Raw genomic sequence first — 120,255 nt, 5'->3', positions numbered from 1 at the left:
TTCATACACATGCCGGCGTGGGGCTGAATGCACCCCAAACTGAACGGCTGTTAAACTGTGGAACGGAGAGTACACAAGCAATGCTAAGCAATGGAAATGGGCAGGACTGTGTTTATGGTTGTGTACATGCTCAGGTGTTTGCTTCCTTAGATCTAAGGAAGTAAATTAACGTAGCCACTTCCTAGTGACCAATGACTAGTCAGTAAAACACTCCAAGCTTAAAAATTAAGGCATGTAAAATTGTGTCTTTCTCCATTTAAGATCTGTTATTTAAACATCACTTTACCTCTTTGTCTTCCTACCCAGTATATGCCTTTTCTGCTCCAGTTCAGCTCCTCTTAACAAGACCCACGTGGCTAATACCTGCAGGTTCTACATGCTTGGATTTTTCTGTAGGGTCAGTTGCTTTCTTTCTACCTGGAAAGGAGAAAGCCTGCTCCTTTTTGCAGCCTTGTTCATTCTTCTTTCAGTTCATAGTTCTCTGGTTATTTTTGCAACATCTATTTTTGTGGTTTCCCTTCCTCTACTGTTTCCTTTCTTTTTCAGTGGGACTTAGGCCTCTTTTCTTTATCTACTTCACTCTCAGTATCTTACTTTAGTAATATATAAGCTAATTTAACATGACTTTAGCCACATGCCTGTTCCTTGATGAAATACCTGTCTAAAGTACCAAGGGGGATTTGTGATGGGATTGGAAGATACACCCTTGCACAGAATAATGTTGGGGGCCATCTAGACCCAAGCTTTGGAAAAATATTTTCTAGACTTTTCCCTCTGCAGTCTTTAGAAACTATAGGCGGCCACTCGCATACTAAAAAGGTTGATTTGTCTCGCTGCTGACAGTGAGCTACACTAAGTGCACACACCCCCACAGACACATTCTTTCCCTTACAGCCTTGCTCCAGGCCAGCGAATCACCCAGGCCTTCTGCTCTTCCTCATTTATTGCTGGGCAAATGATCCAGGGTCTTCCCTCTTCAGAATATGCCACATATACTCTGATCTTGTTCTTCTTTCTTTTAGGTTCCCTGATAGCCACGTCCCAACCCAGCTTCCCTTCAAATAACTTCTCATATTACTTACCTCTTCATTCCTTTATCTAATATTTCCTTTTTTCTTTCTTTTTTAGATCTCAAACAGTTCTGTCCAAGTTTGTAGCTCTAGTCTGATTTCTTACCGTGTCCCCACATCCCCTTATTCCCTTTGTTCTACTTGCTATTCCAGCTTTAGTATCCCCCTCATCCATATTTCATTCCTATCTATTAATACCCATATAGCATTTTTCATCTGTAAATTTCTAAGAATTAAGTGCCTGTGGAGAGACCTTCCATATCTGTTCTCCGGGTGACCTCTTTATTCACATTTCTCTGAGACTCGCTTCTATGGTGACCACAAATACTAATCCAAAGGCCTTTTGCATCTAATTGCCAGTCGATTAACTCAACTCAAATACCTGCAAGAAGTTCTATTGAAATCAAAGACATTTGGAGGAAAGCACTTTTTCCAGTCAAATTATCTCTTCTGAGTTAACACACTTGAAAAACCTAGAAATGCCACACTCATTTTTTTAGTCTGAGTTTAATGCTATGCTATAGTCACCTCACCAAGCTGAAGTGGTGTTAAATATAGATGATATGCAGTCTTTCCAAAAACAGTAAGATAATTTGACAAGAGAGAACTGGAAAGTTCATATAGAAAGTTCTTTTGGAAATAGAAAGATAACTGAATGGTGTAACTTGAATCAGGGCTGAAGAACAAGGGAAATGGTATTCCAGAGAAGCAGTCGTTTCTTTTTATTTGTGCATTTTTAGAGCACCTGAGAACATGCTGGGGTTTTCATCAGTCCAAAGATGCCTTTGGTCCCAACAATCTGATTTTGGACATTACAAAACAACAAATAACAGAACACTGTTGCAAAACACTGGTGCCCCGGTTCTCCTCACATTTGCTGCTTCAGCCCTATTCCTTGTTCCAGCGTGTCCCCCCCGCCCCCTTCCACATCTTGGCAAGCAAAAGCTGCCTCACTTCTGTGGCTCTTTGCAGCTTATTCCCACCCCATCATCTTTTAATAGCCTATGGAGAAACCAACGGCTTCCCCCCACACATTTCATTCAGTAATAACTCTCTACTTGTTACATTTTCAAACCAGCACCTTCATGCTTTCCCTCGCTGCTGCTTCTCACTCCCACTCACCTAATTTTCCTCCTTCAAATCCCTCCCTAAAAATCTCCTCTGCTGTGATGTCTACTGAAGGAATGATAATGAATCGTCAGCTGTGTGCCAGGATGAGTGTCTGTCATGGGGACTGGTCTGATGTGTTGGGCAGGCACTGCTTGTGTGGGACTGGCAGGGCTTTGAAGCAGCCCCTCTTTTCGCTGAGCTCATTATGGGCCCTTCAAACTCGTTATATAAGCAAACAAAAATAAATGGAGGCAATCGAAATAAAAATGGAAATGCTGGCCGAAGCCAGGAAGATTAGACAATATTTCAGTTATGATTCATCAGCTTAGGTAAATTTACATAAAAATTAATGTGACTGACAACTCCCTTCATTAAAAATATTGAGAAAGAAATTATTTTCCTATATATGGATTTGTGCCATTTTGCTGCTTATTTATAATCTATAAGGACTTGAGGAGTATGTTTTACTTTTTTTATCTGTACTTGTAGTTGAAGCATTAGATATTCCATTGTTTGTTTATCTTTCGTTTGCAGCCTGCAAGGCTGAGGTGATTACAGAATGTAAGAAAGAATAATAACACAAGAGCAAAGACTTGAAAGGAGAAAAGATTTCTGATCACTTTTTTTTTTAACATGGGGATAATTCAAATATGTTGAAGATCGAATGATTTGTGCTATACATTCAATACTTCTGATTCAGCTAGAGGTAGCTTCTGTCAATACATGTCTGTCGAAACCCCAAAGATCTTCCAAGAAAATCTATAAAAATCCAATTTTACAATCCTGATATTTTCAGTGTTTAAAAAATTGGCAAAAAAACCACCCTTTCTTATACATTACAAAAAAGCCAGTAAGGGGCATTATTGATTTTTCACAAATCGTTTGTAAGTGACTGTTAAGGCTGGATGAGAATGAGAAGATGGAGCATTAGCACAAGTTTTGCATGCGTTTCACACACCATATGCATGGTGAATGGTGTGGGTCTTCAGTGTGGGGATTTAAGAATCCAGGTGTAATTGTGTAGAAGTCATATAATTCCCTTTTTTTCGCATCCCTTTCCCCATGTAGAATAATGCAGTGCAAGCATTTAAGTATATTTCAACTGTGACTACTGTCAGAGAAAAGGCCATAACAATGGTTCTAATACAAACAGGCTATTGATGGTGGCTGTGCAAGCAGAGCAGGCACAATCCAAATTAAAAAGAAAAAAAAAAAAAGAGAGAAAATCAAAAGTCTGGTCAGAGTTTTTAGCCAGGATGTTATGGTCTGGTGGATTCAGAGAGAAAATTAAATCTGATAAAGAAAGAAAAAGCCAAAATGAAAAACCAAAGCCCAGACTGAGGCAGCAAAATTGAAGTGAATTTTAAACCATGCACATAGTGGAGGAATCCTATAATCTTATTATTGTAACCTTGATCCATTTGTTCTCCCAGCATTTATTGCTCTCATTAGTTATGTAATATCTAAAAGCACACTGTATATTTTTTGTGTCAGGACAGTATCTTTAATGTATTCTGAACATGCCTAGTATAATTAGAGAGGTTTATACAAAAATAATATTACCTCTTGGGTTTTTTCCGCATTATTTCTAAGCATAGGAAAAATTAAAATGCAGCAAGTCTGGAAAGGTCAACCTGAATCTCCCCTCATTCTGTGCATGATTTCAGAAATAATCAAAAAGTTATGCCATGATAACTGATATGAAACCAGTGACACCATCATCACGAAACTTGGATCAATGTGTGCCCATGCAGGCGAAGCATCATCTCATTTCACACCTGAAAATATATTTTTAATTCTACATTTTATAGATATTTAGAACTGTTTGTTCCTAACAGTTTGTTCTCACAGATGTGCATCAATATTGTGTAATTACAATAGGAAAGGAACACAGGAACACAGCCTGCAAACGACAACAGTACTGTAGGGAAGGTGAACAACTTGTGACCCCAAGATTTGGAATGCTACCTTGCTTTTTCACTCTTCCACAGGCACTTTTGGGCTTTTAAAAAGTGGGGATCAGCAATGTGTAGAGCTCTCTTAGATGCACATCCTTGCTCTTTCAGTGTCCCCCTAAGCCAGGCAGGGCTGACGAGGGCTTGGTTGCTAGCGTGCACTTCTGCCCTGCGTTTGACTAGGAAAGGAAAGAAAGGTCACTGCCAGCCACCTGGGTGCAGAATGGAAAAAGAAATGTTACCCAAGGCCACGAGTAAACCCTTGTGTTACAAAACTGAGACTTTGAAATTCTTTTCAGGAAATAACCTTCATTTTTAAGTTCCCATCAGAAAGGTATACACACGTACGTGATAAAAGCGCACTTTATCTGGGAAAGGTGAAGGGCTAAGTCAGTTCTCCTGGGAGTTGAGCATGTGGATCAAGATGGTTTAGAATTTCAAACTGAAGTGTAATGCTAAGCTAGAATTCTGTGCAACTCAAAGGAGGGGCCCAGAGAACTCTTCTACACTGGAACCCTGGAATTTCCCGAAATCCTCAGTAAGGAAAGCTCTTTCCAGAGGTTTCTAGTTGTGTAGCTGCTGAACACGCTCTGTTACTTGGCCAGCATTCCCACATGATGCTGATCCAGTCCTGGTGGCAAAGATTACTACACCTATGCTTAGAAATTAAAATATATGCTTGTGTGATGTTTTAATATATTTACGGAAAACATTTAATATCTAAGAATTAGTTTCTCATTAATATTTCAATATTATTATGGACATTTTCCAGACTCAGTCCTGCATCTATATATACAGACACATTTTATGCATTGCATTTTAATCATCTATAAACTTTACAGTTCTCTATCTTTTAATCCTTTTCAGTATCTACTCTGATAAAATTCTTTTAATATAGCCAATGATCATCTGGAAAAATAAGAGAGGCACAATCAGAACTTAATTTCAGATTAACTGAACCATTGTTTGCTGTCTTGAAGCTGATTATTTGGCCCTCAACTGAAATTTAATTCTTTAGAGTAAAGGAGAATTTTAGGAACCATGTTGAATTCCATACTTATAAAATCAATTCATGATTTCTCAAGGTACCAGTGGCACAGAAAAAGGAGCAGCAAATCTCTGAGAGACAATCACTACATGTAGCAGCTGGGAGAGAGGAGGTAAACTGAAATGGCAGGAATTTACTTGAGACTGCAATAAGCTTATGTTCACTAACACATGGCAACTAATACATGATAAAATCCCAGTGCAGAAAGGCCATTTTTAGTTTTCACATTTGTTAGCAGATCATGGTAAACAGTTGGCTCACCCTAATATGCACTTGTCTTCCCCAGCATTTTTTTCTCACACTAAGTGGCAAGGAACTCTCTTTTGCTCCTATCATATACAAGTCCTACGAGTACTCAGATGGGAGCAGAGATGGTCTATGCCAATATCAGCCACATAGATGAACAATGATGGTTTTACCCTTTTTAGGAATCCAAGGAATGAACTCAGAGGCTGCAGGTGGATTGCCTTTGGTAGCTAAGGTGGTGGGAGGGTTTAAGTCCAATGTGCTTGATGGCTTGAGACTGTCAGCCCTTGAGGTCCTGGTTCACAATTTACACTGCATTTGCAGTGCTGAGAAGTGAATAGCCAGTAAGACATAATCACACCCAGTTATGTCCCCAGCCTTGAACCTAGAGTGTGTAGAAAAAAGTACATGAACTTTTTTAAGTTTGTATCCATAACATCTTCTACATTCTAAAGCTTCAGTGACCCTTCCATTCTGCAGACTTTCCGCCCCTCACTGCAAGAGTTAGTGACCCTACAGATGAAAAAAAAGCCTTCAAATTCAGATCTTAAGGAAATGAATGGGTATGTATGTAACTGATCAGAATCTGCAGAAATAATTTAATGTAATTACTAACTAATCCATCTTGAAATCAAGGACAATTTAAAAATTAAGGCATTAATATGAAATTAAAGTCGCTTGAAGTTTGCATGAAGGAAGTACACAGTAAAAAATGTGGTTACATACCATGTTTATCTTCTAAATGAAGATATTTTGTGAAGCACAGATGGGCTACTTTATTTCGTAATCCTCTGACCCATAAGGATTGGCACTGAGACAGTGTTCCCACTAATACATCTCTCACTCCATACTTTTTCACGTGGCATTGAAATACTACATTTGGGAACTCATTGACTCACTTAGGAGGGCGGCTGCTGTACCAGAGAAAGGAAGCTGATTTCCTTTTCATATTTTGAGCACACACAAATGTGGTGGCAACTTAGGAATCAGCTCTTAGAAAAAGGAACTGGAATAGAAAAGCTCTTAAAATCTTACCTGCCAGAAAGTAATGTTCCATTATACAGGAGAAGGGAAGCTCAATACTGAGGGTCTGATTAAGGAGAGGGCACAGCACCATCCAGGACAGCTAATCTTCACCAGTCCTAAAACTGTGCCAGAATTGTAATGAAGGGCAGAGCTGCTCTCAAGCCAGGCACACTATCTGCACCTTGACAACGTCTAGAGAGGAGGGCTTCCAAGTAAATTCCAGCTTTGCTTAAAATTCTGTGCTGGAAACTGCAGTATTGGACTCTACAGCAGTGAACCCATCAGCCACCTGAAGTTACACCATCCTGATGGGGTCATATGTGACTTAGTAATCACTTGAGAATCCCACTATAGAGCAGGAAACTGATTTGGATTCCCAAGTCCCAGGCTTGCCCATCAAGACATTCCTCCTATACAGAAAGCAAGAACTTTTAAGGGGAGCAGCTGCAGCCAGCCAGTGAACCTGAAAGTGACAGAAATGTGGGTAAAGTGTCCCAGCGTGGCATGGCACTCTGACAGAGATCCACACAAGAGGCAGGACTAAAGGAAACATAAGAATAGATGCTATTTAATTAGGACCTTCACAGAAAAGCATCTGGTATAATTGGTTAAGGGGAAGTCTTCACTCAGGCAACATTTATTGGGATATAAACAATGTCCAATTGTAAACGCTAATTAAACAGCAGGGCTAAGGTAACTGAGTTTTGCCTGCCTGCCTAAGATGTAAGGTTTATAATCCATGCTGTTATGGGACAACTGTGAGAACAAATAATTGCATATCCAAAAAGTCAATTATGTCCTTCATTTTGTAATGACATGCTCCAGAGGTCAGAGAATACTTTGTCTTTAAGCAACTTAGCCAGTTTTCAATAGAGATTGAAGCTTGATTGCCGTTCAGTGTTTGCGAGGGAACTGGCAGCAGCAAAACAAGCCTGATGGATGTTCCACCCTGTCTGGCCGTGTGTTATTGGCCCACTACTACCAGGCTCTAGGCACCCTCATGCCCTTTAGTTTCAGCAGACAAATTCTCTTGATTTTGAGCCATCTGGCCCATAACAGTTCATCTAGGAAGTCATATCACTGACCATGTATTATTTCAAAATGTCCTTTTAAAGAAAGTTTACTCAAGTTTTCATGATAGTTATAGATATAGTTTGAACTACTGCAAATTCCATGGCAGGTACACATCCATGGAGCTCCAAATGCAGTGACAAACCCACATTGCAGGACTTCTTCAGACTTTTTGCAATGGATCCAGCCTGGCTTTACCTAACCCCCCCGCACTTTGCCTCCAGGTTATTCACAAGCAAGCCTTCTGCAGCATCTCCAGCATCCTTTCTCCTGGGTAGCACAATACCTGCCATTACAATCCCTTCAAAGACAGTCTCTATAACAAAGAAAATTTTGCTTTATTAAGTTTCTTCTTGCTTTTCTTCTTTGTACTGGTGCAATGACCTCATGCTGCAAATGGGAAGGAAAATGAGAGCTTTAGAGGCCAGTCATACAGAATCATAGAACATCTCAAGTCAGAAGGTACCCATAAGGATCATCGAGGCTAACTCCCTGCTCCTGGCACAACTACCCAATCCATATGACCCAGAATGTCACCTTCTGTGAAGAGAGAGGGATGTTTGCCCCTGAATGCCATTCTAGGCACTAACATAATCTGTGGGGATTAGGAAGCACCATTTGTCAGATACGATGAGCAACTAAAATAAAGAATCTCCCATGAAGAGCCCTTTTCCAAACCAGTGACACCCACAGGAGCTTTATGTCTTTCATGTGAACACCATGAAGACTCTTTTCTTTAATAGTTATCATGACACAGTATAGGCTACAGAGCATTTGCTGCATTTTCAAACTGTGGCCAACAAACGAGGTGAATTCTGTGAGAAGGCTGCAGGCTGAGCAGTGACAGACAAATACACTGAAATCTTAAGTTAGTTTATAGCCTTTTAAAGTGCACATAATTTGCTCACAAACTAAGCACCTGCAGCAAGTGGAAAACCTAACTTTAAAAACTTGTAATGGTTTTTTTAATTTCATAGCCTCTAGCAATATATTAAAATGAGCAGTAGGTATAAAACTATACTCAAAACCTTAAATGTTTTCACAAGAATTTTACTTTTAATAATTTAATTTATTGCATTTTAGGTTTGAAAGTAGCAAGGACAATTTCAAACGAAAACTTCAAAAACAAGATATAACCAAAGACTTTTTCAGGATGAAAGAACACATGTAAGGAGGATCAAGACCCTACAGTGAGATCAGCTATTAGCTAATTAAATATGTGACTAAAATTCATCATTTTAAATAGCAGCCGTATTGATGGTGAGCAGTCTGGTAAGCAAACAAATGATTGTGGATTTTTTTTTCATCTCTTCAGAGAGAAACATTTATCTTAATAAGATTCACTGTGCCATAATACACGTGGAATAAGTCAATGTCTACTAATTAAAGGACATTGTCAACCTGATTTTCTAAACAACTAATTAAAATATGTAGCATCTAACAACAGCCCTTCTTGCAAAATATGCTGTTTAAAGTACACATCCCTGTAAAAGTTACTTGTTTTTCTATTCCCTTGTGTTTGCCTTTTTAAATGGTTTTTCAAGAAAGGAGGATCTGCTGAGCTGAGGTTCTATTTCTGTATCAAGTTCCATTGATACAAAGCCCTGTACTTAGGCAGAAGCCCAATGATTTCTACGTCTAAAAGGCTATACAAGACAACAATGACACTAATCCTAAGGGTTTGCTGTTGTTGCTTTTTCAGAGATGACATGATTTTCTCTCTCTGTTTTTTGTGAGGATTTTAGACAGTGTAGATGTTACTTGAAACTGTAAAATTTTCAAGAAGAAATGTGATTTTCATACTGATGAGGAATCTTTAACCTCCCATTTTACGTATTACATTAGTTTCTCAGAATAAGCAGGCTTCTCTCTTTCTTATTCTGATTCTGTAAGTAGCTTTTTCAAGAGAAAGAAGTTGTTGTAGATCTGTCAGCAAGGCTCTGGGAGTAGGAGGATGTTTGGATTTCCGGCATATTGCAACGCAGTTCTTGGCCACCAGCAAAGCTATGTGTGTGAATCTCATTTTATATCCGTTGTTTGCAATACCACATATTTTAAGAGACATTTGAAATAGTCTCTGTACTCCTAATCACAAATCATTCCCTAAAAGAAGCTGAGAAGGCAAAATACAAACCTTTAGAGGACTCATGTCATTAGAGACAGTGGATGAAATGATGCTGTCATGGAGTTAAAATAAAATCAGTCATATCTTGAACAATTTAGCCTGTATTCAAAGTTCTTAGGTCAAATCAGCTTATTGTTTGTTTTTTCTCTCCCAATTCAGATTGTCATTTTCTATGACATACCTTTTACATTAAAACATTAGCCAGCTAATTTTATTAGCCATTTTTAAAATCTATATTAAAATGTGTATTTTTGCAGTGCAGAAATCTAAGACAGCAGACTATGAACTGTGTGACTACTAATTAATTTCAAACCTGGAAGTATGCGGAGCTCATCTTTAATTCCTATCTGCATTATTTTTTTTCTCTAAAGATCACCCGAGTCACCACTCCCACCATTTCCCCTTCTTTTCTATCCTCAACCAGTACAAAGAAAACATCATTTTCCCAGCCAAGGCATATGCAACATCCTTCAGAATGCGTCAGAGCAGATCCCTCATCAGCCAGAGGAATCACTGTGTTAGTATGAAGTCCTTCCTGCCCAGCAGCATACAACAATCTTGGAATTACTACACATTTTATCTTCTCCAGCAAAAAGGTGACTTTAGCTCGTTTTACCTAATACATTATAAACATTTTCCTTTCATGTACCTGTGCCCTTTTGTGGGCAAGCGCCGAGCTCCTCCTCCCAAATTATAATGATAGCTCAGTGACTGACCAGAGGCTTTGGCAATCTTACACAGGACAATGACTTGAAACCAATCCCCTTTCTTGCAAATAATACCAGAATAAAATATAACTCAGGACTGTGTCAACAATGACTTAGGAGGGCAAAATACATTTTACTTTTCTGTAGCTCTCTACATTCTGCAGTGTTAACAAGAGTTAAAACCTGGTTTAGTCATTAGAATAATCAGGTATGAATCAAAGAAACCTCAGGAGATGCTCTTGTAGAAAAAGCAGATTTATTTTCACACAAACAAGCATTTTCCTCATCCTAACTTCATCTTAATGGGTATATATCTTTAATAAACAAACCCATTATTTTGAATTGTATCAAGAAATTTTCATCTGTAATACTGCTCAAACAAAAAATACTAAAATGCGAAAAGCATTTTGTTTTTTTTTAATACACATCTAGCATGTTCATTGCCATAATGCAATATTGTAAATGCCAAAAAAGTGAATCACTGATATATAATTTTAAAATGCCAATGATTTACCAGCTGTCACTGATCTTGGAAAATTTCCCTAGCAGCATGTGGAGATCAATAATTGTTTACAGACTTTTTAGTCCCAGTTTGTAGGCTGGGTATCACTGTGGACTATGTCAAATCTTTTAATAGTGAAGTTAAAGACTGACTTCACACTTAAATCTATCCATCATGCTAAAGAAATACAAGAATGATGATCCAGGGAACTACTGCTTGTCCTCTGGGACAGTAGTGGTTCAAGTCAGCAGGAGCCATTCCTGGAGAAAGAAAAGTGATTAGAAGCAGTATCCAGCTTGGATTTTCCAAGCTTTGCCCCACCTGGCCAAGCCTAATGACTGTCTGTGATGAAACAGAAGATGTGCTAAGGCAGAGCTGTAGATGTTGCCTGCCTTGCTTTCAGTAAGGCTTTCATCATGGTCTCCCCTAGCACACTCATATCCAAGCTGGAAGGTTACAGTGCAGATGGTGCAGACTGCAAGAGGGGTGAAAATCTCCCCTACCAGGCCCCAAGAGGTAACAAGTCCTGCCCCACCTGGCAGCTGCTTACCAGTGGCATTCCTTGGGAGTTTACCCCTAGACCTATGCCATAGAATATTTCTGGAGGAGAGCAGAGAGCACAGATTATTTATTCCTTTTCATGTTTTTAGGATATTTAAGCATTGAAACAGGTTGCCCAGAGAGACTGGGGAATCTTGATCTTTGCAGGTTTTCAAATTTTCACTGCATCCTGTGCTCAACAAACAGATGTAATTTCAGTGTTGACCCTGATCTGAGCAGGAGATTGCACTAGAAAGTCTCCTAAAGTCCCTTCCAACTAAATGATTCTATGATTCCGAGAAAGAGGCTTTTAAAAGTTCAACTTTACCATCCATCTTATCCTTAGGCTCTCCCTATACACATGTATACACATGGGCTGATGTCAAAAGTAAGTAAATTAACATGTCCTCCTCATCCTTGTAGCTCAGAAGCAGGTTTAGGATCAATACCCTGTGCATGCTGATCCCAAATTCCATGGCAACGTTAATGTATCCCTTTAGTAGAAAATACCCTTCACTCACTATTTTTCTGTCCTTGCACATATACTCATGTAAAAGTGGGTAAAGAACCTTCCTCTTCTGAATCTAGTTGATTTTCTATTCAATGATTTTCAAAACAGGTACTGAAAAATAATTTTGTCTTTGATTATGTCTCTCTATAGCTTATTCATCAATGTTTCTAGTTACGGCAGATCAATTCTTTTCTGTGCTCATCCATTTCTCTTTTGTTTCATCTAATTTTTCATCAGCTGAATCTTTTCCTTGTTTAACTGAAATGAGAGCTATGGTTTCACACACATCACTGTGCCCACAGCTCTGAGCATTAATTGGATAAGAAACTGTGATGGAAACTGGTAACAGGGCATGCTGTATCCCAACCCTATAAAGAAATGTGAATTCTGCACTGTTCTTGTGAAAACCAAAATTTAATTACATTACTCTATGTAGTGAAGTCAGACACACTGGAACTAGTGTCCCTTAGAACCTTTCAGAGGTTTCATCTCTTCACAGCTACATTGGTACTGCAAACTCCCTGCTTAGCAAATCAGACATTGCAGGCAATCCTCAAAATGAACAGTAACACTGCAGTGTAGTCATTTGTCACAGGATTGCACATTCTAAATGTGACACTATTTAGCAAACAGTAGAAATGTATACTGAAAATGAACCATATATTCTCTCCCTAATTCCTTTAGTAAAAGTGGTTAAACACATTAAATGGTGCAGTTTCATATCCAAGGTCTTATTTCCAGCACTATAAAACACTGCCTGAAAGTATTTAAACCTTCTTTGTATGTATCATTGTAAAGAAAAAATCCAAACTGTTAGGAAAACTTCTGAACATACAAATTTTAAGTGGCCACTGCAATTCTCCAAATTTGTGCAATTATAACAACATAAAAGGGAATTTCTAAGATATGATATATATACAAAATGATTAAGCATGAAAATAGCCAGAAGCCTTTTTCGGGCAACTTTAGCATACATCGGGCTGTGCCCCAAACTGCAGCCAAAGACCAAATTCTTGTAATCCCATGAGAAATCCAACACTTTTCCTGAGGTGCAGTACCTTGTATATCAATAGTGGAAGCAGTTTAAACATTTCCAAACAGAAAAAATATCATAAAAGTCCAGAAAGATAATAAACAACATATTCTTCTTCTTTCTCCTTGCTCTTTTTTTCACTCCTGGCTATGCAAATTAGAAAAAGTAGAAAGTTGGGATAGCAGTGGAAGAGTCACCAAAATATTTTTCAAAACTAAGAAAAAGTATTCAAATTAGTATTAAAAAAATCAGTAGTTTTACTGACAGTTAAAGGCAGAGTGAATACAAAGTCATGTGGCTCTGAGGCCTGATCTTTTAAGCTGCTCCTAATTAAATGCAGCTTTGCTCTTACTGGATGTTAAGAGCTTCCCAGGTTACTGCCCGTATTAAAGGAAAATTAGATACTTATCTGTATGAATGTTGCAAAGTTGACTGAAAAAAGATAACGTGTGAAGACTGTGTCAAAAAATAATATTGCTGATTCATTCTAATGTACTTAGACATTCCTGAACTCTGATGGTTCATCAGTGCCTCATAGTATGGGCCATAATCCTTAGCAGATAAATGCTTAATCCGAGATAAATCGTAATAAATCCAAATGAGATTAGACCTTTACCAAAATATCCAATGAGTGGTGTAAAAACATGTTTGAGTGACTGTGATACATCAGTGGGAGTCACCGACTGAATTCTGTACAGAATAGCAGAGAAGGTGCAATAATGACTTAAAAGCAAAGCAGAACTGTTCTGATCAGCTCCACTCGGGGGCTGGTGTTGAGTGTTCTTCACCAGCCTCCCTTCTTAACAATATTCCTCTGATCTGCGAGGCTTCATGGTTTACATCAGTGTTCTGTCAAAGTCACCTACTTTCTGAAACAAATGTTTTATTTATCTCCTCCTTCCCACTCCTACTATTGTGAATCCGAATAAAACCTGCAGGAGCCTTAAGGCTAAAACGTTCAGCGGGATCCACTGGCATTTTCATCCCCTCTGTATTTGGTAGCTTATGATATCAGGATAACTCATTAAGTATTTACAGTAAAGGACATCTTTGCATAGCATTTAAAAAATCAAAAAGTCACATTTACTAAAATTGATGGTGCTATGATTGAGTGTGTTATGGTTAGAGATGGACAAAAATATAAGAGAAACTGTTTGCTGCTAAAATCTGAGATTGCTATGAAAGTCTAGGCTCTTTACCTGAAGAAATTCTGCCTGCCTTTACTTGTGACACAAATATAACCTCTTAACCTGCCAACTGTAAACAAAAAGTTGTTGTCTTGAAGAAAAAGCATTTCAGCTATATTTTTAAAATTTCTCATCTATAATAAAACCTCCAAGAAATTCTATTCTAAAGAATTGTGTTGCCTTACATTCAGCAATTTAGAGGAAAAATCATTACAAGAAATCACTATTTAATAAATTGTAACCTGAATTAAATTACAGTTGTGAATGAAGCTGCCCATGGAAGTCTGAGTTCCATTAGCATTACTGAGCATACTCAGAGTCGTGATCCTGGGACATTGACTTCATGGAGTTTTGACTGTGGGAAGAATTAAAGTTTGTATCTGATGTCCTCAAAGCCTTTGATGTGTTTATAGCTTTTATAGGTCAGTTGCAAAGATACGCTTTGTAATGGCTTTCTATGCTTACCCTGGAAAAGCACTTACACTCTCTTTCCATTGCTTAAAAATACAGAACTATTTACTTCTGACATTTGCTATTTGTTCTAAACACCATAGTGTGCATTACCCGTGTATCGATTCAGAAGCATCTTCTGAAGGGGCAATTTCACCGCCCCGCTCTGACAGCACAGAGAAGCCACCAGATGTTGTCACCGTCTGACTTCAGCTGGTTTCATCATGAGGAAAGGCGAGCACAGCTCTGCCTTGGGTGTTGATTTTAGCAGTGACCTGGGTAAGCACTTCTCCTTGGCAACTCCCTCCCCCTCCGCTCAGCCCAGGTTTCCAAACTCCAGCAGAACCGATTGTTGGTGGCTCAGGTGAGACAAAGAAATGGGGCGGACGGTGGGAGGAGTAAGGTGAGCAGGATGCTCAGGTAGAGACAGATGCACACAGAGCAACACAGGTGATCTCTAGGGCAGGTGTGGAATGAGCACTCTCGTCCTCTGAGCTGAGACTTTACATCACTTTCATTGCCTGCAACATACGACTCGTTTTTCTGAAGGAGAAATGTAAGTTCTTATTTTAGAAGGTGTTTTTTTGGTGGTTTTTGCCACGTAACTAAGAAATGAACTAACACGAAAATGAACTAAATGTTTTACTTTGTGTAGTCTCTACATCATGCATTAGAAGTATTCAGTTATAGGAAATATTCCCATTACTTCTTATTTGAGTAGATCTACCTAGAATTCTCTTTTCATAGTAACTATACTGGTCTTTGCACTTCTCAAGGGTACAGAAGACCTTCCCATGACTATTTTGGGTTATATTTTGAAAGAGTAGTTAGAAACATCCTCTGAATCAAAACTTGCATCATCAAGCAAATGCCACATAATTATCATTAGTTGTACAACACTGTAGACCTTTCTCTACATGTGTGGAGAAACATTTGCACTGTGACCAGATCCAATAGGAACTATAAAATGGTAAATGCAAGCTTTTGGAGTATTATTTTCTTTTTTTTTCCAGAGACCCTAAAAAAATCTAGGCAAATAACTGAAATCCTAAATAGTACAGCCTGTTTATGCCACAAATAAAAATGCTGTGTAAGAGATGTCATTTTCTTTGGGTATACAGAGCTCAAAATGAAACATTTTAGAAAAGCTGTTGTCTAATGTGGTGATACCTTATCATTTAATGGACTGATGCCCTTTTCCTGACTGTTGTTTGCAGCTAGATTTTTCAGTTTTTAAGAATATCAATACCTCTTCAAAAGTTGTAGACGCTGTAAGTCAGGAAGGATTTTCCATCATTCTGTCAAAATAAACAGGAGGAAAATATCCAGCACACCTACAAGTACAGCAATACTACTTAGGGTTGGAGAGAAGTATTCTGAGACCAGGACACTGGTTAGGGGGAGATGATTTAATACAAAACAGAGTGCTATGAGAAAGTCAAACTTGTTTAAAGAAAAACAAATCATCTTACTTTAGCTTTGTCTGGATTTCTGACAATGACATTTCATATCTGCTCTGCTCAGAATAATTCATGTATTTTAGGGGTTGCCTGAACAGAGTGTATCACAGATCCTTTTCCTATGTGATAGCATGTCTCTAAAACAACAGGATTTGGACCAAACTAATAGACAGATGAAGCCAAACAAACAAATTGCTGCTATGCTAATTTCTGAAACAGATGGCTCTGATCCAGCATTTGCTGGGAAATTCAATTCCTTGTCAATCTAGCACAGAATCATGTCTGTCTTTCTGTAATCCTGCATGTATAGCATAGAAGGAGGAATCTGGCTCAGGATACTCCACCCACAGCTAAATTTATACACAAAGAACTGAAAATCAAAGTACATAAACAAGTACAAATTCTGCTGTCCTTACTGGAAGCGGAGATTGGACCCTGTTTTGAAGTTTCAGGTACAAATCTTCAAAAGGCCCAAGATGTTCAGTCTTTCCTCACTTTGTGGTAGAAATACCCTTGAAATTAATGCAAGTTGTATATATGGCTTGCAGCACTAAAGTAAGCCAGGCAAGCTAGAAGCTTCTAATTTTTTTTTTTTTACTCCAGGTATTTTATTTAAATATGAGATTGTTACTTTTAACCAAGCTAACTGAAACAAAAATAAATCAGTAAAAATGTAAATAATTTCACACTCAGGTTCCTGACCAGGCCACAGCTGAGGCTGTAGGTCTAAGTTGGCTTCCTCAGTCTGTTGGTGCATCTTCAGCTAAATTTAGCCTAATGTTAAGAATGACCTACACAGCAAGGAAATAAACTGTTTGAAAAAATATAGGACAAAGCTTATGTCTAAGGAAAAGCTTCCCACAACGTTCTATTTGTGGCACACGATCATACATTTGTGTCACATCATCTTATCCTTTCCTTGAACACTGATTGAAAACGAGGCTTTTTAACCTACTCAGAATTCTACCTCATACATCTCCATGGGCGAGGGTCACGGATCCAGTCGGAGCCAGGGGGAAGCACCTCAGAGATCAGCACAAACCTCAGCCCGCTAACACTTCAGCAAATTCTATTCCCACATCGGGAGCCGCCCGGGAGGGAGCGGAGCTGTGCGGACCGTCCCGGGTGCATTGCTCCGGCTCTTCCCTCTCCGCACCCCACACGTGTGCTCTGTCTCTCCGCGCCCCGCACAGCTGCGGCCGGTTCCGAGCGCCATAAGAGCTCTGCCCGCGCCGCCTCCCGCGGCTCCCCGAGCGCTGCCAGCTAACATGGCGGCCGCTCCCCGTCCCGCCGCCGCGTAGCGCCCTGCCCGGCTGCCCGGGAGACCCCGTGGGTGCCGCCGCCACGTGCCGCCCTCGCGTCGCTGTGGATGGAAGATGCGCGGCCGGAGCGCGGTGAGGGAGCCCGGGCGGGGCGGGGAGGGGAGCGGTGCAGGGGCCTTGGCCGCGTTCTCACTGCTCCTGGCGGTGAGCGCTCCCGGGGCTAGGAGGTTATACCCCGTTCCCCTCTCTTCCGGCGGTGAATCCGCCCTCGGGGCGTCGAGTGCCGCCGGGAGCGGGGCCGCGCTCGGAGCGTGTGGGTGCTGCTGCCGGGGAGGCGGGCCGGGGCGTGTGGCGGTGTGAGCCGGGCTGGACCGGGGGGACCGCGGATGGCTTGTGGCTGGCTCTGTGTCTGCGCCTGGCTTCTGCCTGGGTCTCTACCTGCCCCTGGCTTCTGCCCGGCTCTGTGTCTGCGCCTGGCTTCTCCCTGGCTCTGTCCCTGGGCGCTTCCAGTGGCTTCTCCCAGTTTTCCCTACCTATGTAACTGTGACGCGTAAGCGAGTTCTAGGCTTAGTCCCGTTTACTGTGATGAGCGCAATTAAGGTGTTTTTAATTAAAGTCATTACCCATGACTGTGTAGTTTTAATTGCCTAATAGTTACTGTGGAAGTTCGTGGTGGTTTTGTGGCGATGGAGTTGTTTTTTCCTGCAGGGAGCTGGTGGTAAATGAAGTATTCCCAGGTGCTAAAAGGTTAGTGTGGGTAGAGTTTACACTTCTGTTCGTTTGTTATTCTGTATTAAAAACTCTCTTCCTAAAGTAAATTCTATCAATGAGCATGTGTGTTAAAGAACATATATTTCCCTAAATATTTTCTCTGAGTTCTTTTTGAGTGGCACGCCTTGAGTAAGACTCACTGGTTGTGGAGGTTGGCTGGCAGTAAGGCTGCCTACAGTGATAAATCATCTTTTAAATTTCACCAAAGCGAGAGCAGGACAGCTCATATTGCATCACTCGCTCAGTTTATTGGCTCTTAAGTAGGTCTCCCACTGGCTTCATTGGAAGGTCATTGTATCCAGTGGCACCCTCAGTGCTATTTAAGACTTTTATTATCTCCTTGTATTAATAGAAGATCACTGAATACTATTTAACAGGTATATTGGAGGTTTAGTTTTGTGCCAGCGCTTGGCCTTTTCTTGTAAGAAGGGCCAGGGAGAGCAGTTGAGAATTTTTTTAATAAAAACAAAGCAGTGGTTCCCCCCTTTTTTAATTCAGAAAGTCCAGAACAATTTTGGAAACCTTAAACAAGAAGGTTCTAGTGGTTGAGAAGCAGAACCTGCAACACATTCAAAGCAAAAATGAAACTGATAGTCTAATTTTACTATCCACACTGAGTGACATCTAAAATAGTAAGGAAGCCTAAATGATAGAAAGTAAATTAGATTTTTAAATTAGGTAATGTTTGAAGATGTTAGAGTATTACTACATTTATTTCCTTGTTAATATTCTGAGATGTTGTAGGAAAAAGTAAGGAAAGATAAATCATACCAAAATAATTTAAATGACACTTTAAAAAAAAATCAATTACAGTGTGAGGCTTATTGCTATGCAGAGGAAGAAGGCTTTGCACAGAAATAAGCCTTTTACTTTATTCCACCTATTGAACAGAAAAATGTAGACTAGGGAGAAAGTGCTCATCTAGCTTTGGCAGTAGAGAAGCCTGGAAATAGTGTGAGGAAATGGAGATTCCATTCCATTTCTGCATTGCTGGTGAGTTACTTGGCACAGGCATGCATATTTTCATCTAAATTTTCGAGGGGTTTTGAAACACAGTTAACTTTTTTTTTTTACTCATATGCAGGAAGGACTTGTTAATTTTGTCTCGATGTGGAGGAAACACCTCAAATTTAGAAGTCTAAAATTAATGACTTTCAAGAAAGAAGTGTACTGCTTTACATGTTTACTGGTTTTGTGGAAGGGGGAAAAGGTGACATAATAGTCTGAAAGCTACAGGCAGGACAGCAATAGTCTGGAACCTTAAATGTGGAATAAGAAAGGTGCTGCTGTGGGCAGCCATTTCTTCCAGGATAGTTTAAGGGTTACCTTATTAGTGTGTAGTGATACATCAGAACAGAATTTTAGGAGGCCATAGACTTCTTAAATATAAGAGTGTATTTTAAGAAATAGAGTTTTGCTTCTGCATAGATACTGAAACAACCTTCTGGAAGATGGTTCCTAATCTTGCTAATCACGAAGAGTTAACGTGGCTCTCAGTGGTGTGTTGGGTGTTGTGCCAGCACTGTAGGGGAGAGGCAGAAGTTGTTCATTCCAAGTCATTTTGCTGTTTGCATTTTGGACTGTGGGTGGGAATTCCTTTTTTTACCAATTTTTATTTTGCCTAGGTATACTTGGAGTTTTTACAGCTGGAAGTCAGCAACTTTTTATTAATTTTCTGGAAATAGATGTGTAGCAAATAAGTTCTTAAATAACTCCAGGTTGTGTCAGCATTTTTCTTTACTTGTTTCTATCAGCATTAACTATTACTGTTCAAATCAGCCCAGTAACAGTTTTGAAGAATGGCAAAAGTAATGAGAATGGATGTATTTTCATGAAAGGGTAGTATATAAGAGGAAAGAAGTAAAACCTTAATATTGCCAGTTAGATTCCTATTATCTGTAACTGCTTTCTGGCCCTAAGGGAAGTTGATACCTCTAACAGTAAAATCTGTGTGAAACAGCATCATATTCTTATAGTGGTCTAGCTGCCTGGATAAAAGAAAAACACGTGGAGTGTAGCTTTATTGATGTGGCAGTTTTATCAGGACACATTTGTAGTAACTGTGGATTTGTTCAGGATTAATGGGGGGAGTGTATAATAATTATCATTCTGGCCCTGCAAGAATGATTCTGTCCTAGGCAGAAAAGAGTGTGTCTCAAAACTAATGACAAAATATGCCTGCCATACAAAGTTAAATCTCTGTGGTATTTTCTTCACTTTTGCTCAGTTTTTTTAAGAAATTGATGGAAGAATCCTGCATTCAAACAACAGAAGGGTTCAAAAAAGGCGTAGGATTAAAGAGCAAGATGAAAAATCATCTTGAAAAATTCAGAAACAGTGGCAAAATAATTGTGGTCACTTCTAATTAGCCTGTTTACTTCACGGTACCAATTCAGATTTTTCTAAGAAAGTACATATCCTGGTGTTTAATTAGCTCTCCTTGGTTTTTCTTACATATCTTAATTAAAAGTTTGGTGGTAGTTGTTAATTATGATGTACTTGTTTAGCCTTTTGTTTAGTCTTTGTTCTGTTTATGAATGCTGCCTTCGAACAGCACTGCTCTTACTCAAACATCTTGCACGATAGTTTTCCTTGGGGGTTATGGAAATTATAATCAGCCTTATGCTTGCTCTGTTTCCAGGTGCCAGTAAGAGACTCTCTGGAAGCAAGAGCTCAACAAACAGACATTTCATGTTCTGCCATCACCTAGTCCAGTTTGTCAGAGGTGGAATTTTAAAGTATTAAATTGCTGGCCCAATCTGCTAGGGGGATTTTCATGTTTCTGCCTTAGTTGGACTTCAAAGTTCTGGTTCCAGTGACCTTCCATTTTTTTGTTTTGTTTTGTGTGAAAAGAGGGCTGTAGTGGAGAATCTAAAAGTGTGTTGTCCTTCTTGCAGTCTTTCACATTTTGTTGGTTTTTTACCTCTCCAAACTCTGCAAGTACAGCATAGAAGCACAGGAAACTCTTAACCTCTTGCAAAAAGAAATAACACGTCAAATATTACAGTATATTACTGGATTCAGAAAGCAATTGACTTGTGAACCAGGCTTGCTGAACCATTTTATTCACAATGTCTTTTCATTACTTATTCAGATAATTGATGCAATGTTTGAAGTCCCTGAAGTGCACAGAAGCATCTGCAATTTCATTGACATAGTAAACTATTTTAGAAAAAAAAGTACTTCAGTGTCCTCACAATAGACAAAATATGCAGCCTTTGTTTCCATAATGATTTAAAGTTAATGCATGGGGGATTGGGTTTGGGATTTCCATAAATTAAGGGGTGTCCTCACCTTTCAACAGTTGGGTTTTTAGTGCTGAAAAACAAATGTCGTTTCTCTGCGGTTTTTGTATGACTTCCCTAAAAATAAGCATTCTGGTGCTTCCCCCTGCTTATAAAAACTACTACTAATAAATGGTGGTATTTGTAAAACTGCTGATACTTCAGCAGTCTAAGAACACATCGAACAGATGCCTCCTGTTGCCCTCCACTTCAGTGTGTTTACTGGTGCTTCGTGCAGCCTAGGTCATGTTCTTGTTTTCGTGTTTCTGAGTGCTCCTGTAGCCTCTTCCCTCTGAATGCAGTCAGCTGCTCCCTGATTTGGTTTACATGCTCTTAGTGTCTCCCTCGGGTTCTCTCCATTCACCCGGCTTTCACAACAGCCTCTGCAAGCTTTGTTAATCAGCTCATCCATTTGCATTAGAAGGTGGTTTTTTTTCTCCAGCACAAGAAAAATTGGTTTCACCCCTCACTGCTTGCTGTCATTCCTTAGTCTGGAGTTTCCTAGTTTATTATCAAATTTACCATTTGCTCTACTCAGTGCAACACTTTTCAGTGGTTTTCTTTTTTGCATGTGTGTCCATCTATGTTATCTGGCCTCTTGCCTGCCTTCATAAAAAAAAAGCTTACTTTTTCTTCTTGATTGATTTCTTCCACTTGGTTCCTTTCATTTTCTTCACTGACTAGTAGTTTTATCACTTCTGGGATTTCATGCACTATTTCCAACACAGTTGAGTTTATTTGAACCATTGTCCTCCATATTTTCATGCAATGTATAGCTAAAGACTCTTTGTGTAGCTGAAGTCATTGCATCTTGCTGTTGTTGGCTTGCCTCTTTTTTTTTTTTTTAGGCCTTTTTCAGTTAGGTACAGTCATTTGCTGTAAAATACCTATATGGCAATATTTTCTTATGTCTGATATATAAACAGTGGATATCATGAGCTTCCCAACAATCATGTCTACTATATATCCTCTTGAATTTTTTTCTTAAATGCGTAATGCTAAATGTCATTTAAGTGTTTTAATATCTCAGTTCATGAGTTTTTGACATCCTTGCTAGTTTCTTTAGTTGCAGTAGCCCATGTAAAGTCACCTTTTGCCAAGCTGTTACTCATTGTTTATGCAAAACCCCAAACTTTTATGAAGGCATAAAAAATGGATCTTGTTTAAAAAATTTTTTATTGTAGGAGCTTTATAGGTCAAAAGAGAAGCTTTCATATTAAGCTGATGTGATACAAAGCTGGTCTGGTACAGACTCCTGTATCCAGGTCTGTCACTTGCCAACAGTTCTAATCATTGTACCTCACTCAAGTAGCTCTGGTTTTGGGTAACTTGTTTTGTTTTGTTCCTAGTTTTTCAAGAGAAGTCCTTTTCTATCCTGCTTGTCTGTTGGTCATGTATTCCATGCTTAATAGCTTTCTAACTCACTGGCAAGTCTTGAATAAATAGCAGAAAGGTGAAATTTTCAAAGATGATCAACTACTGCAGGTGTTGCAAAATCAAACATCCAAAAAGGGTCTTAATTTGATCTCATCCCTTAGAAAGGGCAAAACAGCAAAACTAGATGCTGAAATCTTAGAAAAGCATTGTTTCCACTGGACAATGTTCCTGCTAGCAGCCTTAATGTGTGAGAGATTATTTCTGCCATTTCATGATGAGAGGAGATACAGCATTTTGTACACACTTAGTGGCATCCTAGGTGACATCTCACAATCCAGATAATTTACTTTTGGTTGAATTGAGATGCCTGTTGGTATTCACAATGCCAACCTTTCTGTTAATGTACTCATTGCTGCATTCTGCTGCTCTAAAGAAAACATGAGCATTAATTGTGTCTTGGAAGAGTCTTTCAAATCCCTCTCTGAGTTTCCTCTCACTCAGTGCTCCACACTGTGGTTTGCCCTGGGCTTACTGGAGCTCTTCTTGGGCTCTCACAACAGCAGAGAGCACACCATAGCACCAGGGCTGCTCTCTGCAGCTCTACTTGCATGTGGCCACAGGCAGAGGAAATTAATAAATGCAACAGATGAAAGCAGTGAAGGAACCAAAGATTAAAAGAGATTGGTAGAGATGGAAAAAAATGGCATTTCCTGGAGTAAGCAGCACATTAAGCAGATTGGGTCTGAGTGGTTTGTTTTGCTTTTTTTCCATCCTGAGGAGGAAGCATGATATTTGTTGGCCAGAAAAGCAGATTCTGGAAAAATGATGTGCCTAGAAAGAGAGGACTAAACCTCAACATGCTTAAAGATGACTGCATATTTCCCTTGGGGCTGGGATATATCCTCACTGTCCTGTAGGCCCTCTGATCTGCATCAATTGGCTGTGTAGGTTGTTCCTGTAGCAGTCAGATCAAGGATCTCAGACTTTTGTGCAGGTAGGAAGAGCCTCCAGGAAGGTCTACCAGGCAGCTTGTCTTAGCACATGTGTGATAGAGAGGAAGGAGCAAAAAGCAACAAATACTTCATATTTGGAATGCAATTCTGTGTCATGCTGGGCGCTTTCCAGTCCATCAGATAATTTACACTGACTGAATAATGTCAGGAGGTTTTACTGTTTCACATGATCTGTGAAGCCTCTCTTTCCCAGAGTCCTGTGATATCTAAACAGGACTTATCCTATCTTAATAGGACAGCCAAATTTCCCACTTCACTGGTGGGACCTTAGGAGGAAGAGAAGTTGCCACTGCACATTTGCCACAGCTGGCAGAGTGACTGGAGAGGTGAGAAACTTCCTCTCCAGCCCAGCTATCTTCCTCTGGCAGCAGTAAAGACAGAAACTAATGCCAGATTTCTCTCCTCTTGTCCTCTGCTGATATGTGGGGGAAGATATTAAGGTCAGCCCCAGGCTGTGTGTGCTGTGACAGCGTAGGTTGTTCCTTTACACAGATGGTCTGGCTAATGAGAGTACATTGCTGAGTGGTTCTGAAGCAGGGTTATTAATGCCCAGAACTCCCTTCACAGAACCACAGAGTTCAGTCAGCTGTAATACTGGGATGTTCTGTGTGGTGCAGGCACTCAGATCTGTGTGCCTCTCAGTGCATCTTATCAGTCTTACTCTACAAATGTCTGACTGATGAAAATCCCAACTATATACTTGAGATGATATGGGAGCTGGAGCTATGCAGCCTATTGTCTGTTTTTCCATCCACTTTTTCAGTGGTAAAATGGTCTACACAGAAAGGCCAGAGTTTTGCCCCCTGTGCCCCAGCCCTGAGCTTAAATGGAGCACCTGGACTGGGAGGATGGTGGAGGCTCAGGTGGGACCCATCAGGGCACTCAGACCCGGGAGCACACCTGGCACTGCCATGCTCCCAGGTCGTCTTCCTTGCCTGACTCCCTGAATCTCCTGCTGCTCTCTGCAGGTCACTCTGCTGGAAACCTGTTTGAAATTTTGCCAGGTTATGTTGCATTTTGTGGTGTTGAACAACACGTTTGGGATCCTCTTGTGGTGTGGGAATGTCATTGGCTGATGTGCTTTTTTTTTTTCCCCTTCCTGTTAACCTGTCAGCTCTGATGCTCAGCGGTTGCCCTTTCACAGAATGGTGGGGCTGAGTTTGTGGGCAGGATAGGAAAATGCTGAGGAGCAAATTTGGTACACTGGAGCATCTGGCCTGTTCATCTTAATCTGAATCTTACAAGCAGTCTCTTGTGTAGAAATTGTGAGGGTTTTTTTTCTGGATTCTTAAATAGATGAATCAAGTAAAGCCTCTATTAAGCTTGATTGCAGTATTTTTAAAATTATTTCTATCTGGGTCTTGTGGAAGCATTTGGAGCAAGATTTGACTGTATACACTTACATGTTGTTTTTTTCCCAACATTCATTTTTAGTATCTGCTCTTATTTTGGTTTCCAAAGTTGATGTGACTGTATCTGTGAGATGTTTTTTTCCTTCATTCATTACTTAAAAGCTTATGAAATGTGCAATAGCATCTAGTTTTGACAGTTTTTTTTTAATAAATTACTGTTATGATCCTAATGATACAGAAGGAGAGGTTGGCTCTGCTTTCCACATGGAACAGCAAGTGATGAAATTTAGGGAGTTCATTACTGGAGGAAATTCTGATTCTGTCAGCAACATATGCAGAGCTGCAGTCTTCATCATGGCAGTGTTCATATCTGGTGCTGTGTTGGGGAAGCTCTCTGAGTTGGAGTCTTGAACATGTTAAGGCCTGACTGATGCCATTGGACAGAGAGAAGAAAACCTTGGTGTATGTGCAGTAATCTGGGTTGCTGAGTAATCTTCTGGGCTAGTAGGAGTTTCCTAAGCATCGAAGTCTTTGTGCCTGTGTGGCAGCTGAGAAGTGACAGGGACAGGAATGGATAAAGCCATATCATCCTCTGGTGTGAGATAGCCTCCCAACCAGCTGAAGAGTGTGGTTTCCTGAACACGTCAGCTCCCAAATAATTGGCCTCATTCTCTGTGTTGACAGTCTTCCAGTTACCAGTGAGGTCAGTGGGAGTAATTGGTTAATAGCTTCATTGTGTCTTAAATTTAAATAGCACCATTAACCTCAAAGGTCAGGAGCTGAAATTTTTCCTACCAAACCACTGAATTTTACAGTGTGCACCTATACTGCCCTGATGTTTTGGCAGAAAGCAAAAAGTTATGGGAATAGTCTGGAGAAGGAGACAGTACAGATACGCTGTAGGGATTTTGCCATTTGTTGCCAGCAGTTGAAATTCTTTTGTCAGATGTTGCACAGCTTCACTGATACCTGCCTTTCCTTTACCCACAGAAGCTGCACCTCTATCACAGCAGAATAAAATCTTAGCCTTTACTTGGCACATTTTGAAAACATACTTTTGGTACACGAAGTCTGTGTTGGTTATCTGTGTTCTCTTGGAATGTTTTTTCAGTAATTTTTTTTTTAGGCATTTGGGCTCGGGAAAATGTTAAAAAGAGAGGACTGTTTCGTTTATTAGGTGCGTTTAAAGTTCCTTCATTGTACGATGTCAGAAGAACAATTAAGTTTTATCTGAGCAGAGCAGGGTGTCCCTAGGTGCAGGTTACAATGCATCCAGTGATACTATTAAAAGAAAGATCGTTTGTTGTTGCATTGGGGAATCCTTATAAAACATCAGGAAGACTACCTGGAAGAATATAAATGTGTTCAGGCAATGGAGTGAAATATTCTTAAACTGCAGGGTGATGGCCTGTAGCTGGATAGGTTTTCAGAGCAGCTGTTTTGATGTGATTGTTGCTTTTCCCAACAGTCATAAATTGGATGTACTAGAACCCTTTTTTTTTTCTAAAGGCTTTACTGTTTGGAGGTCCAAAATCAAAGCTTCTGCTATGAAAGCAAGATTATGTAGCCTAGAGTTCATGGAATAAACTTAGCTTTTTTTTTTTCTTTTGATAAGTTGTTTACATGCTTCCAGAGATGTTAGGCTTTTTCCATGTACAGACCCATGTAGTGTTGCAGGATTTGCTTTGTGCAGCTGCTGTGGGGGCTGTGGGTGTTGGCCTTGGGTGTGGTGTGGGTCTGTGCTGAGCTTGTCTTGCCTGAATCACTATTCACTGAAGTACTTGTTAGAAACAGCTATGCTGAGTTATAGCAAGACTTGCTCTGTGGTGTTAAGAGACCCCAGTGTGGCCAGAGCTCATCTAGGTGAGGGTCAGCTGGAGACAATTTGCCTTGGTCACCTGGTAAACCCATGGTGGGATTAGTCTCATCAAAGGTGGACTTTTTACCTGGGTAAGGCTCCCCTGGTGATCACTGGTGATCTCCTCAGCATATAGCCAGGGAAGAAGGGCATGATTTTTGCTCTGAGATTTGTAGAGCAGGACAGATGGATTGTGCCTTAAAAGTGATCATTTCCTATAACTTCGTGTACAAAAGGGTCTGGAGAGAGTCACTGCCCAGCAGATGTGTAACCTGAGGTGAGGTAAATTCATCCACACTCCCCTAGGACTGGTAGAGCCCATCTTCTCAAATACAGCTTTTCAATGCAAACTGGAGAAAACAAAAGTAGCCTGGCTGCTGCCTCACCTCCTTTATTTGCATGTTGAGTTAAAAGTCAGTCTGAAGTAGAAAATAAATCACCTATGGTTGTGGAAGAGGCAGTGCAGCAGAAGTGAGTTTGCTCTGGGGAGAGCCTGCCAGCTTCTCCAACTGGGCTGCACAGATTTCTTGAAGCCCAAGCAGCAAATATGTATTGCTTGGTAGCTGTAACCAAAGTTATTTATTAGTTAGCTCAGCCTTCAGAACAATTTTTGTACCTACTAGCATTTTTAAATTTTTTTAAACAAGTATTAAAAATATCCATTGTCTGTCCTACTTTAAAGGAAGCTAAAAATCATCTGCTAAGGTATGTCTGACACTTTGCAAAGACGTTTAAAGAAAACCTTAAATCCACATGAAAACCTCAGAATTGGGTAGGAAAACCAGAGTCATCCTGATCCCAAGAGAAGAGCTCCAGGAGCTTTAGAGAGCAAGAAGAGGAGCTGCAAATTTTTTTTTCGGTTGTCTTTCTTTAGCCCCTCCCTGCTTGTGTGTCAGGATGGAGAGTTCACTGTTGCCATTGCTCTTCTCTCAAATACTGCATCAGTTCTGGGTTTTATACCCATTACCCTCTCTGTATTTCACCTGCTTTGTTTTCCTTATTATAAAATTGTCATTTCTGTAATCCAAAATACACACTGGAGAGTTGTGTGAGCCATGTTCTTGAGGGAGCTGTTCATCCCTGAAATTTGGGTACCTTATTTAGGCAGCTGCCTATTTTTAAAGGGGTAAAATAAAACAGATATACACAGGAAGCTTCTTGAAAGTCCTGGCACTTGTACATACAGGTGTGAGCTTGGTTTCTGTAGTAAAGCCATTTTAAACTTTTTCTCCTGTCAAGCATCCTTGATTTGGGGATAGGTTTCATGAAAGGATTTACCTGGAAATGGCTGGATTTTTTTTAATATGTGAAATTGTAATACTTATTTACCTTGTGCCTGCTGCTACTAAAATACTCTAAGTGCCAGCTGCTCTAATGAGAAGTAATTGGGACAATTAATAGCTCTTGACACTTTTCATTGTCTTTATTCTCTTTTGTGTCTTTCTGGTTCTGCATCCTTCCTGTGTAATTGCAAGTTGCAGGAGACATAACCCTTCTACATGCTGCTCACAGGTCTCCTTTGATTCCTCCTGTACCTCTTTTCTGATCCAGCCACCTTGCACTCTTCCCCAGATCTCTTTCTGATCACTGTCTCAAAGCTTGGCAACATCAGCACATTAATCCCCTTTCAGGTTTTTATCTTTGTTCTTGTTATTGATATTATTTGGCCTGAGTGCAAGGTGTATAGCACACTGTATTACAGATGGGCTTAGAGCAAATCCATCAACTGTTCTAAAATTAGGCAATGCTGCTTGAAAGACCCTGTTCACATTTTTTATGAGGGTTTTTGTGCTTATACATAGGCACATTAAAAATGGCTGAACTCATGTAAATCTCCCTGGTAAGTCTGGAGTTCTTCAGTGTCTAGGTCCTTTCATTATTTACAAGTAAATACATTTTAAAAATGCAGTCATAAATCTTTGAAAACATCTTCATTTGTGCTCAGTTGAAACTTTGCTAACTGTATTATACAAAATTGACAGCAATGTAGAAATGTTTTAACTCTCCCTGTAGGTAGGATCGAGTCCTGCTTGTAGTGGCAGGAAAGCAAGCTGTAGGATTTAGGATATCTTTAGAATACAACTTTCAATATCCCCGAATTTAAAAGGAGGAAAACAAAATCAGGGGAGTGAAAGCATTGAAATCTATATTCCTGAGCCAAAAGTAAAAGAACTGGGAAAGGGGAAAAAGAATTCCTGGTAACCTACTGCTGTGTTAACATATTTACCTGCAATGTATGCTGCTGTTTCAGTCTGGCAGTGCTGACAGTGGGTTCTTTCAAGTGTATTGAAAATTGGCCAGGCAGGACATCCTGTGACCGAGTGGATGCTCTGTGTTGCAGAGCTAGGAGAGGAGTGTGCAGCCAGGGACATTGCTGGCCTTCAGACATGCTGGGAAGGTGCTGAATCATCTGCTCCAAACCCTTCTTGCACTGTAGCACAGCCGCTGGCCTCCTTCCCTGGCTGGCCAGTGCCCTGGCAGTCCCAGGAAACCTCTGCTGAGGTTATTCACTGGCACACATGCATGCCGAAATCTGCTTCCAGTTGTGGAATTGAGGATGTGGTTCCTGTCACTAAGGCTTGCCTCACCATCAGAGCTATTTACATCTATTCCTTGTGTTACCTCTGTGCTCTGCTGTGCCCTGGAGAGTTTTGTTCCAGTCTCCCGGCGTTCAAACATAAGTATCCACAGTGGGGTTTGCAAATACACACATCTTCGGAAAATTGGCATGTGATACTTAGAGCAGCTATGCAGCATCCAAATTACACATCTCATAAGGCATGAAAAAGAAAGTGGGCAAGCAACATTAAATAGCATATTTGTGCAAAAGCAGCCGAAGTGTGATTTCTGGGGGAACTGTGACTACTTTGCCTAAGCTTTGTGCATCTAAATTCCTCATTTAGGATTGTAAGTATATAGGAAGGTTTTCTGGCTTGTTTTGCATCTGATGTCTAGCTCTTTAAGGAGCTAGATCTCTAGCTACTCTTTTTTTTTTCTTTCCTCCTCTTTTATGGGTTCAGATCCAAAAGGTGATAGTTTTTCCAGGTAGGTGTGTGGCATATTTCATCTCCTCAGCATCAGGAGGAATTTCACTGCACCACACAGTCCATTGCATCAGCAGCAGAGCTTATACAGCTTGTCGGTGGGTTCCACAGCAGGGGCAGGACAGGAGGCAGGGACAGGTTCCTGTTTTTCAGTGGATCATCAAATAAAAGAAACTAACAGAAACTCCAGACCACGTCAGTCAGCCTTTTTCACCTACTGGTTTCTCAGAAATTTTATGGTGTTTCTTTTTTTTCATGGCTGGTGTTCAGTTACCATGACTTACAGACTTTGCAGTGAAACCTTCAGAATTTGACTCTTCCTCAAATACATGAATTCTCAAACCTTTAGGAACCTGAAAAACATTTTCAATGTCAGGTAATGTTACAGTCTCAGTCACCCACTCCTGCCTGATTTCCACAGGGTGGTTTGTAAGGTGTTTAATTTCATTGTTGTTTTTTCAATTACTCAGTAGCTAAACAAATTAAGTTGTGTATATACACTTGATTGTAAGCTGTTCAAGTAACAGTGGAAAAAAGCTGTACTATGTAAGTAAATAACCTGTTTAGCCATTTTTGCCCTCTAACCCCCAGTCCCTGCCACGTCCTGCACACATGTACAGCAAAGGGCAGTAAGCTGAATTAGGCTGATGGTTTCTTTTTTTTTTTTCTTTGTTCTCCTCCCTGAAATCTGACTTTGGGTTAGGTGCCATGAACAATTTACCTCTAGTTTTTCCACCTGAGTTTGTGACTGTCAGCATCACGTGAATTGCATGTTTAGCTTTTCAGTTTCTTGTAATATCATGGATGTTTCTAAAGCAGTTCATTTCTTCTCTGTGTGTATTTGTATTTATAAAGGATTTGTAAACCTTCATGTTCCCTTTTTCTTAGTGCTCTTTTTTAGTCATACAGTGCATTTGCATGAGGTTATAGGTGGTGAAGGATATTTTAAATTATTATGAGATGTTCTGATGAAAAGACTGTGTGAGCTCAGTTTTGCTGAAGACAGTGTTGATGTGGTATCTTGAACTGGAGGCTCTTTCTGCAGAGGTTCTTGAATTACTGCATAGGACAAACCCGGGTGCTTGCATTGTGTAATGTCTTTTCCCTGCCCGTTATCTTTATTAAATCATCTTGTACATGAGATCCATCTCTTGCTCTCACATGCCTCTCCTTGGTTCCTCATCCACCTGCACCCTCCCATCTGTCAAACAACAAAATAACTTTTTGATAACAATTAAATATTAATTTTATTATAGGAATGACTTGGAAAAGAGTAGCACTGTTCCAGGGATAAGTGTTTAGTTCTCCAGAAGAGTAGAAAATGAGGTGATGGGAAATGCCAGGTTGTAGTTCACAGGCAGCAGCATTTAAGTGGTTTGCTATAATCATATTAGGATACAATTAAATTGAGTTCTTTATTTTGTGCTGCAGTGGAATAGGACTGTTACTGATCATTTTCTCCTCCCTCTTGTTTTGATGATTAGTGTGAAAACTCAAGTAGCAAAAATTACAGGAGTTCTGCAGCAGTGCACGGAAAAAGTGGTGTGAGGAGGTCTGACTTGGGAGTGTTGTGTCCTTGCACATGAGAGAGCTCTGGTACTTCCCTAATAGACTGAAAATGAGACCACTGCTGCTTTATAAGAGGTCTGTTCCAGCCACATTGCTCTACAGCTTGGCAGATGGTGGCATGTGAATGGTTTCATATTGATTGGATGGATTTGCCTCGGGGTAATAGGAGTGTGGGTCCTTAAAGATGTAATTCTAGATTTTTTTTTTTCCTTTTATTTGGAAAAAAAATTTCAACAAAAATGTGCATTTGTAAAACACCTCTCTTTACATGAGAGGAGTGCGTGGTAATCAAAGCACTGAAGTTACGTGGAAATAGAAAGTCCTTAAATAGATTATCACAAAGACCAAAAAGCCAAGAATACTTATTTACTAAGTGATTACGTTTTTGCATTAGAAGAAAGTGACACTTTTAATTAGTGTTCAAGGCATATGGTGAATGAGAAAATAAGCTTATTTCATGCAAACAGAAATCGATGCAAATAACCTTTCTCATATAAAAAGGGATGACTTGAAACTCAATACATATTCAAGAAGGTTAAGTCATTACTGCATCACTTTAATATTAGTTAAAGGCCAGCAAAGAAAATCACTACTCTGCATATACTTACTCAGCATGGATTGCTATAAATGAAAGAAATAGGTGATGGTACTTTATAGGTGGTAAATCTAAAGAACCTCATCCATCTAAAGCATTTATTCTTCAGCCTCAGTAAATAACTTTTTGGGTTCTGCCCTAGCACAGGTAGTTGCCAGATACGCCTTATTCCTCCAGTGATTCATCCCAGCTGGTAAAGACATTTTGTGATGCACTTTGTTTATTGTTCTTTCTCACACCTCTGCTTTGTGCTTTCAGTCTTGTAAATGTTGTTTGTAAATCCTTCGGTATGAAATGACTTTTCAAATGTGTTTGTACAGCACCTAACACAAAGATCCCAATCTCATTCAAGCCTCTGGGTGTTGCTGTAGAGCGTTGAGTGAATTGGTATTTTTTATAGTAATGGAAGTATTTCTTGAGGTATTTGACCTTAAATAAAGTGCAGAAAAGAAAATACTTAAATAGCTTGCAGACATGATGGAATAGGGACAGTTTGATACCTCGGGAGGCTTAGGTGCTATTGAAAACTGGATCCTTTCCATGTATTTTGGTCTTGTGCTCTGATGTGTGCAACAGTGGTTTCACAAATGAATTTAAGCCACAGTAAGTTATAGCAGTATCTTATCAAGTTGTCTTCAATTTGCTTGAAAGTATAGTTCATATTTTCTAGCAGAATTATTTGCATGCTGAATTTTGTTTCCATGAAAGAACCCCCTCTTGCTGAACTTAATGCTGAATTTGGTTCTTCTGCAGTACAAAGCACTTAGTTGGGTGTGCTTTCCCTTTTAATTGCACTTTGTTCCCAGAACTGATTGGAATTTATCACTTTTGCTGAATGAAAAACTCCTGTATTAATTTTAAGGTCCCTTTAAAAAAAAAATCTGTTAAAATCTAAGTGAATTTAGGGCTTTGTGTGTGGGCTCACTTCTGGGGAAGAAAGGGCATAAAACAGTGACAATTTTTTTCCTCCTGCTTGATAAGTGTAGGGGGAATTTACGCTGTATATCACAACCAGCAGCTATTCCAAGAAAAATCTTTAAGATGGTTACTTGGATCTGTGTACACTGCCCACCTGGTGGTTATGGAGTGAACTGTTACTTTAAAGAATAGTTTAAACAACAGCCATGTTTGGGGCAGGCTAATCTTGCAAAGAGAGCAGTACATATAACAGGAGTCTACAGTGTGATAAGGGGAAAATTCAGCTCACTGACTAGATGTTTTAATGTGCGAACTCTAGGGAAATAACATATTGACTATTCTGTTGTGCGCAAGAAAATTGAAGAACCCTTTGCAGACAGAGGGCTTGCAAAGGATTCTTTCTGTTTCTCTTAACCAAAATCTGTGGCAAGATGTTTGAAATCAGCAGGACGCTTAATGCTGCTTTGTTAAATAATGAGGTAATATTTTGTCACTTTTTCTGGGCAGCATCTGTTTTTTCTCCTTTTTCATATGTTGGTGAAGGATTCAATTTAATCTTATGCAAGTAAGATTTTTTTTTTTTTCAAAAATCATTCTTCAATTTATTATTTTTTTCCTTTTGATGCTTTTGGAGAACTGGGTTGTCTTTTATTTGCGGTTTCAATCGGCTGCTGTTGCCTAGGACATTATGCCACGTAAGGCTTCTAAACTGCACAGAGTAGGTAGTTATTAACGCTGAATTGGCTTCTGGTATAGTCCATCTGGGCTCTGTATGAGAGAGCTTGCTAGCGGCTACTGATGCTAAGATACCCGCAACCTTTGGGATGTATGCGTGGTGGAGAGGGGCTCAGTGATATGAGATCACTTCTTTTAAGGGAAACTGTCATTAATGAGTCAAGAAACTGCTCATTTATGGTAAGGAGAGGGAGGGGGGGCTGGGAAACAACCCTGTGATTTCATTTTGGTATTGGATTAGCTGTTTAAGACAAGTTTCTTTTTGTGGGGATGGAAGATTGCACTAAAAATATGCTTTGCTCAGGGGCTTGCTGGCTGATGCTGGAGAGACTGTATAGAGAATCTGATGCTTTACAAATGTCACCACCGTGATGCGGTGGTCAGTGCCTTTCCCTGAAAGATAAATGGTACTATTGGAAACACGAGAATAAGGTTGACTTTTTCAACAATAGGATTCTGCCTTTGTCTTTACAGAGAGAGGCCTCTGAGGATGTTTGAGCATTTGTTTTAGTGTTTCTCGGAAAGGCTGCGTGTGTGGGGTGCTTTTTTGGGGAAGTGGTCAGTGTGCAGAGTACCTGGATTTATAGACAGTTAAGATTAGCTAATTTTTTGGAGGAGCAGCGTGCGATTGTTTCAGAAAAATGGCTGAATCTTGATATGCATAACGAATTTATAGTAACAAAGTAGGCTGAAGTTGAAAAGACTTAAAAATAATTTCTGGATGCCTTCTCCGGTGTTATTAACCCCTGAAGAGACCTTAAGTAAAAAATTTGCATTACAAATCTAACTTTAATATTTGATGCATATTTGCACAAGAATGTATGGTAATATGCTGGCTGTTGTAGCATTTTGATGCCTGTGTGTTCAGTCTAATGGGTCACCTAAATTTGAGTTAGGAAATGTATCTTACGGGCTAGTTTAATCTATGCTAGTTTTTACTAAGCTACAAATGTGCTCAGAAAGATCCGTGGTGAGAGAAATCCTCTGCAGCCTTTCACATTGTTCATATTTTAATTGAATTCAGTGCTCATTCCCCAAATAGATTGTGTGATGTTTTTTAAATGTGATTTTTCTCCTTGCTTGGTTTGTGTATAGCTGGATTTTATGAGCTTTACTACATTTCGTATGTTTTATTGGTGTGTTTAGTCTCTGTGTGTGTTTGAGTGTGTCTATGGTTTAAAGAAATTGAAAATGTACTGAATGTCAGTTCTGAGCTTAGCAGTGTGGAGTGAATATTTATACTTTAAAAAAAATGAAACTTGTAGAACAAAGATTTTGATTTATATATTTTGAAAATTGTTTTGGTGGCTTGTAGTCAGGTTTTCTTTCTCTAGGAAAAGAGCTAAGTGAGCTTATAACGTGGCCCATCCTAGCTTTCTCGGTTTTCAGCTCTTACGTTTCAAAACGCTTGCAATGATACTGGTTTTGGTTTGTTTTTTTTTTTTAAACCCACATATTTAGTTGTTGAAATGAATGGATGGATAGTAAAACGAAATGATCCTACATGTGTTAATACAGTAATACTCGGTTGCTATAGTTGAGATAAATGTTAATTCAAGGTTTGTTGCAATTACAGAGTGCCATGCCTTGTTACTTTGGACAAAACATGCTTTAGAAAAATAACTCTCAAGTAAGAGAAAGAAATGAATGCTTCCTAACTTGCCAGAATTCCTAATAAACTTGCTGTGGTCGGAAGGGGGTAAAATATTGCTGTTGGGAAGTGAAGTTTTGTTAGTTTGTCAGTGGCAGCGAGCGGAGGATTAATGAGTGTGCATTGTTAAGTTAAGCACGTTTCTCTAAGGCTAGAAAAGAAAATTCTTTTAAATGCCCAAAGTTCACTGTCGTCTTATTTCCTGTAGAGCTGAAGAATAATGAAGCGAGGTGGCAAAATAATTCTGAAATACTACTGTGGTTCGGGGGGAGCGCCCGATAAATAGGTGTCTGCTGTGCCTTAGACATTGTCAAGTGGCAGCAGTATCAAATCCACTCCTTTAAAAATACGTATTTTTAAAAACCTCGCCGGGCGGAAGGAAGGAGAGATGGGTTGATTATTAAAATCAATAGTACCTGAAAATAAATGCAGCTTTAAATGCACGTCAAAGTGCTTTTGTTGTGCCTTTAAGCCTAGAGGCAGATCATTAAATATGCATTTCTCCGGAAAGCAACTGTCGAAAAAGATAAGGTGGTTAAAATCCGCCGGACCTGGGAGCGGGGCGCGCAGGAGGTAAGGAGATGTAGGCACTGGAGCATGGCCGAGGTGCGGCACCGCCGGGCCAGGGTGGGAACGGGCGAACCAAAAAAAAAAAAAAAATTAAAAATTAAAAAAAAGGGGCTGCGTGTTGTTTCTTCAACCGGGCCTTAATTACTAGACACAAGCAGCAGTTCAGAAATCTGGTCTCTGTTGTTGTAGAGGTCACCGCATCATTAACATTGTCAATCTGGCAGCGGCTAATTTCAATAGCACCTGATGTCGCAACGCCTGCCCCCCCCCACCCCACACACACACCGCGCACACCCTCCGCCCCCCCGCGCGCCGCCCGCGCGGCCAATCAGCGCGCCGCGCCGCTGACAGATGGTCCCATAAATGGCGGTAAAGGGGCGCCGGCGGCCGCCAGTCGCAGCAGGGCCCGCGCCGCTCCGCGCGCTCCGCTCCGCGCGTCCCGCCCCGCGCCGCTCCGCCCGCCGCCGGCGCCGCCGCCCTCCCGCCGCAGCACCACACTGAGACAACGAGATAATATACTTACCTATTATTATTATTTATTATTATTATTATTATTGCTACCGCTATTATTATTATTATCGATAAGAATCGCTCGCTGCGCAAACGTCTAGCAGTGTGCTTTGTGGATCTTCCAACCAAAAAAAAGAGAGAGAGAAATAATAATAATAAAATAATTCCCTGAAACCTTAGCAAAACCGTTAGAAGAGTTGAAGCCTTTCAAGACACCCAATATTTGCCATTAAGAATGGTTATGGTAGGTATTAGTAGATTTAAAATCTGATCGTAGCGGGTTTATATAGAGGTAGATATAGAAGCTAACATACAGATTTTCCCCGAATCTGCATCATTCTCAGTCTGTGTTTTCCCATGAATTTAGTTTTCTGCTACTGATCTGTTTGTACATGATCTCTCCCTTTCCCCCCCTCCCTTTCTCTTTCCCCCTCTCTCTCGCTCTCTTTCATATTTAATGTCTGCGTATCCTTTAATAAAGGATGTACTTTGTCATTTTAAGGTAATTGCGATTTCTCTCAGAATAAAGAGAAAAGCTCATTTCTAATGCAAGGCTGGTATGTGGCTAACTGAAATGCAAAAGGAAGAAGAGGCTTTTTTTTTTAAGGGGTGGGGGAGAGTTAATTTCCACATTGACATTTTGGAGATACAAATGCAGAGCAAAATCCTTGGGGGGGGGGTGTTTTTTAAAAAAAAAAGCCTCGAGATTGGTAATTTTCTTTTTGGTGGACTGCGCAATAGGTATGGTAATTTTAAAAGAGGGTGATTTATATGAGCTTCAGTAAATGCTGCATATTGTATTTCAAAGAGTTTCCTGTCGTGACCTCATAAAAAGAGGAGGAGGCTTGTATGTGTTGCAGTGCCTAGTATATGTCGATTTTGTTGCATCGTTGGGCAGCAGCGCTGTAAGAAGGAATGTCAGCTTTTACATAACGCTCTTTTTGCTTTTGACTCTGTGAGGGGCTGTAAGGGTCCATCTTTGTGATCACAGATGGAGTGGAATGGCTTGAAAATGGTAAGTGAACGGGGAGAGCCTGCTCGTGGGGTTTTGTCTCGTTTCTCGTGTGCCTCGCGAATTTCTTTTGTTCAGGGCGGCGGATCGTGAGTCATAAAATAAAATTAGAGAGCCTTGTTTGTTTTTTTTAAATTTTTTTTTCCTTCGGTGGGATATGTCTGCCTATGTGTGTGCATATGTATCTGTACATCCATTTACCGTCTCTAGCTGCGATGGCACTTCACAGCGTTTCCATTGAACGTTGCGTTTCAGTTGAGCGCGGATGGTCTCTGCTGACAGTCACGGTGTCATGGTACCGCGTGTGCCTGGCGGAGCGGGCGGCCGATGATGCCTTTTAATCTCCGTTCCTATTACACCGGCCTTAAATACAAACCTAATAATCGCCTCTAAAAATCCAGGTATCGCGTTTCCCATGGAGCCGGTGCTGTCGAGGATGGATGGATGGGTGGATGGATGGATGGAAGGAAGGGTGTGTTTTTTTTGTGTCGGGTGGGGGCTGGGGTTGGGGTGGTGGTGGGGTGGGGGGAGCCGTGTTGTTTTGTGCTTTTTTAAATGCCGGGAGAAGTCAAAGCCATTTATGTGAAAAATAGTATTTCTATTTTTAGCCCATATTCTCCTGGCGCGGAGGAGCCCCGGACGTGCTCGTCTCGTCCCCTCTTTTGTGCTTTTCCTTACAGATTGTGCAAAATGGCATGATCAGACACACAACTGCGGGCACCGAGCGGGGCGACCCGGGTGGGGGCTGGGGCTGCACAATGCCGGCCCTGCTGCCAGCCCGGCTCGGGGGGCGGCGGGGACCCCCCCTTCCCCCTCATTTAACGTTTTGCAGACTTTTGCCGCGGATATTTATTATAACCGGGGAAACAAAGCGACGGTCTTTTCCCATTCTTACAGGATTGTCTTTGTCTAGCTGCTTGTTTTGATGGGTGTAAAACAAATAAGATTAGACTGAGCAGCCGAACTGAAAGCGATAGCTGGGAGGAAAAGCCAATGAAAGGTTGCCGGGGAAACGAGCATAGGGGAAGCTGAGTGGGGGAGCAGGTGGCAATCATGTGGGAATACTGCAAACAGTGTAAAAAAAAAAAAAAGCTAAAAAAAAAAAAGCAGGGGCTACCTCGATTATCTCTGCTGTTCTTTGTGGCAGTCACAACTTTAATTATTCTTTATAAATAGGTGTTAATTACATTTCTGGCTCAGGCTTACAGTGATTTCTAGAAATCTGGTTTTAAGCATCTGTTCTTTCTCCTTTGCAAAAGAGGGTTATCTTTTTTTTTTTTTTCTTTCCCCCTCCCTGCTGTGAAATTGTACGTGCAAAAAATTGCAAGGAATCCTGTGAGGCAGTATAAAAAAAAATGTAAATTATATTGAATGAAGTTGACAGAGGTATAATAGTGAACTCCCACAGCTGATAGCTTCTGCAAATCATTTCTTAGAATTTTCCAGCAAATGTCCCTATGAGAACAGTAGGTAGAATGAATTTACCCTAAGCAGTGATTTTGTGTTAAGTGATATTGGTATTTTTACAAAATCAGATGGTTATATGGCAGAATAATCAGTTCAGGGGAGTTCACCATATTTTAGGGTTTAGGCACTGAGCGGAATTTAGAAAAATAGTGAAATTATTCTCCTCTTCGTCTCCGGCCCCACCTTTAGCCATAGTCTAAGCTATATCTGCTGGAACAATATCCACTTCCAATGTCGGGCTCCTTGTGGCAACTCTACTTTTTAAACCACTGCTGAATATTCTGTTAATTGTGATGGTCTCTTAATTGTAGTGGCAAACAATAATGGGAAATAGCTGGTGGTGCTAGAAGTGTTAAAGCGTAGTAGACTAGTAAGTGATAGACAGTAGCGTAGAAGATATAAAAATGTGGTTGCCCAGAAAATGCTCATCTATCACACATCAGGAGGCATAAGAAGCAAACCAAGAATATAGAACACGCCTTTCTTTCTGTTTTCAGATTTGCAGATATTTTTTACTTTATTCCTTTCTCTGGTGCAGGGTTACTTTGAAAGCAAATTCAAGCAGGAATGGTAGTGCTTAGTTTAAATATGAATAAAAAAATCAAATCCCCCTTTTAATTTGCTTTGTTTTAAATGTTGCTTCTGCTGCAGTCCTTTCTGTGGAAAAAAGTGATTGAATGGCCCTCTGAAAACTGCACTGCTTTACAATGTAGAGGGGGAGAAAAAAATCTTGAGGGGGTGTGTGCGTGTGTAAAATTCCGTATTTTACAGTCTGTGCATGTGCAGAGATGCATTCTGATATGCATTGTAGTTGTACGTGAGAGTAAAATAATTTTTCTTCTATCCAAAACAGAGATACTGTGTTCTAAATCTGTTAACTTAGTCATGACAATAAATAAGGGTGCCTTTTATTATACACAGCTGCATTGTTTGTTTTAAGAGTCATCAGCTAGTAGTTACATTTTCATTTTCTGTTCAGTTTGGTGTTTCTACAAAGATTTAAAAATAATGTAATCCTTGTTTTATGGTGCACGTGTTCCTGCCCCCATCTTCCTCTTTTCTTTGTTTTAAGGTTATATTAATGAATACAGACTGCATGTACATAGTGACATTTTCTTTCTGCATGTAAAAGATTGCATTGTAAATCTTCCTATAGCAAAATAGCTATTAAGTTGGTGAAACAGAATTAAGATGCTACTAATACTAAAAGATGAAAATGTTAAAACCTCTTTCTGTTGAGACAAAAAGATACAGAAAATGTAGTTTTCCTTAGACATGACATTTTTCTTTTTTTAAAAATTGTTGTCTTGGTGTACTAGTCAGAAAGGAGGAAATCTTACAATTGGATATTGATGCAATGTGAATACCAGCCATCAGTTTAAAATCCTGTTCCCATGTTAGATACAGGGATGCCTTTCCACTGGTGACTGGCTTGGTTGCCTCCTTTGCTTTCTACCTCTTTATTAATTTTACCTTTTTGAGCTCCCTCAAAGTGAGCCCGAGCTGTTGTGACAAAGGATGGTTACAATGAGCTGGAAGGGGTATACTTAAAAATCCCATTTGAATGGGTTTGAAATAGTCTTCATCATCTTTATTTGGTCCTGTTAAATATTGTGACTCTATTGAAAGAAAATCCAGTTGCATTAATCTTACGTGCATTTAATGTATTAATTTTTTTAAAATACTATCTTCTAAGTTACAGGGAATTCTTTTTTTTCTCAACCTTCCTACTTGGTATGCTGGGAGTGTACTAATTAAATGGAGGTTATTTTCTGTGAGTAATTGTCATACTGTTGGTACATAACCTAGAGCCACTCCACACCCTGAGGTTTTTCAAAAGAAATAAGGTATGACTGCATCCCATATCCTGGCGGGGGAATTTGGTGTCTTCTTTGGGAACTTGGACTTCGAAAACAATTTCAGCAAACAGCCCAGGCAAGAAATGAGCACTGGCAGAGAATATTATGGTGAGAGGGAGAAAGATGCAGATAACTTGACAAATCCACTTGTCCATTTTGGCAATCTGCGTCCACTGGATACTTCATTTACGTGCCTGGACACATTAAAATGTACATTTGTTTGTCTGTGGGACAGCTAACTGGATACACTCCGATGCACTGGCAAATACTGCAATGCAGTATTTTTTCAATGTCATTGGGGTTTTGGGGGAGAAGTGGGCTCAAACAGGTTTTTTATGAGTGAGGTGATGTTAAAAGGCATGACACCTCAGTGAGGGATAGGCCAGATTTTGCTAAATTCGCTAATCTGCGAAGGAAAGTCACCCCTCCCCCTCACACTTCTCTCCTTCTCCTTCTCTTTTCCATGTAGTGTGCAGGAAGAGATGGGTACGCATGTATTTTTGTGTGTTCATACATGTGTGTCTTCCCATTTGAATGGATGTTAAGGAAAATGCTGGGGTTTGGATGAGGAGAGAAAGGGCATTTGTGTAATGTTACACTTTGCAGTCATTTCTGTAAATGTCCAGTTACCAGCAGTGTAGGACTTAGAGCAACTTTAAAAGCAAGGCACATTTTTAATTTTCTGAGGGACTTCGCGAAGAGGAGGTCAGTGTTTCAACAAGTATGATACTTTTAATCCTCATAAAACATGTCTACAGGGTACCTGTGCCTCACCTTAGCCTTTGGGAGCATTTAACTGTTTGAGATCATGTAAAGGGAAGATGTTGGAGAAACAGATGCTTAGACTGCTTGCTTGCTTTTTCCCCTCAAGTGATCAGTCTTTACTTTTACAAATACTAGAATATTTTAGGTGCAGGGGGCTTTTGTAGGTCACTAGTTTTACAGCAAGAGGAAGCAGTGGGGCGGGGGGGAAGGTCTCAGTGTGTCAGAGGCAGTAATTGTATAAAATTAGCCATCTAGAAAAGGCAGGAAAGGCTTGGAGGAAAGGAGGCACTAATATGTGAAACAGCACTGTGCTAGTTGGGGAGATAATGAGTGATAAATTTGAACTGGTGCAGTGGTGTGATGCCCATTAATTTCTCAGAACCTTGACTTTGCAGGTTTGTTACTCTGTTGTTCACACCTTTAATTATAACTAGTTTTGGATGATAGCTTGGGGCACTGAAGATGAGACCTTTTGTTTGTTGTTTACTCATTTAAATATTCAGAGTTTGCAATAGCATTGGAACATCAGTGTTAGAAATTAAATACTCTCAGATGAGATTGTAAGCAGAATGCAGTTAATTCCTGGAACTGCCTAACGCTGTCTTATTTGTAGTATTTACATTGCTTGCATAAATTCATTAAACATTAGCTCCGCACTGTTAGATTGATCTTTATTTTCTATCGCTATAATATGTTTTCCCTAATGGTTTTGGAGCTCCTGATGCATTAGTGCTTCTTTAGGGCCCCAAAAAGTAGGGAGGAAGCTGAGAGTCCATCTTACCTATTGTTCTACCCTTGACAGTGCCTTACATGAGGACTTTCACCTTGATGGCTAAGAATCTGTACAAGTCAGGAAACGCTGAGAACCAGTTAGGAATTGTTAATTAAATGGTGAGAAAAGGCAGAATATTAAGTAAAAGAATTAATTAAAACAAAGGATAGCTAAACCTTTGTGTCCTCTCTGGAAATGAGATGTACTTGCACAGTAAGATACAAACCTGGCTTTGACAATATTTAGAGGCGTGATGTATATAAAATGCTGTAGTACGCCTTCGTTGCTAAGGCACGCGCAATTCCGTCAGCAATGCCGTTGTGATGGGAAATTATTTGTCCTTGAATTCTAGGGGGGGAAAACACTTTCATTATTTTATTCTTTTAAAATTAAGCTTCTCTAATTGCTGTAAAATTTCCGTATACATTGCTGCTGGTAGCTATCCCAGTCTGGAGACGGGCGCCAGCGTTTCTCGGCGTCAGGGCGGTGGCACTTGGTGGCTTCGGCGCGTTCGGGAGCCTTGGAGGTGAAGGCGGCGCGATAACGTGTGTTTGTTCCAAAGCAGACGCCAGTGACTATGGGAGGTGGCTCTCGCTCGCAGTGCTTCCAGAAGGTTCCACCCGTATCGCGTCCGTGCCCACGTAAGTGATGTTGGCGTTGGCAGAGGGCAGCAATGCCGCTGGAGCCTTTCCAGTAGCGCGAGTCCTCCCGATGCAGCCGCTCCGCCGCGCCCGGCGGCGTTCACCGAGCCGCGGAAGGGAAACCAAACCGCTTCCCTGGGCTTTCGCTTCCTGAGGGACGTTTGGTGAGGAGGTCCTGCCTGATCTCCATGTAGAGGCTCCAAAAGATTGCTGCTGGAGCAGGTAACTGTGCCCTGGTCCTACCTGTTGGCCTGTAATTGCATGCACTCCTCTTTGGAGAGGCTGAGTGGTTTCCTGAGCACCGCCAAGTATTTTCTCCCGGGTTGAGTGCTGTTGAAAAGCCTTTGTAGGGACATGAGGGATGAAGGACATGTGTCCTCCTTGCTTTTCGTCCTTTTAAGAATCTCTCACTGTCGCATTCTGGAAAACTAGCAAAGACAGCAATTTACTCACAACTTATAATTTAAGGTAGATCTGCCTCTGCTTGTAATCTTACATCTAACTTCCCAGAAAGGATGTGGAATTTCAGATCCTGACTCTGCTCCTGCTGGTCAGGACAGTTGCCGGAAGTCCATGTTTCCCTGCTGCTATTAACAACAAAACTGGTATTGATGAGTTTGAGAATTATTATTGCTAGACTGAACTTCATTGGAAGGTTTAACATTGGAGGGGGTTTTTGTTTAATACATTAATTTAGACTCTTGATGTCTATGAAGTGCTTAGGGTGTTTGGAAGTCAACCTGTTTATAGTAGTTCTGGTTAGAGAGGGTCATAAAAAAACTACATGGCCAAAATACAAACAAACCTTTTTAATGAGTTGCATGCTAATCTTGGGGAGAGGCCTGGCCTTTTCTCAGTCCCCTTCAGCTGACATATAGACTCCCATAGTCATCAGCAGTTTGGTGTTAGATAATATGAAATTCATGACTCAACAGCATGAAATAGCCTATGTTTAAGTCACTACGCTGTGGTGGAGTGTTAACACATAGTGCTTTGAGGATCAGAGGTTTTGGGGGTATTTGGCTTCCCTGCCGGCTTAAAGGGTTTATAAATGTGATTTATAATGTATAAATCTTCTGTTGGTCCTCCTTGATCTTTGAATGGTGGTCTGTGACTTCTTGCTTTACTGTGTACAGAAGAACTTGTGGGCAAAGATGTTATTTCTGTAAAGCAGAAGGCACAGTCACGACTCTGTAGAAGTAATAATGTATGTAAATAAATGCTTCTTAAATAAAAATAGTTCTAATATATCTTTGTTCCAAATGAAGTTACTGGCAGTAGATGAGTAGGGGGAAGTTGATTTTTAGCAGAAAGCATGAATGCTGGAAATTCTTCCTAATATGCCTGTGCCAGCTATACTGTGACAATGTTGCTGTCGATTCCCTTCCTGTGAGAGCAGCTGTTCAGGGAATTAAACTCTTCACTTGATGCAGAGGGTCCTGAAAAATTCAGTGTGCAGCTACAGTGGTGGCTGTGGCCATTTTTAGTGTGGCCATTGATAGGAACTAACTCCATGATCCAGCACAGTAGCATATTGTTCTTTAGACTAACTGGGCCAGGACAAAATTATCATTCTGTATTTCGTGTGCTCTGTGAGAGATTCCGGAGAGCACTTCAGAATTTGACATTGTGTTTGATAATTTATAGAGCACAGTTTATATTTAACTGTAGACACACTAATCCAGGGGAAAAGAGTAGTATATTTTTAGAATCCTTTTTTTATTGTCTGTGCTTGTCATCACCCAACTACTGAAAGAAGTGCTTGCAAATGTAAATGCTCGGATAGAAATTGAGTTTAATTTCCATCGTTAATCTTTGCTAAGTGCAAAAGTGAACACGATTTGTGGTGATGGAGGAGCTTTGCAGCTGTACAGAGCCACTGCAGCCGCTGGAGGAGCCACGTTCTCCTCCAGCATTTCAGCACCAGGCTGGACCACGACACTTGGGCTTGAGTGCCTCCGTGGCTGGGGTGCTTAGGTGATGTCGTAGGAGTTTTAGTAATGACAGTGTCACTTTTGTCACCAACTTAGTTGAGGTGGAATGGAAGTGCATCCAGCTCCAGGTTTAAGGTGGCTGCCTGTGGCTGCTGTGCGTTGTAAGGAAAGCGTAGCTAATAGAGGACAGTAACTCAGTTGGTTTGTCTTTTTTAATATTCAAGTAAGCAGTTCATGTGTGTTTAGGCTGTTGGAACATTTCTTCCTGCTAGTGTAATAGTGGCTGTTGTATTTCCCATTGCCTTTTGATATCTAAGTGAAATGTAATGTGTGGGTTTGGGGTCAGGAGAGCTGGGGTGGTCTGGGTACCTCCCTGTGCCCAAACTCCTGTACCTGAACAGGGCCTGAGCTTGCAGGGCTCCTCTTGGGTGATTGAGCAGAACTGTGTTTTAACCAGCGGTTTGTTATCCATGGGGTCTCACCTTTTTAAGAGGCATTTTGGTACATTTTTAATTTCTTGCTGTTCAGGGTGTGTTTATTTACCTTTATTGAGGAAGGTGTTTGGTTTGGCCTGTGGCGTGCTTCTCTTCTGTAGTACAGAGATGAATAGTTGGTCTAGAATAAGCCATTAGGATCTGTTAGCCTGACCTGTGACAGCTGTGTGCTTGACACTTTGTCCTTTATTGATGAATAATATAATAATGGGTCTTTGAGCTTAGCAGAGATGCTTTCAGGCATGAGATTGTTCGAATTCAAGCATTACTGAGATATTTATCCCATGCAGTACTTTAAAACTTACACTCATTTAAGCCATTTTGTAGGTAGTTCTTTTGTGAGAACTACCTTTTTGTGAGAGTAAACAGCTGCCTCTTGTTACTCAAAGGTAACTTCTGATTATTTTGTCCCCGGAGATTTCTCAAATTTGCAATTTGTTACCTGCTCATTATCTTTAAGATTGTGGTGGCAATATTATTTTCAGTAGTTCATTGCAACTTTGTCTGCCATAGGTATGTTACAGAAGTAAGAATGCCTATATTTCATGAGAAGGTTATTTCCATAACCAACATTAGTGTGGTACAGAGCTGTAGACTAACCACGTGAATTGTGACAAAGATGCAATTTTTTTATTCTTACTAATCCAGTTAAGTTTTAAGAGAAATACTGTTAGCTTGCAGCAGGCAAACATTTCTAATGATGGAGACAGGACTTAGCTGAACATCATAGTTTCTATTTTGGGGTGTATCTCGTTCAGACCTGCGAGCAGCAGTATCCATAGAGATGCTGTTGCCAGCAGTCGAGATGTACACATGTTGATTAGTGTTTCCTAATTGCATTTACCAGTGTGTCTTCATTAAGGTCCTGTTGAGGACAGAGCCTTAAAACATCTTGGTTGGGGCGTGTGTTTTGCTAAGCCATCCATTCCTGCCTAATACAAGCCTGTCTTTGCATGAAAAATACATGGGCAACATTTTCAGAAGTGCTTATATCTTAGGAGCTGAAATCCTATTGCAGTGAGCATTAATGAATCTTAAATCGCTTAAGGGCCTCTAAAAATTGTAGCTTTTTGTTTCTAGAACTTCAGTAGAAATAACAGCAGTGGGGGGTTGGATGTTCCTAGGCTTCAGGGAGAGCCCGCGCTGTCCTTGCTTTGCTTTGCCTTCTGGTAAGTACATGTTTTTAGGTTTCAGTATGGCTCATAACACAGGTTTCACTGTCTAAACTCCTGCGTTGCAAATGATGCTAGATTATTTTCTTAAAGGGAAAAAAACATAAAGTGGAATTGTGACAGGTCTACAGCAGCTGAAGACTTGCAGCTGTCTGCTTCTTACATGAACATGTACGTCCCCGTGGGAATCTGTGCGTCAATACACAGTGCTACATGCATATTCCCAAGTCAGTAATAGAATTCAGTTACAGATTAGCAATATATAACTCAGTAATAGAGTCAGTAAGCCAAACAAGTAAGTAGTGATTAGGAAACAAAATTGAGCTAAAAATAAAATTCAGAAAGTAACCAGAAATATAAAAAGACTCTCAATTTCCTTTGCTTTCATTTCAGTGTATTTTTAGGCTGCATGTCCTTTACATTGAGAATCTCTTAGATGTTGATCTTCACCGTGCTCTTATTGTCTAGTATGTGGGCTTTTGAGAGACCCTCTTCAGTCTTTCAGGGTTTTCCTTATGTACTTAATGGTTTTGGTGGCATATCTTTTATCACCCTGTTAACACAGATTTTAAATATGGTTTGTGTTAGTCGCAGTCTCCTTTTTCAAGAGGGACAGTGCAGTCACTGGGAGATCTCTAGCCTTTGTGGTATCTGTCTAATAAATTGCAGTCCACAGAGAAAGAGGATGTTTTCATCAAATCTTGGCTTGGAGTGTCAATCAAAGATCTTTTTGCTGAGATTTGGGGTTTTTTGGACTCCTTTTGCCTTTGTATTCATCTTGAGAGAGCAAGTAGTAGCCTCAGTGAAAAGGCAGGAGGGAATAAGAAGCAATCTGGAACGATGAAATAACTAAAATAAAGCCCTTGTAAGATTTCAGGCGCAGGGTTGCCTGGTATGAATTTGGCAGAAGTAGAAGTGTGATTGAAGAAGAAATAGATGTTCCTTCGGAACTGAAAGCCTGACCATGTTGCCTTTGAGTTCAAAAATAGTGCAGATCTTTGAGCAGAGGCGGCTGGTGACCCCCAGAGACGCGGGTGGGCAGGAGCCATTGATGGCTGTGTCCCAGGACAGAAGTAGGACACCTCCCTGCCACCACCCTTTGTTGCAGCCTGTGACCTGTGGGACATAAGTGGTTTTTAACTTGTACAGTTTGGATAACCCATCCATGTTCCTCTCCTGCTGTTTTCGGTGATGGCGTTCTCCAAAGCTGTGTTCCAGAGTGCTGTTTGAGTGCTGTGAAATCAAGGCTGTGTTTCTCCCATTTCTTCATGTGTAAGTAGTGTTTAATGGTAGAAATTATAAGCAAATTTGGGTAAAACCCTTCTAAAGAAAGACGGGGATAACTGGCTGTCATTCCAAAAGTCAGTTTGTTTTAATGAAAAAGACAACCCTGATCCAGGGACAGAAGGAAACTTCTGTGCCCATCACCTCTTACACCAGTTTTTTCCCCTCACTGTTTCCCAAATGCTGTTGCTGTAGACTTTGATAAGATACTGGGAGAACACTGAAGAATAGAGCCAAACATCTGAGATTCCCAACAGGCCTAGTTTCTCCATAGGCTTTGCAAGAGACAAAGAAGCTGGAAACAGCAGTTGAAAGTAAAGCTCAGTAGAATTTCAAAAATAACCTGAAATTTTGTGAGTTGAGATAATACATGAAATAGAACTGTAACTATATTCTGCTTCTGGACAAACATTGTTGTCCTTAGAAATGTGCCACACTTCCCAGAAACTGCTCTGCATGGAGTGCTTCTCTATGCATCTGCTCCCCTGTCTTGTATTTCCTCTGAGCTTTGTGCAGTGCTGAGCTGTATGAATGATAATTGTAGTTCTCCTCCTCCAATTCCTTACCCCAGAGTACCTGCAGAAAGAGTAAGATTATGCAAAGTGTGTGATACAGTGCCTTTGTTCCTACCTTCTGTGTAGATATTGGATGTGTAGTTCCAAGAGTGTTTCCTCTAATGCTTAACTAGTAGTTATTGATGTTGAAATAGTTCTGACTTATTTTGGTGTCCTTCTTTTCCCCTACTCATTCCCTTTTGTCCTTAAAATCAAATGCAAGACTTCATACTTCATGGGAACAGAAGACATTTATCTGAAACTCTCAAAAAAAAAAAAAAAAGCAGTTTGGTGTATCACTATACTGGTTTTCCTTTTGATAAAGTTGTTAGGAGTTGTACCTGATCCCTGGGCCAGGTTTGAGGGTAGGGTGGTATGTTATGGAACTGTCACAGCTTACTGTGTAACCTCAGCAGTTTGCTGAGATTCTTTCATCTGGTTTGATTTTTTTTTTTTTTCACTTCTGCAAAACCTCAAATAAAAACAGGTTTTGCCATTCTGCTTTTTGTCACTGTGTTGGTAGAGCAGCAGTCCTACCTTACTGCCCACTTGTGCAGCACAACTTGGTGCTGCTATGAGTTATGTCCTTCAGGCACTGCTGTGATAACAAGAAATATTGCCAATAAACTTTGCATTCACTTCACTGCAGACTGGGGACAGAATATTTTGTTTTAGCATATTTATGCAAAAGCCTGTAATGGACTGGTTCAGGATAAATCTAGCTATTAAAGAAAATTTTCTCCTTTATTTGAACTGAGGCTTGCATCTTAAAATGAATGCATTTGTTGTCTTCTCCATTTGGATCATTTGTGTGCTCTGTACAATTATTGTGGCACCCATAAATGTGAATTTGCTGAAAATGTTTGAACGCCATTTCAACCTGAGTGCAGCACACTCTGAGAGCTAGTAAGATGACTGTATCTGTGCCATGAGAGCCAGAGATTGCTGATTTTCTGAGCTGAGACTTTCAGCTATATCTCTATTTAAAATATTAAATATAACTTCTACTCCAAGGAAGGTAAAGATGTAGCATGTACAAGTGCATATGAGTGGGGAACATGTCAAAATAGGGAGGGTTAGATAATGATTTGTTTCTGGGGTATTGGATTTGCCTCCAGGCAGATATACTAAAAAGCTTCGTTTTCCTCCATTATTTCATGTTCATGATGTATTTATTAGGTAAATAATAGCAAAGTCTAGTTGAGCAGTACATAAGCTTTAATAAAAATGTAATTGACATTGAAATGTGACAGTTGTGTTACAGTTAAGAGAATCGGTACTGGAGCTGCACACAGAGCATCGTGTGCCTCTCCTGAGGTCACTTTAGAAAGAATCCCACGTGAGACCTGCGTGAGGTTCAGGTGCACTTGCTTCTTGCTCTGGCTGCAGTGTGGTTTTGAACCAAGGAAGGCTTAAAATCACTTCATGTTCTTTTCCTTTAACACTTCTATAGGAAGGTGGCATGATGTGTCCTGAACATTTTGTGATCCAGGGCCTCATTCTGCAAAAATTTGCTAAACCCCCATAGTGAGGAGCAGTGGGTATGTTTGGAAGTGGGGTGGGGCTGTGCAGTGGCTGGAGCAGGGCTGAGGGAGCTGGATGTGTTTGTGTGTTCCTCTCCATAGCCATGGACCAACCTCCTGGCTTTGGCATGGCTATTTATGGCTCAGCAGATGGCAAGGCTGGGCATGGATTGGTCAGGCAGCTCCTGTAAATGGGGTTTTTCTCACCTGCGGAAAAGTTCTAGGGGAACAGAGACTTGTACTGTGCTGACTTCCATTCACAAGAGCAGATATGCTGGGAGTAAAAGCCTGTTTCTCATTGTATGAGGAAAACCTTTGTGAATCTACATTTATTTTCTTTGAGAGGTTTTGTTTGTTTCTTCTTTTGTCATCATTTTTCACGAGATGGCTATGGGACCTCTGCCATGGCACCATTTGTTTTCACTTGTAAAAGCAAACAACTTGCAATGCTAATTAAAGAGCTTTTTTAGATAAAGTAAGAGCTTTGCATTATTTATCTAAACTCTTTTTTATGGGCGAATGTTCTGAGTTTGTTCATTAATGAACACTTAGAAATAATATAAAATTAGACCTCATGAATTCATGAGGTGTAATTTGCCATGATCATTTTTCTTGGCATTTAGGTGCTGTGAACAGTTCATTATTCATAGCTAACTTTTTTGACTTCTGAGTCCTCAAAATGGATATGTCTGCATGAATTTTCTGGGGATTAGAATTTTTTTCAGATTTGATTTTAGGAAAAGATTGATTGTGCTATGTTTAAAAACACTTTTCTTTAGTTCGTGTAAATAGCACTTATTCTTAAGATTCTTAATTCTGACTTTTTTTATACATATCAAATCAGTTCCTATTTATTGTGGGATATGGTCAGTTGAGTGTATATATAATTCAGATAGCAGGAATGGTTGCTGATTATTTGCTGAATACAAGCTCCTTTCAGTGTACATATGTGGCAGCCTCAGTTCAACATGCAGACCTTCTTTTAGACTGCCGAGAACAAATTTTGTAAATATAAAAAATGTATATTTACATTTATTGAGCCATTGGCTATTGCTTATGCATGCAATAGGGAGATAAGGCTGTCTTAGTCTGTGAGTAGTTGTTCAAATGATTCATTAACTGTGCTTTGTAATGGTAGATGGATGTCACACATTTACTGTAATAAGTGAAGATTAGTGTCAGTTACTCCAGCTTGTAATAGTTTGTAATTGTAATAGTTGTGTTTATACATACAGGTATTTTTTGCATTATTGTTGGAGCTGATATTTAGCAGGAATAAATTGAAATTAATTGAATTAATTGAAAAAACAATGAAGATATGATGGAAGTATTTCTGAAACATTAGTCATGTAGGAGTTGCTCTAATGAATATTTGTGGCAGATACTCTGTGGGAGGGGTTTATACCAAGCCTTTTGGTAAGCAGTGTTTTGCAAAACACTGGCAAAGCTTATGTTGTCTTCCCTAAAGCATTTCTTTGTGAAATCTGTCAAACTAAAATACCTTGTGCTTTGCTGATACATTGCCACAGTGAGAAAAGTAGTACACCAGAAATCATCCTTTTTTAAAAGCAGGAGTGTAATGAAATACATGCACAATTTGAAATATGGGCTGCCTTTACCTTACAAAATCACGGGCATTAAATTCCATCATACATCGTATTTGTCAGTGTTAGAGCATTCAAATTATTGGTGGCTAAATGATCAAATGCCTGTTAGCAGTAACTGCAGTTTGTTCTTCAAAGATGCCATTACCTTGTATCATATTTCAGTATTGGGAGTCTGGCAAGTTATTGCCCCCCCAAGAAAAAAAAAAATAAAATGCTTTTTAATACCAGTAGCATGTGAATGTCATCACACATGACATTTGCACTGTAATATTTCAGGAGCGGTAGTAGCTGCCTAAATTGGGTCAGAAAAGGTCTACAAAAAGAGATGTTGCTCAGAGCACAGAGATATTGCTAATTTTGCTTGGTTGTAGAAGTTTAAGATATATCTTCAGGGATAACAGTATGTTTTGTTTTTTAAAAATTAACATTGGGGTTAAGTCATGGTTGAATTTTTCAACATTTGTTTTGCCTATATCAAAATAAGCCCTTGATGAGTTAGGCAGACTTAGAGCCTTCTTTGATATTTTGATAGAATTGAATTGCAGCCCAGTACTTTCCTATATTTAAAAAAGTTTTTACCAGTAATTAATCAACAGTAAGTTAACTGTATGCCCTGGAAACTGGAATATTGATTTTAAAAATATTCATGTTGTGATGCAGGTATTGAATTAAAAATTTTAATTTTAGTGTTGTGGATAGATGAAAAAAAAACATTTTGTGATTGTCATGTTGAAATCTATTTGAATAAATAATGTTCTTCTTATGTAATATGCTGGCTGATGTGGCATCAACAGCTACTTAATATTAAAAACAGTCCTTGACAAACATCCCAGTGCATCACACTGAGCTCTGCCCGGGGTTTGAGCTTCAGGCATGTCAGGGACAGAACCAAATGTCTGGGAAGGAGAGCTAGGGCTTACCTTTTTGTTACCTTTAATAATGGAAGTGTTTACTCATTGCAAGAGTCTGTGTGAACACCTAAAGTATGTATTATTCCTTTGTGCCTGTAAGAACTTTGAATGTAAGCTCTGCTGCATAACTGCTTTTGCACAGAAATCATTCTGTAAATGGAGACTTAAAATTATGCAGTTACAAAAAAATCTGAAATCCTTTATCAGAAATTATTGTAATTCTTCTAATGCTTCTCTCCATCCATTATCATATATATAAAATTGATTTTCAGTTACCCATGACTTGGCAGTGATTTGAAGGGCAAATAAGTGCGTTCATTTTCCTTTCTCCTATTGAAAAATCAGGAAAACCTAATTGGAGTTGAGAGTCACTAGGAAGAAAACCTGGCACCTGGTGCAAAATTAGTTTATGCCAAGATACTTTGAAGTATATGAGGAAATGTACTTGTTCAGGAACAGATCTTTACAGAGCAGCTTACTCTTAATGTTCTGAACACGTTAAATGTCTTGGGTTGAATTCTGTTCCTTTGCTTGGTGGGGAAGGTATGCATGCTGAAAATGTAACTAAAAAGCATTTGCAAAATGCCTAAGTAGGACACCATCCAGTTTGGAATTTTGTTTTCTTTCACAGATTTTTAAAGGATCCAGGCTTATTGTCTACCGCGGGGAACTATAGATAGCTTTTGAGTCTGTTGCTAATAATAGCTGATGTACCTTGCTCGGTGTGCTGTGCTGAAGTCCTGCTTGTGCCGAAACTGAAACCAGTGGTGTGGTGTTCTGGCAGGATCAATCCCTAAAAGCTGCAGCTCGTCTGGTGGGGTTTCACGGTGGGAAGAATCCGCTCCAGCGATGTAAAGGCACAGGGGAAGCTGCCGTTAACCATGTCAGCTGCTTCACTCATCCTCTGACTGCGTGTTAGCGTCACAACTGGGATTTTTTCCCCCAATTTCGGTCGGGTGGATGCGGATGCAGCCTTGTAGGATCAGGCTGCGCTGAGCCGGAGCGCCTTTGCCTTGGGGTGCAAACCCCAACCCTGCAGCAGCTGCTGGCAGAGCTCTGAGCCCCTGTGTGCCGTGGGGTCGCGGAGGTGCGGAGATCAAAGGATGATCTTCCAGCTGGAATCCCGAGCTAAACAGATTTAGCAGCATCTGAAGCGTTTAAGTAGTACGTGTGAGTAAATACATGGATGGAATTAGATTGGAGAAGGGAAGGAAGTATGGCTGGTATCGGGTAGAAGGGGGAATCTTGAAGGAAGAGTGTGTGGGGCTGGCACAGCTTGGCCAAGGATGCCAGCAGTACTTGGTGCCACGTGGCTGGTAAAATTGGCAGGGGGATTCTGGTTTGGATGTGCCCATGTCTTTCAAGAAGTGACTATTTTTGTGCAGTTTATTTTCAAAATGATTCTGCTGTGTGGTTTTAAGGCATTTCTGTTAAGCACAATGTGGCAAGGCTTCTTTTTATTTAAAAGCTGTTAAACCAAGTAGCTATTCCTGGGCTTGATAATAAAAAATAATGGTAATTCAAAACTTATTTCCATTGATAAAAAAGAGCGTTATTTCCTAAATGAGGCATTAAACTAACACTGAAGCATTTCAATTAAAAAAAAAAGACATGACCAGAATATAACCTATTTAGACTCTGAGCCACCCTCATGCAGTTAATTTTAGAATAGACACCCTTTTTTGGTGTGTGTGTCCCCATCCTCCTGAATTACAGGCCTAATTTGTCACAACATGTACCTCCCTGGATTTAAAAAAGAAAGCAAATTAAGTCTCGAGTAATTATAATAATTACAGGATCAGAAGAATTCCAGGTTCAGAGTGTTGTGGTGCCTTAGCCCTCTGTTCTCCCCTGTTTGTCACTGTCCCTGGGCAGTGGAATCTCCTGCCTGGGGCAGCAGTTTGCAGCATTGACTCTGTGGTGGAGGGAGGCTGAGCCTATCCCAGGGATGATCTTTGATACCAGTGGAGCTGCACATCACGAACTTCACAGCAGGCTGCAAAAGCCACCATTTGCATTGCTTTAATTTATCCAGATTTGAGACTAAGATGATGTCCCCTGTCAGCACTGCTGACAGTGAAGACAGGCTAGAAGCTACAGTAGAGGCGAATCACATAGAAAAAGCTTGAAGTGCCCAGTATTTTCTGTCTCCTTTGTCTGCCTGTTCAGTTTTGGGATGAAAACTTGTGTTCTGCAGATAAACATGCAAGCAGCTTTGCTCACGTGATGGGTGGCACTGGTGACAATGGGGCTACTGTCCTGCAGTGCACTTTGCTAAGCTGGATTCTTATTTGTTGTTTTTTGGAAAGGTCTGAGTCTCTTCTGTGAAATTTGGAGTTTTGTGTTTCAAGATAGATGTGCTCGTTATAGTTCCAGCCTTCACCTGTACCTGATAAGCCTTTCTCTGATTAAACCTTTTTGATTCCAATAAATATCTGAAGACCTTTGTATCTCTGAAGATTGCAAATCCAGGGCTTTATTATTTAAAGAGGTGTCAGTTCGTTAGTGAAAAATATAGGTGGAGAATATAGGTCATCACTGGAACCAGTAAATGGTATGTCTTGGGACACCACGTTTATTAATTGAAGGCAAGCTGAATGACGACACGGTGCAGATTGACTGTGCCTGGTTAATGTTGTTGTCATTGCACTCTGTGATACAGTTATTAAATAGGTAAAATATTTTACCTTTTCATATAGAGCCATACACTTACTTCATCTGATTTAATGGAACTATAATTTTAATTATGATTATTACCTTAAATTATAATTAAATTTATGTGGTTTAAATTTACATTTGTGAAAATGGCTGCGTGATGAAAGCAGAAATCAGCTTCGCATTAACAAAAAAAGGTTTTTTAACTGCATCTTAGTATATGCTCACAGCCAAAGACTAGCATGACCTACTTTGCAACAATAACAGAGGAATCAAGCCGGGTTTTTTTGTTGAAGTATCTAAATTGGCCACGAATGCTACCTACTCATTCGTTTGTGAGTATCTTTAAAAATAGCTATTGTATCTATGAAACTTAAGGGTGGCTTTTTTTGTCCTTTCTCTTATTTTGCTGCAGATAATTAGCACCATGGAGCCTCAGGTGTCGAATGGCCCTACTTCCAATACAACCAATGGACCCTCCAGCAACAGTAGAAACTGCCCTTCCCCCATGCAGACAGGGGCTGCTACAGATGACAGCAAAACCAACCTCATAGTCAACTATTTACCCCAGAATATGACCCAGGAAGAGTTCAGGAGTCTCTTCGGGAGCATTGGTGAAATCGAGTCCTGCAAGCTCGTGAGAGACAAAATCACAGGTAAGCGTTTCGTGTTGTGGATTTTGCCTGTGTTAGGGTGATCTTGTATTTGGGGCCAGCAGAGCCTTGGTGCTTCTATTGCAAGTGCTTATGCAGGGAATGCAGCAGCTGCAGTGAGAAGCTTCAGTGGCAAGCCTTTAGTTTTCAGGGCTGCATGCTGGATCCAGAACACTGAGAAGCCTCTCATCTCTCAGCCTCTACACATCTGGGGGAGAAGTCTGAACACTGCCAGTTTACATGTGTGTAACACACTCTGCAGCTTCCTGCAGGAGAGCTGAGATGGTGGCTTTCCTTTCCTGGTCATTCTCATTTTTATTTAACATGGACTTGTCCAAATGGCTTGAGCCGACTGATGGTTCCTAATTCTGACTCTGCTGTTTGAGCTTCACAGACCTTCATTACATTTTTGTCTAAGAACACATTAAGGGTCTGCATGTCCAGCACAGCTTATTGACCACGGTGTTCTGGAGCAGCAGTGGGCTGGAATTGAGACACACTGCTCTGGGTTTCATTCAGACATCTGTAGATATTAGTTAATTAACTCTAGTCCCCAAAAACATTTTAGTTTGCAGTGATCCTTTTCCATATGAAATGGCACCCGTTGGTAGATACCTTCAGAGTGAAAGCCTCCCAGACAGAGGCTGCCTCATCGAGAAGAGAGGTGTCTGCACTGTCACTAAAGGAGATGCAGATGGGTGCAGATGCACCTGGCCTAATCCACATCCTTGCTGCCGCAGCCAGGAATCCACTGGTGCAAAGATGGGATGAACAATCAGCTTTTATAGCTCGCTTTATAGGTTAGTTTTATAGGTTGTGTGTCTACTCGCACCGTAGGTGGGAGCAGCTGAAATTTCACTGCTGTTCAGTGCATCACCAGTGGTGTTATGTTTAGCACAGAGAGCAGCAGCCTTGGGAGGGAAAGGATTCCAGAAAAGGAGTCAGCTCCCCTCAGAGGCACTCCTGGCAACTTGTGTGTGTGCTCTGTGGGAAGAGGCACCATGGGAAGATGAGGAATTAAAATGCAAATCTTCATACCTGCTTCCATCACATCCTGGCAGCCATTGTATTGGCAGCATTAGGGTGATATCTGCTTAGTGCTTTTCGACATGCAATGCTTCTTTTTTGTTTACTTCCTGACACGCAGCAATGCTCTGGTTGAGCACAAGGCACATAACAAATGGCAGTAGCTGCAGGGCAGCTTGAGTCCTCACAAGTGTAGTCCAGTAGAGCTTTCTTTAGCACGTTGACCATGATGTATCAACTGCAATAAATCTTCTGATTTGGCCACAGCTTCGGGTGCTTTAAAAAGAAGATTGAAAACTGGAATTGACTTTTATTTGCTTTTTTTTCTACGGACTGTTGTTTTTCTTCTAGTTTGAAAATAATCTGAAAAATCTAACTGCAAGTTAGTTCACTTATTTCAGAGAGAAGTGAATGCCTAACCCTCATCTACAGGAGCCTAGGGTGCCTAGCTTGAATTTTCATCTTGTTTCAGGAGCTTTTACTGTTTACCCTATCCTCAAATTCATAGTGATGTCTTTGCAATATAATTTCAAGACTTTAGATATTCGACGTTGTTTTCATAGGGGGTGGGTTGTCTGTGGACAGAGAGCCATTACTTCATCAGCTAGGAACAGTGTTCTTTTTGTTTCATTCCATCTCCAGGCTTTTGTCTTTCTGTTTAAAGATGTGAGAAATTTTCTATATGAGCTTCTGACATATTCTTGGGTAGTTTTTTTGCCTATGCTTTTTCTTGCCATACAAAGTGCATAAATCTTTGATCACTAAAATACTTTAAAGAAACACCCTTTTAAAAAAACTTAGACAAATGCCTTTAGGACGTCACCCCTACGTATTTTTGTAAGTGGTGATACAAGTATAAAAGAGCCGAATTTGCAAAAAAACAAAATTGTCCTCCAGATTATCTGTGCTGTTTTTGAAAACAGAATTTCATCTGCCAAGGTTTTCAGGCCTGTTATCAAGGCATTGTGCAACAGTGCTGAATTTGAGGATGCATGTTCATTCCTCACATAGAATTCAGAGTTAGTAAATCAAATGCAGTCCTCTGCCAGAAGCAGTTCATGTTTTTAAGCTTCTTAGAACATGGAGAGTAACAAAATGGAAATGCACTGAGGTCATACCCAGCTCATCTTTCTGGATCATCGTGTAAGTGTGTTCTTCATTAGGCCTCTGGATTGGTATTTTTTGGGATGGGAGGGGTGGAAGTATGCCAGTAGGCTGGTAGAGGAATCAATGGCTTTTCAGGGATTCTTTGCTTTTTTCCTTATTAAAAATCAGTATAGATATTTTTTTCTGACAGTGAAAGCTGTATTACAAAAAAACCAGTGAATTCCTAAGCTATTGCTGAAACAGTGAAGATATGAAACAGTTTAGGTTTTGTCTGCTTTGGGATTTTTCATTGTTTCCGTTGAAAATTGTGGTTTTAATATCCCACCTAAGCATACTGTTTTGTTATGCCTTTAAACAAACGTGCTGTTCTTTCTGTTAAAAGTCTGGTTTGTCTTCATATATTGTAAGTTTGCTTCTTTCTTGCTGGGCTGAATTATCAGGCAAATAAAAAAAAAGAATAAAAAGCTGTAGAGAGAGCTTGCTTCAAGAGAAATAGAAAAGATCATAAACCAAATCATGATTAAATAGTTATCCTGGCAAAACCATAGTAGAAAATCTCAAAGGTACATCTGAAGCTAGGTAGCATTGAATTGGTTCATGTAAAAGATTCTATTTCCCCTGTCAAGGAGCTGCAATGGTTTTTTGGGTTTGGTTTTTTCTTTTAACAATATAGAGTCTTCTGAAATGTTTTTTTCAAGGAGTTAAAAGGTAAAGAAAGTCTGTTTAAACATACTGCATCTCTCCAATAAAATTCATGACCTGAACTCCTTTATTAATTTTAAAATAGGTTAAACAATGTATGTCAGGAATAGTCATCTGCTTCAAGTCTTTTTTACAGTCTTAGAACAGTAGTAGGAGTTTTTTAATAAAATTGGTTTGTGATGTTGCCCCCTCGCTTTGGAAAGGCACATGTTTAAACAAGCATATTCCTTTACTAAAAAACTATGCTAATTTGGTAGTACACCGCACTGAGTTGAATAGGAATGACAGCTTCTAAGACAGCCTTTAATTTGGTATTCAAAACCAAAATCGTAAACTTGGGTTTTGTTTGGTAGCTTCTCAGAACAGGCAGGATATACAGTAGCATTTTTTAAAGATGCTAATGACTTGAGAGAGGAGATGGAAGTCAGGCATACATTTTAATTATGGGGGAGGGGTTGCAATAGCAAAAATGGTTTGGGTTTTTTTCACTGCAGAGATTTGAAGGGAATGAGACAAGAAAAAACAGACTGAAGATAGTTGCCTTCATTTGGCAGGGGTGTTTAATAAAAGCAGAACTTGTGGTTGTAAAGTGTGCTTATTAAATTTTTCATTTACACTACCTAATTAATTCTAGCATTTTAAATTAACAGTGAAACTGGTCCCTGCTGTACCATTTCATAGCTACAGCATATTTCGTCCAACAACCCAGTTGTTCAGGTTTAATCAGCTGCGCTCAAAAAATGAGAAAGGAACTTGGGTTAAAAAAAAACCAGCTAAGTGGCATAAACATTTTAGAGCAGCGTTAGAGGAAGGGAGATGATTTCAGGGAGGAAACCCACAGCTTCAGATGGATGTGAGGCTCAGCACTAACCAGTGATGCTAAGCTAGAGAGTGTTGCAGCTGCTCTTTATTTTTCATTTTGTCTGAAGAAAACCAGTGACAAATATCTTCATCACTTAAGGGAGAGGGCTGGAATTCATGAGAATTTTCAGAGAAGAAATGCTGAACTTGTTTTGTCCTGTGTTTGCAAACAAAAGATCCAGTCAGTGTAATGTCTGTCAGACACTGTAAGTGCTGCTGCCCCAGTGAGTTGTCCTTGTTGACATAGTTTGTGTTTGAGAGAAGGGGATGTTTGTTATTAATTTGCTTTTAAGATTTATATTTTTATTTCTTTGTAAACTACGCAGGAACTTAAATCTCTGAATCTTCAGATGATCGATATCCAAAAATCTTCGGTTTGCAAATCTTTTGCATCTTCAAGTGATCCAGGAACACTGTAAAGCAGAATATTTATTGATGCAAGATTTCTGTGCATCCCTTCAGTTATGACAGGGTTTGCATAATTCTGCTGTGTGGCACAATTTGATGTTCTTTGCATGTATAATCAGGAACTTTGTTCCTGTGCCCAGAATGTAACTCTTTTTTTGGGTTTTTTTAATTGTTCCTTTTTGAATTTGCAGATCCTTTAAGAGTACGTACAAAGAGTGAAGCCTTTCACTTTAGTTTCAGGTATTTATAATAATACTGATGGAGGATTAGATTAAAACTGCAGTTCAGAAACAGTCATGACGTTGTAAGTGTAATTTACATATCAGTGATCCCAGTGAAAAGGAGAGAAAGAAATCCTGACTGCTTTACCTATAGTCTTCTCTAGAAGTTATGGATTTTTCGACTCCTTACTCTGGATTTTCAAACACAGGATCCAAGAACCAAAAGCCATTAAAATGACAGAGCCAGAAATAATGTAACATTATGACAGCAAGTCTATACAGGAAGGTATTTTTCATGCAAGAGGTGCTCCTTCCTCTGTGGAAACCAGTAAATTGTTGTCCTGGGAAGGCTGATCTGCCCCTCCTGATTCAGAATTTTGTCCACAATGCTTTAACTTGGTATTGTGTGCCCTCTAGAAAATTTTTTTCCAGCTTTCCTGTCAAGTGAGCAGCTCACCACCACGTACTGAAAAGGTGCTGCTGTAAAAAGCAAAGACCCAGATTTTATCTAACCAAGTGTGTTCAGCAAGTGATGAGGAACTAGTGTGTTTCCATCTAGAATACGCTGCTCAGAGCTGCATGTTTGCAGTTTGCTGAAATTTGGAGCTTAATTGAGGAGCCTTAAGCTCCCTAACCTTTCACTGGTAAGCAGACATTATCTAGTATTGGCCCAGCGTTTGCAGCAGGTAGCAGCCAATTTTTGTGTTTTAATTGGAGGTTTGGATGCATGATAGAGTAGATAACCAGGAGGTCACAGTGTCCATCTGGGTTGGAATTGAAGGAGGACTCTGAAAGCTCATCAATGTAAAGACACAAAGCAAATATGGGATTAATGGCTAAATTTAATTACAGGGAGCAGGCCTTTGGTAATACAGTTCATGACAATAGGTAACCATTCCACAGTTAAGTCTGCAGTTGAAACACTTAGGCTGGAAATTGCAGAGATATTAGTAAAATTGTGCTGCTTTGTCAAAGGGAGAAAAGATTTATTTTTGTTTAAGGGAAATAGTTCACAGCTATTTATGCTTAGAAGCTGAAGATAGAACATTTATTCACTGAAAAATTCACATACAAAGGCTGCCAGACAAAAGTCTATCTTTTCTTCAAGAATTTTGTAAAAGGGTGTGCCAAAAGTGTCCTGTGGGAAGAAAAAAGAAGATCCATATACAGATAAATATAGCTTGCAGTGAAACCCAGCATTATGGTACCTCATCCAAGGTGACTGAAAGTCTAATCTGAGCATAAACTACTTCTGCATTTGATGTCCAATTCACTGATTGTGCTTTGAAAGTGCCTTCCATTTGGAGATACCACTGGCTCCAGTGGTTTTCCCCACTTACAGTACATTAAACAGATAGGATTATAGAATGCAGGGATTATGTTAGATAAGACTTATAAACTCTTTAGAAAGTATGTAAACACTCATGCCTCATGGCATAAGCCCACCTAATAACAGGGTTTAGGAGAAAAATACCTTGTAGAGGTGGTTTATTCCCTTGTTGACTTGGAAAGGGTTTTTAGGAATTCTCTGTAAAGCAGTGGTAACTAGTCACTGATCTCTGATCATTTATTTGGCACAGATCTTGTTGCCCTGGACTGAGTGTTAGCAGCAGTTTCTTTGCTCTGGTAGAAGAGAATTAATAAAATCCTTCAGAACAGAAAAAAAGCTTTCATACTGTGGTGTTCACCATAAATTGAATATATCATTCTGGTATTTGGCTTGATTTGCATTTAAAGGCCATATTTAGCAGTGCCCCTCAAATAGCTTGTATAGGGAATCTCTGTAAGCAGCAGTGGAGTTTCTTGCATTTGACTTCCTTGAAAGCAAAAGACTTGGTATTTGCTGAAATAGGAAAAATATTTATGCAGCAGAGTACTCAGCCAGGGTTCTTTTGTCTGAAAAAATACCAAATTAAGTGAATTGCTTTAGGTTTTTCAGGAAGTGACTGTATGTTGGCCTCACTGTATTTATTAGGCAAAGGAGATTTGTATGGAAGTTGTTTCTTTGTGTTGAATGCATCGTCAGAATGCAGTGAGGAAAGAGTGGTTAGGTAGAGTAGTGTTACTGCAGCTGAAAGTCAAATGTCCAGAGAAGCAGAAGTCTAAAATAATGTAGTTTGGAACTGAAAAGAAAAAAATTATTTCTGCTAATTGGATGGAATACAAAGTATGCTTTTTTCATGTTATCCAGAGAATAAAACATTAAAAGATACGGAAAACCAGAGACTTTTTAATTTGAAATCTAGAATTATTTTTAAAGGACTAAATATAAGGCTCTGAATGTTATTAAAGACCTTTGATAAATTGATCTTAATTTCATAGCCTAGTTATTTTTATAGCTTATTTCCTGAAGTATATTCTGTTCTTGAGCAGAGATAAACGTAATTTCCATGTTGCATATCCTATTTTAAGGGCTGCAGATTCAAGACAATCCCCAAATATTGATTATTTTAATGAACATTTGCATTAAGTATCTGAACTTAGCACTGTGGGGGAGGAGACACAGAAGTGGTAGCGAGTGTCTCAGTGCTGGATGTCTCAAATGTTTTCTGTGTGGTTTGATGTCTGTGCTGAGCGCTGAGGAAAACGGTCAAATTAGCATCCATCGTTTTCTTTATCGCTTCTCTGCAGTCGCCTGGTGCAGACTCTGTGCTGGCGAACAAAAGAATTTTGATTTCTTGATTATTGGAAAAAAAGCAATTGAAATGAGTGTTGGGGCAAATAGGCAGAAAGCAAGCGGGCATGACCCTTGTGCTGCAAAAGAGCTTTCTAATTAACTTCACCAGTTTCAATCCTCAGCTGCTTCTGAAGTATATTAAATGCCTCTAATGCATATTTAGGGTATTCTTCAGTTTTTGCTGCCTGGTTTGAGTAAATACCATCACCTCCCATCAAGCCCAGTGTGGAAGGATTAGCAGTGTGGTTTTCCTCAACAGCACAAGCACTCCTACACCTCTGAAGTCATGACTTCCAGATACAAGGTTATTTTTGAGGCTTTCCAGTGTGCCTGCTGACCTTCTACTCTGAGACTTTTTTTCTGTCCTGTGTTGAAGATAGCTGTCCACCAGGGAACAACCAGTGAAAGAGCTCTGGTGGAACCCTCTATTGATGGCACTCCACTCTTTGCTTCCAGTGCTGTCTGTCGTTTTTGGCTCATTTTGCCCTCTCCTCTAGAAGCCCACACCCTGTACTTCAGTACTTGTGTGCAGCTGCTTCTCTCTGTAACCCTCTTTCTTTACTTTCTTTTTAAGCCTGAGGAGAAAGCGGAGGAAAGGAATGTGAATGCCAGGAAAGCTCTAGGAGACTGTCAGCCACTAGCAAGGCACTCCCTTCCAGCTGAGGCAGGGTTCTTTGGGGCAGCACTGGACAGCACAGCCAGGTAGGGCTGTCAGGGCTCCAAGGCTGACTTTCCCAGCATTTCTCCATTGCCTGCTGCTCAAGGAGTTCTGCAGTTCAGCCACACCCTTGAGCTGTACTGTGGCCGCCACCTCTGCCCGTCTCCCCTGTGCTCTTGCTACACAACTTGTCCAGGAACACAAGTGACCTGTGTAAAACCAGTTCAAATTGTTTGGAAAGTGATCTGGATCTGCCTGCTGCTCTCCCTTTTCACAAGGCTAATTTTCACTAATACTGCATCTGGAGTTTCTTCTTGACTTTTAGATGGCATTCAGCAAACTCATGACTGGGGTTACTTGACCTGCTGCGGTAGCTGATTCTCGGAATCAGTGAGCCAGGGAGTCCTTGTGCCTTCTGTCTTGCAGAGCTGATCCATCATCACTTGACTTCCCCCTAGCAAGCAGTTTGTTTTCTCTACAGCCGAAAGAGTTCTGCCAAGGTGATCTTCACCTTGGCTTCTGGCAATGGTCAGCCTGAGACCTTCAGATTGGTCTCTCCTCTGTTTTCTGCTACCTCAGTTTCATGTGCAGTCCCTAAACTAATCTAAGTAGTTACTCAGGTTCCATCCACTTCAGAGCTCCTCCTTCGCATTTTTGCTTTTTGAGTTACTCTGACTTGAGCAAGGACCCATTTACATGATCAGGCCAACCTGTTTTCTATCTTTTCTTCAAGGGATATGCCACTTGTAGAGGGCAAAGTTCCTTTTGAGATATCTACAGCATGGAGGTCTTGCCTGGCCTTAAATCCAATTTTTTCTCCTTTGCTCCCAGAAAACTTCAAAGGTTCAATCCCATTGCTTGGAAACTTAGGCCATCATCTCAAACTGACTTAAAGTTAAGAAGTTTTAACTTCTAATTATGCTGTTATGTACAAGGATGTGTGGAGAGGGGAGTTTCTACAGCTCTACACTGCTCACCACCCATTCTCTTCTGCTTGAAGCACAGTTTCTCTTTCTGCCTGAATTGGGAGTCCAACAGCCTTTGTGTGCAGCTCACTGGCAGTCCCATGCTTATAGTCAGCACAGATAACCATCTCAGGAATCTGGGCTATTGGAAGTTGCTCTGATGCACAATCTTTGCCAGCAAATCTCTGGATTTCATCAGCATTCTCTTCATGTCCAGTGCTTCATTCCTGGAACAGTTATTGATAGGGTACTGCAGCCTCTGAGTTTTCAAACCATTTGTGGTACAGCCTGAGTTTTGTTTGGGCCCTTCTGCATCTCTCCATGTCTATTAAGGCAGGTTTTGCTCAGGTGCCACACTTCCCAGTTCTGTGATGCCACAATCTCGTGGTCACTCCCATCCCTGTGAAGTTCTGATTCTGCAAAAAGAGAAGAGAAGGAGAGGAAGAAGGACTTCAGAGCCATGATGCTAAATCCATTTCTTTGGCTTTGCTGGCTGGCTGTCTCTGCTTTGGCTGACTCACTGCTGGATGTTGTTGGATGTAGCTGCTGTTCTCTATTGTTGCTGAGCAGGATCCATCACTGACTTTGCAGATGTTGCTGCTTGTCCCTGCTAGGAATTTCAGTGCAAGTTACCGATTTGCAGGTGCTGCTGGAGACAGGATATTGGACTAGGCAGGCTTCTGCTCTGACACAATACTGCTGTTCTTAGGATTCTCAGCATCTGTTTAATCAGTGGACTATATCAGCTTGAGGGGGGAAAAAAACTGAATGCTTATATCATTTTTATTCACAAGAGCCCAAATTGCTTTTTTTTCCCAGCTAGTTGGTCTTTAAGGGGTGTTGCAAAAGCAGATGGACAAAAAGCTGCGTCATACTCACCTGCAAGCAAACAAATGGCAGCATTGCCAGTGTGATTAATTGTTGCTGTACTAGAGGGGTTGCTATTCCTGCAGCATAAGCTCTAATCTCCCTGCTGCTCTGTCCAGATAATGGTGCTCACACACATTTGGAAGCACCTAAAGTTAGGTATCAACAGGCTTCCTTCCTCTTGCTGCAGAATTCTAGGACCCAAAAAATGAGGCTGCCTCCTTCTTCCCTGGGAAGCTGTTGGCTGGATGGAGGGGGTGTATTGACTTTCCTTGCTGTGAGGACGGTAGGTAGGGCATGGAAGATAGGACATGTAGCAAGAAGTATTCTCCAGCAGTTCCTTTTTTAGACTCCTCTGTTCTCCTACTTGCTGTATCTGTGTCATTTCTATTTACCAGTGCATATCTTTGCCCAGTTCTGTGTTTCTTTAAACATTTTTCTCCTCTGGAAGCCACTTTGTCTTAACCAAAAAAATAAAAGCAAAAACCTAGTCCCAAACGGGAACAGCTTGGGAGCTTGACTGGTAGCATATTTTCCCCTTATGCTTTCTACTGCATTGGAATAGCTACTCTGGTACCTTGATTTTATTTGTTGGTAGGATTGTGGTACTTACTGGCTCCAGGTTAGGTTTATTTAGATAACAAAAGGAAAAATGGTTCTTTACCTTTTCCTGTTTGCCACCCACCTGTTTCATGTCGTGGAAAGCCTTTTACAAGAGTTGTGTATCACAAAACTGCACTGTTTTTAGTGGGGCTCAGCCAACAATGGCATCCAGTGCCATACATGTAGATAATGTCACAAGAAAAGGTGTCAGCTGATACAGATGAAATCTGCTGCCTTGAAGAGTATTTTTATGCTGGAGAAAATTTGCTGAGGAGCATATTCATGCTAATATTCTTCTCAAGAAAATTACCAAGATTAAGTGATAGGACTAAGTAGTATGTGCACACAATGAAGTCATAATATTTTCTCCTTGAAGTAGTTTTCATTACTTGTGTTACCTGCAGCTACCTAAAAGGAATATTATAAACTTGTAACATACTTAAATTCCTGTTCTTGATTTTAAATTCTTGGAGGTTCTGTCTTAAAGCCGAAACAAATTTGTGGAGAGGCTCCCTGCAGTCCATATATCAGTGGATAGCAAAATTTTTATAGGTAGCAGGTTCTGGAATATGATAAAGTAGCATTACCGTTCTCAGCATCTTTGCAGATGCTGTGTAAAGTAATCTACGTAAATCTAACTATTACAGATTAACCTTCTTAGTTGTCAGGCTGCAGCTTTTTTTTTTATGTTTCTGCTGATCAGATTAAAAATGCTGCAGTCACGAGTTGTGTTGTTAATATTAAATTTTGTATTCCGGTCTGCAATAAATTACTTTCCTCTGTGCATTGGAAAAAGTGGTTAGTAGAGCTCAGAGTTTAATTAGTAGGCTGTTGATGAGACAGAACAGGTATTGAGAGCCATTGTTCCGAATTACTGTGAAATTTGTTAGTATTGTTGTGGCTTTTGTTTTTTGTTGTTTGACAGAGGCTGAGGTACAAAACCTTAAATGTTGCCGAATTAAATCATTTAATGACAAAATTACCAGGGCTTTTTGAATTTGCAGTCAGCCAGGTTTCAGATATTGCTGCTGCAGTATAATGTTATGTCCTATTAATATTCTTGTTTTGCAAAACAAACTCTTGTTTTTCTCCAGTTTTATGATCCTCTGCCATTTCCTTTAGACTGGAAGCATTACTACCACCATTTCTACATGAAATCATTCCAAGTTTGAGGATGCACTGGATTTTCATATCTTGGCTGTGTCTTTCCTAGTTCTTCTGCTTGTTTCCTTCTTGTTGACAGAGTATGTTCTTGGCCTTTTATTAAAAAATCTGTCTCCTATGGATCAAGACTTCTGTTGAGCCAGGACTCTTTCCACTCTGCAGTTCTCTGACCCTTGGTGAAAGTATGAGCCTTGGTCTGTGTGCAGGCTCTGCCCTGGTTCAGTCCTTCTGCCTTCCTTCTACCTCTCACCACCATCATTTGTTTGGTAGTGGTGTTTCTCATAAGCTCTGACTCTGGCTGTCTGACATTGGCCTTTTTTCATACAAGTTTGGTCCATTTGCACCAAAACTCTGTATGTGGTACAATGTAGGCACGCTCAATCCAAACTTACTCCTTTGGTGGAAGCCTGACCAGTGAATAATCACTCTGTTTCTTTTGGTTTGCCTTCAGTTTCTGCTCCGTTGTTCAGGATTAAATTTTTAGTTGCATTCTACTTTCATCTAAATTTCAGAAGTTCCAGCATTTGGGGATGATATGCAGGAGGGAAGATCCATGTGCTGTAATGAAGCATGTGCCTCTTCTGTGACCTGCTGGTTCATGCTCTTGGAGTGCCTTTTCTCTTTGGTTTCAGACTCTGTGATTCTTTCTACCCTCTCTTAATCTTTTTTCATGGATAAAAAAGATGTAGAACACTTTTTTAATATTTCATCTCCAGTCATAGTCTTCACACACTGGAAATATCTATAGGCTTTTGCATCTCCTTTTAGTCACAATTTAATCAAAGGATACCACACTTCAGAGTTTTAACACTGGCCACTTCTAAGCTTGTATTTTAAGTCACTCTCAAGCCTTAGGTCTCAGTTTAAAAACCTAGTGACTGCTGAAATTGGCCTTCAGTTTGTTGCCTTCCTTGTTTCTGGTACATACATTCTTTGTTAGAGCTGTGTGGTCTTTACCATTCTTTCTGTACTGCTTGTCCAGTGATGCTGTATCCTTTCTCCCCAACTTGACATCTCTTGGGTATGAGAACAGCTTCCCACAGTGTATTGCATGCTTAATATAATGCAGTGACTTCTTTAATTCCTGGTCCAGATTTTTTCTCCATGCTGCTGATAACCATTATTGTGTGCTGATACGTCTTTCAGGGCTTTTTCTGGTTCTATTTGTTTTCACTTTCTTTCTTACTGAATCTTGTTTTCTCTTAGCCTGTTTGTTCCTAATGTCTGCATTCTTGTGTTTAAGTCGTCTCTTCAGCATTGAATTTACTGTTCAGGATAGACAAGTCATGGCTGTTTCTTGTCCATTCATGCCTGTCCCCAGAACACTGGATTTTTATAGTACAGTCCCTGTTCTGTTCTGGGACAAAGCGGGGAGGAGTGCAGCCTTGCTCTTCTCGGAACAGCTGCTAATTCAGAGGCTGTGTGCTCCTTGAAGGAAGGGGGAGGAGAAGATGAAAAGAAGGGAAGCAAGAGATGTCAACTGAGGGGAGCAAAATCCAAATATTTGTTCAGAAATGGAACTCACTTGTCTTGTGTCAGGAGCAGTAGCTTTTCAAAACCTACTTAATCAGTTGCTTGCAGTAGTACGAACACACCCATGCTGAAAATCCAGTTTTGCATTTAAAGAAACTTGATAAAAGCAAGCAAACAAAAAAGAAAACGGAGGATAATATATTCTACAGAGCATGAAATGTATGTGTTGTTTACAAGATATCTCTAGCCCAGCACAACTCTCAATGGGCCAATGATAAGGTTCCAGTCTTAGAGTGGGGGAGCTGCAGTTTTAGCTCCCTGTTTTAGTGACTGTGTTGCTCTGTCCAAGTTCACCCTGGAAATCGTGATGCCTTTCAGTTTCTCTTCTCCATAATAGGAATAAAAGTGCTTTCCTCAGTGGTCTTTGTGAGGAAAGGTGCGTTTCAGAGATAAAATGCTTCCATGCTATGGTAATGGGAACCGTAGAAGGCTCCAGCCAAGTCAGCAGCATCTTGTCTCAAACTGCCACTTAAGCTTTCCATGCAGATTAGTCCATGTCCTCAAGCATGGCAGAGGCACAGCTCACTTGGTTGAACTCTGTAGTGTGCAGGTGAGAGCAAAGCCATGTTTCAGGTGAGAGTAAAACATCTGAAAGGATAGAAGCCTTTAGGAGACTGTAAGGCACGATTTTCAAGAGCAGGTGTCTTACAATTCTAGTATGGTCAAGTATAAAATGGAGTACTTGCATGGGTTTGGAAGTCCTCTTGAAGTTTCTGTGGGAGTGGGATTTTCAGAAGGATCTGGTGGCACTGGGCAGCAGCAGGCTGTCAAAGCATGCTCTGTTGTGTTCTGAGTGGATATATGGGGCCATTCTAGACTGAAAACAATTACTGTATCTGATTTTGAGGAACGGCAGCTACTGTCAATTGGTATTTAATTTACATAACAACTGCGACTGCATCACCAGCTCTGAAAATCAAGACATTAAATTACACTGTCTTGCATTAAGAGATTTGTCAAAACTGGTGGAAGAGGACAAAACTCATGTAATCTCCTCTGGCACTGCCTGGCAAAACCAAGCTTTCCAACTTAAGGTGCTGAATGAGTGATGTTTCTGTTGTGGGGAGCTTGCAGATAGGTTGGAGAGTCTTATTTTGATTTTGAGGTCACTGTGTCCAGGTGCAGGTGGTTCCCTTCCAAAGACATGTGGGGGTCCAGGGCTTGCATTTACCTCACCAGCCCTAATCATTCGCTTTAGCTACGTTTACAGGATTTGTTTCACGTTTTGGGCAATGCTTCTTTTTATTCCCCCTTTATTTTTCTAGGCTTGTTGTCATGGTACCTGGCACTTCCCATTCAGATATTAAAATTGAGTGAGTGGTGTCTGTATGTCTGGTTCATTTTCCTTCTCTTATCCTCTCCCCGAGGGAGAGCTTTACGTGGGATGTAGCACACTGTTTGCAAGGGCTTCCTTTGGGGGATTTTTTAATCACGTAGCACCGTCTCTGTTGGAGAAGGCCTGGTGGGAAGAAGCCCCTTCCACTTGGACTGGAGTTTATTAAATCCTGTGTGCGTAAGGCTCCCGTGGGACCTCATTGTGCAACTCATGTCTCCCCTCGAGCTCCCCAAAAAAAGGCCTGTCTCCTGCATGAATGAGCTTTTATCTGAGTCTCTCTGGCATTGCCAGGATTAAGGCAGTGATAGGAACTTTCTCTGTGCAGACACCTGGTGGGGAGGGTTCTTGCTATTTGGGTATCAGGGCTCTGATGCCTAGGGGAAGAGCTTGCTTGAGGGATCTTGTCCTATCTGAGGAGCTTTGTGTCATTATGTAGCCTTTGCAGGTGCTCTACCTATGGAACATAGAGGATTTTTCCTGGAAGTTTGGGGTTAGCTTTACTTTTTTAGTTTCACAAAAAGCATGTTTCTTAGGAGGAGATTTGTTACAAGTGCATTTCACTGTTAGTCTGGAACCTGACTTTCCTCTCCAGTAAATATCTTAGGAGGAAGGATCTGCTAAACTCAGATTATGCTGATGGCTGTTTTTAACCAAGGACAAGTCATGCTTCTTGATTGTAGGTGCACTTTAGCATCATAGCATATCTGGGGCTCTCGGTTGGATTGCATTTAAATACAGCTGACTTCTCCAAATGCAGAAGTGGGATCTTCTCAAAAGAATTAACAAGGGCACCCCAAGTAGAGTAATGTGATGGAAGGTTCCCAAACAAAGCTTGTACCCAGTTGCCGTCCTGCAAAAGGCAGAAACCAAGTGATTTATGCCTCATTCTTGTCTTGGTTTTGCTTTGAGAAAGATTGTGTACATTTTTTCCCTAAATTCTTGCAAAAGCAAGAGTTAATAGGTGGCAAATGCTTTCTTGTTATTCATGGACAATATGTATTAAAAAATCCTAGTTGCACAGATACAAGTATTGTATTGTAAATAAGCTATAGACTAAATGGATGCTGTGATAAGTGCTGCCCTAAACACAGAACAAGTTACCCTTCATAGTTGGGTTGCAGTGAATTGTGACAGTGACAGCCTTAGCTTCATTGTTTGGTCGTAGGAGCACTGTGAGCAGAAGATGTTTCTCTCCTGGTCTGCTTCTCCTGAGACTGCAGTGTGCATTGCTGGGGTGACAGCGAGGGATTCTCCTTGGTAGAGGTGGAGGATGAATGAGACTGACATTACTGGTACAAGAAAGCATCAGACAAGGAGCAGGTTTTGAACTAACTGGTCTCATGATCAGATCTCATTTCCCCTTGATCTGATTTTTCTCTCTATAGCTTACCTGCTTTTTTAGGTGAACAGCTCTATTTGTTGGTAACTGTTGAGGAAACAAAAAGAAAAAAAATGAAAGCCATTTCACTTGACCCTCTTTGTACATTGTGAATATATCTTCTCAAGGGTATTTATGTAACCTTCTCCAAAAGCCTCTACTTCACATGGCTTTTCATATGAGTTGCAATCATTCCTTTTCATCCCAGGAATGTGTTTAAAACACTTCTGAAATTATTTGAAGCCTTACAGGGTGGTGTTCTGAAATGGGTCTGCCAGCTGGAGCAGGGCTTGCCTTGAATGTCAGAAGTTTCTTTGGTTACTCTTGCTTAAAAGACAGAAAGAAATCTCCCTGCCAGCCATCCAGAGATGCTATTTATTACGATCATCTCAAGCTTGAGAACACAGGGGAAAGTGGAGGAGTATGTGCAGGTTTGCTTGGAAGAGCCACAGGTGGACAGCAGGTTGCGCTGAGCTCTGCAAGAGCGAGGAGCTCACCCCGTGTGCAGTTTCTTCCCTAAATCCCACCGAGGGTGGAACAGGCACAAAGGGAGCTGGGGAGGTTTGTAGAATTGGTGGTGAGCGTTATTTATCTCTTGGTCCCAAAGCCAGAGTGACTGAAGGCTGTTAGTGGCTGCCGGCTCCTGCCTGGCTGATGCGCGGTGAGCTGTCAGACGTGCCCTACTTCCGAAGGGAGGCATTGTGGCAGGGAAGCATCGGCGCTCCGTTACGGCTGTCGGGAGGGCAGCTTTAATTAGCTTTTACATTTGGGCAGGGGACAACAAAACCACAATTTGAGGCAGTTTGGATCACTGCTGTCCCATTCTGTGCTTTTCTCATGAGTGACTGCTTGTAGTAGGGACCATAGTCCTTTAATGTGGCATTCCATTCCACAGGAATTTATTTCCAAATCAAAAGGATGTTTCTAAATTTTTTTGAACTTACCTGGTCACAGGTGGGCAATTAAAAGTTGTACTCATCTCTGGGTTGCTATTAGAATAGTTTCCTGCAATAGGAAGGCTTCAGACTTTCTGAGAAAGTAGCTTGCTTCTGCTTTGCTTGTGGCAATGATTGTTCTTCATACAACCAGCAGGAACAGTGGATTTGTAGAGCTTCAGAGTAGAAGAGATTATAGAGCACTTAACACATCTTGCCAAAACGTTTCCTGGATTAATTTCTGCTTGAGCTAGAGCATAGTTTTCAGAAAAAAAACCCACAAGCTTTCAGAATTTCCAGTGGTAGAGGAACTGACAAAATGGTTGTTAGGTACTTAAATTCATGTTACCTTCAATGTGAAAACCAGCAAATGGCTTCCACAGGAAAACAGCATTTGCTGTATTGTTTTTAGTCTGGTTTCACTTGCTGAGCAGTGGGGCTTGGGATACAGAACTCCATGGACAGGCATTAGTGAAAAATGAGTTTGTACTTCAGGTGACTAGTAATGTAGTAGTGTTCAGGTTCAGCTTCAACTTTTTTGATCAGGTAGACACATTGACCCCACATCTCAGCTGAAGGAGTTCTCCATGCTGTGGTCATTTCTCGTGGCACCAAGGCTTCAGTGTCTGGCCTGGAGCACATGAGCCAGGACTGGGCTCCTCCTCAGCAAAGCAGTGATTTTTTTTTTTTCTTTCCCTTTTTTGATTGTATGGCTTTTATGCCAAGAAGAGTTTTTAAACTCTTTTGTCAGTGTTGCAGGCTTGATGTGGCCTGTGTCAGTCTTTCATTTCAGCCTTCCTAAAGTATGCCACAGTTAATGTGGTTTGTCAGGATGTAAGCTTTGTGCTATCTAAATGTGTGTATTTGTGCTTTACTGAGGAACTTAAATTGCTTTGCACCTTCCCTCTGTTCTCTTTGTACTTATCCTTTCCTCCTGTCTTTCTGCAGTCAATTTTCATGAGCAAGGAGTTTGGGTTTTTTCCACTTACTGGTGGCAATAAACAATTTAGGGCCAAGATCTGTTTCCTGAGACAGACCTGGAAGAAAGCATCTTTCTGGTGATTTCCTGTTCACAATTCCCAGTAACAGATCTGTTGGCTTTTTTAATCCATTTAATGTGTGCCATGTTAATTTTGTTTTAGTCAATTAATAAGCAGTACCAAAGCAAGTCCTTCAGAGAAGACCAAGTATATCAACGTTGATTTAATGACATTCTTAAAATTTATGGGTCAAACTTGTAATCTCATCAAGAAGGTTGTCAGTTTAGTTTGACAGAATCTATTTTCCATAGACTTAATTTGATTGACATTGATTTTATTACCCCTCACTAATTCTTTATTATTAGAGACTAGTATTGAATATTCTGTAATTTTGCCTTGCTTGGCATTAGACTGCTGGACCTGTAATTACTTGGGTCATTCAGTCTTCTCTTTTTGAATTTCAGTGCAAAATTCTTTCCTCCAGGCTCCTGGAATTTCTTGATCACAAGAGATCCATTAGCCCCTTTTTTTTGGAGTCTGTTCTCTGCAAGTAATCCAGATCATCTCACTTAAATATACATAATTTCAGGAGCTCCTGTTTAGCATTCACCTGGGTTGCTAGTTAGTACTTCACATAATACTGTATTGTTACTATTAGTATCTCCTGGTGAGTCAGGATGAGTGTTAAGGGATCTCTTTTCTGTTATCAAAAAAAAATTCTTTTGTTATTCCAGCCTTTACTAGCTAGAGGGGTTTTATGCTTTTTTTTTTTCCCTCCTGTTTTCTGTGACATTTCTGTTCTAACTTACAGGGTTTTTTCTGTGTTTTCCCTTTACCTGTTAATATAAATGTGGAATTGGCCAAAGCAGACTGGCTTACAGAGGAAGTAAAGGAAGGTACAGGTTTTTGGCACTGCCTTTTTCACAGTTGCAGGATTTTGGATATACGAGTAAATGATACAGGGTAAATTGAATTTTTTTCCCCCTCCCCATCTTCTTTGTCATGACTTGCTTTAAGCTTGATTTTCAGCTCTGAAATGGAGCTTTCTAAAATGCAGAACATGTACATTACCAGCTCGGTCTTGGCTTTGCCTGCTTTTTTTTTTTTAAGGCTGTCAAGTCCTTGATAACTTCTAACCCTGTTACTGCTCACTTTTTAGACCTATTCCTTACCAGATTCTAGCAGGTCCACTGTACATTTCATCTGCTAGATAAAACATTCAGGAGGAGCAGTGGGAATAGCGAGATAACAAGGTGTTGTTTTAGGATCATCTAGAAATATCTCTTGCCTGACCTACTGAATCACAGCATGTGATGAACTATTGGATTCCAAATCACAGAAAATATTTACTATTTACGGTGCTGTTCCTGGGAAGTGTGGCATGGGAATGAACTACAGTGTCTGTGTGGGATCCCACTGAGAGGTCCAGCTGCTTGCTTTGTGCTGCCAGATTGTGTCCAAAGAAGTGTTACCCTTTTGGAGTACATGCAATAAGAACACATGATGAAGAAAATAGCAAAGTTCATACTGTTTACTGTATTCTGGATCAGATCCTTTCCTTTCTTTACCTGGAACAGTTTTTAGTTCTTTCACATTCTAGACTCTGATTTGTCTGACGTAAGGTATATTGCTCTTGAGAGGAATTTGAAAATAATATTTTTACCTGCATGTATAAATTGTTTTTGGTGTCTTAACAGTAGAAGTTTAGTACAGTAAAGCTTTATGATGTTAGCCACAGTCATCATAAAGCCTTTCACAAATCATTTTTTTGTCTGAGTTTTTCTTTTCTGTTTGAGACTGGGGTGTTTGTGTTAATCTTAAAACAGATGATAATATTTAAAAGAGATGGTTGAAAATACAAAGTAACCAAACAAAATACACCCCTGAAGTGGAAACCCCTTAATCAGAAGGGTTTCTCCCTTCATCTTCGCTGGTACAGTGAGGTCTATGCTTGAAAACAGCAAGAATTTCCTGATGGAAACAACTGCACCAGGATTTTAGTGGGCTGTGAATGGTGTTGAGTTTGAGAGAATATAGTTTTGTGAGACTATAGTATAGCTGATACAGCAATTAGTGTATCAGATATGAATTCATAACCAATAGTTTGAGTAACAGGCCTGCAGTCCTGTTACAAATTTCATCTATTTCTTGATGTTCAGGAGTATATACACTAACAAGGAGAAATTGTGGTTCTGCAGACCTGTTATTAGAAAGAAAAATGGTAGGACAATGTAATAGTGTACTTTAAGCCAGGTTCTGCAGTCCTGCATGCAGATATGACCAGCTTTATTTGTGTTGGTATGTTATCCTTCACCGTGGAGAAAATATATTTATCCATTGCCAGCTGGTAGTGAGAATGAGAGATACCTAAGTAACCTGAATGTTACTGGGAGACTCAAAAAAAGGTTCTGTGGAATTGTAATCTCATTCTTTTCTTGTATTGCCATTTATTTTCCTTCCCTGCTGCTACTGCTGTCTGGGGGTTTGCTGTCCATGGTCTCTTTTGTGCAAGTACTTGCAGAAGTGAGAATGTTTCTGTGAGAGACTGTTGAAAAAACAGTGTATACACTGTAAAGGTTGCTCAGTCCATGAGCCTTGAGAATAGCAGTGGCTGGACATGGAAGCCCAGAGTCAAACATTTGGCCATCAATCCCAAGGCCTCAGGTCAGCTAGTCCTGCTCTCTGTGTACCTCTGAAGTCTAGAGATGATTAATGGGAAAATATACAAACACAGGTTATCCAAGTTCTGAACCTTGAGTCTCCTTCCCTCCATAAAAACAGGTTTGTTTCCTGGAGAATGGCTTTTACTCTCCTTAGGATTGTTTAGGATTAAATATACTCAGGATTTGATATGTTCAGAGGCACAGGGATTGGGGCTGTGTAAAATATCTCAGGTAGGCAAGCAGAGGAAGGCATGGCAGGGAAAGTATCTTTACAGTATTTCTGCTCCAGGCTTTGTGCTCAGCCAGACTTCAGGTCATTCTTGGTTAATGTCATGTAACTTGGGTAAGAATATTTTTGTTGATTAGTTCAGCTCTCCAGGAAGGTAGAGTATGTTTTTATACTTTTTTCTGAAGTTAAATTGATGGGATGGAATTGCTTCCTGGCTGAATTGTATGTTAAAACAGCCATTTCTTATCCTTACGCCTGCATGTGGGCATTTCAGGCATGAACTGCAGTGTTTCCATGGATTTTTAAAGTCTTCCATTGCATAGTTAGCAGCTTTTAGGGCTTTGATCTGATTTCGTAAGACAGAAGCGCTCCCTGTATTTGTGTTACAGCAAACGCTGTATTTTTGGTGGCGTCTGACTTTGAGAAACACACAGATGCTTTTTTGTAGTCCAGGAGACAAAGAAACAAAGCTTTGTGCTGGGAGGCAGGATCTGTGCCTCCAGGGGACATCAAGGCACTTGGTGTGCAGCTGCCTTCCCAACCTCCCCTTCCTCCTGGTGAGCAGGAGCTGGGTCGCTGCTTGCTGCTCCTGTGCATAGAAATCTCCACAAATGCTGTTCCTTTCCTTGGGAGGGATTTTCACACGTTTCCTTTCTCACTGCCTGTGAGCAGGAGCATTTTGATGCCCTGCACATCAGCGCCGAGGGACAGGTGGTTTTTTGGCTTGCTGTGCTCCAGATCCATGGCAAGGGAGTGTGGTTGGAATACAGGACCATTCACCTCCCTGCTTGGGCTCCCTGATTCTTGAGATGTGAATATCTGTGTGTGTTTCTAAGTTCATGTATCTTAACAAAAAAAAAAAGCTGTGTTTTCCAAACATGCAAAATAAGTTCAGTCGGCTGCTCGAAGGAAGGGATCTGGAAGCGGCTGTCTGTCACGTTGCATTAATAGAATCGGCGCTGCAAAGCTGCTACTCGGGAATTGGGAAAAGCTCCCTGTGGAAAGGGTTCTCTGAGCCCTGTGTGTGTCCATGATCCCTGCAGTGCCACCAGCACGGCCTCTGCAGCCCCGTGTCACTTACCCCAGTGATTAACCAGGTCCCTTCCTGCTGCAAACACACACGGCTCTCGCTGGCGAAACAAAGCTGTTGAGATGCTTTTGGCTGCTGCAGAGAGCTCCTGCCATCCCGTGCTCAGCAGCAGTTGTTGTGCTGTTTGGGTTTGCTGTCATCTCTAATACTCGGAGGGGAGCTTTAACACAGTCCCTCGCTCGCCTGCAATTTGGGCTGTCCTTTCTCCTCCTATTTGCTGGCTGCTCACTGAGCAGTAGAACGTGATGTAAAGGTGGTTTTCCGTTTCTCAGCTCCTTCGAGGTTAGTGTAAAAATGCTGTTCGCTAATTTTGTGGTTTAAGTGCTTCAAAACTTGTTTATAAACTGTAACAAAACTATATGTGTATGTTTATTTATTTTTAAGAGGTGGCCTCGTTACTGGCAGGTCAGCCAGTTATATTTATTAGGAGCTCAGCACAAAACTATTACACAATTCTGTTGCTGTCAAGCCTCACACATGCTTTTCAGTAAATTCCTGGGGAAGGCAGGGTGAGGGGTTGCTGCCTCTCGTTCTTACAGAAGGATCTTCAGAGCAGCAATTTAAAGTTATGATGGCTCCCCCTGTATTAAGGAGATAAAGAAATGGTGAAGAGCAGCATCGAGGCCAGAAGGGAAAGCAGGGATGAAATGAACAGTGTAAGAAAACTGTGCTCCCTCTCTTGGAAGCTGTTCCTGTGCTGAAAAATACTGAGTCCTTTTTTCTTTATTTCTTATGTTTCAACAGGGCAGAGTTTAGGGTATGGATTCGTTAACTACATTGATCCAAAGGATGCAGAGAAAGCCATTAACACTTTAAATGGACTCAGACTCCAGACCAAAACCATAAAGGTAAGACAATATAAAATGCCTTCTGTTCAATTCAGGAAGAGGGGAAAGTAGTTGAAACTGTTCCTGGCAGTTTCATCACTACTCTGTTTTCCATTGTAAGGGGGTTAACGAGCTCCTCCTTGGAACAATGAGCTGACATGCAGGAGATGAAATCTCTCTGCTCCAAAATTGCTGCCATTGTTAAAGGGAGGGGAAAGTAAGAGGAAGCTCCTAAAAGCATGGCAGTGAGGCTTAAAATGTAGGATAAAACAGCCAGAGTGATATCATTATCCCAAAGTATGTAGAAGTATGTAATGGTGTATTCATGAGTTACATGTTTCCTTATGTTTTAATGGGAAATACTTCGATGTGGAATTCTCCTTTAGTGACACTTCTGTCATTATCAGGTGTAGAAGGCATGTGTCTCACAAGTTATTCTAAAAAAACAAAAAATCTCGATTTCCGCATCCTTAATTTGATTTATTATTTTAAAAGCTGGAGGCTTCCCACTGAAGTCTCTTATTTCATTGTTGTAATAGACCATTAGTTATTCAATGACCTTCTTTAGTGGTCTCACAAGAAAAGCAAGCTCCTACACTGTCACAGTTTTTGCTGCATGGCTGATAAAGCTGTTCTGAAACAGCTTACAGAAGATTTCCACATCCCAAATTCTGACAAATAATACAGCTTAAGGGATGTGAATCAAAAAATTGAAGGGGAACAAACAGCAGATCAGATTCAAATTATCTGAAACTCCTTTGATCATTTTTGAATGCCGGCTTTTGATTTGCACCATTTTCTTAATTTTTCTTCTGTGGTTAATTTGTATTTCAAAGCTAAAAATACTAAAGAATATAAAAATAGAGTTTTTACTTTAGCAAATATTGGTACAAATAATGTCAGTGATGTTGTATCTTGCAAAAAAGATGCAATGTGGTCAATACTGTAGTTCTGACATTCTTGCTAAAGACTGTGGTTTGGACAAAGTGGTATCCCTAAAGCAAAAATATTTGTTGGCTTCTGCTGTATCTCCAAGGAGTTTTCCAAGCAAGTTTTTCCCTGATCTGTTCGATCAGTGAAGAGCAGAAGTGCTGAGCTGAGGGTTATGAAAGTGTTGGAGTAGCTGCATGGATTATATAGAAAAGGCTGCTTCCAAACCTCCCTTAGACCATCCAGATTCCATCCCACAGATACGTACGTGGGCTGTACATCAAAATGCTCACAGCATGGTTTTGTAGAGTTAAATGGAAACACTTACAGGAATATGTAAGGCAAGGAAGCAAAATCTACCATCTTATCAACTGCTGCAGGTGGAAATGCAGGCTTGGACTCAGCAGTTTCCACTTACAGTGAGAAGTTGCTCTCCAAATTGCTTCTAAAGGCACATTTTTGGGGACAAAAATATTTTGAAAATACTTACTAAAAACTCAGTAGAACTTGAAAAATCTAGATCAGTTTTTCATACAGCACATGTATATTTTGAACATTATTCAGCCTTAGCAAAGTGCTGCATTTCTTGTCCCTGAGTACCTCTGTTGCTTTGCCTCTGTTTTTCTTTTTTCTGAACCAGAGCAATGGTATTGCATTCATAATATTTCAAGGTTACAGGAAACTCGCACTACAAAAAAGCCTCCAGAAATGGCAACTGACACCAATTATTATTATAAATTTCTTACATGCAAAATTAAACCATTATGCCTTCCTTTATCATCTGCAATAAGAGCTTCTGTTATTTGAGAACTTCCCATGCAACATCATCTTCATGGAATATTTTTTAAATTAATTAAAAATTCTAGAAATTCAGTGATTTGTTCGGTTTGGGGTTTTCATGTTTATTAATAGCTCATAGACTTATGTATAATAAAGGACATTTTGGGGTGGCTCTTGAAAGCTGTTAAAATTTAATAATAAGCAAAGAGACTGATCTAATCTATATGCACAGGAGCTACATAAGTTCTTCAATGACTGGGAGGAAGTGTAGGGGTTTATTTCTTTTTTAAAAGAAATTGCTTTTATGCAGTTGCCTAAAACCAACCCAAGGGAGCTTTCTATCCCAACAGCCAAGTTTTGGCCACAGGGACATGTAATCAGCAGTTTCCAACCCGATTTCTCGTTGCAGAATTGCATGTGATTACCTCACCTTTACCCCCTTGGTTTTTTACATTTTTAATTATATATTGCTTCTGGAAGTCGTGATAAATTAGGTCTGCTTCCCTGGTGCTGTGCAGTGGGGATGGAGGTTTCCCAAAGTTCATGCTTGGGGTAAATCAGGTGTGTTTAGTGCTGCCAGTGGCGTTGGTGTTGCTGGAGATATCCCTGCTTTCCAAAGGGCTGCAAGGTGATGAGGAACCATACTCAGCTCCACTGAAGCTCCTCGCTTGCCTGTTGTCCCCACATGCCACTTAGCAGCATCTCACTGTCATCTTTGTAAGGTTGAAGTATTTAAACGTGTGGAATTACTATATTTAATTATCAGACCCGATTACTTTAACTACAGATGCCCTTTACAGTTACTAAAAATGCGCTGTTGGTGCGTTAAAAAAACCTCTCTCAAGAGAACATCTAGAAAGGAAGTCGATGGCAGATACTTCTGTAGGCTAAAAAATATTGAATAGAATCACAGTGAGCTGGAAAAGTACTGAACATTACTTTGCCCTGCTTTCTTCAGGAAGGTGGCTGGGTTTTTTGCCCCAGAATGAATCTGTAAATGTCTTACTGATGGATGGGCTGAACCTTGGCCTCTGCCCATGTATGTTGGGTTAGCTGCAGCCCTGCAGGTAGCATTTCTCTGGCTGCCTTTTGGAAGCTGTTTTGATGGGAAAAAAGTTGAAATGAATAATCTGTGAAAGCCCTTTTACAGTGGCGAATTACTTCTGCTTGCCAAGGTCACTGTGGTCCTGCTGGCTGTGTCCCATCTGTGTCGTGGGCTCTGCTGTTCCATGCACCTACACTGAACATGAGGTGGCTCTGGGGAGTTGTATTTGCACTCATTTTTGGAGCCCACAAGGCTTAATTCCAGTTTAAAAATAATACATATATTTTATGCATGTGGCCCCAAATGCTGTCCTTTTCACTTCTGTAACATTTTTGTGGCAGCCTAATGTTCTCTCTTCTCCTGATGCCTTGCAAAACAGCCATGCAGTCAGTCACAGGAGGAACTGGCTTTATAGCAGGATCAGCAGAACAGCCAGGCACAGTCGGCTCTGATGTGTGGACTAAAATAACTGAAGAAACGTTCTTTTTATTCTGTCATTGTTATGATAAATAATCCCCTTTCACTCCAGCAGCTAAAATATTTATGTGCATTTTATTTAAGTCAATGATGCCCTTTCAAGTCAAAGTTGAGAGGTGACGATTTACAGAATAGGTGTTTGGGAAAAGCATTGGAGGGAGTGTTGTGTTTGGTGGTAATAGGTTATACACATTTTGTTCCTCCTCAACTGATCATAGTGCATATTTTATTTACGCCATTTCATAGCAGCATCATCTTCTTGTGGGGGAGAAAAGCTTCACTTCATTTTTACAGCTAAAGCTTGACATAATTCTGCAAAACAGTTTAGAATGAGGGAAGAGACAGTGTGTGTTGAAATAAATATATATTCCAGAAATTGAATCTATTTTTAGAAATTAAATTTGCCCATCCATAAAAGCATATGAAAGGTCACTGCTGCTGTTGAAGATTGCCTGGCAATTCAGTTGCATCAAATATCAGAAGGAAAATAAGATGTGTGATGCATGGGGTACAGATTGCTTAAACTGCTGCTTTGCCCTGAAAAAAGGACAACGCCTGAAAGGATGCGAAGGAAGTGTTTTACCATTTACTTGGGGATTCAGGTGACCTGGCTACATTGGAACAAGGGCAGAACAGTTTTGAAAGGAAGTTTGAAATCTAAAAAGAGCCTGTGACCCCCTGAAGTGCTGTCTTGTGCACCCCTTTCTTCCATTTTCTCTGTTTCCTGAGAAATAGGTTTGCTTCTTCCTTCCCTCACAGGAGCAGGTACATGCTGTGACACTGCTGGAGCACTGGAGATGTCCCCAGTGAGGGGAGAAGGAATCTGGGTTCTCTGAGCCCTCGATAACCCCCAGTTTTTAAATCCATCAAATCTATCAGATGATAAAATACCAAATGGATAAAATGATTCCTCTGTGCTCGAAGGCTTTTTCTAGTTATTTTAATTTTCAGTTAAATTGAATAAATAGCCTGGAATTCTATATTTCTGCTTTACTCTTCGGTTTCAGTCGATAGGTCTGGATGGACCTAGTTTAAAATACAGCAAATAAGGCTGTGGGAGAGATGCATTTTCTGAAAATAAAGTAGCAACATTACTGCTGAAAGATCTTCCTATTTATCTTGGTTTCTCTGGCATTTTTCAAAATGCCAGCTATTTCCACGAAACTTGGGCTCTAAATCTGTCCATGTTAATTCTTGTAATTGTCCACAAAACTACAAACCATCCTGTCACTGTAGGGTAACCAAATAACAGCAGCCTCAGACTTCTCCGTCCTACAAAGTCATTTGTCAAAAAGATTGCCTTCCAGCCGTGCTCGGCAGAGGAGGCAGGGCGGGAGGAGGAATTGCAGCAGGGAGAGGTGGGGAACAGACTTGTATCTCCTGCACCCCATCCCAGACTCCTTGGGGGGCGTGGGGGCAGTTCAGCACAATTTGGGGTGCCACCAGAAAGCGCTGACAGTGATGGCTGCAGAGCTCTGGTGTTGGGTGCCCTTGGTGCAGTGCTCAGTAAAATTCCTGTGGCTTCCAACTGTGTTCTTCCATAGCCTCCCCAGGGCTACTGAGCCTGCTGGACACTGCCTGCAGCCTCCTGTCCCAGGGAAGAAATGGGACATTGTGTAAGGCTGGGTGGGAAGGAGAACGGTGTACAGAGAGATCAGGGCCAGGCACAGAAGAGTTTGGATGCTCTGCAGGGAAGAGGAGATGGAAGGTCAGGGGGTTGGAAGATGCTGAGAGTATCTGAGTGTGTTGGGCTGCAGCAAGGAGGGATTTGCATCTTGGAGTGTCTTGGGTGCAGTTGCATTGGACCCCCTTTTTTTCCTTCCCTGAAAATTCATATTGCAGGCATAAGCTGCAGATTTGGGGTGTAGCTATTTTATAGTTGCTTCTAAAATTGAGGTGACTGCTTGTTCTCTTTTATGGTAGTTCACAGTTAGTCAGAGGGGTCATCTGCTGTGCCTGCTGCTCCCCAAGACAAAGCCTTGGACAAGAAAATCTAAAGATGCCCCAGACCTGGAAAGCCTCAACTAAGTTTACTCCTGTTTTGCTCTTTAGGAGCCTCTGTCAGTGTAACCCTTTGGACTTTGCCGTGGTTGGTAACAAATCCTCCTCCACCCTTTGTGCCTGCAGTGATGGTGCTGCTCAGAGAACCTTTCAGTGCTGCATTTGAAGGTTTGGCTTTGGCTCTGCTGCTTTCAGCAGGCACCAGAGAGTCTCTGCCTCTTAATTTTGTGCCTCTTCTCTTAATCGCAATTTCTCTTTTTACTGCTTCAGTTTTGCCAATGAGTCCTTTTCACTCCGCAGAGCCAGAGCAATTATTTCTCTTAGCCTTGCTCTTAATACAGCCAGAGTGTTCCTAGGTTATTACCTGTGGATGTCTTTCCTGAAATGATGGGATAGACCATTGTACCTGCAATTATAATTAATCTCTGTAAAATGGCATTGAATCGCTCAACAGTAAAGTGCATCGTCACTCCCCTCCATCCCCCAGCCAAGGGCTTAGGGAAGAGAAAGGACAAAGCAGTGCAAGCATCAGATGTGAAAGTATTCCTGATCCTGGTCTTCAGCCTCTGGACCAGAGGGCTTTTGTGCTTGCTTGTTCTGACAAAGCACACAGCTTTCACAGGAGGGTGTCTCAAATAAGGTTTTGCACAAAATTAGGACACAGACAAGGGTTGGGAAGTGGCTGTGGGGAAATGTCTCTTTCTGCCATAGCCTGTTCACTGGTGCCAGGCAGATTTTATTTCTAGTTCTGTATGTGCTTTAAACAAGTGAGATTGTGCTTATTTATACATGTGAGGCTTTTTGAGCAGTTGTGTTAAGGGTCTTCCAGTCTGTACCAGTGGGATAAGGGGCAGCAAGTGAGGGAAGGGTTTATCCCCATTTTAAACTGGACTTCAGGCAGAAGAAAGCCAAGTGACTCACCCCAAAAATCATATAAGCAATCCTGTATCTCAGAGTGTCAGGCAAAGACAAAGCAAAGTATTAAGGTCACCAAGAAGTCTGGTATTTTTGAACATTACACAAACTTTTTGAACACTGCCCAGGGAGTCACTTAACACTGACTGCCCCTTAGCTGCTTGTGGCTGGAGATGTGTCCCAGGGACTGCAGGTGCCATGGCTGAGTGGCTTGGTGGTCCTTGGGTGCCTGTGCTGATATGCAGTGCACCCCAGTTCAGGGCTCCTGCATGATTTCCCATTCTCCAGGTGAGGAATGGGAGATGCAGAGCACAACACATCTTGGAGAAGGTTGGTACGTGCAAGATGAGCTGCTTGGTTGCTGCTCAGATGTGTCCAGGGCAGGGTGGCTCTGCTGGCAGAGCACATCATTCCGGAAAAGGAAGATGCAGTTCCTCTTAAGAGCAGACTGGAGTCAAATTTTGCAATGAGGCTTCTAGAAATGCACTTGATGTTTGAGAAGTGCAGGATTAGCACAGGAGCTGAAGGCTTCTCTTAGAGAGGGAGCAGCAGCAAAGTGCTTAAGTGTCAGTTTTCAAATGGCTGCTGTTCCTTGCTCCATAAAACAAATGGGATGCGTTCATGCCTCTGGGTGCCTTTGCTGTGGGCTCTGGCTTGGAAAGACCAGACCGCTTCAATTTATGTTCTGAGGAGTCTTGAGGTTAGAAATTCTTCAAAAAGTTTTCTATATGGGAAAACGGGTAGGAAATCAATAGGGAAGATAATTACTTGAACTTGGAGATATTTTCTGTGCACCTGAACAAAAATGTGCTTTGCCACGGAAGATATGAAATGCTGGACCTTCTGATGCTGCAGTAGTGTGGGAGACAGTGGTGCAGACTCTGGAGATGGCTGTTTATTATGAAGAGAACCCTTACACAGGCTAAAGCTCAATGTCAGATGAGAAGTGTCCTAGTAAATGTTTTTCACAGTTAGTATATATGTATTAATAGAAACTAACATCTGAGGCCAGCAAGCCATAAAATGAATTGTACAATATTTTCTTATCTTCCTTGCAAATTTGACCACAGAACTCCTAAATGTTCTTATGCAGTGAAATCCAACACCCTGGTTCAACCTTCAACCGTCGTACCAGCAGACAAACATTTTAATGCTGAGAAATGCCTGGGTCAAGCAGTAGTTTGGTGTTCTCCAGCTCATTATTTGAATTCTTTGTGGTGCCTAGGATTCCATATTCTTTTCTTTTTCAACGCTGTGTTTCATTACAGGGTGCTAACACTGCCGTGAGCAAAGGAAAGAAAAAAAAAAATCATTTTTAAGTGTGAATATAAAGAATTAATGCAGCGCCCTCACCCAGCGCTTTGCGGTTTGCAGTGATAAAATGGGAGCTGGTTTTTGCTCCCATTTTAACTGCACAGCATAAGGAGCTTCTGGTGTGATGGAGGGTCAGGGTGGGCGATTTCTTCCTTTGATAGCTCACACACGGGAAGACATCCCGTCCTCAGCACTAACTGAATAATAGCTTGAAAGCAGGATGGCACACTCTAACCGATCGATTTGTCATTGGCTGACCTCAGAGGGAAGATGAAAAAGATTCAAAAGCAGATAAATAATTGACATTACTAGCCTTGAGTCCATTCAGCTCGCAACCTTTTCTCCTTGATATTAAAGACGGCTGAGTTGCTTTTGGCAGCTTCTTTCTTTGGCTCAGGCTCCCCTGCAGCCTGAATGTTTGATTGCGGGAGGAAATAAAAACTAGACCTGAGCAGCAATAGGTGCTCACATGTGCTGTGAGTGGAGGGCTGGCAGTGTGAGCAGCCTCTCCTTCCTCTGCCTGCCTGCAAGGCCCACGAGAGCAGAGAGCCTTCTGTAAGTAGAAATGTGTATATATATATAAAATGTCAGGAGCTCATTGCTCTGGGAAGTAGTGTTTTTTGCATATCCCAATACTTTTCATCCTCCCTGTAATGTGGCATTTGGTTAATGAATGTGCCAGAGTGAGAAACCCAAAGGAAACCCCTGGCTGTTTTCCCAGGAACTTTATTCATTTTGCTGTTCTCAGTTTTGAGGAATAGGTAAGATCCTTACTCTTGCTCCAGAGAGGCTCTTAAGTGTTTTTTAAACTGTTATTCCTAAAGTAGGTTAAACTGTGGGTGCCTGAACTCTTACATTACCCTCTCAAGGTAAGGCATTTGCAGAGTGGGGAGGGAGAGAGCTTTTCCAAGTGCCCCAGGACCAAACCAAGCTGTAGGTAAAAGCACCATGTGATGATCCCTGGTGTCCCCAAGGGTCTGGCTTGAGCTTTGTTATATAAAAGCCAAGCGGTGCTGTCCATGTGTGTTCTGATCCCAGAGCACCAAAGGGGTGTTCAGGACCAGCACTGAAGTGATGGAAATGCACCCCATCATAAGCCCATCATTTTGGGTTGTGGCCCAAAATAATTTCCACCCCAATATCCTTCTTTCTTTGAGCACTTGGAGGTTTCTCTGTGCCTCATGTCTGCTTGAGCCTTTGTGCTGTGTGCCTGAGCTTGCATCCATTGATGCAAATGTTTTATCTAACCTCTATTTCAGATTTCTTTCCCTAATTTTTTCCACCTCCTCTCTCCAGCCTTCTCTGTAAATGTTAATATTTAAAAGGTTATGTACAAACACGTAAGTTAGAAAGAAATTGCAAAAACCGTAAAATCTAGAATCTTTAGAGTTTGTCTGCTATTATGCAGAGAAGATTGTGGAAGCAAATATTAGTCATTAACATAATTTTCTGTGTTGAGTCAACATCTATTTTTAGGTGTGGAGCGCATAAAGACAACTCTTTGACACATAAAACACATAGGCATCCATTTGACATCATCTGTGTTCAGGCTGAGGCTCGGGAAGAGGGAAAGACAATTGCTAAATGTATTGTGTTCATGATGGGACCCCCCCCACTTCCTTCCAAGACACATTTTAAGACATAATGCAGGAGAGTACTGATCTGTTTATATTTAAATAAATCAAAATGAAGTGCAGAATATTCAGCTTGGGTTCCAATGCTGTTTTAGATGTGCTGCAAAGTAATTCATGATCTGTGCTGAATATTTGCCATTAGGCTTTATCCAGGAAGTGTTTTTATGATGTTAAATGTGTGTATTCTAAATGTATATATTATTTTAAAAGTGCAGAAGGCTTTTTATGCACCTGTTATAATTATAAATCTGATTCATAGGTAGAAGAGCAGTTAAGAGTCTTGAATTAGTAATTTTCCAACAGCATACATGCAGTGCCACAGCTAGATTTTCTTGTTTGCTTGGTCATAATATTTTATGGTCTGGTTCTGGGCTTTATAATGCAAGGGAACTTCTCGTGATAAATTGCAGATCTGACAATGAGTGTCAGTATACAGCTCCCTGAGCAGATGTTCATTTAGTCTAATTTCACCAGTACTTTACTGTTCATCCAGAACAGATCTTGCCAGCTCAGGATGCAAACACAAAGAGAGAGAGCACAAAAGATCACTCTGCAAATAACTTGATCTGTTTCAGACACTTGGAGGGGAAAAAGAAAAACATGCAGGAACTCTGGAGTGCGAGGTTTGCTAGAGCAAATCATCCACACAGCCACACCCATAGGGGCAAATTTGCAAAGCCATGCGTGGGAAGTTGCACATTAATCTACCTCTGAACAATAGGATTTTTTATGACTGCGCTTCAAGAACCCCTGTGTCTGTTTTTAAGGTCTCTGTAGCTCTTCCTTTGTTCTTCCAGCCTTTCCTGGCTCTGTTGGTTTTGCAGAACAGGTCCTGTTTGAACTGCAGGGTTATGTCTTGTGAAAGAACAGAACATTATCTGTCCAAAATGCCGAGGGTGACTCTACCTCACTAACACTCCTCTCCTTCTCTCTCCATAGGTGTCATATGCCCGTCCAAGTTCAGCATCCATCCGGGATGCTAACTTGTATGTCAGCGGCCTTCCCAAAACCATGACCCAGAAAGAATTAGAGCAGTTATTCTCACAATATGGGCGCATCATCACCTCACGGATTCTGGTTGATCAAGTCACAGGTTAAAAGAAAACTTTCCTCGATACATGCATGTTTTTCTGGAAATGGCAAAATTGCAAATGTCTGCTGGTAGCAGCTGGTTGTTTTTTTGACTTTCAGTGTAAAATGCAGTGCCTGGTTCTTTATAATTGTAACTGGAGGTATAACTGCTGCCTCTTTAATGAGGGAGTATAAAAATGCAGAATGTTGTTTACTTAAAATCATTGTTAAATACGGTAGGGGCTGATTTTGGAGATTACAGATTGGGAAGAGGATTTTTCTTTGCAGGACTTCCCTTAATTTGCAAACCATGCATTTAGTGTGAAGTGAAAACCAACATTCAGTTTATGTTCGTTACACAGATGAGGCTGTTCCTACAAATATTCATCTCTCTGCGTGTTTTTACTTCCCAGGGGTTTCTCGAGGTGTGGGATTTATCCGTTTTGATAAGAGAATAGAGGCAGAAGAAGCCATAAAGGGACTAAATGGCCAGAAGCCTAGTGGTGCTACAGAACCAATTACTGTGAAGTTTGCCAATAACCCCAGCCAGAAAACAAGCCAGGCACTCCTTTCACAGCTGTATCAGTCTCCCAACAGACGCTACCCTGGACCACTTCACCACCAGGCTCAGAGATTCAGGTAATTACCTGGAAAAGAACTGAAGTTCCACCAGCAATGACAATGTGGGGCAGGTGCTGTGCAGGAAAATATGCTTTAGTTGCGTAGGCTGACCTGATTTTCTTTGTAAAATTAAATATTCTTTCCTGGAGAATGAGGAGGAAAATCTGCTGACAGCAGTAGTCATGTTGTATTTACTAAAACAGCTGAAGTACTGTACAATCAGATCTCATGAAGGCTCATAGAAAAAGGGAGGACAGAATAGAGTTACAGTGATAATCAAATGAGCAGTGACTATCCTGTTCTTTCTCTCTTTTTGGGTAGTGCTTTTATTTTCTGCTATATTACTACAGTTTTGATGCAGCTTACACTTTGATGTTAATGACAGTGGATTGGTAGCAGGAAAAAAGCTGAGTCTGTCCCAGTCAGCAGGAGTATCATTAAATTTATTAGCCTGAGATATCTGCTCTTAGTATAAAGAGCCCTTGTATTAGTCTTTGGTGTGAGTCTTCAGATGCTTTTGGGGATGTTTTATGCTTTGCATTCTGAATATACTCTCTCCATCTAATGCATAAGGCAGAGTTAGCAATATGTGAAGTTCCTATTACTTTAATACTTAATAGTTCTCAGGCAAACTAGCTTTCAAATAAAAAAAGTCTGCCTTCAAGAAAGAAAACTTGGACATATTTGCATAACTGAGTTGCACAGTGGCTTTAGAGAATTATTCAGAAGCAATTTTAGTTTGTCAGTGATGAAAAGTGCTAATAAATTAAAGATCATAAAAAGTCAGTCATTGGATACATTAAATTTACACTTGTTTTTGTGTCTTTGGCACGCAGCTGTGTCCATTGAGGTTATCACTGAATCATTCCATGGATAGAAGGACTTTATTGTGCTGCCATGGAAAGCAGATTATTATATTCTGCAAAATTTGGTGGTCATTTAGATTGACATATTGTGAAGGATTAATACTAAATATATGTACTAAAATGGGGAGAATGTTTTATGCTAAAGCAGATAGTCAAGAATTTTTCCAGTTCGAGCAGTTTTGGACTCGACGTCTTATTTCCAAGTTAATTGTAAATATAAGGTGAGCAGTTGAATTACTTGCAAAAACTTCATGCTGATAATGTCTTAAAAAAAAAAAGACAAATCCCAAATGGATTTTTTTTTTTTTTTAATACCAAACTCTGGAGATTAAGGTTTTCTCTAAGACTGTAGAAAAGTGGGGAAAAAAAGGCTTTTAAATGCTCTGGTCGAAATTTAAGCACAACCTCAGCCTTAACAAAGCAGGCCGGGAGTTGTTAGGCTCCTTAGATGTGTGGGAAACTTGTTGAACGTTTCTTCTTTGAAAATGGAACACTATTAATAATAGTTCCATTGAGCGATCTTGCCATCTGTGAGACATTAACCCAAAGACCCTCCTTCTCTTTTCAGGCTGGACAATTTGCTTAATATGGCCTATGGCGTAAAGAGGTAATTAGAATTCCACAGATTGCCAGATGTCCGTGTTGGCACAGATTGGTGCTACAATTTATTTTTTTTTTTTAATTCACTAACTTTATTTTTTTTTATTCCTTCTTTTCTTCCACCAGCATGTCAAATTCTTTTTAAGTTTGGACTTCAGTTGGTTTTGTTACTTTAAAGGCCTCACGCACAAGTTCTGTGGGGTTTTTCACCCTTTTTTTATTTACAGGTGGGCTTCTCAAATGGTTTAGGTGCCACAGCTACAAGCATTCAAACTGCAGTCACTCTGCTAAGTGGTGCTTTTCCCAGAATCAAATCTATTCACTTGATTTTTTACAAATCTCTGATCTGATAATGGAAAATAAACGTCAAAATCAGAATTAGACTGCTGTTGTCTAAATCTCATATTAAAACCACCTTCCCCCCACGTTTGACATAAGTTTGACTTTAAAACACAGCTGTGTGCACCTCAATCAGCCTGAAGTTTCTTCTGTTCCAGGTTTAATACTTTGAATTTTATTTTTCAGTCCTTGAAATTTATTTTTTTTTGTTTGTTTAAAATAGCTGTGTGTTTGTATGTGCACGCATGTGTGAAAGCTCAGCTGATCTGTCAACATTTCTGCTGTTCCATGAGTATGTTTGATCTGATAGCTAAAATGAGATGTGTTGCTAGTGTTTCTTCTAATGGCAACATCAGCTTAAGCGACCCTTGCTGCAAAACAAAGGTGTAGTCTTATTCCTGATGTTACCCTAAGATGTCCAGATAAAGATGAAAATACTGCTTAATCTCCTGAAATGGTCTACTCACCACACTTGAAAATTATTTGAGCTTTTATTTGAAGCTCACCCTCTAAGAAGGTATGGTAAGTATATCTTTACACTAGCTAGTAGCAGACAGTAATGTGGGGTTGAACTCCTCAGTAACTCAGTACAGATCTGAAATTTTGAGAGTGTTCACAAGAGCAATAGTCAAAACAGCTTCTTCTCAGAAGCACCAGTGCCGGTGTTCATGGGCACATTGGTTACAGTGGAATATCCTCAGTGATGATGGGGATACAGTGAGTCAGAACCCCCTGCCTGGTTTAATCACACAGCCCTTCTCCTGGATTCTCCCACTTCATCTGTTCTTTGATACCTTGTCGGAAACACGGAAAAACTCTCAGTTGAGTGTCTGTCAGATGCAAGTCCATGTCAGAAGGATGGGTTTGTTCTGGGATGTTTCCCTGGGTTTTTGCTGCTGCTGCTTCCCTGGAATTGGACCAGTGTGGGGTGTAGGACAGACTTAGTGTGAACTGAGGAAAAGAGCAATTCCCTGCCTTTACAGGTTATACTTCTGCTTTCTTAACATTGTCTGCAGTGTTGCTCTAAAAACACAGCAGTGTTCAAAGTTATTTTGCAGGTGTCTTAAATTAGTTCTTATCTCCTCTCAGCAAACCTTGGCAATTGTACCTGCACTAGCAAATCCTGAATTTATAGGTGCAGGGTCACAAAAAATACCGCACTGATAATTTCTGAAGCTGCTTCTGAAACAGGAGATTGCCTCTTTTTTCCCCCCTGTGCTAACTGTGTGGTACTGATGGAAAATGAGACGTGCTGATGTGGAAAAAAGGTTTTATTGAGGCTAATTTCAGATCACTTGCTAGTAGCAAAGCTCCTTATGCGATAGGTGATCTTGTATTTGTGTCAATACACTTGCAGCAGTTTCTTGCATGTTTTGTTGGATTTACAGCAGCTGCTGTGCTCATGGCACATAAATAGTTGAAAGCTGCATAGCTCCTAAAGGTTTCCAGGGAAAAGCTGCTCTCCAGTGAACTGTAGGAAACTTTAACCCTTTACATCAGTGCAGCATTTCTTAAAAATGCAAAGCCTTGTAACTCACTGTGACGAGCACAGCTTTGCATTGTGAGGGTTTTATAGCATACTTACTTATGGGGTGCTGTATCCCTTATTGTTGTATTTCACATTAAATTTAATCATCCCAGAAAAGCAGTGTTTGCTGGCTTATGTATGTTACTGGCACAGTCAGCACTGGCCAGCAATGAGCTTCAAGTCCCATCTTGCAGATTGCAAAATGAGCTGAAGCTGTTGGCTTGTACAAGCCCTGGCTGTGCTTTTTTTTCAGTCTCACCTGCAGTGGAAGGAGCAGTAGAAATTGGCCTTGTCCAGCCTTTCTGTGCTGAACTGTTGTGATAATGTCACTGGTTTCACTGTGCGGGAGAGAAACTAAAATATGTCGAGATGAGGATTTGCAAAAGTGAAGTTGAGTTGGAAAATTGCCACGTATTTTTAATAAACTGTCTGCAAACCTTCCTGAGGATCTGATGCTGTGAGCATTTGTGAGCTGCTCATTTTACAGTGTAGCTACACCCCAGTGATGATCCTCAGCTTAAGATGTATATTCCAAGTGTCTTCTTTTTCCCTGAATATACATAAAAAGTGCCGTCAGGCGTCAACAGAACAGTGAGCAACCATCAAGTGTGTAGTTTCCTTTATGGTTATTTAATATACACTGCATAATGCTGTGCAGATTGCTAAATGTGTGTGGAAATTATTACAAGTGTAAAAAGTTTTGGAGAGCACAAGAGCTCGCTCAGCAACAGAGTGCCTCCCTCTGCTCCCTCAATCATCGCTCAGAAAATCCTGAGGAATTATTATTCCGTTCTGGTATTAAAACTCATCATATTGAAGGTACACGTGAAACTGGATTTTTAAGACATTTCCTCTGTGCAGTTGTTATTTTAAAACATATCCCAAAGTGTAGCTTCAGAAAGCATGTCAATTTTTTTTCCACACTGATGAAAGGAAAATTATGTTGATCCTGAGGGCTGATACTGCTTAACATCTTCATTAATAACCTGAGTCATGGGCTGCGCTGCGCCCTCCTCGCATTAGCTGGTGACACTAAATTGGTGAGGAGCAGGGGCTGTCACTGCTGCTGGCCATGGCTGCCACTGGGGAGACCTTGGAAAGCTGCAGGAACACGGTGAAATTCAGGAAAGGCAAATGTAGAGTTTAGCCCCTGACTGCTGCCTTCAGCTGCCTACAAGGGGCATTGGAAAGAAGGTGAAGCTGAGCTTTTTGCAGAGGTCAAACGCGAGAGGACAAGAGCCAGCAGTGCCAGGCTGCAGCAGGGGAAATTCCACTTGAGGATAAGGGAAACTCATTGCAGTGAGGAGCCCTGGAGCAGGGGCTGCAGGAGCAGAGTCCATATCCTTGGAGATTTCTTGAGCTTCCCTCTGCAGGGCCATGAGCAGCAGAGCTCATTTGAGAAGTTTGCCTCACTTGGAGCAGGAGGCTGATCAGATGATCTCCGTAGATCTTGCCTAGCCTGTGATGGTTCTGTGTTCATAAACTGCTCTATTTGGATGTTTGAAGTAAAGGCCCAAAAGGACAACAAGGAGAAAAGTTAGGGTGCTCTGAATTCTGGGAGTTAGTCTCTGCATTGACTTTTTGAAGAACCTAAAGCCTGTCACAGAAATGAAGCCTCACAGTATGAAGGTATCAGTTGACATGCTCATTAATTGTATTTGTGTTCTACTTACTCTACAATTGCTGCATAAACCTTCCTTGATATGTGGCCAGCTCTAGGACTTTTATTACCTGGATTTTTTCCCCAGTGTATGTCAATTAAGGACCATGTTAGGAGGAGAAATAAAATCTACCGCTTAGAGACATCTCTCTAACAATATTTTTAGCTGAAGAAGCTACCGTTATAGCTGAATCCTGACAAAGGCATTTCTTATTAATCTTTAAAATAGGTCTTGAAGATTGCTTGGGTTTTTTCACTGCAGACTAGTTGGAGATAAAGCATTAGATCTCCGTTGTCCTGAAACTTATTTCGGTGATGGGAATAAGTGGCAAATTTCTGCAGGCCCTTTTTCCTGAGCTGTTGTTTATCACAGCATGTGCAGGCCCTCTCTGACTCAGATTGTCCTCAAGCATTTCTTTTGTGAGGTCTTTGTGCACATCTAAGCAAGGCTAACCCTTGGAGGGAGATGCATTTATGCCCAGATTTGGCGATTTTATTCAGCACAGCTCCCCTCCGCTTCAGTAGGAGTTAGAGAGCAAGTGTGGCTCTGTGGTCATCTTGCAGGGACAGGATCCAGAACCTTCTGTACCATTGGCTCATTTTCTTTAAAGTCTCGGATCCCTGTAGCTCGTGCCAAGAGATATATTTAGAATAGACCCCTCTTTTTGCTCGGTAGGTTTTCTCCGATCACAATTGATGGCATGACGAGCCTTGTGGGAATGAATATCCCTGGTCACACCGGGACTGGATGGTGCATCTTCGTCTACAACTTGTCTCCCGACTCGGATGAGAGCGTGCTGTGGCAGTTGTTTGGTCCCTTTGGAGCAGTCAATAATGTCAAGGTGATCCGTGATTTCAACACCAACAAGTGCAAGGGATTTGGCTTTGTCACCATGACCAACTACGACGAAGCTGCCATGGCGATTGCCAGCCTTAATGGATACCGTTTAGGAGACAGAGTATTGCAAGTTTCCTTTAAAACCAATAAAACCCACAAATCCTGAATTTCATATCCTTACTTACTAAAATATATATATATAAATATATATACGAACAAAACAAAACAAAAAAAAAAAAACTCTTCAAGGCTTATATTCAACCATGGACTTTATAAGCCAGTGTTGCCTAAGTATTAAAACATTGGATATCCTGTGAGGAACAGGAAAGGATTTTATAATGCTTAGAAAAAAAAAAAAACCTTTGATGCATTGAATGTTCTTTCATAGCTGTCGTTGTTGAATATAATATACATAGATAACAATGTGCAGGGATTTTTACCCGGCCAGCTAGTTTTACTACCTTCCTTGAAGGTGGGTCTTTTTAAGATGACCATTCACTCATTTGAAAAAATAATAAAACAAAAAACAATTTTTACGAACTAATGGGATTAAAAGCGAGAAAAAAAGATTTTTGTTTTCTTTTCTGTTTTTTCAAAACATTGATTGAATCAGATTGGTAAACCCCCCACACAAATTAAAGAGGAACAATAAAAATTGCAAAAATAAGAACATAATTTTGCAACTTTTTTTATTTTTCCTTTTTTCTTTTGTATCATGTGAACTAAACAGTCTTCTGTTAGGGAATGGGGTAACGGGGGATACCTGATGACATAACAATTTAAATAACATTAACAATGTTGCCAAAGAGGTGGTCTCTTTGCTGAAAATGGGTTTCAAGAAAAATCTATTTTTATAAAATATAAAGAATTTTTACAAGAGAATCTGGATTTGAGAAAAAATATTTTGACTGGCTAATTTAGGGGAAATTGACAACTTTGTCATGTTCATACTGCACTGGTAACTTTTTAGAGATCAAGATGTGTGTTTTAAACTGGATTAGTAGATTGTTTTTTGAAGGATGGGCTACAAACAGATGATCTTCGTATCTTTTCATAGCATGTAATAAAAATATTAAATACAGTACGGGAGAGTGTTCTTCCCAGGCACGCAGTTACCCACAGTCAAAACCCAAAAGCAAGGAGATGAGTTGCAAGACGGTTTTTCTTTAAGTCATCAGTATGGGATATCAGCAGAACAAAAGTTAAAAAAATTAATTTTTTGATCAAAAACTTCCTTGGTTTGAGCAGTAGGTGCTACAAAATTATTTACATATCTTAGTATCATAGTTAAATGTAATGTGTTTAGAAAAAAATACATTTGCTTTAAATTTGTTAAGAATTTTCAAATTCACTTTATAGCCCAAGCTAATATAATTGGGCTGTGTTGGCACATTTGGAACACTGTTTATGTTGCTTGAAACACTTATTTATTTAATTGCCGATGTGATGCATATGGCCAAAATCAAATATAGCTAGTTTGGCTAGTCTACTTATTTGTTTACTTAAACTATGGGAAGAAGCATATTATTGTGTCATTTTGTTGTGTGTGTATGTGTATATATAATATAAATATATATATATATAAAGTTATTTTTTCTTTTGGTTAATTTATTATAAGTTGTAACACTTTGCTAGTTTTGTTTGTATATGTCTTAAAATGTTTTCTTATGATACTTAAGTGACAGAGGTATCAAGGTAACTTGTGTAGAAATATTGTTTGATATATTGTCATGTTTGTTGTGAATATTTTTTCTTACTGCACAGTAGAAAAGAAAACAACTGGGTCTTTATTTTAATGTAATTCAGATTGGGGAAAACAGAGCTAAGGGAACAAAATGACTGAGGGGGTGCTCTCCCATGTCCAGTGCACTGATCATTTTAGTATGTTTGTGCTTTGTACGGTTATATATTTAAAACAAAAAAGGGTCATGCTCTTCCCTGAGTACTAGAAACAGTTACTCGCTATGCATAATCTAGTTGATAGTTAAATTTGCTATTGCTTTTCTTGTCTTGTTATATAAAATCTTTTCAATACAAGTTTAGTCTTAATGGTAATAAAACGTTATGGTTATTTATAACTTGTGCTTATTTTGTGCATTTTTTCCATGCTATACCCACTAACTGCATGTAGACTAAGTATTGTTTTTTCACACTGAAGAGGCAAACTTTTGTAGTAGACAAATAACTAAAAGCAAAGGCTGCATCATAATTTTATCAGTTTTTTACTTTAACAATGTTAGATTTTAGTTTAAAGGAACACTCATTCAATGTTCAGGGAAACCTTTATACATCATCTGCTATGAATGAGCGCAGTTTGCTGGGAAAGTTTTGATGCATTTGCTAAGCATTAGTGGGGAAGGCATGTCAGAATCTTTTCTCTACGATGTGTTTTACTATCTGAATAATAATAATAATTTAAAAAATCTTTCTTAGGACCAGGCAGTTGTATACTTTAGTTATAATGAATGACTTCATGTTAACCTTGCTAGTTTAGATCATTTCTGAGGGAAAGTATTGTAAATGTTTTTTTCATAACCTTGTTGTGTTTGAATTATTTGTACTTTAATTGTCCAGACAATAAATGAAAGTGTGTAGAATGGCTATGGACTTTCCACCTTTTTAAGTGTGTTCAGATGTTTTAGTATTCCCAGCCGCACCTCAGCCGAGGTCGAGGTTTAGTCTCTGATTCCAGAAGCAAGGTCTTCAAGAGAGAAACGTTCTAGTCAAACCAGATTGAGCATATTCATGATTTGTTTTTCCTTCCGAAGGCCAGAAAGAATCGGCCGTTTAATTTAAGATGTTGAACACCAAATACCAAACTGTAACTTTCGTTTATTTGAATGTGGAAGATGCTGAAGGGTTTCTACTATATACAGTATTTTTACACAATGAAAATATTAACTCAGTCAATATCAACACTTTAAAACATAGTGAGCAAATTTCAGTGATAACAGTTTTTAAGCCATCATTTAGTTTGACTTTTCTATGAATATGCTATGAATGTCATGCAATATGAAACAGTGTACATATTGTCTGATGTACAACAGTATATATGATCACATTCCAAATTTGATTCTTTTCACCATGTGTTATAACTAGAGTTGATACTTCTTTCAGTTGACTTGTTTGAATCTCATTAATACAAATATTCACTTCATGTTTATGTTCTGTAACATTCACTAATTGAGAATATGTACCTTGTAAAACTGCAGCATTGAATTTCGTAACTGAGATTAGGAAACTCTATCAGAGGGCTGGATGGACTGTGTGGTTCTTCAGCTCCTTCACCTATTAATAAACTCGTGTTTTTGTGAGATTAAGTTACCATGTTGGTTATAATAATTAATTTCAAGCCACAGAATGAGTTTGTTCTTAAATTTACAGCTTGCTTAATTCATCCTTAAATCCACCTCACCACACCATAGTAAAAAGCAGAAGTGATTAATTTGCTCTGTTTAAAGACTTGGCTCTGCAAAACATCATCCTTCCATCTACCTATATATGTATATACACATTTTGATGATATACATATATACATACACTGTACAACATGCACCAGCCCATTAAAAAAAAACCAAACATGCACTTTCTATTTAAGAAAGTGATATTTTATAACCAGCACTATTTACTATGGTTCTATCTGCTTTATAGCATTTGTTAGGGTTGTCACCTAATTTTTCTGCAGTCCTTTTTTGAGAAAGTAGTGAGACAAAAATCACTGCATGGTCTGGATGCTCTTAAGACAGAATGCAACTGGCATTGGGCCAGTTTTGATTCACATTATCTCCCCACTTCCATTTAAAGGTTGGCTCCTTGTCTTTACACCAAGAGAGAAAGGACTCTGCTGGCTTTAGGGATCTGGGGTGCAAAGTTCAGTCCCCTTTTTTAGAGTATCATGAATGTGAAGGGGATAAAAGCCATCACAGACAGGTTCCCTGTGCTGATCCTATGGGAGCATTTTCAGAAAGCTTTACTGAAACACAGGTTCTTCCCAGCTGGGATCAGAACCACATTTCACTAACACACATTCACAGTAATCAAGGTTCATATTTCTTTCTTGAAAGGGTAATCACTCTTTCTGCAATTAGTGAGCCTGCTGCATAAATGGAAAATCACCTGGGGGAGGGTGTTTCAAGTGCATTCACTTTGTGTTCCACTTCAGCTTACCTGGGGCAGAGGAGCTGGGCTTGGAATGCACCCAGAGGAGTGAGCAAGTGTGGGGAAATGATTTTCCTGGCTGGCGGATTCAAGGGAGCAGTGAGCTACCCTTAAATTCATACTGGGGCCATTCAGCTTTCCTGGTGACCCTGAACTTGCAGCGGCCAAACACACAAATACTCTGGTGTTCCTCATTTCCCTTGGGAAGGGTGGGTAGGGGGTCTGGATGCACTGGGTACTTGGTTCAGCCTCGGATAACTGAGGGCAGAGGTGCACCCAGAGATGTCCCAGGCAGCCTTTCTCCATCTCCAGGAGCCAGGCAAGGCTGTTAACTTGCACATCTCACTTACATGGCTGCAGAGAGATGAGGTAAAGCCAGGTCAGAGCGTGGTGACAGCAAAGCTTTGCTCCCTGCCCTGGAGATCTTGCAGACTGAGCTCCCTGCACAGAAGTAATTCATTGTGCATACAGAGCGAAATGAAAGGAGATCAAATCCAGCATAACTTCACAAAAGCTCTGACATCTCAGACTAATACGGTATCTCTCTGCTAAAAATATCTGACTTCTTAAACCCAGGAGATGGGATGGAGCCAATCCAGCTGAGCCTCAGTAACTCATGAGGGGACAAATCACCTGGGCATGAACAGGGACTGCTGCAGGAGGGAAGCACAAGGCAGCAACCACACTGACACACAAATCCTGTGGGATGCTGCACTGGGGTACCTTCAGCACCCAGGGAGTGCTGGTGCAAGAGGCATTTGGGAGGCCTTTCCCAAAACCACTATGAGACTGATGTGCTCCAGAAATTCCAGTGGGATCATGTGCACTATGGCACCAGGGTGATCAGAAACTTAATCTGCAAAGAGTCACCGAGCTTGAATTGTTCCAACTTCCCATAAACACAAAACCTGTGTTTTAAAAAGCTATTTCCTGTAAGTCTTCCAGAGCTGAGCAGTAGTGCCCAAAAGGATGGGTCATACAAAGGCGCCCTGATTTAATTCACCTTCAGTTAAGAAATCAGACTGGCTCTTCCAGATCAGCAATTCTCCTTCCACTCACAGTATGAATGACTGGGAAGATGGATACACACACACACGCAGCAGCTGCTTTTCAGACACAGTTGGAAGTTTTGCTTGCCACACTCCTAAGGTATCACTGATATTTTTAAACACCAGTCCAGCATATTTTAAAATATTTCGTCTTAAATTTCATTCAGATTTTAAATGTTACAGAGCTGCAAATTATTTCTTGTGCAGTGACAAAAAATAAAATCCTAAAACCTCTCTATTCATTCCACAATGAACGTCCCATCTCACATCAGTGGGGTTTGGAGCTGCCAGCAAGCAAAACCCAGCTACTGCTGCTTACAGGCAAACACAGTCCAAAGCAGGTTCATATTCCCTCTCCAAGCAAACCCATGTGCTCAATGGAGCACTGCTCTGCCAACAAGTCCAGAAGCTTGTTTCAATCACCAAAAACAAGTATCTTGGCCGTGAGCCCTCCAGCCAAGCCACCAGCCTCATGCTGCTGTGGCCCTTGTCAGGTGTGACATCCTCCTCCTGCCCTTGGGTGATCCTTGGGCGATCCTTGGGCTGAGCCCAGCCTTGAAGGACAAATGGGATGGGATTCCCTTCTGTGACAATACACCCCACAGCACCCACTGTGTCAACCCCTCACTTCAAATAACCACATTTCCTAAATCCCATTTCTGATTAGCCACCCACAGTTGGCCCAGTAGCCGTCACTCAGCAGGAGGAGCAGGTGAACAACCACCTCTGGCCTTATTTTGTCCCTCCTGAGCACCTGCTTAACATCACAGCCATTCAGGCCCTGGGTTCCCCCCTTTCCAAGGCCACCAGTGTGACCCTGTCCTACACAAAGCCACATTTACAGAGCCACCCAAGGTTGCCAGACAAGGCAGAGCCATGGGGCTAGCAAGTCTGGCAGTGCCTGACTCCCACTGAAATTGTTCCAAATTCTCTTTCTCCTCCAAGACCCAGGCAGGAGCCTGAGATGCTGCATGGCCAGAGCACGGGTGTTTCATAAAGACATGGGAGTTTATCGAATTAAACAAAAACAAAAATCCCCTAAACTCTGAAAATGACCATAAGCAATGCCATTGAAAGAGCAATCATTTACAAATAAATCCCTGCTGAAAGAAAAATCTCCTGCCAGAGGAAAAGTGGCTTAGATTGGAGGCCTTGGCTGTGCTGGGATATCAGTGTGTCACTGAGCATGGCTGAGCTGCTCCAGAATCCTCACAGCCACATTGAGGCAAAACTGAGTCCCAAAATACAAAATTTTATTTAGTGCCTTTTCAACGCACACAGTCATTACCTCCTCAGTCTGAACATCAGGGCTGACTAGAGTTGCCACAATGCATTTGTTTTAAAGCAGCACTTAGACTTTTCTTCCCTTACATTCTGTTGGAATTGCACAGGTCCCAACAAAAGGATATGCAAGAATTAGCTTTTTACGAACAATACAATTCTGATTTTAAATCAGCACATGAGACAATTAATTTTGTAGGATAAGGAATCTGTTGCAAATATACAGCAGTACACCCACACATCACCATCTGCTGTGGAGAATTAAATGTACAACTCACAAATTAAATCCTGCAAAGTTGGTGCAAAAAGGTCCTTGCTTGAATTTAAACAAGGCTGTGGAAACCTGCAAACACATTGCAAAAGATCATGAAAACAATAACAAATTTGTCCATCTGTGAGTCAGTTCTAGCAGGGTTGGGGTTTTGTTTTGTTTTTTATGTTGGTGCATGTGCAATAAATGTTGCAGCTCACAATGCAAGTTGTGGAAACTATATTTGAGCTCTCCTGGCCAGGAAAAGTCACTCTTGGAGGTGCTCCCTCCAGGCTCCCCAACTTTACCCCAGGTCTTCTATTCTCTGGGGGAGGAAAAACAAAACAAAACAAACCCACAAAATAAATTCCATTTTTTTTTCTTCATACTCAGTTTATTGGGGAAAAAAAAACCTGGCAAATCTGGCAATTGTTGTGGATGTTTTATTATTAGATTTATTAACAAACACTGTTCCACTGAAGTGAGGAAAAATAAATATCAACAATTACTGCTGCCATGAAAAAACACTGACAGGCACCAATATCTGCATCCCTTTGACTCCCCTGGAGCCAAGCCTTCAATCTCTAATTTTGCCTCCCATGTTCTTTTAACACCCAGCTCTTAATTTTACACCTGGCAGAACCACCTGAGACTGAGTCATGTTTCCTGATCTCCTGCACTGAGGAAATGGCTATGAACCCTTGATAGCCAAGAAAGGCAGTGAAGCCTCTGGCCCTGAATACGCCAGTAAAACGCTGGGTTGGGTGTGAGGAGGCTGGAGCAGCCTGGAAGCCCAAATTCTGCCTTTTCCATGCTTGGCTTTGACCCCCCAGGTCTGCTGGGCACTCACTGGCAGCTGCAGGCTGTAAATGAGCCTGGCATTTGCTCCTCACACTCCCACCAGCTGTGCACCCCAAAAAATTGTCTTGTGCAGCATTAGGATGACCTAAGCTATGCCAGTGATCTCTGAAACACAGGGGCCCTTCTCTTTTCTTTTTTAATAGGATGCCAGGAAAACACACTGGCATTTTCCCTGATTACTACCTGACTGTATCAATAAAAGCTATAAACACACTGGCTCAAAGCACACACTGATGCTACCAAGCCCATCAGCATCTGGAGTTCTACCTGCACATCCCCAAACCACGGGGTAGGAAATATACAGCATTCCTCTGCCACGGACACAAATTGCTCTGGGTTGGTGTTCTTAGGGATTTAGCAGGGTTTTGGGTTTTTTTTTTTAATGAAAAGGTTTCCTAAACCTGTTCTGAGATGCATGTGCTGCTTTAACACACACTTATCCTCTCACACACCTGGGAAGTGCTCAGTACACACACCCCGAGAATAATTTATGCTGAGGGGCCTGTTACATGTTTAACTCAGATAAAGTGCATCTGTAATTAGGAAATGCAGCATCAGAGGTACAACGTGCATGGAAACTCGCGGGAAGGATTCTATCAACGGAACGAAATGCTGCCGAGGAACTATTTAAAACCACAACCTAATCAGAAAACTACGCCTCTATATATATTTATATCAATATCACAAACCCTTTGACATCCCCAGCACTGCTAACACTCTGCCTGGAAGCCGACTTATCGCAGCTGCCTTGGGCACACTTGCATGCATAAAAAATCAAGAGACTTGATTAATCAGTGGAAGTTGCTGAATCATGGGCTTGCAGCCGTGCCTGCGTAGCCCTGGCTACCGATGGGAAACCGGCAGCCTGGCGTTGAGATTAATCCCTATCAGCTGGTCCACAGACCTGTGTGGCCCTTTGCCAGCATTTTTATGAGAAGTAGAATCTTTTAAAAATTTCAGACCTGAAGAATAGCCGTGTCAAAGGGGTGGGAGTGTGTGTGTGTGTGTGAAGAGACTCCAACCAAAAGTGTCAAAAGGTAAGTGGAGCTCAGAAGAAGAGAGGGGAATGCTGTGAGCAAGAAAATCCTGACTCCACTTGGAAGCTGTTTCCAACAAACACAGCCAGAGGCAGAGGCTGCAGGTTATCCCAGCTTGAGCAAAGCCTGTCTGAAATTCAGCAGCCCCACCAAAGGGCAGAGCAGGAAGAAATGAGGGACTTGTGATATGGGTGGGGATGGAAAGCAAAAGTAGCCAGGCTGTAGCACCATTGAAAGCATATCAGGAAAACAGGAGCACTTCTGGTTCTCCTGGGCATGAGCTACCTTGCCAGGAGTTTTCAGAAGTCAGAGAGGCTGGGAAAAGAAATGTTTTTCCTTAACACATAGAGAGGAATTTGTCCAGAAGAAAAAAAAAGGCTAAATGTCTAGGGGATATGTTTGATTTGACACTCCTTGTGGAGGCTCCTTGCAAGGCTTACCCTGCCCAGTGTCTGGCAAGGTTCACCTGCTCTCAGGAGAGCTGGAGGCTTTGGGAGAAGGAGCTTCCTTTCTGTGCCAGCCTGTGTCTGGAGGGGAAAAAAAATAAAAACCCTTGGAAACAATTCACTGAGCCCTACAGGGACCATGTGCAGCAGCCCTGCTGTCTGGCCATGTGCCCCAGATGGGAATGGTGCTTTTTGTCATGCAGTTCAAACCCTCCCATCCAAAGAGGTTATCCTTTGGTTGGACCTTCAGGTGAGACAAACAGCCACTGCTCCTCTGAAGGACTCTGCCCCAGCTGCTTTCTGCTAGGAAATCAAGAAACTTTTTGTTTAAAGAAACACATTTGCCAAATCTTTACTGCCTGGCAGCTGGTCGAGGCTTTTGCTTTGCTTTTTCAGAGCGTGAGTTAAGTGTCCTTGAATGAGTGTCTGGAATAAAAGGAAAAGGAGGGCAAGCACCCTTTGTGCCAAACCTCTTACTCTTCCTCCAGTGTGACTCTGCTGCACTTGTGCATAATCATATTAACATATATTAGAGGCCTTGTGTGCCAGTAATGGAAGAGATTGTGAAACCACAGTGGCTTATCTATTAAAATAGCCAGAGCAATAATATCATGTCAGCTAAATTAAAAAGCAGAGGAGACACCAATCAGGTTGATCACTGCCTAAACTCAGTATGTCTTTGGCTACACACATATATATTTCAATATGAACTGACTCTGGGTGTATTTTCAATATAAAGAGATAAAATACCGTTCTTTGCCATGTTATAAACTAAGTTTGTGCAATGGAACAGATTTTTAAAGCTAAGTTAAAACCTCTTGGGAATAAGGGGTTTATAATGGAAATGCTGACAGACTCTTAACTGGAGCACTGGGATCTCTCTTGCTATTATGACCAGATAAACCAACAAGGTAATTCAATGTAGTGTTCCAGCTCCAAGACACTAACACACTCCTCCTGGTCCCAGGTGCTGAGGGGAAGTTAAATATAAAACTTAATGAAACTGCAGTGACTGACTACAGGGCTGGATGGTTGCCCCTGCACCAGGAAAGGTGAATTTCCCCCCTGGGAAGGTGTGTGAAAGGCAGGCAGTGACCGGCTGGTTCAAGTGCAAGCTCTGGCTGGAGCATCCTGAAGTTCTCAGAAGTCAAATTGCTTTCTACTGTTGAGTAGATGGCTGAAGCTGTGAGAATCAAACCCAGGCTCTGCACACATTCCAGACCAAAGCTGACTGGAAATGCAGAGCAGGTTCAACACTCCCATTGCACCCCACACAGCAGTGCTGGGGACAGGATCTGTGCTCACAGCAGCTGGGCACACAGAGCTGCCCTCCCTCCCTGCCAAACTGCCAGAAGCCTTCAGTTTAGCAGCTCAAATGCCAGGGAATCCATTTCCACTCACAAAGCAGCAGCTACAGGGCAGCTGAGGTGTGGATGGGTGTTCAGTCCTTGCTCAGTTTCCACAGCTTTCCCCTGGCCCCAGAGGCAGGAGGCAGCAGTGGAGCTGTGCTAAGCTGGCACAGCAGTTCTCCAGCTTCTGTCCAAATAGATGGCAAAGCTGCCAGCAGCAGGAATGCCATTCATGCCACACTTTGACACCCAGAAAACTTTGCTACTCCTTTTTTGTGCCACTTATAACGTCACCAAGACTACTGGGAGGTGAACCCACTGCCTCTACCTACACATGAGATCCTGAGCAAACTTCCCGAGGTTGGTGGGCTGGTAGCACTGCCTACTGTCAAGACCATCTGACATTTCCAATTACAAGACTCTATTTTCAGCTGCTTATAACTGTCATATTTTGACCAGTAACTTGTCATTTTTCCATCCCGGGCATCTGCCGCAGGCTGAATTTTTTTGGAAAGCTTCAGCCAAAACAATATAGCTATTCCCAAGGGCAAGGCCAGTGAACAATGCACTGTTTTGTAATGGTAAAAGAGAAAAAGAACTGACATCCTCTTCTTTAAGATGCACCACGACTCCTCACAGTTTGGATAGGGGAGTAGAAATTTAGTCGATCTGTGACCTTTGCATTAAGGATGTGCCTTTTTGTGACTGCCGTGAAAATCTATGCAAGTGTGGCCAAGGGAAAGCATTTGGAAAAAATCCAACCTGATTTCTTCAGCAAAGACTTTTTTTTGCATTGAGAATCCTAAAAACTCTGAGGATCCTGTCCTGCTGGGCTCATCTTGCCCTCCAGCTTGTGCAGAAGGGAGTAGCCTCATCCCAAAGGCAAAGAGATGGGGAGAGAAAAGGCAGAGCTGGAACAAGGAGGAGATGGAGGGGAACAGGCAGCGTGATTTGCACCCGAGTTGCTGGCTTTCCAGGGCTGGGAATGGGATTCAGGATCTTGAGTTTCAGCATCAGGAGGCTGCCAGGAAGTGCTGTGAGACCCCACTGTGCTCGGTTCGGAGCAGCAGCTTTTACAGCTCCAGGCTCGGCGTGGCTTTTCCTGGGTTCACAGCCCACCAGCAGGAATTGCAGCTGGAAGTGCTCCACACTCTGGAAATCAGGTGCCAAAATGAGCAGCAAACGTTTAGCAGCCCCATGAAAACGCTGGGTTAAACGCCCTTCCCAGGCCCACAGAGCTTTTGGCAGGACCATCCAGGGGGATGAACCAGGACAGGCTCCCTGCACTGCTGCATCCCTGCATTCCCACAGCCTCCTCAGCACACAAAGCTGCACTGTGGGAAGCAGAATCCCTGACTCACCTGTGCTCCCAACCCATCCTGAGCACCAGGGTGGCAGAGGGAATGTGTGACCCCAAAACCACAGCCTGGTTCACACTCAGGTGCTGCAGGAGGTTTCTGTTCGTGGATTCCCGAAATTTTAACTACAGGAATAAAATCCTTCATTATGCCCTTTGAATACAGAAATCCAGGAGAGAGAAAATGGAGGATGTTTTCCTTCTCGAAAGTTGCCTTTGACTGGCACATCCTTCCTTTACAGAAAGCTGATGTTTACTACTGTGATACATTTATTTTGAAACTCAGTTCATCTGCTGTAAGAAATTACTCAGACCATTAATTTTGGAAGCCAATGCTGAGAGATCACGAATGTTAAGAATTCTAATTATGTTGGGTCTGGAAAATTTAATGAATAAAAGAGACTTTTCATAAGCATCTCAAGCCATAATATTTTAATGCTATTGGCATTAATTAAAATATCTGGAATTTTTAAAGGAGCCCTCTCCTTCTCCCTTTAAATATTTCACTTCTGCCATTAGAACAGAAGCAGAATTTTGCTAAAGCCACAAAAAAAATGTTCTCTGTGGCTGATCATCTCATTTATAATCGTGTCATGGCGGGAACAACCTTTCGCTGAAATTTTGTTTATGCTTCAAAAATTTTCTCCTAATAACTTCTTCCCCACCCCCCTTCCCAAGCACTAGCAGGCCTGGATTTGTCTTCTGTGCAGGGCTAGGAAGATAAAAGTCCAGGTGATCTGGCACTGTACAAGGGACTGAACTCTCAGTGCCTGATTAATGATGCTATCCATCTCAGAAGGTAGTGATTCCCTCCTTTAGGGCTTAGGGGGAAAAAATAGCCTAACCTTTGAATTCATACTTCATCATCTTCCTCTGGCATTTGCGGCTTTCTGCAGGACACAGGGCTCAGTGCTGCCCTGCTTCCCACAGCAAACAGCCTGGAAAGGGGGAGCACCTGCTCCTCTGCCCCTGCTTTGCAGGCAAGGTGGGTTCCCATGGATTTATGGCAGGTCCTGGGTGCCTGGCAAAAGCAGTGGCTCTTCTAGGGGACAATCTTGCAGTGCAGGGTGGGCAGATTGTGACTGCCAAGGCCCCTGAATGCAGAGGTTAGAGACAGCTCTGGCTCTGAGGTCTTGGGAAGTGGGCTCAGTCCCTGACTTGAGAGCTCAGATGAGCTCAGAAAGATAAAAGGGGTTTTTTCAGTCTCTGATCTTAAGCTCACGGGTTTTCACTTGGATTTTTCTGAGCATCTAAATATACAGTCACTTGCTAGTTAGTAATACTGGGCCCTCACCTTGTTTGATGGTGTTCTCACTTTTTGGAGTGACTAATTAAAGGAGGGACACAGGAACTGTGGGTGCTCAGCCATTGAGACAATGGAGCCAGTGGGTTTTCTAGGCACCAAATGTGCCAAGAACAATCTCAGATGGAACCAGCCTGGGCAAGGCAGGGGCAGGTGAGTGGAACATTAGGGACAGTGAAGAAGCTGCTATACCCTCAGACACATTTAAAAAGGCATTTTCTCTTAAAAAGGCCACAACTGTAGTTGTGAAATTTGAAAAGTGAAAGCAGCATTTTACAGCGGAGCAGGGGAAGCAGAGTTTCCACAAGAACAGCATATAACAGAAGGAGGAGGCTGAGTTTTATTTCTCCCAAATTGGGCACAGCCTCCTCTGTCTCAGAGGTGCTTGGCACACAACAAAGCTGCTCCTGTTGGGACGCTGCACACCATCAGTGCAGAGAGGCAGGTCACTGCTTCCTGGCAGCTCTTCCTCCTCCAGCACAAAGCTGCGGATTCAGCAGCCTGCCAAGCCTGCCTGTGCTTATTTCTGTGCTGGGCACAGCCAGGTGTCACACAGGTGAGCTTGCACATAGACACACAGGAGGCCCAGAGGGCTTTCATCTATTTTCTCCATGTGGCTGAGAGAGCACTCAAAGGCACCTGCTGATTTTGTATGTTCAGTGCCACGGAGAGGAAAATCGATGTGGGAACTACAGATGGCTTCAGTGGTACAGGGTATTCCAGGCTGCTTCCTGATGGAAACACAGCTGATTTGCTCTTAGTGGCTTAACTTCACTGACCATTCTATTTTGTTTCATTATTCAAAGGCAAACACTGAAGAAGCATGTTGTGAACATGCCAGGTTCTTTCAGGTGGAAGGAGGTGAGAACCATTTGTGTAGCGTTTCAGAGACTTGTTTTAGTGCCTTCACATGGTTTCAGGAAGCTTTTCTTCTAATACTGAGCTGCCTTTAGCAGGTCTTTTTTTTCTCTACGCCTTGGGATCCAGTATCATTTCCTTGTTTTTTCTGCACTCCAGTGCTATCAGCCATCCTCAAGTGTTTGTCTCATCACTTTCAAGACTGCACCCCTACCCAGGAAAACAGTGAGGGACAAACTTTCCGCTCTCTGCAGGTTTTTCTCCCAATAAGCTGGAAAATAATGTTTGTTTGGCTGATATTCTTAGCTAGCTGTGGACTCCCCACTGATACCCCCTGCCCTGTCAATTGCTAACTAATCGTGCCTGCAGTAAAACTAATCCAAACTGGGGGAGTTACTCAGCAGCAGCAGAAGGATCCATTAAAACAGATTATGCTCTGTGCTCCGCTTCTGTCCTCATCCCACGGGATCACCCTGCCTAGGCTCTGCCCCAGAGCACCCACGCTCTGCAGAGTCACCCTGCAGTGTCCCCTCAAAGGGACAGGCAGGATCCAGGCTTCCCTGAGGGATCTGGCTGCGAGGTGCTGTTAGTAGGCAGGCTGTCCAGGAATGCTCATGGGCAGGAAGATGTCCAGGAAGCTGCTGCCATGGTTTTTTAGCTTTCTTGTCCTTGACACACAGGCAGGAAAGCAGCTCTGTGTTTGGTTTGACTGAGCCTTCCTCTGAGGCTTTGGGGGGAGCAAACCCCTGTAGGATTCAGGCCCTAGGGAGGTGGGAAAAATGCACAGTAGTGATGTCCTGGAGTTGATTCAGAATTGAAGCTCAGTGGCTGCTTGGCATCAGGAAGGAGCCCTGATGGGGTGAGGAGCAGGGTTTCTGAAGGCCTTTGGAACACACCTGTGGTATTTCACAAAACCAGAAAATCGCACAATGGGTTGGGTTGGAAGAGACCTTAAAAATCACCTTGTTCCAACCTCCTGCCATGGACAGGGACACCTTCCACTATCCCAGGTTGCTCAGAGCCCCATCCATCCTGGATCTGAACACTTCCAGGATGGGACAGCTACAGCTTCTCTGGGCAACCTGTGCCAGGGCCTCACCACCCTCACAGGGAAGAATTCCATCCTAATAGCTAATCTAAACCTTCTCTCTCTCTGTTTAAAGCCATTCTCCTCTGTCCTGTCCCTACAGGCCCTTGTAAAAAGCCTCTCTCCATATTTACATCCCTTCCCCCAAGCAGATTTGCTACAAGGTGTTTATGTCTGTCCCTGTGGGTTTTGTTGCCCCTCTTGCCCCATCCCAGGCTCAGCACCTTGCATCCAACATTATATTTGAATATATGAAGAATATATATTTCTGGAGGTGCTGCTGTACAGAGTAACTAACACAGTCCTGTTAAACCCATGAGCTCAACTCCGCCACCTCCATCTGAGCTGTGGCCACTGCCAACACCCAGGACACCCCTGTGGGGTCAGAGGGAGCTGGAAGATGAGGGATAAAATGATAAAATGGAGTTACCTCAGCTGGGCAGGGAATCAGCCTCCACTCCTGCTCGAGAGGATTGTGCACAGCTAGAGCCATGGCTGGACCTAGCTGGGCTCCCTCTCCCCACCTGGTTTAATTGTGTGACATTAAAGCTCCCCCTAAGCCAGTAGGACAGGCGTGTGCAGAATGTACCTATTTACCTTGCAGGTTTTTAAATTCAAATGGGTTATGTAAAGCAGCACAGTCTACACAATTTAAATTGGCCTGACTTCTGAAAGCTGCAGGTTCCAGGACCTGAAAGAAAGCCTGCAGCTAGGCTGAGTATCCAAGGGAGGTCCTCTTGGCATACAAAGATCAAGCACAATCTGAAATTCAAACATACCTTTACGCTTAGTTTTTATCTTATTTCAGTTTCACGCAAAATAATGTTGCCCTAGAAATGAAATTCCCCCATATGTCTGGCACAGCTCTACAATGGCCATTTAGTGGAGCAGCAAAGCAAAGCACCAGGTACTTGACAGCTCTTTTTGTGTCACTCGCAACATGCCTTCTAATTCTGGAGAGCTGCTGCCATGTACTCCAACAGGGTTTCTTTGCTTTCCTGAAGCAGTTACATGACTTAAGAGTTTGGTCATCTTTTCTGCTAATAGGAATTGAGGAATTGAGGGATTGCACACAGGTAGAAAGCCCTGCACATTAAAATCAAGCTTGCTAGGGACACACCTAATATGATCCACGCAGCTCTGCAGAATGAATTTTTGTTATTTTCCCAGCTTAACATGCTAGCATTAATATTTCATTACTAGATTTCACTATGATTTTGGTCCTGTTACTGTCTCAACCAATTTATTGCTTGAGAAGGTTATTTTTAATCTTCAGCAGTAACTGAGAATATACCCTCAGAAAACCTTTCCCAATGTGGAATTTCTTTGCTGTTTCATTATAATTGAGGTGATGCTGTATTCAACAGCTCTTTATGAGAACACAATATATACATCAATTTTAAGAGAGGAGGGAGGCTTATTGGTTTCTAGCTGAAAGTCTGTGTTGCCCACTTGCCTTAATATGTAATTATAGAATTTCAGACATTACGGATGAGGAGAATGAGCTAAAAAGATGTGATCTGATACAGAAAGAGACAGTCCTGGCAGCCAGAGAATGAGCAAGGGCCAAATACTGCACAGAGAGTCTGGTGTTGACCCCATCTCCCCCAGCCTGGAGGCACCAGGAGGGTTTAGCACACAGGGTGTGCACTAACTGTAAGAGGAAAAAAACAGGTCTCAAAAAAAAGGTCTCTCAAAATCTGCTTCAGAGCTACAAAATGTTTCTCAGTGTCAAACACAAGCAATTAGTGTTATTTATTCATCCCCTCAAAGCATCTCACTCCCCAGTTCCAATTCCCTCCAGCCAGGTACTGCCAGTGATATTGCACCTCCCCTTAATTCCAGCCTGATGGATTTAGGACAGGATGTGCCATTTTGGTCCCTTATCCTACCCTGGGGAGTCTGCTCTCTTTGCTTTGTGGACAACTTTCTTGTCCTCTCTAAGTGCAGGGTTATTTCCCAGCTGTGGTGGGGATGGGGCAGGGATGCAGCCAGTTCTCTACCAACCACAGACATGAAGCATCCCTGACCTTTCCCCAGCCAGGAAACTCAGATATTCCCAAAGGGACAGAGAAAGGCACAGGGATGCTGGCCTAGCCACAAAACAAGAAGATGATTTTCCTATTTGTCCCCTTGGATATAAACTCAAAATGTCCCCTGGTATGTTGTCACTTGTCCTGAGGGACTCTTCCTTTGTCAGCTGCACAAACCCTTCCCTAAATTCTACTTGGAGCAATACCACCCTCCCCATGTGCCCAAACACCCTGGGCTGCCTTGTGCCTCTCCAGAGTGTATCCCCAGCAGCTGAATCCAAAGAAAACCATGGATCTGTGCCTGTCTGTGCAGCCTGGCACAGCATTAACACCCACAGGCACCTGAAAGGATCCCTGAGGTACAAATCCCCACACCAGCCCCATGTCCCAGTGCAGTTATTTAATGATAGCCACACATGTCAACAGCTCTCCAGCAGACCTCAGGTACCTGCATTTTGAGGGGTTTGACTGCTCAAGTGCTTCTTCTAAAACCTCTTCTGGGGTAATCATAGCATGATCATCTAATTTGGGGACTTAAACCAATTCAAAGCAGAACCAAAGGACAGCAGTTTTTCACTCTGGCTTTTTATGGTCTCAAACCTCTCCCAGCCTGCTGGTGAGTGGCCCAAAGAGAAGAGATTGAATGAGTTCATCAGTGTTTGGGCAAGAATGTTTTGGGGAGAAACCAGGAGGTGGGCTCATCCTTATCCCTTTAACAGACTCCAGGAATGATGCTAATCCAAATCAAATGGTCTGTCTTTGACACAGCATCAAACAACTCATAAAAGCCTTCCTGGATTCTAAATGTTGGGTACATTCTTCACAGGGGAGATGAGCAGCACAGCAGATTTTTCCACTGAAAACATTTTCTCCTGTAATTTTTCCTGATCTGAGAATTGGAACAAGTGCATGGAAATTACAAGCTGCTATAAAAATTACAGAGACTAAAACTACAATTTTATCCTGCATTAGAACAATTTTAACATTGTTAGAGGAATATATCTCTGCAATTTTAAAATTATTTGAGTCATGACAGAAAGACTCACAACTGCAATATTTATCTTTCAGATTCATCTTAGGATGTTCCTGAAGACTTGTGAGATGTCACATTACATAGCATTTTGTGGTGACTGGAGAAAGTCACTTTGACAAGCAACACATGTAAATTGGAGCCATTGATTATGGAGAATTTAATTTTATCTATTCTGTATTCATGGTACAATAAATAAAAAGACTTCAGTGGTCACTGTAGGACTGCAACAACTTCTACAGAAATGCAATTTATAGTTGCATATTTTTAACAGCGAGCTTTGGCATACATTTGATTAAATTCTGCTTTCCAGTGCACTTAATGAGAATTCTAATTCTCTAGAGATTTCTATAGGCATGCCAGGTAAAGAGGAGTCTATCAAGTCAGAGCTGTGGTTGTTAGTACAAGGAGCTGGTTCCTTTGAAGAGAAATAAAATTCATAAGCATGCATGCATATATTTTAATATTGCCAAGATACATATTGGCAGAGCAATAAATAGTAAGAAGATTTATTATCCACTCTATTTCCCAATGTATACAAATGCAAGTGATACTTGTGAGGTATAACATCTTTCAGGCATGTGTTTGAACTGAGTGGCTCAAGAAAAGCTTATTTATTTTGGGTTCTCGGAAAATTTGAGGTTGAGTCAGTTTCTAAATTTCTTCAAGTTATCCCATTGATTTCCCTGCCTGCCTGCCAAGGAAGGTGAAGGACTTCCTCTGAGGGATGCAATGTCAACTCCTGACTGAGGACCATCCACTTCTCTAAATAAACAGGGTTAAAAAATAAAATAACTTTTTCTTACCTGCTCCTTTTTGGTATCTCTCTGCTCCAGCTCTCAGATTAGAATCATTTTATAAGGACTAACTCATTCTGGTCTCTGGGAGCTGCAGAGTTTATTGATTACTGGGTGTTTAAGCTTTTTTGGTGTGAAAGTATAAACAAGATTATCTAGTCGTACATCGCTTCTAATCTGCAAATTTCAAATCAGCTGAGGAGTTCAGTAATTTTGCATCCACCTTTCTGATGGGACCTAGAGGCCTGCAGTGAGAGGTGCTGTTCAGGACAGCAAAAGGGACACTGCTAAGTCTGGGGAGAGAGCAGAGAGTGAGGTTTTGCCCCACACCAGTCATCAGGTCACTGAATTATTCTTCAGATGACTTTTCCTGCTGTCACCAGTGTTGGTCCTGTAATGAAAGTAAAATCAATCTCCCCTAAAGAATAGAAAAGAATATAATAAACCTTACTTTTTATCCTCTCAGCTGTTACACTCTGAACCAGTGGGGGTTTTTTTAATGCTGACCAATGCTCACTTTCTAATTCTTACACTGGAATTAACAAAACACATTGGGGGGACAAAAAAAGAAAAAACCCAACCAAAAAAACAACCAAACCCAAAGCACAAGAAAAGAACAAATTAAATATAGCTTGTGCTGATTTTCAGAAATAGGTTAATAAACATTGCTTAGATGAAAGGAGCCTCAAGCGTTAAAGAAAGAAATCAGAAGGTCTCACTTAAGTGATTTTTTGGCAGGAATCAAATTAACGAATATAATATGGATTGCTGACAAGGTGCTTGATCATTCTCAGCAGCGAGGGATTTTTTTTATGTATATATTATATTTATTTATATAGATATATATATGCATGAGTTTGTGTTTGAGTTGATTCCATTAACACTTCATTTGACAATGATAAATAGCATTTTTATTGAAAAGGAAAATATCAGGAAGTCCTGATTTGCAAGAGCAAGTCAGAATGTATGACATTATTATGTCCTACCACATTTTCTTCTCCTCTAAAAACCACAAGCCTTCAGTGCTAGCACAAAAGAATGCAAACATTTTATTTAGTCCACAGACAATTTTCCCCCTAATTCAATCTGCGAACAACACAAAGTACTTTTCTGTAAGAGGGTGGAGGATAAAACAGCAAAGGAGACATAAAAGAGACTTAATTAGATCACGCAACTCTTTCTTAAGCAGCTCAGCATCTTAATTCCTGCTAAATTCAAGCAGCATCCACGCGGGGGTTGATTCTGTCAGTGTGTATCTGTGTCTGTCTGCCTCCATCCATCTCTCTAGGCATCCATGCTGTGGCTCCGGAGCATCGTGAGCAGGGATGGGAGCTGCAGGATGCAACCCCGGTGACACTGATCGGGGCTGACACTGACAAGCTCTCACACCCTCTCCCCGGCTCTGCTGTTTGGCCTCTCATACACGTGTCGTCTGGCGAAAGTTAAAAATAAAGCGTTTCGGGCTCCGGCTGTGGTCAGTTGTGCTGCGGCTCCGCAGTGCGAGGGGGAGGGAGGGAGGGAGGGGAGGGGAAGGAAAGCAGCTCCACGTTCTGCACCACTCGCATCAAGGTCAGCCAGAACTGCTGCCAGAGCAGAGCAGAGCAGAAACCACCCGGACCAGGAGCTTTTCCCCCAGGATTTAATCACCCGGCGGTCCGGAGGGGCTGCGAGATGCTCAGCTGCCCCGCTGGCTCAGGCGGAGGGTTCCTCTGGCCACACCCCGGTGCCAGCAGCTCCTGAGCCTCGGGGCTCTTGGAAAAATTTCCATCAAAACTTTCAGGGGAAGTGTCTGATTTCCTTGAAAATGTCAGCATGTTTTTATTTCATTCTGCTAGGCAAATTAAATATGGAAAAGGGGAAAGATATTAGCAAAAACCCAGAAACCTTAATGGCAGGGGAAGGGGACAGTATTCATTTTGTCAACGAGAAACTGATATTTTCAGCTGAACACTTTGGATTAAAATAGTGATGGCCTGACTAGGCAAAATATTAACTAGACAAACCAGCCTCTTATTTATGAGAAGCTTTATTTCAGATCTTTATGCAGTAAAGTTCTCTGTTTACCCCCCATTCCCCACTCCTCCCCCCCAACATTTCTCACTGCCAAAGAGGTGGATAGAGGCAAAACATTTGCCTTTCCCCAGTTTCCAAAGGCTGGAGAATCTCCTTGCTAACCCTGCCTGCCACAGCTGCAGAACTCTCATAACCCTGCTCTGTGTCAGGGGCTCTGGGGACTCACCTGAGGGGACTTCAGGGGTAAAAGCTGAATTGGATTTATATGAAATGGGACCCAAATGAGCACAGAAGGATGGGACAGAGCCCAGTGGTCACAGAGCCCAGCGTGCTGCTACAGCAGGCAGACATCTGCTGTGTCCCTCACACTCAGACCCATCCCCAGCACAGAGATACTTGCAGGGGTTCTCCCCACTGCTGCTGAGGAAGGCTTTTCCAGAAGCTCCCATCTCTCATTAGAAACCTTCTTCTAAAATACAGGGTAACTTACTGATGACTAGCTTACAGCTATTTATGCAACAATATTGTCTAATCTTAAAACAATCCTCTTCATTCCTATCATGTTTATGGATGATTCTTTGCAGCCTTTAGGATGCTAAGGCACAATCCCTCTTCTCCCACTGAACTATTCACTATTTTCTGCTCCTGCTCTAAGTTGAATTTCTTTCTTTCAAACATGGGTGGCTACAATTGGTGACTACATTGCTGAAAAAGTCTTACTAAGGCCTTCTAAAGGGCATTAATTTTTTTCCTAGCTTGGCTGGAAATGCTTCTTTTGATATAGTCCCAAATATATGCCCCATTCTTCTGTATCTGTCCAACCAACAAGCCTTACCTTATATTAGAAATTGTCATTAGTTCCCAGCTACCTGACCTTGCTACTTGAACTGTTCAGTGTAATCCCATTTATATCTTCCCAGTCCCTGAGGATATTCTGTTTTTCTGTATGCTGTCAGCCTCCTTGCTATCGACAAACCCTCCCACCTCCAGCCATCAGCACATTTCTCAACCAGGTTCTTTTTGTGCCTAGTTGATTAATGAAAATATTAAGTGATATTGGTCCCCAGACTGTGCCTTCAGAAACTCCACTTTTAGCTCTCTCCAGCCTGGTATTTCCTTTTTCAGCATCATCTGTTATTATCTCCTTTAGCCAGTTTCTATTTATTTTACAATCCTGGGCCTAATCTTCATCATTCCCAATCAAACAATTCTCCATGTAGCTCTGTGTCAGATGTTTCTCCCACAGTGTATACACATCACATCTATTGCCGTTTTCTTTGTCTAAAAAGATCAGGATAATCTAAAGATTATCAAGTTAATCTCGTAAATCTGCTTTCGGTAAACCTATTCTGTGTGTTATCCTACTTCTTCCATTTGCTATGCTCTCTATTCCTCTGCCTTCCAAAAGCACTCTAATGCCTTGTGTACTGCTGATGTCATGTTAATATGCCTACATTTAACTAGAACATCGTTTTTTCCTATTTTAAATACAGGAATATTAAAATTAATTTACAGGAATATTAAATATTTGAAATTTCTCTCGCCACTTCTACTTTAACATAGTCTGAAAAACCCTTCAGCAGAAGTGCAGTTTTGAATGCCAATTCCTCCAGACAATTGGGATGCAGATGCTGGGAAACCACTCCTTGAATTTTACTTCTACCTCAAAGGCATTGTTTTCACCCTTCCACATTCACTCCCACAAAAGCAGTTTTCTCCCATCCAAGTTCAGAGCCGTTGTCCAAATTGAACACAGAGCCACAAAATCATCTCAGTTTTGGAACACAACTATGCCAATCTTAAACCCATCCTCCCTCAAGCCAACCTCACTGTTACTTGCTGTCATCTAATTTTCATGGCTGAAAACCCCTACAGTTTGTTTTAATTTCTTTTGCTACTTCTCAGTTGATTTCAATTCTTGTTTTACCTCTGTGATTCTGGATCTTATGTTTCCTCTTGATCACTGTTTTCATTCCTGGGAGACTTTACCATTTTGAAATTTCATAATTTCTTCTCAGTAAAAATATCTGCAGTGGAACAATATCAGAAGAACATTTATTCTAAGGCATTGACAAAATTTGTTATTATCCTTTTTACAGCATAACACAATTTCTTTGTATTTATTGACTTCAATAATGTCTTATATTTGAAAAGCATTGCTCCACAGATTCAGAACAGCAGATTCACTGAAGCTGAACATGCAGGTCTGATTGGAAAACAAAATTTCTGGTACTGGGAGCAGTTGGATCAGGGTTCTGTATGGCTCATCCACCACACATCTTGATTGAGCTGAAACCCACCCAGGCAAGGTATCACTGCAGCTGGAAATGTCCCCCCATCAAAACAGAGCTCCTGGATTTAATCTTTCTCTGACTCTGTGTCATTTTGCAAGTCAAAAGGTGTTTTCTGTTTCTGTAATGTCACTTTGGAAAGCTCAATTTCTGATCCACAGTCCAACCCTGCCTTTATTTCCTCCTCCCTAGTCACCAGCACCAGGCTGCATGGTTAGCAGGTGAATGACAGTGCAGGACCCACTGCAAAGCCCAAAGTGTGATGATCAGGCCTTTTAATTGAACCTGCAGAAGGGACGTGGCAATCCATCCACTTCTCCACAGTAATTCTGACTTTGTAGGGCTTTGAGCTTAAAACTGTGTTGTGGAATCTAATGGGGATTGTGTAGACAGAGGGAAAAACAGCTCTCTAGAATACACACTTGCCAGACTTTCAGGTTAAACATGAGGTTCACATTTGCAGAGCCCTTTCTCTGGACACAGCACCCCTACAAGGTGCACAGTTCTGGAGCTTTACAGGTTTGGGGAGTGGAAATGTCTATGCAATGCACAAAGAGCCACACTGTTCTCACCATGCAGTTTGGTCTCCAAAGCAATCCCATGAATCCACAGCTTATTTCTAGCAAATCAAAAGCTAGAATAAAAGGTTTCAAGTGCTCTTGGCCACAGTAGTGATATTGTTGTATAGAGAAGCAGATGTATTTCAAATGTCTCTGTCTGTAATATCAATTCAGTCCATTCCTAATATTTGGTATATTGGATATCCTTTGGGATGCTTGATTGTAACTGTTAGTACCTTATGGAAGGTTTCACATATAGGAATTGAAACATACAGATTCAATGACTTATCTAATGACAGGACTGAGATATAGCTGCCAAGTCCAACCTGAATTCACCATTTCAGCCTCATGCACATGGTCAGCTCACTTTAATGTGAGATATGTCTGTAACTCATTTCAAAACTAACTGAAATCCTAGCCTGCTTCATAAATCAGATTATAGTTTCTCTGTGAAGTAGGAATTAATTATTAAACATGGCTCCAATCTTAATTTTAAGTATCTATCAGTACACAGCTCTATCCTGGACTTGGTACCACTGAAAAGGCTATTCTTGTCTTAACATCTAGAAAAGATTATTAATGTCCTATACCTCTGGTCCTGTGGTATTGATCTGCTGCCCCACTTAACGGGAATATGTTGCTAAGGTAAGTGACTTATTTCTATCCCTTTCTTTATTGAATTGTCCTCTAAGTGAAGAAAGCTGGCTCCCCTGTACTGAAAATCATCTTGCTTCCATTAACAAAAGGGCAAAAATTAATATATTATTTCATGCTTCAACATTTCAAGTAAACCTTTCCATTTTGTTCATTGGCACACAAAGAGGAATATTTATTCAGATAACCACAAGGCCATATATAATAAATGGATAATGTGACTTTTAGCAGCAACTTTTTTCTATCATGAATTTTGCTTTGATACTTATCTTCTGTTTCATTTAGAATTCCCAGCCCTTCATTATTAAATTATAGCCTACAAACTATTAAAATTTACCAATTAGAACTGACAGATACTTTTTTCAAAGTGAAGAGCTAAGTGTTGATTTATTGCAAAAAAATATTCACATCCTTCATGCAGAAGCAGCATCTGCCCAGCTTGCTCACAGTAGCTGCTGGCTTTACCAGCCCAGGCTCCCCCATGACCGTGGCTACTGTGAGGTGTCAGGGTAAGGCACTTGTCAAAAAGACAAATGCAGCTGTAGGATGTATCCAGGAAGGTGTTTCCAAATGCAAAGAACTGACACCACTGCATGAGGAACTCATCACCTCCTTTGAAACAGTCTGAATAATTCCACTCCTCGGAATGGAGAGCAAAAAAAAATTCAAACAAGTGCAAAGAAGGACAACTGAGACAGGAGGGATGAGGGGTGAAAGCAAGACAAGGAGGGATGAACAGTTTAACATGGAGAAAAACCTTAGAGAGAAAAAAATTCTCTGCCACAGATGGTTGTTGGCACTAAAGCAAAAAGCATAAATGAGATAACTTAGGTAGAAGGTTTCTAATCATAAGAGCAAAGTTATTCTAGGAGAGGCTTCCATAAGAGTAGTGCAACAAAGGAAAGTCCAACTACCTGCAAGATGGAACTCACTATTAATGTAGAGGATTATGTGATTTGAGCACCACTAACAACTGGGGATTTCACTTCTTGCTTGTTTCCATCATGGATTAACAATGCAACAATCAGACTTTTGCTTGAATTGTTATTATCAATAACTCTGTGTAATTTTATGGTTTGTGTATTGCTAGAGATCAGGTCATCTCCCAAGCTCCCCAAAAGAAATGCAGTGAGGGCAAC

At 41.1% G+C, this 120,255-nt stretch overlaps 1 protein-coding gene across 9 annotated transcripts; it reads left to right on the top strand.

Annotated features, from left to right (window-relative positions):
• The first annotated feature begins 17,282 nt into the window (after positions 1-17,282).
• ELAVL4 (ELAV like RNA binding protein 4) lies at positions 17,283-98,022 on the top strand. Of its 9 annotated transcripts, none has more exons than XM_085067635.1 (7): positions 17,283-17,435; positions 55,616-55,856; positions 78,001-78,104; positions 88,119-88,272; positions 88,664-88,889; positions 90,306-90,344; positions 94,520-98,022. In XM_085067635.1, exons 1-7 carry the CDS (start codon positions 17,418-17,420, stop codon positions 94,866-94,868), a joined length of 1,131 nt encoding a protein of 376 aa, XP_084923761.1. In that variant the 5' UTR covers positions 17,283-17,417; the 3' UTR covers positions 94,869-98,022. The 9 variants fall into 9 exon arrangements, with proteins under 9 accessions (XP_084923761.1, XP_084923758.1, XP_084923755.1 ...); XM_085067632.1 differs by lacking the exon at positions 17,283-17,435 and adding an exon at positions 33,392-33,563; XM_085067629.1 differs by lacking the exon at positions 17,283-17,435 and adding an exon at positions 33,849-33,999.
• Positions 98,023-120,255: the final 22,233 nt, after the last annotated feature.

Source organism: Lichenostomus cassidix, chromosome 8, assembly GCF_008360975.1.
Source record: "Lichenostomus cassidix isolate B80296 chromosome 8, HeHo_3.0, whole genome shotgun sequence".
NCBI lineage: Eukaryota > Metazoa > Chordata > Aves > Passeriformes > Meliphagidae > Lichenostomus > Lichenostomus cassidix.
The sequence above is the reverse complement of the archived record's forward strand: the minus strand, read 5'-3'. Positions and strand labels throughout refer to the sequence as shown.

What these genes read in the sequence shown, in the direction of transcription:
- ELAVL4 (XM_085067629.1), top strand. Translation starts at nt 33,883, where the DNA reads ATGCTAAGATACCCGCAACCTTTGGGATGTATGCGTGGTGGAGAGGGG. An exon ending in CGTGAGAGACAAAATCACAG is followed by an intron (nt 55,857 to 78,000) that starts GTAAGCGTTTCG and finishes ATGTTTCAACAG; the next exon opens with GGCAGAGTTTAGGGTATGGA. An exon ending in ATGGCCTATGGCGTAAAGAG is followed by an intron (nt 90,345 to 94,519) that starts GTAATTAGAATT and finishes TATTTAGAATAG; the next exon opens with ACCCCTCTTTTTGCTCGGTA.